Raw genomic sequence first — 144,179 nt, 5'->3', positions numbered from 1 at the left:
TTATGTAGTGGAAGGTGTGGAATTACTTGGGCTGGGCAAATAACTCCTAGATGACCAGATCAAAGCAAGTCCATGCGATGAAGCTCTCTTCCTCTCTCCTGCTCTCCTAAAACCTTGCAATGCAAAATGTGGCCTTTCTTGCCACTCCTGGCTCCTTATCACCCTGCCTAGGCTTGCACTCACCTTAATCTTGCTTCCCTTACTAACATTTAACCCAAATTTTTATTTTTTTTGCCCTTCTTTTCTATGTTTCAGCCTGCTATACAACAATAGAAAACCCTACTGTTTGCTCCAATGTTTTGCTCCTATCCTTTCTAAATGCAAGAATAAATCATAAGGAAAATACCTACACTACTCCATCATACTTTCCCAAGTCCAAAACAACAAAAATCTACTTGCTAAGGAGATCGAATACCTCTTCAAACTCCCTCGCTTCCTACCTATCTACCTCAAGCACCGGTTCTGGGAAAACCCTAGTTCAATGCTCGATTCGAAGCACGCAAGCACTCAAGGCTTGAATCCATTTGTCCCGGCAATGGAACCAAAATGTGGGAGCTTTCGCTCAACCGCCAAGACCCACAAACCACTTATTGCTTCAAGCCTTCCATGCCGAGTGTTAGAAGTCAAGCTCCCCGTGTAGTGTGTGACTGTCTTTATGTACTACCGACAAGACAGCTAGTGTACAGCTGTCTCCTGCTTGTGACTACATTAAATAAGTCGATTAGCTAGTCGGTGACCTGACTATGGTTAGTCTGTCTAGTCAACGGGCCACTTACTCTATGTTACTCTTGTATGTGTGTTTTACTCTATGATGGAATAATGAGAAGAAGAGTGTGGAACCTGAATGGTTCAGATCGTGCTCAACCCTGTCTCTCTCTCCTCTTCTAACATTGTATCAGAGCAAGACTTGGTGGATCTCTGAGAGTTGGAGAAAGTGAAGATCTACTTCCAGGAAGTGAAGACTCATTTTTCCTTTGTGCAGACAGGCTGCCATTGTGGACTGCAGGTAGGCATTTGTTCATTACACACTCCAGGGTCAAGATCAGAGCTTGTGGCTTCTTGAGAGCCTTGAGGAGGCTGTTTAGAGTGCATTTGGGTGTGGCATCAACATCACCATCATCATCTCCATCAGCTGGAACAGAAAACAGGGGTCTGCAATCAGCGTGATTGCGCCTGGTTGGGCTGAAGGCCTGCACTGTCTATTGCAATCAATGGTCACCATAAATGGGTCATGAGAAGCATGTATGTCTACTGTAAAAGGTCTTTGTGAAGTACATGGAGTAACTACTTGTGGTTGAGCTCTGATATGAGCTGAAATAGAGTGGGCAGAACTTTGTAAATTGTTTGCACTGCTGTATACACAGCGTACATGGAGTCTACAACACTTTGAAGAGCATTGGAAGCTCTAGAGTATGCCCAGAAGCACTTGTGAAGTATAGGTACATGCTGGAGACTACATGTACTTGTCTTGATCAATTGCAAGCTGAGTTTGGTGGCTGAAATACACAGATCTGAAGCTTCTTTTGTGGCTGAAAACTGTCTTGGATTGTGGGCAGCAAGCATTTTGCTTTCTATTGAAGCACAGAGTGACAGATGCAGACATTTGAAAGACATATATGCTGTCATATGCATGTTAGAATTGACTTGGGTTGAGAGGAGCATCAAATGCCACTGAATACTAGAAGTTTGCAGCTGAAGTAAAAGAAGTTTTATCTTCTTGGGGTGAATATAAATTGCAGACATTTTGTTTGACTTACTTGTCAGATCTAGACAAGGTATTGTCACTATATAGTCATGTACTGACGGTGACATACTGAAGAAAATGTATGGTCTGATTTAAGGACTTTGTTGAGCTAGTTGAAGCGGGTTATGTTGGTTTATTGACTACAATCTTTACATAAACTGTTGGCATTGGCACTTGTTACGAATACACTGGCTGATGTCTCTATGCTTATGTCTGAAGTGGCATATGTACCAGCAGTCAACTAAGCAGTTTTGGAACATGCATTACGTGTATCCAGGTGGAGTTTGACTTTAGAAAGGCTGCTGTAATTGCAGTTTACAGGTTTGGACTGCATGTTTTTGGACCCTGGCAGTGGATCTCCAAGAGTTAAATCTGAACCGAACATCAGGCATATGTATTGGCAGTTGTCTTTATGAGTTGGATCAACCGATTGTGACTTTGGTTGGGCTGATATTTGACTGAAATTTACTGGTTTTTTTCTGCAATTAATTGCAGAAAACTGTCATAAACAGTTCCGGGCTGAAGTTGAACTGTTAAGAAGATCTTGGTTTGCAGGTAGCCAGGCAAGGTCTGCAACATGGCAAATGCTGATAGAACTGATAATGTAACCCAGATTGTGGGAGAAAAGCTTGATAGCAACAATTATGCAATATGGAAGTTCCACATGGAGAACTTTCTGATAGGCAAAGGATACTGGGACTTAGTGACAGGTGTTGAGGCTGAACCTGAAGTTCCAGATAGGAATCCTACAGCTGATCAAAGACGAGCGCATCGAGCTTGGACGGAAAGAGCTCGCCGAGTTTTACATTGGCTGTCATTATGTATCTCGGATGCTATGGTGATGCAGATCATGAACTGTAAATCCCCAGAAGATGCATGGAACATATTGGTCAGGTACTATGGCACAACTACGAGTGCCAGGAAGATACAACTGAAGCAAAAATTCAACAACATAGAGAGGAAGAACAGATCCATACAGGACTATGTCACGGAGATTAAAACCTTAGCAGATCAGCTCGCATCTGTTGGCTCACAGGTAGAAGATGAGGATATGGTTGCAGTGACCTTAAATGGCTTGGGTCCGGAGTACAAGTCTTTTGACACTTCAGTATCTGTGCGGGCTGAGATGCCTGATTTTAATGAGCTGGTTGCGTTATTGATTCATGAAGAGGTGAAACTTGGCTTAGCTACAAGGTCCAGCAGCTCAAAGAATAAGGATGCAGTTTTTTATTCGAATCAGCGTGGTCGTGGTAGCCGTGGTAGAGGCTATGGATCTGGCAGAAGAGGCCAACAGAATGCATCCTATAGTAATAGCAATCAGCAGTCATCAAATGCAAGAGGTAGTGGCAACTTTCGAGGCAGGGGGAGATCTAACTCCCGTGGCAGAGGCTCATGGCAGCAGCAGCATCAGTCAGACAATCCAAATAAAGATAAGGATTGTCACTACTACGGAAAGTATGGGCATATTGCAAAGGATTGCTGGAAGAAGCAGGGAAATCAGAAGGGCAAGTAGCATGGACATTATGCTACGTCTAGTCAGGCAGATGACTCTGGTGATAGACTGTTTGCCATGCAATATGTCAAAGATAAGGCTGCTGAAAAATCATCTGATGATGCAGTGTGGTACATTGACTCGGGGGCGTCGAATCACATGACCCCTCATGGTGATTGGTTCACGGATATGGTGGCTGAAAAGCATGGCTATGTATGCACAGGTGATGACACGCAGCATAGCATTGAGCATAAAGGCAAAGTGCCTCTTGTTGTACATGATGGCAGGAAGAAGAATCTTCATGATGTTTTGCATGTCCCTTCGATTACGAAGAACCTATTGTCTGTGGGCCAAATGATAGAGCAAAACTTGTAGGTTCGCTTCAATAAGCATGGCTGCTTTATTGAAGAGTTTGGCAATGGATGCAAGTTGATCGCGAAAGGCCACAGAAATGGAAGAATGTTCACTCTTGATGCTACACTGCCAGAGTTAAACTCCACTATGTTTGCCCAAGGTTCTGGCACTATCAGGGACTTAGAGATTTGGCACAAGAGAGTGGGGCATGTCAATTTGCAGCAGACCATGCAGAAGAAGCAGCTGGTAACAGGGTTACCTAGATTCCAATATTCAAATATTGGTCATGTATGCGAGGCTTGCCAGTTTGGTAAGCAGTCACGATTGCCGTTTGTCAGGCATGTAAGATAGAGTATACGACCACTGCAGTTAGTGCACTCTGATGTTTGGGGACCAGCTCATAATGCATCTATGGGGGGTTCCAGATACTATGTATCTTTCATTGATGACTACAGTCGATATACCTGGCTTTACATATTGAAAACAAAAGATGAGGTCTTTGCTGTTTTTCAGAAATTTAAAGCACAGGTTGAGAAGGAATTTGAGTGTTACATCTCTTGCTTGAGATCTGATAGCGGTGGGGAGTATGTCTCCAATGAATTTGCTGATTTTTTGGTTGAAAATGGCATTCATAGGCAGCTAACCTGCAGCTATACTCCGCAGCAAAACGGAGTAGCTGAAAGGAAGAACAGGGTTCTGATGGAAGCTGCTAGGGCCATGATGAATGAGAAGCATATGCCACTTTACTATTGGGCAGAGACTGTTGTGACAGCCGCATATATTTTGAACAGGACTCCCACTGCAGGCATTCATGACATGACACCGTTTGAGAGGCTCTATGGCTATAAGCCGGATGTAAGACACATGAAGGTCTTTGGCTGTCTTGCTTATGTGCACATTCCAGATGAGGAAAGGAAAAAGCTGGATCCCAAAGCGCATAAGAGTGTGTTCATTGGATACTCGCAGGAGAAAAAGGCATACAAATGTTATGATCCCTCTACCAGGGAGACTTTGGTAAGCAGGGATGTCATCTTTAATGAGTTGGGCTCTTGGTATGTATCACCAGTTGCAGTGCCATCCGATATGCCTTCCACTCCTGTCTCTACAGTTGATATGCAACAGAGCACTGCTATGACAGGACCTATCAGTCAGACAGTATCCCCATGGACAGGGAGATTGAGGAGCTCACCGTCCACTGACACGGGTATGTCAGTGAGGGGGAGACATGATGTCTTGGACAGCAAAGAAAAAGAGAAAGTTATTGAGGATGGTATGATGACACCTGGCAGAATGACTTCGGGCTATGAGTCTAGTGATACTTTAGACAGCGAGCTTGGTATTTCGACTATCTATACGCCTGGCACGAGGCAGAACAGGTACATTCCGTCTCATGAGAGAGGTGAATCGAGTAGTGCACCATAGCTTAGACGCTCGCAGAGGGTCAGATACCCTGTTGACAGGTTGACATACAGTGGCTACTCTACAAAGCATTATGCATACATGACAAAAGTGATGGAGATCAAAGAACCATGTACTTATGCTGAAGCAGCAAAGGATGAAAATTGGTGCATGGCTATGGACGAAGAGATGAAAGCCTTGGCTGAAAATCAGACTTGGGATTTGGTACCACTGCCTGAAGGGAAAAAGCCTGTTGGCTGCAAATGGGTTTATAAAATCAAATGTAAGTCTAATGGCAGTGTGAAAAGGTACAAAGCAAGGCTGGTCGCTAAAGGATATGCTCAGCAATATGGCTTGGATTATGATGAAACATTCAGCCCGGTTGCAAAAATGGCAACCATACGAACTGTTATTGCCTTGGCTGCTGCTAAAGGCTGGAAATTACAGCAGATGGATGTTAAGAATGCATTTCTTAATGGTGACCTAGCAGAGGATGTCTATATGGTTCAGCCGGAAGGGTATGTGCACCCTGATTTTTAGCATTATGTATGCAGGCTGAAAAAGGTATTATACGGGCTGAAACAGGCTCCGAGAGCCTGGCATGCTAGGATCAGCAGTTACTTGCAGAGTCTTGGATTTGTAGTTGGCAGGGCTGATCACAGCCTGTTTACAAAGAAGACTGACAGTGGCTTGGTAGTGCTGGTCATATATGTTGATGACCTGATAATCACTGGAGATGATGACATGGGAATTCAGCATGCTATGAAGATGCTGAAATCTGAATTTGACATGAAAGATCTGGGAGATCTGAAGTATTTCTTGGGTATTGAGGTTGTACCAGCTGAAAATGGCTTATGGCTGATGCAGAAGCACTATGCCATGGAAATGCTTAAGAAGTATGGCATGGCTGAATGCAAACCACTGGATACACCTCTGGACCAGAATGTAAAGCTAGACATGAACACTGGGGCTGAAGTAGAAGATGTGACTATGTACAGGCAGATGGTCGGCAATCTGATTTACTTGACCATCACTAGGCCTGACTTGAGCTATGCAGTAGGGCTGATAAGCCAGTTTATGCAGAAGCCGAGAAAGCCGCACTTGGATGCAGTTAGACGCATCATGAGGTATGTTAAGTCCACTGTAGACTATGGGCTGTTCTATGTCAGAGATAAGCCCTTGACACTGATTGGATACACAGATGCAGATTGGGCAGGATGCTCAACTGACAGACGATCTACGAGTGGCTATGCCTTTGGCTTTGGTAGCGGCATGATCAGTTGGAGCAGCAAGAAGCAGCCTACGGTTGCTTTATCTAGTACTGAGGCAGAGTACAGGGGGGCTGCATTGGCAGCATGTGAGATTGCTTGGTTGCTCAAGCTTATGGCTGACTTGGATATTCAGGTTGATGCTCCAATGAAACTGTTATGTGATAATCTGAGTAGTGTACTCCTGGCCATGAATCCAGTTTACCATGCCAGGACAAAACACATAGAGGTACACTACCACTTTATTCGTGAGATGGTCCTTGCAGGAAAGGTTGATCTTATGCATGTGAGGACTAATAAGCAGGTAGCAGATATCTTTACCAAGTCTCTGGGTAAAGATAAGTTTTGTGGTTTTAGACAGCTACTTGGTGTGCAGATGCTGTCTTGAGCTTGAGGGGGAGTGTTAGAAGTCAAGCTCCCCGTGTAGTGTGTGACTGTCTTTATGTACTACCGACATGACAGCTAGTGTACAGCTGTCTCCTGCTTGTGACTACATTAAATAAGTCGGTTAGCTAGTCAGTGACCTAGTCTGTCTAGTCAGCAGGTCACTTACTCTATGTTACTCTTGTATGTGTGTTTTACTCTATGATGGAATAATGAGAAGAAGAGTGTGGAACCTGAATAGTTCAGATCATGCTCAACCCTGTCTCTCTCTCCTCTTTTAACACGAGCACTAATGACTACCTCTCACATAGCCGATGCGCTACTACCTATCCATGAGTGTAGTGAGCTTACCTCCCAATCGAGTTACCTCCTCTCCCGCGCACTCCAGTAGCTCCATGATCCAAGTGCAAGCTTCAAGAAATCTTCATCCTCAAGCTCCATGCTCCAAGATCCATTGCCGCGAGTAAGACAAGAGAAGAGAAGAGAAGAGAAGAAGATAGGAGAAGATGGAGAGCTTCTTCTCCCCGATCCCTCACCCTCACACACTCACTCCCTCACACTCTCACACTCCCTCTCTCAAGCACAAGCTCAAGCAAGCAAAAAGAAGAATAAGAAGGAGAAGAAGAGAGCCACTTTTGGCCATACACAAGAATAAGCTTCTCCTTCACTTTTCAACTTTATATACAAAACCCTAAATCCCTTTCGGGCAGTCATCCCCTTATCCCCTTTTTTACATGGACGGCCGTGGTCTAGGCCCTTTTTCCCATTGTCCTCCTATCTTCCTAACGTCCTTTCTACCGCCCATCTACCTTTACAAATTTCACGGGTGAGAGCCCGGCGCTCTTTAAATTAAATCATGATGTGCTTGCGCTCTTTTACAAAAGTATTGACTTGCGCTTTTTCTTGTGCGCATTTTTTCTTTATTTAGGACTTTTCTACACTTCTTGTGTTTCCATATTTTTCATGTCGCGCCTTCGTCTTCCGTTTACTTTTGCCTTGGCCTTTATCTTCTGCTTTAGATTTTCCACCTTGTTCGTTTGACGGTTCCACCTTGTTTGTCTGACGGTTAGCAGGGCACATCAAGAGCAGGACATACCTATGGAGCTCGTACCTATCACTTTGAACCATTTGCACAATTGTTTTTCGCACTCCATCTCAGTGCCTTGCAATCAATAGTGGTAAGAAAGGCATGGAAGACCATGGAAAGTACATTGTACTCTTCAACCACTACAAGTAGCCACTAGCTACCAAATCTAAGGCATCAATGAGCTCAATTATGCTACATCATGTTGTCAAAATCACAAATGATGTCTCAAGAAGCCTTCAAGTGTACTTCTCCTCAACGTCAACAATTTTTCCCACCCCATCGAACTCTTCCTTCATCCACCCATTGCTATGAGAAACCAAACCAGCAACCTTCTAACTACGTAATACCTAAGTATGCATGTGCACTCACATAATATCTGCACCACAATCTATACACAGTTTGGGTCCTTAAGTACATGACAATACTCTCAGCGCCAACCTGTCTCCCAAAATAATCAAACTATTTCTTGTGCATGATAAGAAGAGTAGCACTATTCCTTGGGAGAGACCACGTATGAGAGGTTTTCAATTGTAGGTATTGCAAACTCCAACGAAAGTACCATCAATTGTTCATCAACACTCAGCTCTGAATTCTTATCCTTTATCATCCTGGAAGCCAACAAAAGAATCGTCGCCCACCGCAGAATCCCCAGAACATCAACACGTGTGCCAACCCATGAATGCAACTCCCAACAGAAACTAGCCCTATCACCAACCAATCAGGCCAACAAAGTGCCACCAACCACCTTCATCTACACCACCAAAACTCCAAGGCAAATCACACCAGTCCCTTCCATCCACGCCTTTGGTGCATGCCAAAGCCTGCTACCCACAACAGTGAGTGCCATGGGACTGGCACTCGTCTAGGAGGGGAGTAATGTTAACCCTTAGACGAACAAAGTGGAAAATCTAGAAAATCTAAAGCGGAATACAAGATCAAGGCAAAAGTGAAACGGAAGACGAAGGGGCACCAATAAAAATATGAAAACACAAAAAGTGCTAAGAAGTCCTTAATCAAGGAGAAAGGCACACAAGAAAAAGTGCAAGTTAATACTTTTGTAAAAGAGCGCAAGGCACACCATGATTTATTTTAAGAGCGCCCGGGCTGTCACCCGTGCAAATTGTAAAAGTCGATGGGTGATAGGAAGGGAGCTAGGAAGATAGGAAGATAGGAGGACAATCATGCACAAGGTCACTAGCCATGCATTGTAACTGATAATTACAAATAATCAACTTCCCCAGTTGATAACTATCTTATATTACGGCCAATAGGTAATTGATGGGTTACACTCTACCAAGTTGGCTGCTCAATGTCCCCGTTTTATAGCTATACGTACGTCACAATATTATATCAAAGTTGAGCCATATCAATGACTTCAGACAGCTGCCTAGACCAAGCGCTGCACGATAACAAGGATGTCAAAAAAAGTCGAGTCAAGCCAAGCTAGTCAAGCTACCGCATCAGCCATCGCGCTATGAGGCGATGACGGGCTCTTCACACCGTCGAGGATGCAACACAAAAAAGTCGAGTAAAGCTAAGGTAGTCAAGTTGCTGAATGAGTTTATGGCACTATGAGGCGACAATGGGCCCTTCAAGGCAATGCACATTGCCAATGATATCGTAAAACTGATAGTTTACTCTATCTACATCTACTCCATTTGATCGAAAAACTTAAATGCAAATTTGAAGTTTTTTAAAGTACCTTTGAATTTACCAAAATTAAGTATCCTACTATCTTGAAATCCATGTATGGTCTACATAGTATCGATGAAAAATGGCAAACAACATGTGTCATGTGATAGATGTAAAGTTTCTTTTCTTCTTTTGATGAGTAGGTTAGTAGCCAAAAGTTGGCACCATAGCCATCAAATCTAGGCCAACACCCCACACGTGCTACTAGTTGGCTCAAGCTCTTTTGGAGAGGATTTCCCTCCATCTACTTGGCCTTAGAAGAAGGGCTTGAAGCAGTACTTTTTGTTTCTTACTTCATTGACTAGCACATTACCCCCTAATCAAGCTATACTCAAGATTAGCATGTATCATTGACTCGAGGCAAGCATCCTTTGATGCAGTCAACCCTTGCATAATCACCCTACTTGCTAAGGTATCTTTATCGGAGGAACAAAAATTTTCAGATTCACAAAAAAACCCTAATGTACCTGCTCAAATCCCTAAAACTATTTTCAACTTGATGAAGTCATTCATCTTTATACACTCAAAGGAGTGGTGGAAGATACCACCCTTGCATAATTTCTTTAATCTATTCCCAAGTGCAAGATGCTTCATTACCATCTCATCCTCAAGGCACCAATGTTTTGACCACAAATAAGATTTTTCTATCAAGAGTAACTCACTAGTCATTGAACGATCCACAACACTAGTTTCTATTGTCTAAAACTAGTCTTCCATGGTCTCTATCTAGACGTTGGTATCAATCTCAACCTTATAGCCTTCACTATTGAAATAAGGTGCCTTGATTTTCTTAAGGAGGAAGTTTTCCTTAAAGGTTAGCCACATTGTGAGTTAAAAAATGTACTTTGACCAAGGACGAGGTCTAAGACAACTTGTAAAAAAACTTTGAGATGATATCTTACTACTGAGCACAAAGTCTTATTCCACTACAAGGATATAGAGACATAGCGACAGCACTTTTCGATGCAAATTAGCGGTGTCACTATTTGCATCGCTATTTGTGTCACAAATATGACACAAAGAGCAACGGTACTCAAAAAAAAAAATATGGGCCGATCCCCAAGCGCGTTATTTTGCATGAACAAACGAAAGAGAGAGCGAAAGGGAGAGCAAACTCCATCTTGCATTTGAGAGGGAGAGGGAGAGAAAGAGAGAAAGACGGAGAAGGAAAGCTTCTCATCGCCACCTCCGTCATTTGCGAAGAAGAGGAGGAAGTGTACGGAGGGCGAAGAGGAGCCACCGTCATGAAGAGGAGCCGCCGAATCCATCCTCTTGCATTTGCGATGAGTGCATTGTTCCCTCTTGCTTTGTTTTTGTTTTTTCTCCTTTTCTTTTACTTGTTTTTGTTAAAAATTATGTGTATTAAGAGAGAAAGAGAGGAAATGAGAGAGGGAGAGGAAGAGAGAAAAGGAAAGAAGGAACGAGAGAGAGAGGGAGAAAACATTAAACATAATAGGGAAAGAGAGAAAGAGAGGGAGAGGAAGGAAGGAAGAGAGAGAGAGAGAGGGAGGGAAAGGTTGTTGTTATTGTTGTTGCTATTTTATTTCTTCTTTTCTTTTTTTCTTGTTTGTTGTTGTTGTGGTAGTCGTAGTAGTAATAGCAGCAGCAGCAACACCAACAGCAGTAGTAGTAGTAGGAGTAGTAGCAGTAGCAGTAGTAGCAGTGGTAGCAGTAGTAGCAGTAGTAGTAGTAGTAGTAGCAGTAGTAGCAGTAGCAGCAGTAGCAGTAGTAGCAGCAGTAGCAGTGGTGGTAGTGGTAGTGGTAGCGGTAGCAGTAGTGGTAGTTGTTGTTGTTTAATTTCTCATTTTCTTGTTTTTTGTTGTTGTGGTAGTCGTAGTAGTAGTAGTAGTAGTAGTGGTAGTGGTAGTGATAGTAGTAGTTATTGTTGTTTAATTTCTTCTTTTCTTGTTTGTTATTGTTGTGGTAGTTGTAATCGTAGTCGTAGTTGTCGTAGTCGTGGTTGTAGTAGTAGTACTAGTAGTAGTAATAGTAGTTTTCTTGTTTGTTGTTGTTGTTGTAGTAGTAGTTTTTTTCTTTTCTTGTTTATTGTTGTTTAGTTTTCTTGTTTGTTGTTGTTATTGTTGTTGTTGTAGTTTTTTCTTCTTTTCATGTTCGCAAAAAAAAAATGTTTGTCATAACATAGACCAAATGGAAAACGATGAAGGTCGTGATGTTCAAGATCGCGAGGCATATCTTAATCAACGTGTCCCATGTCCTTGCTCTCAATGTAAGATGACAATTAGATGAAAACGTCGATTGTCTATAGAACACATACGACGCTTCGACGAGTTTCAATCTGAGATCATTGATTAGGCGATCTTAGATTTTGAGCAAACAATAAGAAAAGTATATATCAATCATGCATTGTATTCGCAAGCTAATTGAATACTATATACAAAAACATTGGGTGTGGCTGGAAAATTTTCTATCCAGGGAGGTGACGTCTTGTCCCAAGGAGGAGTACACCCTTTGCGGCCAATTAGAAGAGTTCATGGGCATGCGATCGATGGAGTGCCTAAGCAAATCCACCACTTGGAAGGTACTACCCAATCTATACCATCAATACCAGAGGAGATAGACAGCCTTCCAGACTTATCTACAATCTTAGAGCCTGAGATGGAGACAATGATCGATGCATTGATGCCCATGGATGTCGAGACTTTTGATCTGCTTAGAGAGGAAGCATCCATACCATTATATGATGGGTATCGAGTATCTCGCCTAAAGACACTGCTTGCACTCCTAAGTGTGCAAGCAAAATACGGGTGGAGCGATGCGAGTGTGACTGAGTTGTTCAAGTACCTTGTACATATGCTTCGTTGATTTCTTTTTGGCACTATCATAAAAAATATTTGTGCTTTTTCAAGATGTTTTATGATTTTTTTTAAGGTTACTGAAGTATCATATATTACCACTTGCAAATACCAGGCCTAAGTCTTGTGATGATGCGCGACATGTTTTATGAAAGCTTGGCATGGACTACAATAGCATCCATGCATGTATCAATCATTGCATACTATTTCGAGGAGAATATGAGACTATGGAGACATGTCCAAAGTGTGGTGCTCACAGGTATTGATAGGACTTGCAAGGACAAACCATCACTCAAAAAGTTCTTAGATACTTTCCGCTTGTCCCCCACATAAACCACATATTTTGTACATTTCATACGTCTGGCATGGCAAGCTTGACAATGTGGCATGCACAGAATAGGTCCATAGATGGAGTTCAACAAATATCTACAGATTCACGCGCATGGAGCCACATTGACTCTACCTTCCTAGGCTTTTCCCGAGAGCCAAGGAATCTTCGGCTTGATCTCGCTATGGATGGCGTGAACCCATTCGGTCTACACTCTACTTCTTATAGTGTGTGGTCTATAGTCCTTATCAACTACAATATCCCTCCATGGCTTTCTACAAAGAAAGGACATCTCATCCTTAGCTTGCTCGTTCTCGGCTGCTACAAAGTCAAAAATATGGACGTGCATCTTCGTCCATTAGAGGATGAGCTTAAGATTTTGTGGGAGGAGGGGGTCACCATGCAAGATATGAGCAAGCGCGATGGTCGACGGTCCGCCAATATTCGAGCCATTCTCATGTGGACCATGCATGACTTTCCCGGATTCGAAGAGTGCTCAGGTAAGTAGTCTTCTGTTCTCGTTAGTAATATCATAGCTCGTTCAAGTTTGTATTCACTGGATAGAGGTGTTGGGACAGGCCTGGTTACCTCAGATTATCATGCATGTCCATTGTGTGGGCCACAGTAAGACTCTCGAAGGTCATGAACCATGAAGAAGATGGTATATCAAGGACACGCCGCTTTCTTACCAGAGGGTCATGAACTCAGGGAAGGTTTTCTTGGACGACCTCCAGCACGTATGAATGCCCAAAACTGGTACGAGCTGAAAATGGTCCACACGGAGTCACATTCAAACACAATGCGATGGTTCTCAGTTTTCTATGAGTTGCCATATTGGACCCACTTACATATCAACCACTTGTTGGATCCCATGCATATTTTCAAGAACGTGGGTAGCTTGCTATGGGACCACATCATAGGAAAGAGAGACACTATAGGGGCACGAATGGATTTGAAGGAGGTAGACAAGATGGAGGCGCTTTGGTCGCAGTCAAGTGTTGATGGTCACTTGTAACTACCTTACGCTCATTGGGTTTTGTCCATTAAACAAGAGCGCATTGTGAAGCAAATAATCAAGTCTATTCGCACTCCGATGGGTATGATGCGCTCTCTCAGGTCCGCATTTTCTAAAGACGACCAATTATCAGGGCTAAAATCCCATGATTGGCATAAGATATGTCAGGTTTGTACTACCAATGGATTGTAAGTGGCCTGGATATTTTGCTATTTAGAGTGTAGTCATTGTTCATAATGCTTCCTCGTTTATGGCAGTTTGTACTACCTATCGCGATCGCAGGATGCCTTACTCCAGAAATACGTGGGATGATTTACAGGTTGTCGACTTTAGTGCAATGGATCTCACAGAAGAAGATTAAGACATCCTCTATTGAATCTGCAAGGTGGGGAGCAATGGAGATGGTTAGTCTCTTTGAGAAATACCTGCCTACTAGCATGCTCACGATACAAATCCACCTTCTTGTGCATCTTTAAATGAAGTGGAGATTATTGGACCTGTCCATACGCGATGGATGTTCTTCTTGGAGCGCTTCATGAAAACCCTGAAAGACTTTGTGCGACAACGAGCTCGGCCAGAAGGTAGCATGGCTGAAGGTTGGTTGTGTTAGATATGATCAATGCCCCACCCTCATTAGGTGCTACCAATGATCCATGGTGCTCAAAGTTGTAAGGCCCCCATTATGAGGAGAAGCCAAATGTGAGCCCGGACATTGGTTGAGTCCTGACTTGTATATCAGATGAGGTCTATGTGACCGGATGGCAAAAAGGTAACTGTTGTGGGTCTAATCTTTGGGTTAGACGGAGTGGTTAAGCTAGTAGCAACTCGAGGCACATTGCATTGAGTTGCGTGGTAAGGGAGTTAAAAGGGGCCGACTAGTGGAGGCTCATATGGTAGGTTGGTCAGTAGGCCAACCTAACGACCTTCGCGGGCTATAAAAGCTAAACCCCTTCGCAGCCATCATACACTTATCTTTCACCCAGTCAGAGTTGTTGTTCCAGCTAGCCTTAAGCTCTTCACCTATCTTCTGTCTAGATCGCCATCTAAGCTTCACACAGTGGAAGCGCACGAGTGGACAGAGCCATCTTTGTATCAGTTGTTTGGAGTTAAAGAATTTACTTTTTCTCTTATCTGTTGTGTACTCTCTATCTCTTTCTCAGATTCTGTTCGCTGCGCCGTGTAATACTTTACATGGTATCAGAGCCCAGGGGGCTCTAGAGATCGGAGAGCGTGCAAGAGGCAAAGGCTTCAACAGCAAAGAGAAACGATGTCGACTCCGGGAAGCAGTTCTGGCGCATCAGGAAGCGGTGCAGGAGGTGGTGCTGCTGTACCGGCTATTCAAACACTGAGGATTCGTCCACCAACCTTCAGCGAAGGCAAGTTAGATGGTACAAACTACACCTTGTGGAAGTTCAAAATTACAACTATCCTTGATTCTTATGAGCTTCTGGAGACTGTGCTGGGGACTGACGCAGAACCACAGCCTACCCCCGACCCATCAAATCCTAGTGTGATGATTCCTCCGAATGCAGATCTTCTACGAGCTTGGAAACGAAGGAATGCAGATGCATTGTGTGCCTTAGTTACAAGCTGTTCTGACAGTGTTTTGACTCTGATACAGCATACAACCAAAGCGTCAGAGGCTTGGAATGTACTAAGGAGTCAGTATGAAACACGAAACTAAACAAGGATTCAAAACTTGGAGAATCAACTAGCAACGGAGAAGTTTGCTAAAGGAGAGACGGTTGAAGCATTCATCACTCGGATTAAGAATCTGCGCGACCAGATGGCTGGCGCTGGGATACAAAAGACTAGCGAAGAGCTAGCTCGGAGGTGTCTTCGGATTTGTCCACAAAAGTTTGATGGACTAGTAACTGCCCTTAATACTCAGGTGAGACCTCAAGCTTTGACTTTTGAGGAGTTTTGTGCATTATTAATGGAGGAGGAGTTGAGGCTGAAAGCCCGAGAAGGAAGCAACAATGGAGATGCTGCATTCTCTGCCAATGCAAAAGGCAAAGGTGTTTCCTCCACCAAAAATGATGGTGACAAAAAGAAGAAGGGCGGCAAGAAGAAGTTTCAAGGAGAGTGCTTCTACTGTAAGAAGAAAGGACATGCAATTGCAGATTGTCGTGTCAAGAAGGCAGATGAAAAGAATGGTACCCTTAAAAGTAAAGGGAAAGAGACAGCCAATACGGCTGAAGCAGAGTTGGAATTATTCATGGCGACCATTGAGGAAGTGTGCTCCTCGGCGCAAGAAGAATCTACCACTGACTCTTGGGTGTTGGATAGTGGGGCCTCCCGTCACATGACCAACAAGAAAGGTCTATACAGTTCTATGCAGCCTCTACAAGAATCTATCACTGTGACGGTTGGAAATGATGCTAAATGCCCTGCTGCGGGCACAGGTACTATTTCTTTTGTTGTTGCAAATGGTGAAGTCAAAAAGCTTTCAAATGTGTTGTATGTTCCCGAAATCAGGAGAAATCTCTTATCAGTTGCTGCCATAACTGATCTTGGTCATGAAGTGAGGTTCAAGAAGACAGGTGCAGAAATTATTGATAGTGCTGGCACAATTGTTGGCAAAGGAGAAAGAAGGAACAACTTGTATGAGCTAAGTGCTCTTACAGCCACCGTTGGAGTGGGCACAAGTAAGCTTTGGCATGAAAGGTTTGGACACATCGGATTTGCAGTATTGAAGGAGATGCAAAAGCAAGGTATGGTTGCTCACCTACCTACAATAACTAAATTGAAGGAACCATGTGAAGCTTGTATGATGGGCAAGCAACAAAGAAAGGCATTTCCACAAGAAAGCAAGAATAGAGCACATGCTTCTCTAGAGTTGGTGCATGCTGACTTGTGTGGTAAGATGCCTACACAGGCCTTGGGGGGATCTTCTTATTTTATGTTGATTGTCGACGACTACAGTAGGAAGATGTGGGTGTACTTCCTTCGTGATAAGGCTCAAGCTTTTGGTAAGTTTAAAGAATGGCTAATACTTGTTGAGAATGAAACAGGGAAAAGTGTGAAGAAATTTAGAACAGATGGTGGTGGTGAGTTCAACTCAAAGGAGTTTGAAGGCTTTTGCAAGAGCAAAGGGATCAAGCGTCAATTGACGATGCCTCACACACCTCAGCAGAACGGTGTTGTGGAACGCAGGAATTGCACCATTGTGGAGATGGCAAGATGCATGCTAAAGGGCAAGGGATTGCCTAACCATTTTTGGGCTGAAGCTGTTAATACTGCAGTCTACATTCTAAATCGGAGCTATACAAAGGCTCTCAAGGGAAAAACACCTCATGAGGCTTACACTGGTAAGAAACCATCTGTCTCACATTTCAGAATTTTTGGATGTGAATGTTATGCACATGTTCCAGATGAGAAGAGAAACAAGTTACAACCAAAAAGCAGAAAATGTATCTTCTTGGGTTATAGTGATGAGCAGAAGGCTTACAAATTATATGACCAAGAGGCAAAGAAGATCATCGCGAGCCGTGATGTGGTGTTCAAGGAGGAGCCGCATACAGTGGAGGAGGAGAAGGCAAGTTCTTCCACTTTATCATCAAGCGAAGAAGTAGTCCACTATGAACCTGTCCCGAGAACTATCCCTATCCTTAAGGAGGAGGAAGCATCATCTTCAGATGATGAGGAAAAAGTTCACCAACCTGACATCACCCCACCGGAAAAGCCATTGCCGCGCTGGGTGAAGCAGCTCTATGACCACAATAATCCTATGCCTGCATCTGTTGAGGAGAAGGCAGACGGACCAAGGAGGTCTCAGAGAATAGAGGAGCAAAGGAGGGCTTCTGCTCACATAGTCAATATGGCCTTGATGGTTGAGATTATGAGAGAAGTAAAGGAGCCAACTGACTTAGAAGAAGCACTTGCAGATCCATCATGGAAGGCTGCTATGCAGGCGGAGTATGACAGCATAATGAAGAATGACACTTGGGAGCTAGTGGATCGACCAGCAAAGCGGAAGGTTATTGGCACCAAGTGGATCTGGAAGGTAAAGTACAAGGCTGATGGTACCTTAGAAAAGTACAAAGCTAGACTGGTTGCCCAAGGATTTTCACAAGTTGAAGGGTTTGATTTTCAAGAGTCCTTTGCCCCAACTGCCAGAATGACCACTATTCGCACGGTACTTGCAGTGGCTGCCCATAAGAAGTGGCCAGTGTACCAAATGGATGTTAAGTCAGCGTTCTTAAATGGTGACCTCAAGGAGGAGGTGTACGTGGCTCAGCCACCAGGGTTTGAGGCCCCCCATTCTGAGAACAAAGTGTGTAAACTGAAGAAGGCATTGTATGGGCTGAAACAAGCCCCTAGAGCATGGTACCAGCGGATAGATAGGTTCTTTTTAAACCTAAACTTCAAAAGATGTGCCTCAGATGCTAACTTGTATGTTTACAGGGATGGTAAAAAGTCTGTAGTGATTGTCCTATATGTGGATGACCTTCTTATTACAGGTGACTATGAAGATATGATCAACCAAACTCGAAAGGCTTTGAATTCTGAGTTTGAAATGAAAGACTTGGGCTTGCTACACTATTGTTTGGGGATTGAAGTCTGGCAAGAGCCAGGAAAGATCTTCATCTCTTAGAAGAAGTATGCATGGGAGATCTTGAAGGCATTTGGCATGACCGAGTGCAAGGAGATAGCTACACCTATGGAGGTGAATGCAAAGTTATCCGTCGAGGATACATCGGCATTAGCAGACATTGGGAGGTATAGGAGGTTGGTCGGCAGTGTGATCTACTTGTGTAACACCAGACCAGATATCAGTTTTGCTGTTGGTGTTTTGAGCAAGTTCTCAAACAAACCTCATGAGAGTCATTGGAAAGCTGGGATGCGGGTGCTCAGATACTTGAAGAAAACTCTTGACTATGGTATCACATACATGTTTGGAACTTCTCTTGTGGGGAACTGTGACTCAGATTGGGCAGGAGACATTGATTCCAAGAAGTCAATTTCTAGTTATTGTTTCTCTTTGGGTTCAGGAATTTTCTCTTGGATCAGTAAGAAGCAACCAACAGTGGCATTGTCTTCTACCAAAGCAGAGTACAAGGCAGCTTGTTTTGCTGCATGTGAGGCCATATGGTTGAGAAGGATTCTATGGCATATGGGAGTGCAGGATGAAGAACCAACTGTGCTGAGATGTGACAATCAGAGTTGCATCGCCATTGCCAAAAATCCAGTGTTTCATGCACGCACCAAACATATAGAGATCCAGTATCACTATGTGCGTGATTTGATGGAGGATGGGATAGTGGAATTGTTCTACTGTCCAACGGAGGAGAATGGAGCAGATATCTTCACCAAACCACTTACGAAGGATCTGCTTCAAGTTCATCTTCAGAGACTCGGCATTGGGCCGAGGAGATAGTTCACCTATGGGTGGACATTGAGGGGGGGTGTTAGATATGATCAATGCCCCACCCTCATTAGGTGCTACCAATGATCCATGGTGCTCAAAGTTGTAAGGCCCCCATTATGAGGAGAAGCCAAATGTGAGCCCGGACATTGGTTGAGTCCTGACTTATATATCAGATGAGGTCTATGTGACCGGATGGCAAAAAGGTGACTGTTGTGGGTCTAATCTTTGGGTTAGACGGAGTGGTTAAGCTGGTAGCAACTCGAGGCACATTGCATTGAGTTGCGTGGTAAGGGAGTTAAAAGGGGCCCCTATTGTGGGGTCCGGGGGCCGCGGAAGCGGCCCCTGGCTGGGGGGTCCCAGGGGGGCCAGCGGCCCCCCTGGCGGGGGTCCGAGGGCAGCGCCCCCGGCCCGATGGTAAAGGGAATATTCCCTGGCCGACTAGTGGAGGCTCATATGGTAGGTCAGTCAGTAGGCCGACCTAACAACCTTCGCGGGCTATAAAAGCTAAACCCCTTCGCAGCCATCATATACTTATCTTTCACCCAGTCAGAGTTGTTGTTCCAGCTAGCCTTAAGCTCTTCACCTATCTTCTGTCTAGATCGCCATCTAAGCTTCACACAGTGGAAGCGCACGGGTGGACAGAGCCATCTTTGTATCAGTTGTTTGGAGTTAAAGAATTTACTGATTCTTCTCTTATCTGTTGTGTACTCTCTATCTCTTTCTCAGATTCTGTTCGTTGCGTCGTGTAATACTTTACAGGTTGATGTCTGAGGCGTTAGTGCATATTTCACAATGGCTACCAACGGTGGATTCAGACAATAGTATGCTATGGTCTCTCAAGGAAAATGATATACTGATGGGAGATGTGGTGGTTGGAAATGGGATAGAAAAAATAATGGATGCTACAATGGAGGAGAAAGTGAATTGCTTTTGTGTGTTGCACCATGCCTCTATGGAGACGTGGCTCGCTAGGTACCAGCAAGCTAGGAAAGATCGAGAGGAAGTGCGATCTGAATTTTGACGTAGTATATGCCATCAACCGATTCGATATCCCGAGGGCATGGAGGAGATACCGCGGTTTATGTCAACGCAATGGTTGCATGGAGCTTTGACCGCAATGTCTTGCGAAGGGGCGAAGGTCTCAATCGAGGAGTGGGAATTCTCGAGGGGATGTAGTCCAAAGGTGATGATGTGTTTAGGGTCTATCGTATCTATATTTTATATATGACAACTAATTGAGTGTTTCAATGTGCAGTACAAAATATATAGTGCAGCGTGGTCACGGGGATGACATTTCTGCATGGAGCATATTGACAAAATGTGCTTCACAACAGATTGTGGTATCATGGCAAGGTTCGAGCAAGAGATCCGACAACGAGCAACAGATCCAAACACGGTTATAGATGAGATGGAGTATTTTGGAAACTTGCAAAGTATTGTCACGGTTGACTACCGTAGCTTCTCCATGATCCTATTCGATGTATAATGGTTCAAAGTGGTACTTCAAGGAGCTGGAGAAATAATTTTACGAGGTCCATCTGGATTTCTCGAAATAGATTTTGAAAAAAAATGGATGGATTTGTGTGACACATTTGTGTTGCCGGCCTATTGTGAATAGGTGCATGAACTCGTGTTTTTTAATTGTAATCCGACATGGTACATGTCACAATAGTGAAATCTCTCTTGTACGTGATTGTGAACAGGTAATTTTCTATCCAAACCCCCGACAACCTCGATGGTGGTATGTTATATCTTCAGCTCCCCGAAGTGCGAGAGTATATGATCAAAGTGATGTTCCGAGCATAGATGAGGACAGTATGCAAACGGAGGGGTCGATATTGCAAGGGATGGAGGCCACCAAAAGCTTGGAGCATGTAGATGAGCCAGCATCAAGTAACAATGATGAAAATACAAGAGTGCAAGAAGTCTTTGAGAACTAGGTGGACTCATCCTTTTGTGGTGACATGTCTATTGACCTTCTAGTGTATGTGGAGTTGTGTCAAGATATTGACATGGGACCATAGGGTACTTCATATTTGGAGCATCCACCTACTCAATTTGTTGATGAATCGCTTATAAGGGTACATAAGATATGCATTTTAAGTAAGATCATTTTTTAAAGATTTATATTACCGTGCTTTGTATTATTTATATTGATTACGCTAACATCAATTTTAGTATGTGCAGGTGACTTTGTGGATATTTAGATCATCATGATGAGTCGAGGGATAAGCAACGAGGAGCTACATGAGATCTTCATGCGTATATCTCCAGATTAGATGGCGAGATTCAGAGATATGGTGGACCAGGAGCTATCTTGGACACCATCAAGACGTTCTATTAGATTTACTTCAGCGCGCTCTGATGCTTCAGTTTCCATCAGACGAGCTCGATGCTCCAAACTTGGGCCAGACAGAGGGAGTGGTTTAGGAGGATGCTGCGGAGATCTGGATACAGTGAGCACGCAGTCGGCTCGAGATACAGGTGCTACTCTTTGCTCTCGTGGGCTGTTCGAGAGAGCATGGCTCAGGTGGTCGCTGTGGAGGTACCGACGCAATGTCTCCGTCTTGTCGTTCTGCTAGAGTTGCGTCACCCGTAGGATTTGTCACACCTGTGGAGACATCTACTCCAATCACTTCAAAGCCGTCCGTAGGTGGCACCCCTATGGGTGCTACTCTGAGAGATACTACCCCCGTAGGTACAATAGATGTATAGGGGTCTCCTGGATATGCTCAAAAGCGTGGTTGTAGGTGGGAGAGGACCCATCTTAGGCATACCCCAAAGGGGTATGCCTACCTTGTAGATGATAGGACAGGAGCTATCATCATGAATGATGAGGGGAGGGGGTGATGGCTCGTATGAGACAGTTATGCCAACAAGTTTTTTCAGCACAACGTCTTGGATCATTGCAAGAACATACTGGAGGGAAGCAAGCACTACATAGTAGTATCCTTGTATGAGAAGTTTTCGGTACCAACTACAACAAATAGGTTTTCCACGGGCTGGATGATGGAGTGCATGCATGCATACATGTCACACAGACGATCAGACGCACACAAGGCACTCAAGAGTGGGGCTTCAAAGCCCGAGTGGCTAGACGCGGACGACTAGCGCGCCGACTCAGGGAGGAGGCTACAAATTCTCTAGGATGTTGGAGATAGCAGTGCAAGGCTACGAGGGCAAAACTAGAGACCGGAGTGATCCATCATCTTGGGAGTGGCAGCCACAAGACATATCTGGAGGACTTTATAAGTTTTTCTTTTGTTCTGCTTGCTTATTTTTTTGCAATATCCTTTATACTGACAATCATGTTTCTAATAGTTGTATTTTGTTTTCTTTGCAACACTCCATTACAAACCGCAATCCCACCGGCCTTGAGACTCGATATGCAGAGAGGCACGGTCTCACTGCATTGATCGACCGATTGTATGGATGTTGCAGCCTTGTAAGTCACTCATCTTTCTTGTTTGTAGTTACTAAGTTTAACTAAAATGCATTATTGTATGGTGGACTGATGTGTAGTTGTTTCTTCTTTTTGCAAAGTCCATTCGATACTCCTTTGCAGAGCAGGACGAGGTTTCGGATGGCGAGGAACTATAGCTCGCCCTTGGATCCTTGGAGCTCACATACTCTTCTTTTTTGGTTACGTGATCTCTGTGTAGACATTTTCTATGTAGTAGTAATATCTTGCCATGATTGTATCAATCACTTTCATTATGCAATCATGTATTTATTTCATGTATTAGGGTTATGATTCAAGTATACTTTGCATTTATTTACACGAGCATTGTACACATTACTGAAACTATTTTGTATGGCCCAAATAAAGCACATAGTAGAGTCGCAAATTTACTACATGCATCGCTATTAGCGTCGCAAAGTATCATTAACAGCGTCGCTATTTGGATCGGTATTTAAATTTACCCTCGTCGTCACAAAAAACGTCGTTATTGGCGACACCGACGCTGATAACGATGCTAATACCAACTGTTCTATGGCATCGCCAATAACGACATTTTTTGCGACAACGAGGTGTTAACCCCAATACGAAGAAAACAAAAGGAAATAAAAAAGACACAGGGCAAAGGTGGAAAAAAGGTAGCTCGACTGAAGAAAGAAGAGGAGAAAAGGCCAAAAGTGCAAGGGAAACCTTAAAAAGTCGGAGGCAAATGCAAAAGGGAAAATGTGCATTTTAAAATATAAAGGCGCACCCTAAAATCTTGTAAAAGAGTACCAGGCGGTGGAAAATCCAAAAAGCTAAAACAGAAGACAAGGACAAAGGCCAAGGCGAAGAGAAACGGAAGACAAAGGTGCACAAGGAAAAGCGCAAGTCAAAACTGTTGTAAAAAAGAGCAAGCGCATCATGGTTTAATTCAAGGAGCGCCGGGCTCTCACCCGTGCAATTTGTAAATGTAGACGGGCAGTGGAAAGAAAGCTAGGAAGATAGAAGAACAATGGGAAAAAGGGCCTAGGCTACGGCCGGCCATGTAAAAAAGGGAAAAGGGGATGACCTCCCAAAATGGATTTAGGGTTTTGTATATAAAGTTGAAAAGTGAATGAGAAGCTCATTCTTGTGTGTTGCAAAAAGTGGCTCTCCTCCTCTTCTTCTTCTTCTTCTTCTTCTTGCTTGCTTGAGCTTGTGCTTGAGAGAGGGAGTGTGAGAGTGTGAGGGGGTAAGTGTGTGAGGGTGAGGAACCGCGGGTTGGAAAAGCTCTCCATCTTCTCCTCTCTTCTTCTCTTCTCTTCTCTTCTCTTGCTCCTGGTGATGGAGCTTGGAACATGGAGCTTACTTGAAGCTTGCACTTGGATCGTGGAGCTACTAGAGTGCACGGGAGAGGAGGTAACTCGAACGGCATGGAGGTAAGCTCACTACACCCGTAGATATGGATGGCACGTCGGCTATGTGAGAGGTAGCCATTAGTGCTCGGCTTGGAACGCTTGAAATAATAAGCGGTCCGTGGGTCTTGGCGGTTGAGTGCATTTTGGTTCCGTTGCCGAGACCAACGGATTCAAGCCTTGACCACTTACGTGCTTCGAATCGAGCATCGAAGTAAGGGTTTTCCCTAAACCGGTGCTTGAGATAGGTAGAAAGGGAGGGGGTTGAAGATGGTATTCGACCTCCTTGGCAAGTAGGTTTTTGTTTTTTTGAGATTTATGTTGTGATATGGAGTAGTATAGGTATTTACTTTGTGATTTGGATGCATTAGAGTAGGAGAAAACAAAGAAAAACAAAGAAAATAAGCATTAGAGTTTACTATTGCAAAACAGGGCAAAAAGAGGGAAAAAATCGTGCAAAAAATGGTAAAAAGCTCACTTGTGATGCCTAAGGTCACCAAGTGAGTGATAGGGGGCATCAATACCATACCCGAGAAGGGGTTTAAGGGCCAAAAGTGGCAAGAAAGGCCACATTGTGCACTGCAGGGTTTCAAGAGAGCAGGAGAGAAGAGGAAAGCTTTGTGAGTGGATCCGCTTCAATCTTGTCATCCGGGAGATATTTACCCAACCCAGGTAATTCTACACCTTCCCCTACATGAGTAGGATGGATTTGGAGCTGCTTGACTAGGGGAAAGGCCTCCAACACTCGGCACGGTCAATTTTGTGAAGCCCGATGAAAAAACGCGCCGCGCTCGACATGTCCGAGTGACGGCAATTCTAGACCGAGTCCCAGAATCGGCCCTCGGACTGCTCGGCCATTCGGCCCTCAGCCCACTCGGCCCTCCTGACTACTCGACATCATTTGTAGCTGATTTAGTGGCCTAAAATACTCAATTTTACATACTAAATCACTGCTATACACTCAAGTTCTGAAGCTTTTTTGGTCACTTTATGCTTTGCCTATTGCACGGGTGCTTCTCGGGTGTTTCATATGGCTATTGGGATGCAAATGAAGGTTGGCAAATTCTTTGGATGGTTTGAAAATGTATTTTGAGCCTTGTTTAAGCTCCGTATTGGTTGGAATTTACTTGACATTAGTCTACACTGGCATGCTTTGTGATAGAGGTTATACCGATGGTCTATGTATGACCCGTTGGTATATGCTTAATGCTTATGTTACCTACACAAGCTAGTTACATCGTTTGGACTTGAATGCTACTGGAGCTTCGTTTGGGCTTGGCTTTGGATATTTTAGAGCTTATTTTGGTCTTTCTTTGGCTTGTCAGAGATTGATTGGGATTGTCTTCATGACATTGGATTTTATCATTGGATACTTGACCACTCATATGCTCTGGATATCTTACTGATGTATGATCTTTGATACTCCATCACTGGTATCAAACATTGAGTAGTGCAGGTTATACATATTGAGCATTTGGATCTTTGAGACTGGGATCTCCTCGTGGATGATGTATGATTGAGATATACCTTGGTCCGTGTAGATGTACTTGGGCTGATTCGGCTTTGTATTCACTAAGAAGGCATCGACTTGTGTCAAGTCTTAGCAGTGGTATGTACATTTTGCCCTATTGATTGGGGGGGGGTACTAACTTTACTAACAAAGTTTGTCTAACATGCTTGGGTGTTGGCTCATGTTAGTTTGAATGCTACATGCTTGTTCATGCTCGCTTGATGTTGGTTTTGCATTGATAATCAAACCATCTGAACGTATAAGTTCCAGCCTAAGCAATTCTTTCTCCTTAGATGTGACCGTTCATCTGACGGCTCAATTGTTGCAGCAAAGCCTACTAACATTCATTTGAAACTGCAAGAATAGCAACCAACAACCCCTCTGGCAGATCATAGGTTCGTGGACATCTCCAAGTCCCCCAGACCAAAGCCCATATATCATTCACCAGTAGATCTTACTTTTAGGCCGGGTGACAGAGTGGAGATATAACTTTGAATATTGGGTTTTGCCTATTGTCAGCTCTCATTGTACACTGCTATCATAAATTACAACAAGCATATATCTCCAAACTATCATGTATTTTTCATGTTATATCATCCTAGTTTGATGTATTTTTTTATGGTACTTGGTGGTAAGCATCATTAAATACTCATTTCTCGCCATTTATGCCTTGGTTTTTGTGGTCTTTTTGTCATTTTCTACAGTTTATAGCAAGTAGTTTTGAGCTGTCTGCAATGTTTCAGCTTGCAGTATGGCATCTTCTTTCACTAACAGTGCTATCTTCAACATCACTAAGCTTGATGGTATGAATTATTCATATTGGAAGAGCCAAGTTTGGCAAGTATTGGTGCAGAAGTCGCAGATGAAGCCATTAAGGTTGAGTGGACAATAGCCTACAACTATGACTAATGACGAATGGATGAAGCTTGATAAGTTATGCAAGTCCACCCTCATCTTGTCTCTCACTGAATAGGTGCATTACAATGTGGTTGAGGAAGCACAAAGTGCTTGGCAGCTTTGGGATAAGATCAAGAATCTCTATGACAAGCAAAGTCCTGCAAGTCAAATGTATTGGCTGAAACAACTTATGGATCTCCACATGAAAGAGAATGTGACCATGTCAGCTCATCTAAGCCAATTTCATGCTATTCTTAAGAACTTGGTTTTGCAAGGCATTTATTTCAAAGAGGATGTCACTCCTTGTTCTTGGTTGGAACTCTTAATGAGTCTTGGGATATATTCCACATTGCCTTATGTGCTTCTACCACTACTCTAAAGCTATCTAATGTTGAGAGCTCTCTTCTGTAGGAAGAGATAAAATGTAAGAATTTGGATACCTCTCATGTGTCTCATGCTTTGATAGTTAGAGGCCGATATGATGGAAATGCAAAGAATGACTGTGGTAATGGCCATGGACGAGATTCACAGAAATCTCAATCGAAGTCGCGTGGCAAGTCATGCAGTAAGTCTTGTGGGAGAAACTCAAATCTGACTTGTCGTCATTGTGGGAAGAAATGCCACAGTGTCATGAAAGACGCAAAGACAAGGGAAAGAGAAAGTGCAAGAGTACCTGCTAAGTCAAGTGTAAAAATTGAAGAGATTAATGTTATGCAACCCGAGGATAGTGATGGGGATTATATCCTTGTAGCAGCTTCATCTAGTGCTTCACAGATGAGAGAGATACACTCTATGTATGCGCAATGTTGGCTCTCGGACTCAGGTGCGTCCTTTCATGTGACACTTTATCGAGGGTGATTCCATTCATATCATTTTGTTTCGGGTTCTGTGCGCTTGGGTGATGAGATGTCTCTTGAGATTGTCGACATTGGTGATATTAGGTTGCAGTTTTCTTCTAGCAACAGTTTTATTATGCACAATGTATGTCATGTACCTACATTGACACGTAGTCCCATGCCTGCTAGATGGCTTGATGACTCATTTCCTTACCTAGTGGCAAGAAGGCTCTGCCATGCAAATGGGTGTACAAGTTGAAGAGTACCCCTGGATACCCCAAGCTGGCTTATAAGGCAATACTTGTTGCTAAGGGTTTTAAACAGGAGCATGGCGTTGACTTTGATGAAGTTTTTTCTCCTATGGTTAAGATAACCGCCCTCCTCTTGGTTTTGGCCCTAGTTGCGCAGCTTGACTTGGACTTGTATTAGATAGATATCAAGATGATATTTTTACATGGGGATTTGCATGATGAGATTTACATGGAGCAGCCTAAGGGCTTTTGCAGAGCCTGGCAGGAAGCACCTAGTGTGTAAGTTGAAGAAAAGTCTTTATAGTTTGAAGCAAGCACCTAGGGAATGGTACCATAAGTTTGATGCTTTTATGCAGTCACAAGGCTATAGCTGTAGTGCTATGGATCCATGCTTGTACGCGAAGAAAGACCATGATGGATCTTGGCTTATTTTGTTACTCTATGTGGATGACATGCTATTAGCAAGGAAAGCTCATGATGAGCTAGATGCTCTTAAGGCTCAGCTTAAGAAGCTTTGAGATAAAGGATCTGGGACATGCCTCTCACATACTTGGTATGTGCATTAGACGCGACAGGCATTAGGGACTCCTCTACTTTACACAAAGGGAGTACATTTATAAAGTCCTTGAGTGCTTTCACATGAAGGACGTGAAGCCTATTGGCTATCCATTGCCTTCTTATGTGAAGGTATCACAGGCGGTGTTTGCAGACAGATGAGCAGAGAGCCGAGATGGCCAATATTCCCTATGCATTCACAGTGGGCAATCTTATGTATGCCATGATAGCCACTTGTCCAGATATTGCCTTTGCAGTTGGTATTGTGGCATGCTATATGGCTACATCTGGCAAGAAGCATTGGGATGCCATGAAGGGTATCATGAGGTACCTGAAGGGCACTGCAGATATGTGCATATGCTATGGCAGCCATGATACAGGAGTCATGAGGTACATTGACTCTGATTATGCAGGACATGTAGATAGTAGAAAGTCCACTTCTCACTATGTGTTCACTTATGCTAGAGATGCTATCTCTTGGATGTCCAAGGTGCAAAAGTGTATGGCTCTTTCCACCACTAAGGCCGAGTATGTTGCAGCCACTGAGGCGTGCAAGGAGGCCATATGGTTAGGTCGTTTGGTTCATGACGTTGGTATTGATGGTATCCCTACACTGCATTCGGATTCTATGAGTGCTATTCAATTAGCAAAGAATCCAGTCTTCCATGCGAAGATGAGACATATTGAGGTAAGGTATCACTTCATACATGGGGTCATTGAGCACAAGTCTATTGACCTTGTTAAGATCTCGACTGACCAGAATCCTACAGATCTGCTCACCAAAAGCCTCTCTATCACTTTGCCTTTATCAAGAGTTTGATTGGCATGGGATGAGATGACGTCTTTCCTCATCCTATTATACATGTGTACATGTTGTATTGTCTTTTCTTTTTCTTTTTCACTCCTCACTGGGGCGTATTTGCCTTTAAGTGGGAGGTTGTTGGGGGTAAAGGTGCATCCGCCTAGCCATCCGAGTATTACTACAATGACAATATCCACAATTGCACATTGCAGGCAGCGGGCACCTGTCTGTCACTTTATTCTTTATTCTTTTAGTGACAGATGAATAAAGGGAAGGCTGGTCACATATTGTGACTGTTGGAGTTTCCACATTGTAAGTCTCTCTCTCTCTTGCTCTTAGTCTCCTGCCATATCTCTCCCGTGCAAGCTTCAATCCTTCTCACCTTTCAGAGAGGAAGCATCCATACCATTATATGATGGGTGAGAGTATATTTCTTGAAGATGCAGCTTGCACTCCTAAGTGTGTAAGCAAAATACGGGTGGAGTGATGCAAGTGTGACTGAGCTGTTCATGTACATTCTACGTACGCTTCATTGATTTCTTTTCGGCACCATTATAAAAAACAATTGTACTTTTTCAAGGTGTTTTATGACTTCTTTTCAGGTTGCTAAAGTATCATATATTACCACTTGGAAATACCATGTCTGAGTCTTGTGATGATGCGCGACATGTTTTACGAAAGCTTGGCATGGACTATAATAGCATCCATGCATGTGTCAACAATTGTGTGATGTTTCGAGGAGAGTACGGGACTATGAAGACATGTCCAAAGTGTAGTGCTCACAGGTATCGATTGGACTTGCAAGGGCAAACCATCCCTCAGAAAGTTCTTAGACACTTTTCACTTATCCCCCGTATATGTCACATGTTTTGTATGTCGGGCATGGCGAGCTTGACAACGTGGTATGCATAGAATAGATCCACAGATGGAGTCCAATGAATATCAGCGGATTCACGCACATGGAGCCACATTGATTGTACCCTTCCAGGCTTTGCATGAGAGCCAAGGAATCTTTGGCTCGGTCTTGCTATGGATGTTGTGAACCCATTTGGTCTCCGCTCAACTTCTTACAATGTGTGGCCTGTAGTCCTTGTTAACTACAATATCCCGCCATGGCTTTCTACGAAGAAAGGACACCTAATCCTTAGCTTGCTCATTCCTTGTTGCTACAAAGTCAAGAATATGGACATTTATCTCCGTCCATTAGTTGATGAGCATAAGATTTTGTGGGAGGAGGGGGTCACCATGGAAGATATGAGCAAGTGCGATGGTTGATGGTCCACCAATATACAACCATTCTCATGTGGACCATGCATGATTTTCCAGGATTCCAGGAGTGCTCAGGTAAGTAGGCTTTCATTCTCATTGGTCATATCTATCATAGCGTTCAAGTTTGCGTTCATTAAATAGGGGTGTTGAGACAGGTCTGGTTACCTCAGCTTATCATGCATGTCCATTGTGTGGGCCACATTTAGACTCTCAAAGATCACGAAACATAAAAAGGATGGTATATCAAGGGCATGCCTCTTTCTAGTCAGAGAGTTATGAACTGAGGGAAGGTTTTCTTGGATGACCTCCAGCACGAATGAATGCCCAAATTTGGTATGAGTTGAAAATAATCCACACAGAGTCACATGCAAATGGAATGCGATAGTTTTCGGTTTTTTACGAGTTGCCATATTGGATCCACTTACAGATCAACCACTTGTTAGATCCTATGCATATTTTCAAGAATGTGGGTAGCTTACTTTCGGATCACATTCACACGAAAGAGAGACATTGCAGGGGCATGAATGGATTTGAGGGAGGTAGGCAAGATGGAGGCACTTTGGCCATAGTCGAGTGTTGATGGTCGCTTGCAACTACCTCGCACTCCTTGGGTTTTGTCCACTAAAGAAGAGTGCATTGTGAAGCAAACTATTATATCTATCCGCACTCCGACGAGTATGATGCATTCTCTCAGATCCACTTTTTCTAAAGACGACCAACTATAAGGGCTGAAATCCCATGATTGGCATAATAGATGTCAGGTTTGTACTTGCCTCGATTATAAGTGGCCTATATATTTTGCTATTTGGAGTTGATGTTTGTAATGCTTCTTCATTTGTAGCAGTTTATACTACTGATCGTAATCGCAAGATGCCTTGCTCCAGAAATATGCGAGGTGATTTACATTTTGTTAAATTTAGTGCAATGGATCTTACAGAAGGAGGTTAAAATATCCTCTATTAAATCCTCATGGTGGGGAGTAGTGGAGACAGTCTGTCTCTTTGAGAAGTACCTATCCACCAGTATGCTCACGATACAAACCCACCTTCTGGTGCATCTTGTAGATGAAGTGGAGATTACTAGACCTATCCATACGCAATGGATGTTCTTCTTGGAGTGCTTCATAAAAACCCTGAAAGGCTTTGTGCAACAATGAGCTCACGGCCAGAAGATAGCATGGCTAAAGGTTGGCTGGTGTCAGAGGAGTTAGTGCATATTTCATAGTGGCTACCAATAGTGGATTCAGACAACAATATGGTATGGTCCGCTGAAGGAAAATGATAGACAGTCAGAGATGTGGTGGTTGAAAATGGGGTAGAAAAAATGATGGATGTTGCAATGAAGGAGAAATTGAATCATTTTTGTATGTTGTACCATGCATCCATGGAGACGTGGCTCACTAGATACGAGCAAGCCGTCGGGAAATATTAGGAAGAAGCACGATCGAAATTTTGACGTAGTATGCACCATCAACCAATTTGACATCCTAAGGGCATGGAGGAGATACCATGGTTTATATCTATGCAATGGTTACATGGAGCTTTGATCATAGCCTCTTGCAAAGGGGTGGAGGTTTCTACTCAGGAGTGAGAATTCTTGAGGGGATGTAGTCCAAAGGTGACCACATGTTTTATAAGCTGTCGTATCTAGATTTTATATGTGACAACTAATCTAATCGTTTCAATGTATAGTACAAAATATATAGTGTAGCGTGATCGCGCGGGTGACATTTTTGCATCAAGCGCATTAACAAAATGCGCTCCACAATGGATTGTGGTGTCATGGCAAAGTTTGAGCAAGAGAGCTAACGTCAAGCCATAGATCCAAACACTGTTATAGATGAGATGGAGTATTTTAGGAACTTGCAAAGTGTTATCTCAGTGGATTACCGTACCTTCTCCATGATCATATTCTATATGCAATGGTTCAAAGTGGTACTGGAAGGAGCCAGGGCAACCATTCAACGAGGTACATCTGGATTTCTCGAATTAGATTCCAAAAAAAGATGGACAAATCCATTGTGAATAGGTGCATGACCTGTTTTTAAAATTTTTATTACGACACAGATATGCCACAAATGTTGAATCTCTCTTATATATGATTTTGAATAGATAATTTTCTATCCGAACCCCCAATAACCTCGATGGTGGTATATTGTGCCTTCAGCTCCCTGAAGTGCGAGAGTGTATGATGAAAGCAATGTTTCCAACGTAGATGAGGATAGTATGCAAATGGAGGGGTCAATATTGCAAGGGGTGGAGGTCGAAGATGGCTTGGGGTGTGTAGAGGAGGCAAAATTGGGAAACAATGATGAAAAGACAGGAGGGTAGGAATTCTTTGAGAACGAGGTGGACTCATCCTTATGTGGTGATCTGCCTATATCGATCTTCTAGTGTATGCGGAGTTGTGCCAGGAGATTGACATGGGACCATAGGCTACGTCATACTTGCAGCATCCACTTAGTCAATTCATTGATTAATCGCTTATAAGAGTACTCTAGGATATGCATTTTAAGTAACATCATTTTTTTCAAGGTTATATTACCGTGATTTGCTTGAATCTTTATATTGATTATGTTAACATTACTTTTTGTCTGTGCAGGTGATCTTTGACAATATTTGGAGAGTACGATGAGTCGAGGGATGAGCGAGAGGAGTTACAGGAGATATTCACACGTATGTCTCTAGATTAGATGGCTCGATTCAGAGATATAGCAGACTAGGAGTTGTCTCGGACACCATCATGTCATTTCGTTAGATCTACTTTGGCACACTCTGATGCTTCGGTTTTCAGTAGACGAGGTCAACGCTCTAGACTTGGGCCACGGACGGAGGGAGTGGTTCTGGGGGATGCTATGGAGATGTGGATGCGGTGAGCTTGCGGTCGAGATACATGTGCTACTTCTCGCTCTTGTGTAGGTTCGAGAGAGGGTGGCTCAGGTGGTTGTTGTGGAGGCACTGATGCAGTGTCTCCATCTTGTCTTTCTGGTGGAGTTGCATCACCTGTAAGATTTATCACACATGTGGGGATATCTACTCCAGTGACTTCTCAGCCATCCGTAGGTGGCACCCCTATGGGTGCTACTCCGAGAGATACCACCCCCGTGGGTACACTAGATATACAAGGGTCTCTTGCTTATGCCCAGGAGCACGGTCATAGGTGAAAGAGGACACATCTTAGACATATCCCAAAGGTGTATGGATACCTTCTAGATGACAGGATAGGAGCCATAATCATGAATGATGAGGGGAGGAGGGCGATGTCTCGTATGAGAGAGTTGTGCCAATAAGTTTTTCGACACAACGTCTTGGACCATTGGAAGAACATACCTGAGGGGAGCAAAGACTACATAGTAGCATCCTTGCATGAGGAGTTTCCGGTACCCACCACACGGCAGAGAGGTTTTCCACATGCTGAATGATGGAGTGCATGTGTGTGTACATGTCACACAGACGATCGACGGAGGCACGCAAGGCACTCAAGAGTGGCACCTTAAAGCTCGAGTGGCTAGACACAAATGACTGGTGGAGACTCAGGGAGGAGGCTATAAATTCTCCAAGATATTGGAGATAGTAGCGCGAGGCAACGAGGGCATGACTGGAGGCATGGGTGGTCCTTTCTTTTTTGCAATGTCACTTTGTATTAATAATCGTGTTTCTAATAGTTGTATTTTGTTTTCTTTGCATCACTCCATTACAAACCGCGATCCCATTGGCCTAGAGACTCGATATACAAAGAGACACAATCTCATTACATTGATCAATAGACTGTATGCACATGGTGGCCCAGTAAGCCACTCATCTTTCTTGTATGTAGTTATTATTTTTATTAAAATGCATTATGTATGGTGGACTCATGTGCAGTTTTTTTTTTTCGCAGACTCCGTTTGATGCTCCTTTGCGTTGGGACGAGCTTTCGAATGGCGAGGATCTATAGCTTACGCTTGGATTCGTGGAGCGCACATCCTCGTCCTTTTTGGTCTTGTAATTTATGAAGGCATATTCTATGTACTATGTTATTATTATTCTTTGTATCTTGCCATGATTCCATGAGTTTTCATTAGTGATCTTATATTTATTCTATGTATCAATCTTATGGGTTCAAGTACATTTTGGGCTCATTTTGACGACCATTGCACACTTAACATGTAATCTATTTATAGAATATAAATACAGCACATAGTGCTACAACTGCCTTACGACAATTTTTTTTTCTCTGTAACCATCGCTATTAGCATCACAAATTTACTGCAAGCGTTGCTATTGGTGTCGCAATACACGTCGCAAATCGTCGCTATGGGTGTTGGTATTTGCATTAGTTTTGCCAACGCCCATAATGATGCCAATAATGATGATTTCATGGAGACGCTAATACCGATGCATTTAATGATGCCAGCGCCAATTTTTTTAATGAACATTTTCATCACTTTGAGCATTAGTATGAGACCTGTATATTCTTGTAGTGAAAATGCTTCGTCCAAGGGTGGCCTCCGCATGAAAATCACATACAGGCCACAAAGAGTGAAATTTGCATACCTTTGTTTGATGCACACATGGGTAGAAAGCAATTGGGGCTTAGAGCACCTTCTTCCCATCCTCCATTATTGCTCACTTGACCTCATTGTGGAGTTTTTGATCATCCCACATATGCTTCTCAATTGCTCCCATATCCTCTTGACTTTGCATTGCCCAGATGTAATCTCGTTCCATATTCGCTCCATTCCTTAGGTCGTTGCTCCATCATGCTCTCCCTCCTCACTTAAGTCCTCCCCCTCCTTGCATGCAGATGCCACGAGGAGTTGCTAAGCAATACATGCTATTGATGGCTCTAAAGGCCAATGCCCATGGTCACCACCTTTCTAACATGTACCATCTGGAAGCTCCATTTGTCCTCCCTTTTGGATGATCGGCCATGTATGGCTTATCTAAAAAAAAAAGAAGGGGAGGCACATCAAAATTTGGGCAACAAATCATAAATTAAATCCCCACCACAAAAAAAAGAAAAAAAGAAGAAAGAAAATCAGTCAACTGCCCTCAAAACCTATGCCACATATAGTGCATCGGCAAGCGCTTGTTGCCATCGTGAGCCGTCCTAATCTTTGATAGCAGCTCCATATGGCACGAGCAAATCTCAGCTGACTGCCGGTTCTGCTTCAACAGGCATTCAACCTTGTCCGTTTGCCTTAGCACACCTAACATTTTCTTCAGTCAGGTCATTATCACATGGGCCTTCCTCTCACTGTTTGTGGAGTTGATACTATTAATCTTCACAGAAGTATCTCCGGAATTCTATCAAACTTTCAGTCCTCATTGCAATAAAAGCATATGAGAGTCCTTAAATCATTGATAACCCTCTGCATGAGATGGGAGTAGGCTCCTGCGTGAGCCTTCTTGCATTAATCGTATTATGTGCTGTAATTGCTGGTAGCTTATGGATATGCAGCTGAATACTGGAGCAATGAAGAGATCAACTGTGGATTTGACTGTGATACGCGCACTATCTGTGGCATTTGTAGGCTATGTAACGGACTTTTATTGAGATCTAACAAATACAAATTGCTGAGAATCTGTCCCCTTAGGTTCCATGCCTGCCCAGCAGCGGATTTCATGCAGCTTGGGAGGCGCTCATTTTCCACATCCAGGGTCAGGATTCTGGTTTATTTTTAGAGATTAATCAGTATAGAAGATGATTACATTTCATTACAGTTCTTTCGGAAAAAGACAGAGAGCAGCGGTGGGATGGTCTTTTCTAAGATCGACAGATAGCCTGACTTGGGATGTCGTGATACTCTAATCCCTAAACCCTAAAACTCTAAACCCTGACTCTCTCAGATCATTTTCCAATTGCTTCTATTGTAAGGATGAGTTTTATACTTATGTTGTTTAGTTATGGGGGAACCACAAGGGGCAGCTAGAGAGAGAGAGAGAGAGAGGAGGAGGAGGAGGAGGAGGAGGAGGAGGAGGAGGAGGAGGAGGGTTGCTTTTCTTGACAGGCAAAGAGAGGCACCAAAGCCTCTCAATTCATTGTGAGGTATCCCTAGATGGACGGAGGTACTGGTATATAGGAAGGCTGCTTTTGATCCTCTCGTCCCCATGTGCTTTTAGTCTGTTTGTAGTTTCTCCCATCTGCCCCTAAGAGTACGATTAATCTCTATCCGGATACAAGTGGGTAGCTTAAAACGTATGGTGCTTCTCTATAACCTCACTTTTGCCTTTGTCCAAATGTACCATGCAATGATAACTAGAATCTATAACTGGTCATGCTGTCTACTCTGTTTGGGTGTTAGGTCCTCAAAGACAACATCCTGACTTACCACTACTTTGCTGGAATCAGGATCATTGAGCCTGTATCCTTTGGTTACATGATTGTAACCAACAAAACACGTGCCACTTGGACTTTGCATTGGGTTTCGCCCCCTTTTTTCTTGCCAACATGAATGCAAGTATCATGTCCAAACATGGAACTAGAATCTATAACTGGTCACACTGTCTATTCTATTTGGGTGAAGTTAGGTCCTCAAAGACAACATCCCAGCTTACCACCACGTTGCCGGAATTGGGATCATTGAGCTTGTGTCCTTTGGTTACGTGACTATAACCAACAAAACATATGCCACTTGGACTTTTCATTGGGTTTCACGCCCTTTTTTCTTGTCAATAAGAATGTAGGTATCACATCCAAACATGCAAAAATGAGCAATAGAGGGCTTTCGTCCAAAGAAAGCCTCATAGGGATTCATACTTGTAATGCAATAGTCAAGGATCTACTGTGAATGTGAATTTCTGTAGACACCCCTTCAACCCAAAGGGTATGAGACAAACCCTTTCTGTAGACACCCCTTCAACCCAAAGGGTATGAGACAAACCCCTTGTGCTAAAGCATGGAATGGGCCATCTCCAATGTGGCTCAATTTGGTTGCTCAGCATTATAATTCTTAGATGATGTGTAGTATTGGAGATCTCTAAACCTCATCCCATATTGCTTATGAAACTTGTCAAGCTTTTTAGAGTTGAACTCTCCTTCAAGATTCGCTTTGGAGGTGAACTCTGCTTCAAGATTCACTCGAAGTCCTCAAACATTGTTAGCTAGTCATTTCCTGGACAGAGAGGACGGCAATGCCACGTCAGTACCTGCAGTCGGACAGTTTTTACTGGAGTTGGCTGCATGACCTGCTGCATTTATTTCCTATTTTTCGGCTATTTATAGCCGGTTTTGTGGCACACTCTAGCATTCATTATTTCAGATTCTGATCTTGAGATTTGTTGGCTGAGATAGATTGTGATCAAGCTGACGGAGATTGAGGTCATCAAGTCGGAGACATACGCAGATATTTCCTTTGCCCCCTTGTGTATTTCTGCACTCTTATACAGCATATTGCACCGCAGATTTTCTGCGTTTATACTGTCTCCTTTTCTCTTTCTCTCTTCTCTCTGTGTTCACTCTCTCTCAGTCTTTGTTCTACGCTTCCGCATCGTTGCACTGTGATATGGTATTAGAGCGGTGAAGATGGGCTGACTGAGGGTTAACCTATCTGAAGAGGAGATTTCAGCGCGACACAAGGCTGCGTTTCCAGGATTCGAGGGCAAGTGGGAGGGCTGTGCATCGGATCAAGACTGAAGCGAGTGTGGGCGTGCGGGAAAGGAGTCTAATCGGTGAATTTGCTGTAGGTTATTGCTGTTCGAAGGGGAGGAAGGCTGCGTTTGAGGCCTTCCATTGCAGATTTTACCTTTTCATCGCCTTTGGCGGGGGAAGAAGGTTCGGGCAGCGGAGGAACCAGCCCTAGAAGGCTGTGTTTTCACAGTCAAAGGGGACTGATTTTGCGTTTGTGCAGGTATTGTAGGTTAACATGTCTACAGAGATTGATTTGGAGTTCCAAGCGATCATGGACAGGAAGGTGTCTGTCTTACCAGCTCTTCCATCGGATCAAAAGCTTGATAGTGACAATTATCGCATCTGGGTGATGATGTTGGCCATTTTGGAGTCCTATGATTTGACGGAATTGGTGATGGAGGAGATTAACTAGCCCTCGGTGAGGGATGAGTCCAAACTCTCTTCCAATGCTTGTGCGGAGTTGACCAAGGCCTAGTCTCATTGGGGCAAATTGAATGCTAGGATTTGATCTTGTCTGTTTCTATCTTGCACCACAGCCGTGATAGCTCACATCGAGCACTTGACGGTGGCTCATGAGATATGGCTGGAGCTCGACCAGATGTACAACTAGATGACCTTGATGAAGAGGGTTTCTTTGGAGGTGCAAATACGGACTTTGTTCGTAAATAAGTCTTCTTCGCTTCGGGAACATATCAACAAGCTTCGGCAGCTTCAGATGCAGGTTCAAAATGCAGGAAAGTCTATTTCCTCCGAAGACATGGTAATCACTTTACTATCCCAGTTGCCGACACGATTCGGTACTTTTTATTCCGCTCTTATTGTATTAGGGCGGGAGTCGACTCTTCGGTGGAAAGAGTTGGTTCCTATGGTCTTGGACCAGGAGGAACAATTGAAGGGATAAAATGCATCCAAATCGGAGGCATTGGTGGGTCAAGCCTCTCAGAAGAAGGGGAAGGACCAAAAGAAGAAGAAGGAGGACAACAAATCTAAGAAGGACAAGGAGAAGGAATCGACTTGCCATATTTATGGAAAGACCGGTCATTGGAAGAAGGATTGCCCCGACAAAGACAAGAAGGATACCAAGAAGAAGCACACGAAGGATTTTGGAGTAGTGGTTGCACCCTCATCAGTTGCTTTTCTACACTTAGCAGTCATTGAGGACTCTACATTGAAGACTTCTGATGCTGCAATGACAGCTCCCCAGGCTCGAGAGTGGATTGTGGACAGTGGTGCCTCACGACACATGACTCCTTCTTTCGTTGGTGTTGCCCATTTGCGACCTTTGTGTGGGCAGATTCTCATTGGAGACAGCTCTTCTGTGTCTATTGCTGCACGGGGTGAGATGCAACTTATTCCAGATGGACGTGGTGGTATCCACACCTCTGAGGTGTTGCATGTGTCAGGTTTGGGGTATCATTTACTTTCGGTCCATAAGATTTGTGCTCTTGGTCTCTTGGTGGAGTTTGACAGTGATATTGTTCGAGTCCTTGATTGTGGATCGAGGACGGTTCTCTTTGTAGGGTATGAGGAGAATGGCGTCTACAAATTGAAGTCTTCTTCAGCTCTTACTTCTCTTCTTCTTACTTCTCAGACACAGTCTGAGTTATGGCATGCTCGGTTTGGCCTTGAACTATGAGTATCTTTGGAAGGCATCGGGAGGGTCGTTTGTGCGAGGATTGCCGGACATAGTGGTGAGTCATCAGCCACGTGTCTCCTGCATTCATGGGAAATTGCATCGGGATGCGATTCTCCCAATAAAGCTTCTAGGCATTCTACTTCACCCATGGAGCTTGTATCTACGGATCTTTGTGGCCCGATGAGGGCGGAGTCCTTGAAAGGGAGCTTGTACTTCATGTTGATCGTAGATGACTACAGCAGGATGACTTGGGCCTATTTCTTGACTTTGAAGTCGGAGGCTTTCTCTCACTTCAAGGATTGGCTTCTCTTTGAGGAGAACCGTTTTGGCTGGCGACTGAAGACCTTGCGTTCAGACAAGGGAGGTGAATTTATGTCTAATGAGTTTTCTCGTTTTTGTGCAAATAGGGAATTCACCAGGAGTTTACTAACACCAATACTCCCCAAGAGAATGGCATTTTGGAGCGGAAGAACCGAAGTGTGATCGAGATGGCATGCACCATGATGGAGCACCGACAGACATCTCAGTTTTTGTGGGCCGAGGCAGTGGCTACCGCAGTTCACATCCTCAATTGATCTCCCACTTCGGCTGTTGACAGGATGACACCTTTTGAGGCTTACTTCGGGACTAAGCCTGATGTCTCTTATTTCAGGATCTTTGGGTGTGACGCTTATGTGCACATTCCGAAGACGCAGCGTGATAAATTTGAGGCGGCTTCCCAACAACAGGTTTTTGTTGGCTATAGCTCCCAGTCCCAAGGTTATCATTTGTTTGATCTCGTTAAGCGGGATGTCTACACCAGCCAAGATGTGCGGTTCGTGGAAGTTCCGGCCACAAAGGGGGGTGAGGAGCACCCCGTCCTTGGAGATCCAGGGGAGAGTTGGGCTCCCGAGACAGTTTTTTTGGAGCCAGAGCCTCTTGATGGAGATTCTTCTTCTGATTCAGAGATTCTTTTCCACCGGAAACCCTTGAGGAGCTTCCGCCGGTGCATGTTCGTGAGTCTTCAGCAGATGGAGAGCGATGGGGAGAGGTTCGGGGAGAGGTTCGTCCTCCTCCTTGTTGGGCCCGTGACACACTCCAAGATTTAGGGATCGAGGGGATCCCTGAGGAGTGGGAACCGAAGGATGGACCGCGGAGGTCGTGGAGGAACCAGGCCCATTCTTCGGAGCTTGTTTGCTCCAACTATTATTTGCTGATCCATGTTATGCAGGATCGAGAACCCACTTCAGTGAAGGAGGCTTTGTAGTTTGATCATCGGCGGAAGGCCATGGAAGCCGAGTTGGAGGCTATTGAGAGGAACGACACTTGGTCTCTTGTGCCTCGTCCCTCTCACAAGAAGGTGATTGGTGTCAAGTGGGTCTTCAAGACCAAGTACCTTAGCAATGGTTCTTTGGACAAGCACAAGGCTCGCCTTGTTGCTAAAGGTTTTGCTCAGCGCCCTAGGCATTGATTTCCATGATACTTTTGCCTCCACTGCTTGTATGGCGACTATTTGAGGTGTTCTTGCCTTGGCTAGCCATATGAGATGACCTGTTTATCAGTTGGATGTGAAATCGGCCTTTCTTAATGGTGACTTGCAGGAGGAGATCTATGTTGAGCAGCCTCCTGGATTTGGATCCTCGGATGAGAAAGTTTACAGGTTGAAGAAGGCCTTGTATGGCCTCAACCAGGCTCCGCGTGCATGGAACGAGAAGATTGACTCGTTTCTTCAGTCGAAGTTGGGATATCGGCGCTCTACGGCCGATCTGCAGCTTTATGTGCACACTTCCGAGGTTGGTCGTGTGTTGTTTGTGTTGTATGTTGATGATTTGATTTTGACAGGGGATCATGCACAGATGGTCCGAGAGACCAAGATAGCTTTACATCAGGCATTCGAGATGATGGATTTGGGGCTTCTTCATTTCTTCTTGGGTCACGAGATTTATTAGTCTCAGAGGGGGATTTTCATCTCTCAGCAGAGGTACATTCAGGAGCTCTTGGTGACTTTTGAGATGGAGACTTGTCGGCCCATTACTACTCCTGTGGATCCGAATTGGAAGGCCACTTCACACTGAGATTCTCTCGTGATGGATGCTTCACGCTACTGTTAGTTGATTAGATCCTTGATTTGGCTTCTTAACACTCCTGTTGATCTTTGTTTTGTTGTGGGTCTTTTGTCAGGGTTCATGACGGAACCCAAACAGGTGCATTGGCAGGCTGCTCTGCGGATTCTTCGGTATTTGAGGGGGACCTCTGATATAGGGATTTCTTATCCCGTATGTACAGGTGCTTTAGATCTGGTTCTTGCAGGTTGGAGTGACTCGGATTGGGCTGGCGATGTGGACCACCGACGGTCTACTACAAGCTACTGTTTTATCTTGGGTACAGGTGTTATCTTTTGGAGTAGCAAGAAACAGCCCACGGTCGCCCTTTCTTCTACTGAGGCGGAGTATCGGGCTACGTCTTCCACCACATGTGAGGTTGTGTGGCTTTGGAGATTGTTGGAGGAGCTTGGCTGCCCCCAGACTCGTCCTACTCTTCTGCGGTGCGACAATGAGAGTTGCATTGCCTTGGTATGGAATCCTGTATTCCATGCTGGGACGAAGCATATTGAGATCCAATATCACTTCATTTGGGAGAAGCTTCTGGATGGGACCATTGATGTGGAGTATTGCAAGACGGAGGATAATCTTGCAGATTTGTTTACGAAGGCACTTCCCTAGGTTCTTCGTCTGCAGCATTCCAGATCCCTTAGTCTTTTGACCCGTCTAGGATCTGAGAGAGGGTGTTAGCCAGTCATTTCCCGGACAGAGAGGATGGCAGTGCCACGTCAGTAGGTGCCACGTCAGCACCTGCAATCGGACAGTTTACTGCTGTCAGACAGTTTTTACTGCAGTTGGCTGCATTTAATGCAGTCGACGTGGTGCAGTTATTTCCTATTTTTCGGCTATTTATAGCTGGTTTTGTGGCACACTCCTGCATTCATTATTTCAGATTCTGATCTTGAGATCTATTGGCTGAGACAAACCGTGCTCGGGCTGACGGAGATCGAGGTCATCAAGTCGGAGACATACACAAATATTTCCTGTGCCCCCTTGTATATTTCTGCACTCTTATACAACATACTACACCGCAGATTTTTTGCGTTTACATTGTCTCCTTTTCTCTCTCTCTCTTCTCTCTGTGTTCACTCTCTCTCAGTCTTTGTCCTATGCTTCCGCATCGCTGCACTCTGACAACATGAAGGTAGATTGCTTTTCAACAAAGATTGTCCACTCACAAAATCGGGAATAAGCCTTTGATTTTAGCTCCAAAAAATAGGCTTGTACACATCTAGAGAAGTCATCAACCACTAGTATGATGTATTTGGCTTTCCCTAAGGAAGTAGTGTGCAAAGGGCTGCACCAATCTGTATGTACCAACTCCAAGGAAGTAGATGCCCTTTGAGTAGATGCCTTGGACATAGATGCATGATGCTGTTTGCCCCTTAAATTGGTAGGACATAGAGAAGAAAGTTTTGAAGGAAAATTAGACAAGCCCTCAACCAATCCCTTTCAAGAATCGTATCAAATAGAGTCAAAATTAAGGTGCCCATAGTGGGCAGCAAGGGCTGTGAGCTTGTAGAGCCCAATCTCTCGAGTGCAAGAGCAAAGAATAGCTCCAAATGTGGCATTCTCCACCGTATTGTCTCCTAGGTAAAGACCACATGGGTTCCTATCTGAGTAAGGTCATGTACAGGTAGAAGATTGAAGCCCAAGTGAGGGAAATAAAGGATTTCAGTTGATGAATCCTATCGACTAGGAAGAAGTGGGATGGTGTCCACACCACTGATGAGTTGCCACTTGTGGTAAGATTGCCCCTGTTGAGTAAAAATGCATTAGCTTTACTTAAATAGCCCCAAAACTTGCTTAATTAATGAAGAAACCTTGTTTATTTAAAAGAAATGCGATCTTAGAGAGTTTCCCTAAATGTATTCTTTAATTAATTTGTGTCTCTAAGTTACCCTAACCCTAACTGTATTCTTTAATTAGTTTGTGCTTTGTCGTACGATTGTTATTTGTGTTTTTGTGTCAGAGTATTTCTTTACATGGTATCAAAGCCTGGTACTTTGAGAAACCTAGGTCTTTGATTTGAAAGCTCTCCTCAAGAAGCAAGAACAATAGTAGGTTCAAATGACTTCGAATACATCAACACCAATTTAGCCTCTAGAACAACCTATGCCAAGAATTGAGCAAGAGTGGGCATAACAGCTTGCTCCACAAAGTTCCGACATGGTGAAAGACACTTCTGACAACATGGAAGAAAGGCTATACAAGCTTCCACTGAAGAATATCATGTGATCATGGACTTTAGACGAAAGAAGATTGAGGAGCTCGATCGAAGGATTGCCCTTCAAGAGAAGCTACTCAATGAAGGTATGTATGAATTTCTCTCTTTAGATGTTGTGCATAAATTTGATGGTATTGCAGGACCATTGAGATCTTGCTCAGGGATGGGTCCCCTTGTTGGAGAGAGATCTGGTGTGAAAGAAACTACTAGGGTTTGCACTGAGGACACACAGAGTGTACGACCACGATAGAAACACAAAGAGACAGACGCAGACACAGAGGGCAAAACTCAAACTCTAAATACAAAACTCAAAACTCAAACACAAACAGAAGAAGGGAGAGAGAGAACACAACTCTGAAGTGAATGAATGCTGTAAATGAATGTAAGAGTGTACAGTGTACTCAAGGGCAGAGCAATGTCGGAGTGTGACGTCCACCGAAGACGGATCCCATGTCTGTGATCACCGGTCGGAGTGTAGGAGTGCTGAATAGTGAATGGTAGCAGGCTGGTCACCAAAACACAGCAGTCTGGAGGCTGGAAACTGGTAAACGCAGCAGTTTACCACCGATCGGAGGCTGGAAACTTTGCACAGTCTGTTGTAAACAGCAGGCTGAAACAGTGTCTGAGAGTGTTAGGGCCTGCAATGCTGAAAACATAGACTGGCTGACCCTGAAGATGATGGACAGTAAGCTGAATAGCAATCTGGGACAGTCTAGAGCAGTTGCCAGCAGCTGAGGGCTGTCGCCTACAGCAATGGATAGGCTGAAGATAATGTGGCTGCAGTCACCAAAACAAAGCAGTCTGGAGGCTGGAAACTGGTAAACGCAGCAGTTTACCACCGATCGGAGGCTGGAAACTCTGCACAGTCTGTTGTAAACAGCAGGCTGAAACAGTGCCTGAGAGTGTTAGGGCCTGCAATGCTGAAAACATAGACTGGCTGACCCTGAAGATGATGGATAGTAAGTTGAATAGCAATCTGGGACAGTCTAGAGCAGTTGCCAGCAGCTGAGGGCTGTCGCCTACAGCAATGGATAGGCTGAAGATAATGTGGCTGCAGTCAATGATGGCTGGACAGCAGAGATGGAGGCGGGCTGCAGGCTGGAAACTGGGCGCCAACAGTAGCAAAGGGTGTGTGGGCTGGTGTAGCTTGCAAATAAGGATGATGGCAGAATGGGGGCAGCTTGTCTATTTATAGATGTAGAAGGGTGTCCCAAAAATTAGGGTTTCCACTAAACTCTCTTGAACTGCTCCCCGTTTTAGGGTTTCCATTGAACTCTCTCGAACCGCTCCCCGTTTTAGGGTTTTACTCTAAAAGAGCATTTTTAGTGTGTTTTGAGGCTGTTTAAGAGGCTAATCAGTAAGTAATGCATATTTTAGCTCAACATCCAGAGTATGTTCAATTCTTTCATCCTCTTCCGTCCACTCTAGTGCAAGGTACTTTAGATTCATCCTTTGTTCCTTTGTCTTTTACCTCTTTTACTTTGCAATATACTGGTAGAAATCATGAGGAAGATAGAGTACAATCCGTTGACTACGGAAAAGGTTCTCCTAAGGACCAATTCTTATATGTTAACATACGTCGTGGGGATTATAAGAAAAAGCTAGGTACCTCTTATTCTAACCTTCCTTTTTTTCAGTTTACTTCTCAAAATCAGAATGAATTTGGTGTTTCTATTTCTACATTGCATGGTGCATCATCATCATCATCATCATTATTTCATTTTTAATCATTGAAAGGTAAAAATGAACAAAATGCATATGTACCTTTCACACCATAAATTCAAAACCCACCCACCCACCACATTCTTTCGCTGCTTTCCTACTTCCCTTCACACCATTTACATTTCCCTATCAAACACCTCATATTGCACATCACACCACACCGGGCGGTTATGGAAACATAGACACCACCTTTAGGACCTCATCCTTTTCTCAGTCAGGTGGTGTTCTACCTTCTTCTCACACACTTTCGGGATCATTGCAGCTTAGGTATCCCCCCAGTCTCTCCCGAGTGTGGAATAGTTGATACCATAGCTTGTCTCTATAACATTACCTAGTGGACCTTTCGGACAAGATGCTGTGTCCTAGCCAAGCTTTGGACAGGGCTTCCGTGTCCCAGTGCCTCCACCTCCATCGACACCTTATGGAAATATTCATGTTTCAGTGGCTCCGTATCAATTGACACTCATTGGACACTCCCAACCTATTTCTGCCTACCCACCTTTTTTCTCTCATTCTTCCTATCAAACATATCCACCACCACCATCTTACCCTCCATCTCCATCTTATCCCACTTTCCCGATACCTCATGGTTTCGGCTCATCTTCTGCCAGCATGCTTTTAATGATAAGACTCGTTTTAATGGGTCAAACTTTACCACTTGGTCGAATTTGATGAGACATGTTCTTGACTCTCGGAACCTATGGGATCTTGTGCAGGGGTTGGAACCCCAACCCAATCCCGCACTTGTTCCATACGAGGTTGTCCGCTCATGGAAGGCTAGGAATGCCTCCTCTATTGTCGAGTTAACGCAGGGCTTATTGCCTGAGTTTCATTCTCAGCTTCAGCATTTTGACTTAGCGTCAGAACGATAGGCATACTTGATTGACCACTATGAGGCTCGGGATAGGACCAAGACCCATTGTATAAATCTTGACCATGAGCTCCAACTCTTTAAAATTATTGACAAGGATGACTTGAAAGCCATGTTGGCTGAGTATTGGCGACTTTTTATCGAATTATTCACTACGGGGACTCCCAAGTCCTCTGACGATCAAGTCACATTGTTTTTGAACAAACTTCCTAGGAAATGCTCCAATTTTGTGTAAGGTATAGTTTCAAAGCCTATCATGTCTATTTTCTATGAATTTGAGTGTCAGCTGTTGCATTACACACAGTTGTTTGATCAATTTCATATGAATCCTTTCTTATAGGGGGCTCTTGTTGCTTATTTGCAGAAGGGGCAACAAGGGAAGGGCAAACAAAATTAAACCTCCACTCAAAATCCAAAACAAACTCAATCTAGGGAATCACAAGGAAACTCCCAGTCACAACTCAAACAAGGGTGGTAGAATGTACCTAAAAAGAATAGGTATTGTCAACATTGTCAAAAGGCTGGTCATTTTGACGACGAGTGTCGATCAAAGGTCAGAGGCACAGCACCTAAATCTAAGTCTCAGACCCTCGCCCCTCAGCCGGACAATCCCTAGCGGGGGAGGCAGGGTGATGGTAAGGGGCTGCTTAAAGGTCAGATTCATACTGCCACCGCTCAGCCATCTCAATCGACAATGTTCTTAACTCCAGAGGGCTTGTGTGATTGGTTTGCAGAGGTCCATATTATCTCCATAGAGACAACAGATGCGAGTCTTGTCCACATCTGTGAATTGCCTCCTAACGAGGTTACCGTAGAGGCCCTCTAGTCATAGCCGAGCACTTCAGCTCCTGATTGGATTGTGCACAGTGGAGCTACACATCATATGACTCCTGTAGCGGACATTTTCCGTTCCCGAGCCTTTGCAGCTAGGTGGGTTCCCATAGGAAACAACTCCTTGGTCAAGATTTAGGCTCAAGGTAGCGTCAGTTTTGCAACTGACAAGGGTTCGGATTTGGCTTCGCTGGACAATGTATACCATGTCCCCCAGCTTGGGGTGAACTTGTTATCTGTTCAGCAGCTTTGCTAGTTGGGGCAAGCATTTTCTTTACAATGACCAAATTTGAGGTCCTTGACTCTTAGACTGGTTTAGTTATTGATCACGGTGATGCATATCCTAATGGCCTTTACCACATGACACTTTCTGACTGAGCTGACAGCCGACGGCTCCGTGTTCCACAGCTTCTAGGCATTAGACACCTCTCGGGAGCCTACGAATAATGAGTGTCTTTGGCACTTTCGCTTAGGGCATATTGGTTATGACTCTCTTTATGAGTTATTCCGCCGTCAGCTGTTTGAGGGCCTTTTCCATCTAAAACTAGCTCGCAATGTTTGTAAAGCTTGTCAGCTCGGAAAGTAGCACCATGCCCCATTCTCTCAGCAGTCCACACATCGTGCTGAGGAGCCTCTTAGATTGATTCATGTTGATCTTTGTGGGCCGGTTCATAAACAGATTAGATATCGTGTTGGTTGCATGAGGAGTGATAGTGGTGGTGAGTTTATCTCCCACGAGTTTTTTGAGTTTCTACTGAAGCATGGCATCTCTCGCCAGCTTATCTCTACTAGCTTTCCTCTCAGAATGGAGTCGTAGAGCGTAGGAACTGGATAGTCATGGAAATGGCATGCTCTATGCTGTTCGTAGCAGAGCTGCTTGAGCGCCTTTGGGTCGAGGCTGTTAACACTTTAGTGTACATTCTCAACTGGTGCTTGACTGCGGCTCTTCTTTAGAAGACCCCATATGAGGCATTTTTTGGCTCTTGGCCTGTTATTTCTCACTTCAAAGTCTTTGGGTGTCATGCCTATACACACACACCTGATGATAAGATAGAAAAGCTCACTTCCCGAGCTAATCTCCTTATTTTTGTTGGATATTCCTTTGAAATGAAAGCCTATCATTTGTTCGATCCTCAGATGAATAAGGTGATCGTTAGGAGGGACGTCGTTTTTGACGAGAGAGATATTGGACAATCCTTTGCATATGATTCCGATCCTATTCCTCCTACCACATCATCAGAGATCGTGCCTACTAAGCCTGGTCTACTTTCTGCTCCTGACATTTCTGCAGATTCTTCATCTCCCCAGTCTCCTCCGTGAGACCTGTTACCTCGCTGGTACTAGCAGACCATGTGGGATTCGGGAATCCTACCATCGGATTCCTCTCCGGAGGGACTTAGAAGATCTGTCCGGTTTGCTCCTCAGGCTTCATTTGCGTCATTGTTTATAGCCGATTACATAGCGCATTCTGAGCCGGATATATAGCAAGAGGCTCTTCAGCACCCTCAATGGCGAGAGGCCAGGGAGAAGGAGCTAGAGAGTATTGACCGCAATGAGACTTAGACATTGGTGGATTGTCCAAGCCACAAGAAAGTCAATCGGGACAAAGTGAATTTTTAGGACTAAGCTAAAAGCTGATGGGACTTTAGACAAGTACAAGGCTTGCCTTGTTGTGCAAGGGTTTCAACAGAAGCATAGCATTGATTATGAAGAGACTTTTGCTCCTACTGCGTGGTTGACATATTTTTGGTTTCTTCTCGCGTTAGCTGCTCATCATGGTTGGCCGATTTATCAAATGGATGTTGTTTTGTTGAATGGTTATTTGGAGGAGGAAGTCTATGTGGAGCAGCCACCCGGCTTTCCTTCAGGGAACTCGAGCGATAAGGTATTCCGCTTGCAAAAAGCTCTTTATGGGTTGAAGCTAGCACCGCGATCTTGGTTCCATAGGATGAATGAGTTCTTACGGACTCATGGATACCATTCTATCCCTTATGACCCGAACTTATATGTTCGATCTATTGTAGAGGGGGTCAGCTATATCTTGCTCTACGTTGATGACTTACTCATCACAGGCTTAGATTCTGTGGCCATAGCAGACATCAAGGCAAAGCTTAGTGCAACTTTTGAGATGACAGACCTTGGTTTGTTGTCTTATTTTTTGGGGATGAAGGTAGTTCGTTTTGGGAGATGTATTTTTGTGTCACAGCAAAAGTACGCATTTTAGCTAGTGAAACATCGCACTCTGGATCAGACACGGCCAGTGGCCACGCCTCTTGATCCTACAGTCCACTTGTCAAAGGTACCCAGGACAGCCCTTCGATGCACATACCTATTACTCTGTTGTAGGAAAACTTCTTTGGTTAATTCACACTAGGCCAGATTTAGCTTACTTAGTTAGCATACTTAGCCAATATTTCATAGCACCTAGGATATCACATTGGATCGTATATCTTCGTGTGTTGCGTTATTTATGGTGTACTTTTTCTATGGCCTGACATATGGTTCTGGTTTATGTTTGCAAGGGTATACTGATTCTGATTGGACAGGAGATCCGGACACCCGGTGTTCCCATGGTGGCTACCTCTTTACCTTGGGCATGATTCCCATTTCTTGGTCCAACCGTAAGCAGGAGACGATGGCAGCTTCCACGGCCGAGGCTAAGTACCAGTCTCTCTTCGATGGCACCACCGAGGCCATCTACCTGAGGAGTTTACTGACGGCACTTCATTTCCTATGTGACTCTGACAACTAGAGTGCCATTGCCCTCGCGGACAATCCGATCATTACACCACGAATGCGGCATGTGAGAGTCCACTTTTATTTTTTCAGAGAGCAGGTTGAGCAAGGCACTATCTGCCTAGAGTTTGTGTCTACATATAACAAATTTACAGAAATTTTGACCAAAGCGGTCAATCGGCTGGCTCTTTAGTACCCATTATCCAGGGTCGGTTTGGTTATACCCGTCTCTACTTTAGCTTGACGGGGAGAGGGCGCTTCTCTCTTGCTTTTCCTTCTAGTTTGAGAGGGGGCGACTTCTACTCTTGATAGTGAGAGTGTTGATGCTTACAATTTTTTAGACATTTATTCATTTATTGTATTATGGACATTTGTAATTTCATCCGCAATGTCAGGATGATATGATTTTAAAAGGACCCTTGGACAAGTGAACAATTATCTTACGAGGGCACTGTCTAAGTGGCATCGTTGCATTTTGCATTGCATCTTGTGTGACATGACATCTTGTATCACTCTTTGCATTACCCCATGCATTGGCATTCTGTTCATGTAAACATGCATTTATGCGCAATTATTCCTTTTCGGTCTTTTGGAGTGATTGACTCTAGATCCACCATATTTGTGACATTTCCCATGGTAGTCTCCAAGGCAGTTTTTCCCTAGCTTGCTTGCTTGTTTTGCTTGTCCTGCTTGCTTGCTTCACATATTGGCTATATCCATACCTTCGCCTTATTCTTCTTCACCGATACCTAGTAATGGTAGGGATAGTATGCTTATTTTGTGAAGGTCTTGGGTTTGACCATCCTTTATCATTCTCCCGTTTCGGGATAGTAATGGTAGGGATAGTATGCTTGTTTTGTGAAGGTCTTGGGTTTGACCATCCTTTATCATTCTCCCGTTTCGGGCATGGATACTCAATAGAACGAAAATTAAAATTGAATCCCATACTTAATGCTAAATCTATCTATGAAAAGAAAGAAAGAAAAAGTCTATAGCTGATTCCATCCGCCTTTGTAGGGCTTGGTAGGCCATAAGGCAGCCGACGTGCACACTTTGTCCGATGCCCTGTCCTCTCTAGGGTGATCACTTGGGCTCCCTTGGTAAGATAACCATCGCCTCTGTAGTCTTAGTAGGCCACTGGGCAGTCGACGCGCACCCTTTGTCCGATCAGAGCTTTGGGGTGGGACGCCTTGGGGTAAAAGATCTTTCTTATGGCACCGTTGTTGGGCTTGAGAGGGGGTGTTGAGCTAAAAATGCATTAACTTTACTTAAACAGCTCCAAAACTTGCTTAATTAATGAAGAAATCTTGTTTATTTAAAAGAAATGCGATCCTAGAGAGTTTGTGTGTCCCATAAGCAGAAACCCACTTGGGAGGGCCCAAACTTTCTATAAGTACGTATGTTGCCCTCCATTCAGCCCTTAATCTCGTTTTTGCAGATTTTAGGTGTTTTAGCTTGCTGTCCATACCCGGTTTGCGGAGGACATCTCAGCCAAAGCTATCCATTGCTGTCTATATCAGTTGGCGCCTGATTTCTAGCCCTCTTCTCGCAGTTTGGAGCTGATTCCAACCAGGCGACTGCTGTTCCTACACAGACCTGTTGCTGTACTGCTTGCCACGTCATTTGCAACCTGCCTTTGGCAGTTTCTCTCTCCTCCAGTTGTTGCCCAGCTTCTATAGGTTGTCGCCAGGCTGTCCAGTCTACATTTGGCAGTTTTCTCTCTCTTGCAGTTTGTCCAGCCTGCATTTTTAGTCTTTCTCTCTCTTGTAGGCTGTGACTCTCTCCTCACTGCTGTCTACATCAGATCCAGCTTCTCACTACTGTGTTTGCAGGTATTTGACATTCAGAGGCTGCCTTGTTGTGATTTGGGATTCGTTCAGAGTACGACACACTCTTCAGCTCATTACCCCTCCCCTGATCCTTGAGATACAGGAGTTCGAGGTTCAGTATTCATTCACTGCATAGTGTGATTGCTGCATGAGCATTGTATAATCAACAGATATATCACTTCAGTTATTTTCTGTGTTCATTGTTTTTGAGTTACCCTAACCCTAAGTGTGTTCTTTTATCAGTCTGTGCTTTGTCGTACGATTGTTATTTGTGTTTCTCTATTAGAGTATTTCTTTACAGCCCCCTCTATCATGAAGGTCTTAGATCCAATCTTGATGATAGGTCATATGTGAAGATGCTTTGTTATCCGCAAGCCAAGGCTTCTACGATGAAGAAGCTAGGGTGGTGTCATCCACCTCATAGAGATGCACAAAGACTTGATTGCGTTGTTGCGACTGGTGTAGCCTTCTTTTGTTCCATCCTTTTCGCCAAGCCAAAGATGGGGGTATTTCTTACAACACTTATGATGGATCATCTTACCATAGTGTGGACTCTTGGCATGATCCTTGGACTTATTGCCCTTCTCCTTATCATGCTTTTTCTTCAGTTCTTGCCTTTCATCTCCTTTTGATTGCTGCCACAAAAAATCTACCTACTGCAAAAGCGCGACTAGTCATCTCTCCTCCACTTGAACTGGTTTCCTTGTGGTGCGTGTCTTGCTCTAATCTTATGGACACAAGCTCTTCCCATGTGATGGTGTCCTACACTTTGAAGGTGAGGAGTTGGTATAGAAGACATCATAGAGTGCCTTGATCAGCTGTAGATTCATCATAGGGATCCATGCTGGGGTGGAGCATAGGGGTGGTGACAAAGTCATGTAAGCCAAAGGTATCAAGATGCACCCTGCCTTACAAGACCACAAGGATACATGCACTTGAGTAGTGGTGCCATGGTAGCAAGGCAAGGCCCCTTGATGCCGTTGAGGTTAATAGCATAAAGCAAATGGGGTGGATATGGAGCTTGATCAGAGTTTGAAGCACGATCCAATCTCCAATGTTTTTGGTCTTCATGACAATCCATCTTCTTGATTGTGATGGTCTTTGTGGTGGTTCTCTTGATCTTGGTGATCAAACCTGTCTTCATGATCCTGGTCATTCCTATGTTGGTCCTCATAGTCTTTGTCATACCGACGGTCCACTTGATGTTGCAAATTGTATCGGTCAGCTATTGTCCTTCAAAGAACCTGCACAGCACAAGACAAAACACAAAAATTACTGCATTTTGATTTTATTGACTTTGGAAGATGGAGAGTTCTGCTACAAAGGCTGAAAAAAGAGGGCAACCAGATGTTGAAGGGTATGGGGGGTTGAAGACGTTGAAATCATCGCTGGAATGCTTTTATTTTGATGTCCCCCTGCGTGGGAAGACCTTGGAGGGAAGTAAACGCAGCAAATCTAGTGTTATGACAGCAATTTTGTGCAGTGTCCTCCTAGAGGGCTGCTGGAGTTCCTCTCGTTTGGAGATGATACTGTGTTGAGTGTGCGCAATGGAAGATCACAGAATGGAGAGAGAAGGGAAGAGACAAGGTGAATATAGAGAATGAAGGAATGAAACCGCATTGATAATACAAGATTGCATTGATTAGCCCATGCATGCTGCTCATATGTGTCAATGAGGTAGTAGAATGCTGACAATGGTAGGCTGAGAATGAGAAAGTGGAGGTATGCAGAATTGGAGATGACAGACTGGAGGTAGCAAATATTATAGGGCAGGGGCCACAAAATGGCAGACCTGGTCATAAATGGGGCAAAAATGCAGCTGACCAGCATTAAATGCTGGCAGGTCAGACCTGATCATACGTAGTTGACTCCTGCCATAAATGCCACCGTCAAGCCTAGAACGTGTGAAAAATAGTAATGCAGCCTATCACGAACATTGTGAACAGGGCTGCAATAAATGTTATCAGGCTGGAATACTGAAAATGCAATGCACGGCAGTTAGATCTCCTTTGTCTCCATCAACCTTTGATAGAGCTCACAACCAAGAGATGAAACTCATGGATATATGGCTGCTGTACATGAACGAATGAGTGTACAAAATGCTCAATGGCAGAGCTGTCCAACAATTTGTTTCTCATGGAAGAGGGTTGAGGGGTGGTTGGAAAGTGATGTCCACTGGTGATGGATCTTGAGGCTGTAAGCACCAGTTGGAGCTGAGCTGAGGCTGTTGATAATAGGGCAGCAGGCTGCAAACCAGCAGCAATCTTGAAGGCTAGAACTGGTAAATGCAATATATAGTGCCTTAAAATGATGGCAGTTGGTCACATGTAGTAGAAGAGAGCTGAAGCCTGCGCAACAACAGGGAGAGGCATGCCTGATACTGTCCAGGCCTGCAAAAACACAATGCAGGCCTTGACAGATTGTTTGATGTGCTGAATGCTGTCGTCAGGCAGCTGAGATAGCCTGGATATTGTTGCCAGGTAGTAGAACAGCAAATGCAGTAGCTGATGCACCTCTTATGGATTAGGTGGCAGCTGGTAGCAGGTCACCAGGGGCTGGAGATGACATGACAGCAGTCAGTTGAGGACTGGACAGCCACTTGGTGGAGTAGGTTGATGGCTGAAATGAACCGAATGCTGAATGGCTGAGCACACTATCTATTAATAGATATGGAACCAACCAAACTAGGAAAGTTTGCTTATGGGACACAAAAACTCTTTTAGCATGAAAGTTTGAGTGTTGGGGCTGATTTAATGAGCTAATTAAGGTTCAATGAGAAAGACTCCTCTTTTAACTTGTAGCCTTTTTGAGGCTCAAAACTGGAACCAAATTGGGACTGCAAGCATAGCTCATCGTGTATATATCCCAAGACATCCCACCCCAAAGCAGCAAGCACATTTGTCAATTTGTGAAAGTCAGTTGCCTAAGAACCTATCAAGACTACAAAGGCAATGGTTATCCTATCTTGGAAATCCAAAGGGTCACCCTAGAGAGGCCAAGGCATTGGTGGATAAAGGGTGCTGATTGGCAACCCAGCAGCCTACCAAGACATGCAAAGATGATGCTAAATCACTTTCAACTTTTGTTGTTTTTTTGTTTATTTATTTATTTATTTTTTTCCCCTGGATGAAGTAATTGTGCCCAGGGGGAATAAAGGGATGCTTGGCTTACGAATCACAAAAGAGAGAGTATGTACTTATCCACTCTCAAGGGTGTCAATTGTGAGAGTGCGCAACAAAAGAGAATCATGAACATGGAGAGACTAGGAGAGGAGAAGAGAAAGTAGGAAGAGAAGAATGATTTGCACCGAACAAAGAAGAAAGCTGAATGGAATACAATGAGAACCTATCAGTCTGTGCATGCAGCCCAAGGTGTTAGTGAGGGCATTGGATTAGGCAGAATAATGATGATAGACTTGTGACGGAGACGGAGAATGTGCAGTCTGTTGTCCACAACAGAGAAGTGATCTGCCCACTAACAGCCACTGCTATAAATAGCGAAAATGGAAAAACTGGCTGACTGAATTAAATGCTGTTTGATTGCATTTAATGCAGTTGCAAAAATGCTGACGTGGCACCTAGGCAATCAGGGAAAAAATGTAGGTACTCTAGGAGTTGGAAATCATCGAGCAAGGTAGCACAATTGACCAAGACACAAAACTGAAAGGAAAACATAGTTAGAGCTCCAAATGTTCCTATCAAACTCTAACTGGGGCTCACAACTAGGACATGACAGATTGACAAAATAAAGGTAGGCTATTATCATCTCTTAGATCTTGGGAGAGTCTAGAGATCCAATAATCTCATGTGATGAAGCATAGAAGCCTTGGGCAAAGGCTTCATGAAGAGATCTATTGCATTGTCCAGCGTAGGACCATGACTAACTTGGAATCCACAATCTGCTCCCGTACATAATGATAGTAAACCTTGATGTGCTTTGTGCGAGCATGAAACACGGGGTTCTTTGCTAGAGCTAAGGCAGTGTTTGGTTATCCACGTGTAGCCAAGTGGGATGTGTTTGCGGAAAGCTAATCTCTGTCAACATCCAACGGAGCCAAACTATCTCCATAGCTATGGAACAAAGGGCATAGTACTTGGCCCTCTGTAAAAGAAAGTGCCACAATAGGCTGCTTCTTACTACTCCACGAGATAGCTTCCAAGGGCCAAGGGAGAGAGCATAACCTGTAATGGATCGTCTCGAATCCACATCACCTGGCCCATCTGAGTCAATCCATCTAGAAAGAGTGTCTCACACTCGACATATGATCCTGTAGGATTGAGTCCCCTGTAAATAGTGCAGAATGTGCAAGGAGGCTCTCTAGTGAGCTTGAGTAGGAGTGTTAACAAAAAAAATCAGTGATGCCACCACAAAGGAAAGGGCACCTATAAGGGGTAGCATCGAGGAGGGGATCTCTGGTTGTCAAAAGCTTAGACAATGGGTCCATGGGGCAAGAAATAGGGTGACACTCAGTTATACCAAACTTCGAAAGTAACTTGGAGATGTACCTGTATTGAGATATGAACATGCCGTGTGCCATTTGATAGATCTCCAAGCCAAGGAAGAAGTGCAGGATTCCAAGATTCGTCATGTTGAATTTCTATCTCAAGATCTTTGAATTTTGATCAACTTCTTATGAATCACTCCTTGTGATGATTAGGTCATCCACATATAAGATGATGAGCACACAATTGTCACTCCAACCTTATAACAAAGGTTGGGATAATGATCTGATCGATAAAAACCACTCTATAAGAAGAATCAATAAATCCTTTGGTGGTTCTCTTTCCCTTGCACAAGAAAACTAGGAGGTTGTGAGACATAAATCTCCTCTTGTAGGTTGCCATTTAAAAGAGCATGCTTTACGTCCATTTGGAAGATAGGCCGGTAGTGGTGATGAGTTGCAAGAGCCAAGGTAGCTCGAATTGTAGACATGCAAGATGTAGGTGTAGAAGTCTCGGAGTAGTCCAAGCCTGCCGTTGGGCAAATCCCTTGGCAACAAGCCGAGCCTTATGCTTGTCCAAGGATCCATTTGCAAGATGGTCTTATAGATCACTTCACACCAATCACCTTCTACTTCTTTGGATGCGGAACCAACTTTCAAGTTTGGTTTTGCTTGATAGAATGGAGCTCCTCCTACATAGCACGATGTCAAATATCTTGTGCAAGAGCCTCATCAATTGCAATAGGCTCATGATCCTAAAGAATTTGTGACATAAGGGCATAGTTCACATAGAGTTAGCGGCCAGTTGCCTTTGTCCAATCTTATGCTTGCAGCCTGCGCTGTCCCGTCTTGCCCGACACACTACACGTGCGCTTGCCTTGTCGTCTTGTGCCACGACTGCTGCCTTGTCGCGCCTTGTCGCCTGGTCGCACACAACAGACTCTGAGCTTGTCCGTCTGCAACCCACTCTGAGCTGAGAGCTCGAGACTTCTGCTTGAATGGCTTTCTTTTGCCTCGAGGTTTGATCTCGGGAAACGTACACTCTGTGCTTTGATACCAATTGTTGGAGTTTATTTGGATGCAGTAGAAGTTCGAGGAGTGAGCATGAGTGTGACAACTGGTGAGAGAGTTAGAGAGAGCAGAGTGAAAGTACGATGCGATATGAGTGTACCAACAATGTGTTGGTACACAAAGAACAAAATGTATTTATACTTGGGGCACGTAAGGGTGCATTCACATGTATAGCTAAATAATGTGTGTGTACTATACACGGAGGTTAAACCGGGCCTTTATCCCAACACTCCATTGATGTGTGTGCTCTCTTTGCTTCTGCTTGTACTCATCAAACTGGTATCAGAGTATGACGGTCCAAGCAGGCGGCTGACAAGCAGTTGCAACAACACCGACAGTCACAGGTAGTAGTCGCCAGTTGCAGGTGACAGCCCCAGTCATAGCCACAGGTGCTAGTTGCGGGCGGCAGAACGGGCCTAGGTGACACACGAGCAGCACATGCCCAAGTGAGAGGCGTTGGCGGTGCATAGGCCCAACTAACATGCAGTTGATGGGACCAGTGCCAAGTGGCTAACGGGCTACAGGGATGGGGTAGACCAACACGTGCCAAGCAGCAGACGGCAAGCGACCAGGTCGACAGGACCAGCATGTGGTGTTAGATGGGCGCCAGGTGAGAGATGGGCATGTCAATGTTTTTTTAAAGGAATTTTTTGTTTCTCTCCCTTCTCTACTAGGCGTTCGCACGCGCAAGCACAAAATATAAATCTGTGTAAATTTGCTCCTAAAAATTTGGGGCTTATCCCAAATTTGGTGCCGGACATATATTTCAATGATTCTTGACCCATAAATTGCAGACATTGGGTGCACAGGCCTCAAAAATTTTGGGGATTTTCATGTGTAAGTGAAATTTTGCTCGGTTGAGCCAATTTCTTTGAAATTTGTGCACTCTTGGACCCCGAAATTTAGGGCTTTTGTAGAATTCATAAAATTTCTGCAACATTTGCCCGCATTTGATGCTCAGGAAGATGTATTGATACAATTGGGGCAAATTTACTGTAAAAATTTTGGGGCTTTTCACATTGGTGATGCATTTTGAGTTGATTTGAGGCTTGACAGTGAAATTTGCAGCAGATTCACTGCTGAGTGGGAGAAATTTGAACTTTGGATGTTTCAAATGTTGTAAAAAGGGCAGCTTCTCTTGGTGTTTGTATTGCTGAATGCTCATTATGCAGTAAAATAGTGGTATATACAGCATTCGGATTATCGCATTTGGGCATTATGGTGATGTATTACTGAAGTGGGAGCTGTCACTAATACAAATGTATAAGATTTGATTCGTATATATACTGTAATCAGTACTTGAGACTGCAATTGCAACAAAACATTTGCTTCTTGGACACCTTGGAAGTACAAGTGTGTGTATTGCTGTTACATTCAGCAACCTTGCTATTGGTTGAAAGCATTCAGCACTTCATTGCGACCATAGAGAATAGTTGTTGCCATCTAATCTATCCTCCTTTGATACATATGTGAATACATCACCTTATCCATGATTGGCCATGATAAATGTCACTGTTCAAAAACACAAGAGCAAGCCTTCAAGCTAGACCAACCTGGAAATGTGAGAATTTCTAGAAATCATAGCAAGCACGCTGCTGTAATTAGCAAATCTGGTCACACTTTGTCAAAAAAAATGGTCCAATGTGCATGTTGTCCAATGCCGAACTAGTGCTCAACAGCACTAAAAATGCAAAAGCTCCAAAATTTGTTGTTCCAAAATGCACAAATTCAGTCTATTATAGAGATTGACACTGATGCACATTTGCCAATGTTTGAGCTGAGCTCAAAAGCCCCAAAATTTTGGCCCAAAATTCATGAAATCTCTGCAATAAATGTGTCTCAAATACGTGCAGAAACAGAGATTGTCTGCTTGGGCAAAAGCCCCTTTTTGAAGATCAAATTTGAATTAAAAAAGTAAAAAATTTTGCTTTTTACCTTTGATCAGGTCTGTGTAGAGCTGAACTAGGCGGAGTTGGCAAACCTTGGAGGCTGGGGTGGTGCTGTGGTAGCGGACAAGTCTGTGGCGGTGCAAATCTGCAGATGGTGGTAGAGCAGGCAGAACAGGCAGCTCATTTGGAGCACATGCAGGGAGTTGGAAAAAGAGAGGATGCACAGAGATTGAAGCTCAGCTGAGAGTTAAACCTTAGGGTTGCTAATGTGTGTTCACACCCAAAAGGTATAAGAACACGATAAGTGCCGGAACTGTGTAACATATGCACATAAAATAAAAGAGAATAAAATGGGGGGAAAAAACCTCTCGTAAGGAGAGTAAAAAGTACCCTCGTGTCCTACCGAGGATCACTTACATTCCTTTGTGAGTGTAGGCGTGAGTCAAACCCACAACAACATGGTCATGCACACTAGATACATATGGATACAGAGTGTCACTCTTAGAGCCTTTAGCAATAATCCTAGATCCCTTACATATCTTCCATTTTCCATCCCCAAAAGTGGTGTGATAGCCTTCATCATCTAGTTGCCCTGTGCTTATCAAGCTCTTCTTGAGCTGAGGTACATGCTTCAAATTATGCAAGGTGAACACTACACCATGTTGCAATGCCAATTGCACACTGCCAATCCCTACAATGTCACATGTATAGTTCTCCCCCAAGTGGACACCACTATGGCTACCACTACTATAGTTAGAAAGCCACTCATGGTGTGGTGTCACATGGAATGAGGCACTTGAATCAAGAATCCAAGTGTGCATGTCACCATTAGAATCTACAATCAATGACTGTGTATAAAAAGAAGCAAAGAGTACATCATTACCACTATCACTTTTGTGACTGAGTACATTGACTTCCTCTATCTTCACACTGCTCTTCTTTGCATGTTGGTTGTCCTTTTTCTCATCTTTGCTATTATCAGTGCTTTTTCCCTTGCTCTTTTCTTTCTTCCACTTAAAGCAACCCTGCTTGAAGTGTCCTTTCTTGCCACAATGCTGGCACTCTACATTTTTTCCACGAGACTTGCTGTATGCTTTATTTTCAGACTTGTCCTTTTGCTAGGATCTACCTCTAGTATGCAGTGCATTGGAAGCCTTGCTTGTTGAACTATTTTGTCTATTTAGCTCTTCCATGAGTAAAAAGCTCTCCACATCTAAATATAACAGCATGGCATTGAAGTTACTCATTGTTGTCTTAAAAGTGTTTCAACTTTCAGGCAAAGTGCATAGCAAAAATGTTGCCTTGAACTCTTCATCACTGTTGAGCAATCAGTTCGCTAAAAATAGAGTTAAACTCATCCAAATGTACAGACATTATGGGCTTCATTTGTCTTTATGGGCTTCTCTTGTTTCTTCTACACCAAGACATTATAGCATTGCTTCTACCATATAGCAAAGTTATGTGCACCCTCAAGCTTCTTAATGTGCAAAAGATTGTTGTTATCACTGCTGCCAGCCATGCCCAAAAATGACTCAAAAGTCAACAAAATATATGCCCAAACTGTCACACAAATGACCAAGATACAAAATAAGTACCCACCAGCAATGAAAAACCAAGTAATTGTAGAAATTTCAGATCTGCAAATCTTTCAGTCACAAAATGTGTGCTACAACACACCACAAGTAATTACAGTTGTGCCTTGGGCTAATACGTAAAATTGCATGAGAAAGCCCCAAATTTTAGCTGCCAAATTTTAGCTGCAATTTCTGTTCCAAATGCATCCACGGGCACAAATTTGACCCACACAATCAAAAGCCCCGAAATTTATCTGTTCAAACTGCTCAAATTGCATCAAACACAACTCCTGAGTAGATTCCACAATCCAATTTTGCTAAAATTTCATAAATTTTGCGAAAGCCCCAAAATTTCCCGAGGTACAGTGTGCTCAATTTGCATAGAAATTGTATTGCAAGTGCATATCAAGACCAAATTTTGCAAATTTTGCAAAAGCCTCAAATTGAGCAAGGTCCAATGTGTCAAAAGTTCAGGAAATTGTAATTGTCATTGTGCAATTTCCACAAATACATGAAAAGCCCCAATTTCTGAGACCTGAATGTGCGCAAATTTCACAAATTTTACTCTGCCGAGTAAAATTGTCGGGCATGCAGTAAATGCATGCACAATCTTTGAGATTCTTCAATCTGTGCTTAGTTGCGCGTGATAGCCTACAAATTTTGGTAAAAGGATGAACCTTTGGAAAAAAAATGTGAACTGCCACGTGACCTGGAACAGCCTCTTGCCTGTCTTGCATTGACCTGGAAGTTATCACCCAAGTTACTTGACTACCATCGTGACCTGCACTGACCTGGAAGCTCTTGCCTAACCTACGCTATGACTTGCGACTTGCGGTTGGCTGGGACCTGCAACATGCGCCTGATTTGCATGGCTTGCAGATTGCTCTTGGTGACTTGTGTGACTTGCAAACTACTCTTGGTGACCTGCATAATGTGCGACCTGACTTGTGTGACTGCCTCTGACCAGAACTGAAGACAACTTGCTATTTTCTTCGCGTGGGACAAGTTGACACAACTCGAACGGACTCAAGGAAGTGTGCTCGCGATAACCGATGCTCTGATACCAATTTGAAGTGAGCGATTCGCCAATTGAGGTGCAATGGTCGGCGATGGCAATTGCAAAATAGATAGAAAAACGTGAGCAGCAATAGAGAGTAGTAGAGTGAGAGAGATGCACGATGTGTGGGTACAATAGAGTGTACTTCTTTTAGGTTTTTTGAGATAGATATATGAAAGTACAAGTGCTAGGGTGCGTTCACTCCCCTGCACATATAAAAGGCACGGTGGCCCTTTATTCCCAACATATCCATCCTCTTTGGGTAAAGAAGGGAGAACAAGCACTTGGATAGATGGTGTCATGTTAGGCATCTTAAAGCTAGTAGAACGGGCTTTGTGTGAAACATGGTGAGAGCGAGGAGGAGAAGGTTGCTTACAAAATGACTATTATTTTTTGTAGAAATAGTTGACCCATTGATGATAATATATGTGCTCATGGTATTGGTTCCTTTTGTATTTCTTATTAGGCATTTAAGGATTATTAGTGGAGTAAAGTATTCTCATACGATAAGTGGCTATATAAGTGTTTACGTCATCCATGTACAAAGTGACCAAAATCGGTTGAGATAGTCAACCCATGTGTATATCCATCATATACATGTTTAGTTGTGATCTAAAATCATGTATACATTGATGTTTTGTCAAAATAGTTGGCTCATGTGTGTATCCATAATATATTATATTCTCGGAAAATGGAATCCATATATCCAACACAAGACAATCGCATACAACGGTGAGTCACTGGCTGTGAGCATTGGCACTAGCTCCTCTCCCCAGCAAAAGATCCATGAGTGTGATGATGAGTCATTGACTAACTGAGAAGAAAGAGCCTGAATAAATAGGACAAAAATATGTCCACAATATAAACAAGTTGGCCAACAGTAAATGCTAAATATGATCAATATAAAGACCATAAAAAATACCTAAAATATCCTAAATAATGCCCAGCCCTAAAGCATGCACAAACTCACACATGAGTTGACATATTTGCTAATACCCTCTCTCATAATATAGGTGATCTGATACAATGTAATGGTACAATGAGAATGAATCATAAACCATACAACATAGAACCAAGTAGAACCATGGACACCCAAGTAGTGGGTGCACAAGCCACCACCAAGGTGCCTCAAAGAAAACCTAATGTCGACGTCAATCGTATTAACACTTGAAAATAGAGAAGATAATAGCATATCTCTGTGTTTGTCCCAATGTCTCTTAGTAGCATACATGAACAACTTGTCAAAAATGCCTTTGGAATATACGTGACCATGGATTCTCCATCTTTGGCTAGACCGCTAAAGTTTCCCCTCATGTGAGCTCATGACTAGGAACCAATCCCGTTCTTTGTTAGACAGCTCATCATGAACCTGGATGTCAATTCTAGCTCCAGGATTTGAACTTGCCAGACTTCGATCAATGCGCCAAGAAAGTCCCTCTTTAGATCATGTGCATCTATATAGATGTATAGATGAGACGAGGTTGCCCCATCTATCCACCCTCTCACACATCCTCTCTGGCAGTGGAGAGTCGTAAGGGATGCCATCGTCACCACCACTAGTAAGCAGTAGACAAAGGGGCCATCAATTCCTTCTCGCAAGCCGAAGAAGCTGATCCTTGCCATGCCTTGGCCTTCACTGTGGCCGAAGGATCGGAGTCTGAGTCTGAGGCGGCAGAGAATGACTCGTCGGAGAAGTCCACATCCTGCCTCGTTTTCTTCTCCTTCTACTTCTTGGAAGCGGCTAACCCTTTGCAGTCCTTCCGTAAATGTCCTTTCTTTCCACAGTGGTATACTGGGCCTTCTTCTTTGAACCCCTCTATGAAGCTGCAAAAGCCTCACTGGAGTCTCAATAAGATGACGAAAGCATCCCTTGTAATTGCAAAGACGCCTCATGCTCAAGTAGCATCAAGGCCATATGTGTAAAACTGATAGGAGTAAATGATGTCTGTGCCCTCAAAGCATTCGCTATTCCATCAAACATCGGAGGGAGTTTGGAGAGTACAAGTCCAATAAGATGAGCCTCAGAAAGGGCAGACTGCATTTGTCGAAGCTGGTCTTGGATCTGGATCACACAGGGTAGAAAAGACTGGATAGTATCTGTGGCCTCGAATGTAATTTGTTGAAGCTATCTGCAAAGAGTAACTACCCTCATGGGGAAGGTGCCGCGTACAACAGCTGCAACTTCGACCATACTTCAGAAGATGTCTTGCAAGAGGTAACCGCCGAGAGAACTTCTTTAGAAATACACCAAAGCAAGACCGAATAGGCACGGGCATTGTCTGAATCCCATGTAAGCACAACTTCCTGATGATTGTCTTCATCAAAATCATCCGATGTTGGAGTAGGACGTTGAGGATGAAGAATAGCTCCATAGGCGACGTACCATAACCGCTTTTGCACAAACCAAGCTTTCGTCATAGCACTCCATGTGAGATAGTCAAGTCCATGTAACTTATCATTAGTGGATGTGTACAAAGGAGCCATTTGTAGAGGATAAGAAGATAATAAGAGAAAACAAGGTACTTTGGAGAGTGAATGCAGCCAAACCACAAGCACAGACTGCAAAAAATGAGAGTTCACATGTGGTATTCACCAAAATCTGACCAAAACAAGAAGAAATTTGTTGCGAAAAGTTAAAAAATCATCCAGAAACTGCATGAAATAGCAAAAACGGCCTAATAATGCAGTTGCCCAGCCAAGAGGAGATGCTGAAACACCAAAACGTAGGCTGGACCAGACATGCAGGCAATAGAGGTGCTGATATAGGCGGTACGGATGCTAACGTCAACAAAAACGCAGGAAAAACATGTTACTTGGTTGGAGCACCAGTCGCCCTATCAGCAATGGCCAAAATAGTCTTGAAATCAGCAAAGAAAGCACAGTAGGAGCATAGAACCTGAAATCTAAGACCATGTCAAAAGTGGATGCAACAATGGAAGCATAAACATGTGTTATAATAAACTGCTGAACACAAGACAAGAGAGAGAGGAAAGAAGGAACACAATACAAATGAGAACTCAAATGTATGCTCAGGAAATGGAATCCATATATCCAACACGAGACAATTGCATACAACGGTGAGTCACTGACTGTGGGAATTGGCATTGGCTCCTCTCCCCACCAGAAGATCCACAAGTGTGATGATGAGTGACTGACTAATTGAGGAGGAAGAGCCTGAATAAATAGGACAAAAATATGTCCTTAATATGATTAGGTCGGCCAGCAATAAATGCTAAATATGATCAATATGAAGACCATAAAAAATGCATGAAATATCCTAAATAATACCCAACCCTAAAGCATGCATAGACTCACACATGAGCTAACATATTTGCTAACAAAAGGGCTTGGTGACCTTTGATAATCATGTCGTAGTTCAGAGGAGTGATAAGAAACTTCCTTGTCCGAGTCATCAAAGCCTTGGAATTGGGGAATTTAACATCTTTGTATAATTTGCAACCACACAAAGAGTACTCTATTTTATTGTAGGAGAGACTGAATAGAGGGAAAATCAGCAACACTTGCAAGAAGAGATTTGTGGATGTCCTACCTTTGTCGAATGGCACCTATAAAACACAAAAAAATTGCATTTACAGCAGCAAACAACAAGCTGAATTTTGAGTTTTCAGCAATAGTGTGGTCTCCTCTTTGGCTGGAAACTCTGTGTCTTCACGTAGGTGATGATACCATGTGAGAGTGTGCAACAGAAGAGAATCAAGAACATGGAGAAAGGAGAGGAGAAAAGAAAGCAACAAGAGAAGAATGATCTGCACTGAACAAAGAAGGAAGCTGAATACAATGAGGACTAATCATTCCCTGCATGCAGCCCAGGGCGTCAGTGAGGGCACCAAATCAAGTTGAATGATGATGACAACACTTGTGACGGTGACGGTGATGGTGATAAAGATGGAGTGTGTGCAGCCTATTGTCCACGACCAAGATGGAGAAGATTGCAGTCACGTGACGGAGCACATGCTAGAGAAGAATGAAGTGATCTGCCCACCATATGAGTTGTGTATCATTGAAGTTAACACCTGGCCTTTGTGCAAAACCCTTCTCGGCAGCCAACCGTGCCTTGTGCTTTTTGAGTGTGCTGTCACTAAGATACTTGGTCTCAAAGACCCACTTGATTGCAATCACCTTGCAATGAATGGGCCAGGGCACAAGATACCGAGTACCATCCCATTCAATAGACTCCAATTGCTGCTCCACGGCCTTCCGCCAATGATTAGACTGTAACACCTGCTTTATCAATGTTGGTTCCCTATCATGCATCGCATGAGTCATCAGACCATAGTTAGTATAAACAAGCTCAATGGAATATGTTTGGTTCCTTCGAGATTTCCACGGGCCATCACGTGGTTGCCACTCCTTAGGAAGCCCCTCAATCCATGCATCATGGAGTGTCTCACAAGCCCAAGGAGAAGAGGGCCGATACTTCCCTCGTTGTTGTGCCTCTACCAAAGCCTCTAGAACATCCACCAATAGGGAATCTAATGGAGAAGCAATCTCCTTTGTAGACAAAGCCTTAAGAGGCATACGGTCCATGACTCCATTGAAACTTGCTCAAGTGCCCAACTATCACCTCAATTCTCCAAGATTGTGTTTCTTTGGAATATGAGCATAGGCATCACATCCAAACACTCAGAAATAGGGAACATCTTAGTCCAAAAGATGCCTCAAAAGGAGTCATACCTATAATGGTAAATGTAGGTGATCGAATTGGCATCTGAACTGTTGTGGCCATTGCTTTGGCCCAAAGACATTAAGGTGTCTGCTGATGGTCCATCATAGTTTGGGCCATGTCGATCACACTCTTCTTCTGCTCAAAAATGTCATTCTCTTTAAGAGTGTTAGTATTAGCATACTCTTGATGAATCCCTCGATTTGCATGAAACGGAGATAATGCATCGGAGACAAATTCTCCACCTTTGTCCGATCTCACTACCTTAAGATCCTGCCTAAACGGTTTTCCTCAAAGATGAGCCAATTCTTAAAATGTGTGAAAGATTTGGATTTTAGTGCCAGGAATGCCCATGTCATTGTGTTATAATCATCCACAATCAAGATAAAGTAAGGACTCCCCTTGAGCAACTTTGTCCTCATTAGTCCACACAAATATGTAGAAACAATCTCCAAGGGCACCTTTGCCTACCTTGAAGCTTTGTTGGGAATCACATCTCTATGTTGTTTATCACGGATGCAAGACACACACGACGGATGACTCACCCCAACATCTGATAATCCATGTACAAGTTGGTCACGAGCTGTCTTCCTAAGGTACTCGTAGTTAAGGTGGCCGTACTGAGCATGCCATAGGTCAGATTGAGACTAAGAAGAAGAGAAATAAGGTGGCCGTACTCAGCATGCCATTGGTGAGACTGAGACCAAGTAAGAAGAAGAGAAATAAGAGTTGAAGAGCTATGCAGCTTATAGACACCATTCTTCTCATGTCCTTGGCAAAGCACCTGTCTTGTCTTTCCATCAAGAACTTGAAAGAAATCCTATTTCCTTGTTAAACTAAACCGTGAGGCCAAGTCCACAAGTCTTGCTCGCTGAAAGAAGATGATAGTCTACGCTTGGAACATATAAAACCTCTAAAATATGAGCATTGTCGTGCCTATCCAAAATCAATTGCATATCAGCCTTACCCTATATAGGAATCAAAGAACTCCGATTAGAATAAGCTCATGCATTGGATGCATATGGGCAATGCTATTTGGAGGAGTCGTATGGCAGGAAGTGCCATTGTCTACAATCCACTCTTGAGTGTGTGGGGCCATCAATGCTACATCAGATGGATCTTGTGAAGGGCTCTTTGGTGTCCTTATCCTTGTTAGGACAAGCTTTCTTCGAGTGACCTTTCTTACCATAGATGTGGCAAGTGGACTCTTTGTCCTTCTAATTCTTTTATTTTTTCTTTTGCATTTTGCTTTCCCTTTCTTTGGGAAGCTTGACTTGTGAGGGCCTCAGATATTTGGACATTCGTACCCTTCAATTGTTCATCTTGGTTCAAGACCATAGGAATCAACTCCTTCCATTTAAGGGTCTCCGACTGCTTTGAAGCATTCAAAGTGAAGTATTCGCATTGAATCAAGGGGGTGGCTGCAATAACAACAAAGTAATTGCCATATTGTTGGAAGTCGTCACCTTGCCAACATTTTGAACTTACATTTGTAGCTGTCGAAGCTTGTTCACATGCTCCCACATGGAAGTGGAATTGCTTGGATTCAAAGTCTACATTTGCACCTCCAAAGAGACCCTCTTCGTGACAATCATCCTATCATAGAGCCGATCTAGTTCAAGCCATATCTCTTGAGTGTTGGTAAGATGCTTAATATGGGCTATCATTGCTAGAGTACATGAAAGAAATAAGAAAGAATAGATGTAGTCATTCAACTTGTTCTAGTCTGCGTGTACTTTCACCAACATTGCTTTCTCTAAAGAAGAAAGTTTGAAAAGATCTGCCGATAGACTATCACCGGCCTCTCTACCAAATCATAGACTCCAAGATGGCAAGCATCATCACCAGCCAAATGCGGTAGTTTTTCCATCTAGCTTTTGATCTTGTGGAAGAGCTGGTAACATGGGAACCTTTCAGTACATAATCGCCTAGAGTACTCCACATCAATTTTTGATGGTATGGCTCCAGAATAACTTGCACAAAACAAAGGGTGGCCCCCTCTTAACTCTGAAAAGGTAGCTTGTTCACCCTCGAACACTGAAAACACAGCCTTGGCGTCGCGTTGAAATCCACTCTTTAGATCTGCCCATGATCAATCAGTCTTGTATTGCTTTGATACCATGTTAGAGTGCAATGTGAGTAGATATTGTCAAGATCGATACAAATCATACATGTGTACATCCTCCAAAGCCCTTTGGCATGAAGATGGAAGAGTATTAGTGCCACTTTTTTGTACATATCAATAGAGGGATTCATTGTTTGCCTATGAAATGAGCCGCCCAACCTGCCATCCCCATCCATGGACAAGTCACCGAAGCTAATGGCATAACAACCATGATGTGTACAAAAGCTAACACTATCTATCATGTCATGGGTGATCAATAAAATAAAACTTAAAATGGTTTACATACAATACTGTTAATGACCATGGTAATATCCTAGTTGTGAGCACTACCTTGAGTTAGTGAGGGACATTAGGAGCTTTGTCCGGGTCCCACTCATTTTGGTTACTTTTGGTCTTATTATCCATTGTACTTATTTGTTGGCCGCGTCCATCTTTTTGTCTTGGGGAGCCACTTGAGAATATTCTTAGGGTTTCTTTAGGTGCATTATCCAGATAAGTCGCAGCCACGCTTTGTCTATGTAAAGCAAATAGAATTGCATTACTACATACAATCTTTTCCCATCATGCTACCTGAGAGTATTTTTAGGGTTTCTTGCCTATTTATAGGCACACCTATCAATTAGTCATTATCACTTCCTACCTTTTCACTTCTAGCACCCTCAGTGCATCTATATAGTGTAGCAAGTGGAGGGGCTGGTCATTGTATTCAACTTTCATCTAGTATTCAATTGAGTCCTCTATTCATTTCCTTCATCCTTTCTTCGTGCTAGTGTATTCCTCTTTTGCAGCTCTCTCAAAAGACAGCCCTCAACACCATAGTACAAACAACAATGACAATGAATTAAACATGGATACCCACTCTAGCCTTGATGATTGTACCAATACTAGAGGTGCCTTGGGGAAGAGAATGATGTTGATGTCAACCATACTCAAACCGTGGTCATAGAAAATGAAAATAGTAGAATCTCTTTGCCTATCATGAATAGCCTTGCAGAATCACATAATGATCATGGACTCCCCACATTTAGCTATCATGCCAAGGGTCTTCCATGTGAGAACCAACAAGGAACAAAGCTAGCTTGTTGTCGAACAATCCTATCACGGACCTAAAGGTGCACCAGCTCCAAGATTTAAAAACTGCTAGATAAGTTGTTACATGTAGAAATCCATGCTCTAGGAACCTCCACATCAAAGATATGTATGAGGCTTGGTTGCGCCACTACCACCACTCTCTCCCAATCCCTCTCACCCGAGAACATGTGAGGGATGACAATCCACTAGGGCTAGAAAACAAATTCCATGGTTACAGCAGCCTTAGCTACTGGATTGAAATCGAAGTTGCAGTTGTACATTGAGGAGTTATAGCCACTCTTGCCCTTTGCCTCCTCCTTTGAAACCGCTAGTTTCTTGTTGCAGTCTTTCCAAAGATCCCCTTCTTCCTGCAAAAGTAGCACTTGCACTTCTTCTTGTCTCCCCTCTCTCTAGCCACGTAAGTGTTGTAAGATAGCCACTTCCAGTAGAAGGTGGCAATCTCAGCTGTAACCTGAGAGCAAACTCATGTTCAAGCAAGATGGAGGTCATATGCATTAGCCACACCACCATTATTTGGGAAGGAGCTTGTAGAGACCAGTTCCCACCAAATGAGCTTCTGGAAGAGCAATTGACATGCTTTGAAGATGATCAATTGTCACTAGGAGAAGGAAATGTTACATTGATTCACGTGCCTTGAAGCAAATGGTCTAGAGATTGACCACAGGGAGTAACATCCCGGTGGATGGAGTCTTGTACATGAGTTAAAGCTTGGTCCACACCTCTTCAAATGTCACATAGAAAGTAACTACTCGTAGGACTTATTTGAAGATGCTCTGGGGAAGCACAACATATTCCAAGGCATCACTATGGTTTGAGAGTAGCAGTGGATAGATGATCTGATGGATGAGGACCGAGGTCCAGGAGCCAAATCAGAGACAATATGCTGTACTCTCTTTAGCACAAACCAAGCTTTAATCAGAGTGTGATACACCTAGGAGTTTATTCTGTTTGTTAGTACATGAGGGTGCCATAGAGGAAATTGAAGATAATAATGCAGAAAGTAGGGAGGGATACTGAAAACTACTAAGTGGTCAAGAGTCTGAGAATAAACACAAAGGTCAACAGTTATAGTTCATAGTTCAAAACACCACCAGTATACACATGTAACACACGAGAATGGATGCAACTTTGAATAGAGTTTAGTACTCAACACAGAAGATTAGGGTGCAAAAATGCAGGTAGCTACATGAGTAGGCACGCAGCCTAAAGCAGTTGCAGATGAGGAGAGGGAAGCATGCAGCCACAGGTGCAGCCAAAACGCAAGGACAGCATCACTCGGGAGGAAGATGAGTGCATGATGCTGTCTACAGCTACCTAATAGACCACCTTGATGAAGATGATGCTAGGGAGCAGGCAAAGGCAAGCAGAATCAGCCCCAAACATCAATGTGCACCAGGATCTAGCAAGCTAGACGTCCAAAACTATGTGAGTGCAAAATCCGGAAGCAAAGCATGAAGACATGAACATTGAATAATGCACAGTGAAAGAAGATGATAGAGAACTCAGAGAAGTCCATGAATAGACAAAGAAATTCATAAGATAAAGCACAAGAACAAAGTTCACAATCAAGGAATCAAAGCTCTGCATGTGAGTAGCAGCAGCACGCTGTTTGTCACCCTCTCTGCAGGTGAGATGATAAATGGAATGATGAGAGAGAGGACAGGCTATATAGCCAATCACAATGCCATACATGGGAGCAGGTTGGCCAGCAGGAGAGAAGTGCCACACAGATCATCTAACCATGCTGCTGCCCATGAAACGAGTTGCCAGCCTGCTGTCCATCCATGAATCAGCTGCCCAAGCCACGGGCATAACAACCATGATATGTGCAAAGGCTAACATGGTGGTGTCTTTGAAGGCAGCTTGGGGAGCTGTTGCTCCCAAGGCTATGGCCAAACCTTCACTAGATGCAGTGGTGGAGGAGATGCATGCCACAAAGGGAGAACGTTTTTCTCAGTGACTCTGCAGGTTTTAGGACAAATAAAGAAATTTGTTTTGTTGCTGCCATGGTCACAGGATGCATGGTTAAATCTGTTGTCAGCTAGAACCCAAAGGTTAGACTTGGGTAGTCTGTGGGTAGAGCTTGTTAGAGCAGGTCCAAGGTGGCAGACATGTGGCAGGATGGCAGGAAGGGCAGCAGGCTGGTGCTTTGATTGGGCAATGTATTTGGACAAATTTTCTTTGTGATGTGCTCCCTGTATGTGACTCTTAGTATGCTTTGATTAAAGTTTTGCCTTTTGATGTGCTCCTTGTGTATGGCCTTTCAGTATGTTTCATTTTAGCAAGCACAAGCATTTTCCATTTATGAGGTTGTCTACAATGTTAGAGACTGCTTCTTGTCAATTGATTTTCTAGAGTCCCAGCTCCTCGAGAACTTGGACACCAGATTTTTGAAGTTTTATTTTTACAGGCTTTTCCTTCACTCCAACATTTTACTTCTGCTTTGAATTTCCACTAAATTTAGCAGAAATGACGTGACTTTCAGGGTGTCTTTGTATACATGGCCAGACATGTATTCGAAGATTTTCGACATCCAACACTGTACAGATTAGCATATTCTCTTTGTTCACACATTACTGCTTGGCATAAACTTCTACTGGCTGCGATAGTGCTTGTGCTAGCTCCAATTTTAATACTAACTTCACATCAGTCCCCATCTTCTGTATCTCAAACTTCAAGGAAGATTTGGAAAGAGAAGCCCTCTTTTTCTCCTCTTTCTGGTAATCTGCAGTATTTTCAGGAAACACAGGTTGTGTGGCAAATTCCGCCATCTCCCAAGGCCATTCTTTTTATTGCCCATGGCTGTCATTGCAGACCAATTTATTTCTGGGATAAAAGTTCCAACTGTGTGGAGTGTGTTGGTCTTCCGGAGGAAAGAATCCTTGTCCGCCATGCAATAGCACAGGGCTATGCAGTGATAGCAATTTCTAGTACAAGGGAGTGTTGGCATTTAGCTACTGACAAGAGCAATGTTTTGAGCATTCTCTCTTCTTGGATAACTGATAAGAAATTGACTAAACTTCCAGTTGTTGCCCTTGGGGCATCTTCAGGAGGACATTTCATTTCTGCTTTAGCCAGGGAATACAAGTTCAAGTCTATAGTGATAATGATCTCTGAAGGTATGTTCAAAACAATGGAAGTAGGTCCAAACTACCCACCAACCTTATTTGTGCACATGGTAAAAGATAAAAGAAGGGCAGCCTTAATCAAAGATGCCATGGAGTTGCTTAAAAGGAAGGGAGTACCAACTGCAGAGGCAGAATGCTACCCGTTACCAGTGATACCTGAGTTCTTTACTAAAATTCCTGGTCTTGATGCCAGAACTTCTGTCAGAGTACAATGGGCTCTAAAGGAAAGTGGTATAGTGGATGCCGAGGATAACATGCCTGCAGATGGCCGTTCTGTGAACTGGATGATGCATTTGAAAAATCACCAAGTGATGCCTGATTCTTCTTTGAGAATGTGGGAACTACATATACTGGAGCTACTTAACCTTGCCTACGGTTATCATGAAATGTCTAGCTCACGAACAGATGAAATTTTCGAGTGGTTCAATTCATACCTTTAGCAGGCAGTTGTGTTACTTGTATTATCTTAATACAGCCTCTTTTAAGAAAGAATCAGAGAGAATGTTCCAGTCAAGGTGCACAAAATGGCATAAATGATTGGCTGGATATCCCAAAATGTAGATGCCTGAGGTACAAATCTTATCTGCCAGTTTTGGAGATGGCAATTAAATGCGAGTTTTGGTATGTAGTTACTGCTACAACATGTTTATGCCACAACCCTCAAGATTCCTTACAACATTTCATGTCACATGCAGTTGAGGTGATGTCACATGCAGGGAATGCACCATACACCTACAAGTATAATGAGATGTTATGAGGCCGGAACACACGTTTGTGACTCATTCTAAAGTTTGCAGACATTTTTTCCCATGTGCTGCTGAAAATTGGAAAAGTTTGAAAACTAACTTCAAAGTGTTAAGTCGTCTTGTTCTTTGTCTTGGATTTTAAAAGGAGCTGTCTCTAAGTTTTTGACATGCCATGGTAAGGCCTCAATGGAGTTCTACCTCCAAAATTGTTTTACTCATGAAACATGACAGTTCCTTGAGTTTCAGATGTATCTATTTTTATCTTAGGCTAATTTGGCCTTCTGTAGATGCCAATGGCTTTTCTTTCTTCATTCTTTTTCTCACTACTTTGCATGCTACATAGATGTAGTTAGTATGCATGTGCCTCCCCTTAATTCCCCCTACATAATATACAACAGCTATACAATATTTCTATCTTTGTTCCTTTTTTAGTTGTTTAATTTATTTTATTTATATGGTGAAAGTAAAATTTACACATATCATATGAAGCACCTTGCTACTACACACTCTTTGGTTTGTCTAAGTTGCACTAGTTAGCTGCCTTGGTTCAACAGTCACAATCTTATGTACATGGTTCTTAGGTAATTTTAGCTCAATATGATTCCCTTCTCCCAATTATTGGGTTTCACTTTACAAGATTAAGTTTTTATGATCAAACATTTTGAAATGGCTACTTTTTTATCAAAAATTTGACAAAAGGTGCATCTCTAGAATTTTGAAATGGGATCATTACAGAGATTAAAATTCTTACTAGTGATGTGAAGTGTGAGCATTTTCTAATGCAACAATAAAATAGAAAATAACTAAGTAACTATGGGGCATGTGTGCCAACTAGAATTATCATGTTAAGGTCAAATGACGTGTGATAACAAATTGAAAATGTATAGGAATGGCATAGATTCTCTCATCATCAAAGCATGGGGCTGAGCAAATGTCCATAGTACAACATAAGAACAAATGGTATTCATGTGTTTTGATCCTTCAAAAGAAAATTGGGTTTATATAGTATCCTTATGCAATCCATGCATAACTGGATTGCATAAGGTTATTTAATTCAAGCTTTGGTAGAAGCTTGGTTGCAAATATCTCCTTTGAAGTATCATCATCAAAAACTCAACTTCACAAACATATAACATCTAACAAAATTTAAAGTGCACATAGATTTGACAATAACATCACATATGTGTTGGGGGTGGGGAAAAGATAGATATGTAGGGAAGTAGTATTTTACAAGGCTAAGTGTGCAAGGAGGCATGCATTGGGATCATGCAACTATAGTTAAACTTATTGTTTATCCCAAATCTACCAAAAGAGATTGATAAAATGTGAGCTACTTTGACCTAAAGGTGGTTTAAAATCCAATGAATCTATCTTATACTAGAGCAATACCAAACTCAATAATCTATTTTGTTATGCCAAAATGCTCTATAGAGCTAAATGTCCAACTCAATAGGATTCATTACAAGAAGCATGAGTTGTGCACAGTTTTGCATTTCTTGGTTTAATTCTGTAAGGAACAAGATTAGAAAGAGGAAATAGTAAGTGATTGAAGCTAAAAAGGAACCTAAAACCCATTGTAGAAATTGGAACCCTTTAAAAAAATGACTTGCTTTCAAATATGATTTCCATCTCCCTCTTATATGATTATTATATCCTCTCTTCTATCCTCCAAACAAAGGTAGCAAGGTTGAAAGTACTACGGTCATTTTGCACAATATCATAAGAATGCTTTAAAAGTACTTATGTAGTATGGCCATACTTATTGCATAATATATTCACATGAAAATTGTAGAGCAATATTGTGTTCTTTAGAAATGTTTGTAGATACACAAACTTTTAAAAGAATTTGAAATCACAAACACAAGGTAAAGATCATATTACATGACATTGAGATGTTTGAATCATAAACAAAGTAGCTCCACGAGACTTTAGTGTACCCATGGTGTTTACATCCCTCTCACAAGGAATGGTATAGTAGAAGCAATGAAGAAGGTAGAATGATGAAATAACAATGGTAAAGCAAGCAAGCAATCTAGTAGTGACAATTAGCATGCCATAATCTTAATCACTAAAGGTACATAGGGACAAGATAATGAATGCTAGGATTAGTATGTATTTCTATTAATGGATGGGTCGCACAAAAATCATGTGTTTTACCTTTACTTCTTAAATAAGTTAAGCTACTACATATTGTTCTCTATCATAACCTAACTACAATCAATTATGCATTATCAATCCTAGCAATGATACAAAGTAACTTCCATAGGAAAACAATAGTCTAAGGCATGCCCAATCCATATGCATAACTAAAAGAGAAACCAATATTTGATCAATATTTACATCCACACATTTTTATGCTAAAATGATGAAATCAAGCAATCTATTGAAGTCTCAAATATGAGCATGTTAATGCTACCAAGAGAGCTTTCAAGTTTCGTCCATAAAGCCTAATAAATTTCAACATAGGCAACATATATGTATAAGCTATGTGATACATTTTATCTCATATATCATTGAGCTTTTAAATATGTCAATACAACTTTTGTTTGAATTCATCCATTTGTTTTGAGTTGTGAAAAAAATTTGTTTTGAGTCTCATTTCAACCACACTACTAGATGCACACTCTTGACTAAAATGAACCATGATTCTAAGATGGATTTTGTGAATGCTTTTAGTTATTGTACTTACATGGCTTTAACCCCTTCCACGATAGCATGGTTTTTGGACATTTATGTAAGCTTTGATAGAACAAGCATTGGAAACCAAACCTTGTAGTTGTTTCTAGAGTGTTTCCATGTGAGTGTCACATTGATTAAGAAGAACCTTTGTTCATGCTATTGTCATTCCAACATTCGTGTGCTAATACATTTTATAGGGTTGAAAGTCTTAAAGTGGTGAAAGAGATTGTTTGTCATTGCAAATTTATGATCATGTTGCTTTAGAAAAGAATATTCATCCCATCTCATGATCCATACACTAGGTAGTGCACAAAGTCTTAGGATAAGGGATCCACGTGATTCCCACTTAAGCTATTGATAAATTCCCTATTTTGATAAAGGCTTTAATAGCATGGTTTGCTTATGCAGTTAGATCTTGAAAATGAGCACATGAGAAGATTATTATGTGCATTTCACAAAACATTTTGAAAACCATTTTAGATTTTGAAATTTACAAGGTTTGGTTGTGTTTGAGGTTCAAGTGTCCCCGCCCCCCCCCCCCCCCCCCTCCTTGTAAGCTCTTGGGATGGAAGGTTTCAATTTCATACAAAAATAGAAAACCATAGAAATTCCTTTTTGGTTTGCTTTCTTACAATTAATAAATGGTGTCAATGGTAGGACCCCCTTGGCACCATTGCATTCTCATGTTTTATGTGGAAGCATCTATGTTTCTTTATTACATGAATAAGTTCCCCTCTTATAGGCTTGGATATTACTTTAGAGAAAAATGAATATGAGTAATTTTCTTTAGTAAAGAGATGGAGCATTGGAGAATGTGCTAAAAGATAGATAATGATACTCATATTCACTTGCTCCCCATGCCCTCATTTGTTTCTTCATTCTCAAAGTCCATATATTTTCTCCTCTTTATAAGGTGTATATAATACATAATGTCTCAATTGTATCTTCTTCATTTTTATCATTCACAAAACTTGGTGAATTTTTTAAAAACCCGAGTCACTATTTCATAGCACATGCATACATACATGCATGAATATATACATCCATACAAACATGCTCATATACACATCTACATACACACCTATAGATAAGCACTTTGCTTGCTTATATGCATGGATGCTTATGACTATACTTATAAACATACCAAAAGTATTTCATGCATATCTACTATATATATACATGTACATATACATATATGTTGGATATTGTGTAGTGCATTCCGATATATGCTAACTACTTAAATGGACACACACGCACACACGCATGCACACACGTGTCTAGGTCATGGAGAGAATGTTTATTGGTTAGGCATTGTAAATACTATCAAGCATGGGCAAAGGTTGCCAAACCAAATGTGATCATGGAAGTATAATCAAACATGGCCATTAAACCTATTAAGGTTTCCATGAGGCTTGGCCATAGCCTACATGCATGCAAGGTTCAACAAAGGGGAAGAGACCTCCTATAGGTTTTTCATCTAGATTGCAAAGGTGGAATGATGCTTCCAATTTCCACTCCCCCTAGTTGGCTTGACAAAAGATGATGGTTCTATTGTTGTAGTAGAAGTCTCCGTAGGGGGAGTCAAAGTGATTTTGGTTTCCATTTATGCTACAAAACATCTATGTATGGAGGGCTACATAGTGGGTTCTATATTCATAGCCACCTTAATGTGGAGCAAATGTTCTTTTGACAAGGCCAATTTTTTTTCTTTTCACTCCCTAAAAGAAACAAAGGGCAAAATGATTTTCCATTATGCTTTTTAAATTTAAAAAATCTTTTGTTTTGTTAGTGAATAGAACCATCTCAGTAATGATATTGTGCCTAAAAAGGCAAGTAAAGAAAACTACTTAAGACATAAATAAGAACCCAGTACAGAAAATGGAAAGCAATTGGCACATATAAAATGAAAAATACCTATAAAATTCTTTGATTGTGTAGTATAAGGTAGGGTTGTCCCAATGGCCCATTGCTATTTGTCCTTATCATGGACCCTTCATTGAAGAAACTTATGGGCTGCTTGAAGAGGATTAAGGGGTCTCAACCTTCTTAATAGAGAGCATTTTGTCTCCCAATTCTTTACTAACCTTTCTAACACTGTCCAAGTAGATCAAAAGAGTATTGAGACCCTCATGGATACATTCCACATATTGTTAGGCTCAATGATCATATATAATAGGAACAAAAACTTTGTATCTAGGATTTAAAGGCCCCACGGCTTACCTATATGGTTATGGCCTCGAGAAATTGTAGGAACAAAGACTTTGTATCTAGGATTTGGAGGTCCCATGGCTTAGCTATATGGTTATAGCCTCAAGGTATTGTAGAAGAGTGAGATCTTCTAATATCTAGGGTGTCTTTGGACTAAGAATTTCACAATGTTAGAGGTTTTACTAGCTTCAAAGAAAGGTGTTATCAAAGGTCCAAAAGTAGAATGTCGAAGTTCTAACCTTCGGTGGTAAAATTGTTATTCTAAACCCTATAATTGTCTTTAACCTCACTATTTGTGGTTGATTTATTGCTTTTAGCACTATAGCTTGGAAGGGCCTAGAGAAGGTCTTTAGGAATTTCCTTTGATCATACAAAAGAAACATATCGATGGCATGCTATAGTTTAGGAATTGATTGTGACTCAGAAGAAGGAAGGAGGCGTGGGGGTGGTACCCATAAAAGACAAGGATAGCATGCTAATTTTCAAACTCCTTAAGAGTCTTAGTTTGAGTCAACCATGGGCTTTCCTCTTGAGGCATTGAATCAGCAATTGTCACAGATGCATAGGGGTCATTGGCTTGGCCTTATTTGGGAGGACATGCTCCTTAACAATGCCATTAAAGAAAAAAATGAGCAAAAAAATTGGAGTTTGAAATGGCAAAAAAGTTTGTGACCATTTAGAAGCCTAAGGTCAAAGAATTTGTATGGTATGAGAAAGTGGATAGAAAGGGGGGATTCTTATGTGCTATGATTTGGTCCTTTGATAGAGCCTTTGAAGATTGGTTTGTGCCTATACTTGAAAAGCCCAAGCTCTCTAAATCTCTAAATTCATGAAGAGTATCATGAGATGGGAGGATCTTGGGCACTTCACTCAACCACTTTGGATTTTGGAGGAAGAAATTGCCCAAAAGTGAACTCTTTTAGAAAAAGAACAATTTTGGATGAGAGAGATTTTGAAATTGCTCAAGAGGCTTAGATCAACTCAACCATGGGATGTCCTCTTGAGGCATTGGATAGGCAATTGTTGAATACAATAATGTTGCTGATTTGGCCTTGTTTGGGAAGACATGTCCTCTAGCAATGCCATTAAAATCAAATTTCAAAGTTGAAGCGGCACAAAAGCTTGTGATCATATGGAATGCTATAGTCTAACGTTTTATATGGTGCAGGAAATCAAACAGAAGGAAGAAATTGCCCAAAAGTAGACTCATACAAAAATGAATAGTTGTGGATGAGAGAGATTCACCAATAGAAGAAGGAGTGGCTAATTGCATGCATTGGTAAGTGGATTCATTTGCTTAAATATTTTGAATTAGAGAAGGGGGAAGTCCTCATGGATCGCTTTAAGAGAGAATATTTCCATGCCTACAAAGTTTAGCACATCATGAAGCTCTATGAGTATTGGAATAAGAAACTCCCATGGACTAAGCTCAAGATGTGGAATCAAAGGATGAGAAGGGTATGGGGATGCACCCCTTCCAGGAGAATGAACCTCATGCTTTGGAAAACTCTTATGAATAAGTTTTCTCTTAGATAGAGAATGCACAAAATAGGGATTGTCTCTCCCATATGTGTTTGTGTGAAAGATGTGAAGAAACTTTGTGTCACTTAGATTTGCGAATATCACGAAGGTTCTATATCAAGAAATGGGTGGAGAATGTTGGATTTCATGGCAAGGTCAAGCTCTTTTTGGGGATGCAAGTTAACTTAATGAGGGGTTAGTCAAATTGTGCGATGTCATATGAGCTATCAATATACAATTTATGTGGAATTTCATAAATTCAAAGGTTTTTGATAGGGTGCAATCTACAACTTCCTTGATTAGCTCAACTTAAAGAAAAGAAATTTGGTGGTGTTAAAGTGTTTGAGAAAGAAGGATTTCTTGTATGAAGTAGTTTATAAGTCTCTTAGCAAATATGGCTAAACTTTTTTGCTTAGCTATTAAGTGTCTCCCACTTTAGTGGGTTGATGCAAATATTTTTATTTAACATATATCTCCTACTATTAGAAAGAATATTACCAGTGAAGCAAATTTGAAGGGGCCTACTATTTGTTCTACTATTAAAAATATGCTAGAAATGGGTCAAGCTCTTTACATATATATCCCTTGGCATCTTAGTAGGCATTGAGAATGTACTAGGATGGATGTTTTATTGTAGCCAATTTTCAAGTTTAAGGCTCAATTATGCAAAAATTTCCTCTTATTATTATATTTACCATTAACACGTAACTATATAAATTTGACCTCTAGATATGATATTTGCGAACAAATTTTGTTTGTGGTACCTTTATTAAGCCTTTTGAACCTAATGTAACATCTTATCTTTGCAAGCCCTCCCTTGTAAGCAATGAATTCAAGGTTCAAGTGTTGGGGAAGTGCTCGAAAGAAGTGAGGATTAGTGTTGATAAAAACGAGAAACCTAGGTTTAGTGTAATGCCACCTCTATATTTTAAAATTGACCTCTAAAACTGAGATTGTAAGAAATAAGGAAACCTGCAAAAAATTAAAAAAATTAATTTCTAGGATAAAGAGCTTTCAAATATAGACATTTTAATTTTTACCTCTTAAAATTCCCATTAAATAAGTTGGAGGTCAAGACAAGGTGGACACTGGACAGCAGAGACGTTGTAAAGACAGGATTTCTTGAGAATTCATTCCTATTGATTACGATCGCTGGCTGTCCGATTGCGGCTATGGCGAGTCGCGATGCCATGATCCTTCTTTTCTGACTACAGGATCTGAAGTGTACACAGAGAGAGAGAGAGAGAGAGAGAGAGAGAGAGAGAGAGAGAGGCCCGTGCGTGTCTGCCCCATGATCCTTGCCTCGGGACGCATGGAGTTGCCCCCCGACTCCTCCCGGCCCAACCCTCCCATGTTCGCAAACCAGCCTTTCATGGTGGCCTTCATATCCTGCGTCATCGCGCAATTCCTCAAAGTCTTGACTACATGGTACGTCCCCTCCCTACCCTTGCATACATTGCAGCCATATCTGTTACATGATAAACTTGACGATGACCCGTTCCCCCATCTTTTTAGCTTCTGCATGCATGCTTTCTTTTCTCATCGCAGGATCGTATCTGGATGGTATATATTACCGTGCACTTGACTGGAATGGCAAATTCGGAAGGGGTAAAGCTCGAACGCAGTTGGGTATTCAGGAGTTTCACTGATTGAACTGATGCCATGTTAATAAGTACAAACCCTTCTTCATCTTTGCAACGCACATGGCATTGTAAAGTGCGAATCTGATAAGCAAATTGTTAGCAGTAACTTTTCACATCCGCTTCTGGAAGCGTTGACGCACCTCATACAAAAAAGAAAGTTGAGCCTTTCTTGAATGACGGGCTTGCACTATCAATCCATGCGACTTGGCCATTACAAGGACATTACCAGTCATAGGATCTCCATGCATGAAGCAAAAGCTTCCATTTTCCATCATTTACCTAAGCTACATGCTTTGCCAGAAGCGAGCAATGCAATCTACTATATTTGTTGAAAAGAGAGCCATGGCTGCTATTGACTGACCAACTGTTATATTTAAGAGTGGGATTGTACTACCTTCAACTTAATCAAGAAACCCTCAGCGACCCAAGAATAATAGTAAAGTTTATACATTTGATCTCGAGCTTGCAGTGAGGACATGCATGATGGATTAGCCAATTCAAGCCACATGGAGTTTCAACCTCTTAGCTGATTAGGACAACAGGAACATCTCAAGAGCATTGAATGCATAGAACTTTACACCTAGTCCTGCTTTGTGTTTCTGCCTGTATACAGCCTATCTTGTACTTGGGATTGAGATAGGAAATTATGTGTCATTAGCTCATTGCTTATTTCATTACTCCATACAGTGGGTTGGGAATGGAATTTGGTGGATTGGTTACTCTGGTCAATGATTTTGTAGATTGGTCCTAGATTCCTGTAGAGCTGATTTTCTTTGATTATCTAACACTTGAGGTGCTCTTGCAGCATTATGCACAAATGAAGCTCAAGTAGCAATTTGATAGAAAAGCATGACTTAAAGCTTTTGAAACGAGACATTGTGATCAAATTGTGAAATATTTCCCAACAGAATAGCCAAGGGGCAAGACTATCCTCTTTTAGTTAGTTTGCAACCTGTTTGACATTTACAAAGACAAGAAGATTTGTACTGGCCTGTTAAGTCTGCTGCCCATATGGCAAGGACTGCTTACTTGCAAAAACTGCAAGCACAAACATGCAGTCCAAGAGGAAAAGCATGCTGATAATGATCACTTTAGTAAAAACGTTAGCGACTATTGATCCTATTTTCAAGACATATTGAACAAGGCTGAGAGATTGTGAGAATAACTCAAGTCATGATGTTGAGATACCAAAGTCATTAAGCTCATTGTATCTCATTAATTCCTATTTTGGTATCTAGTAAGTGCCCCATACAAGGCTTTATTTATATCTTTGGTGTTTGGGCACCACTTGAGAGAGTTGGGGAACCACCGTTGATAGTTCAGTGACTCGTGTGCCTATAAATAGGGCATGTGTTATTCATCACTACACATACTCTCTCATTTTTCAGTTAGTCTCCCTATTCATTCAATTATTCGTATAGGCATGGTTCAGTCGATACAATAAATACCCCAAGTGCTAACTAGGGTTTAGCACGCTAAGGATTCGGCCTAGTTTCGCAATTGTTGCCAAGTCGAAACCCTCAAACCCAAAGGTCCTACCCACATTCATGGAATATTTGGGTCAATTAGACGCTTATGCAAATAACGATCTAGGGTCTCTACCCTAAGGATCGACCGACTTAATGTTAAAAACTCGGTTTGAGTTTGGAATTCCTAGGACCAAACGATGTCGGCCTAGTGCAATTAGGATTGGGTTGGATAAGAAGACACCCTAAACCCTGCTTCTTGTCTAAACATAATTTCTTGACCAGGAAACGTTGTTCAATGGATGAAATGATCCCATGGAATAGATGCGACACTTGTGCAACAAGTTACAACGTCGCATGGCCTTGTGGTTTGATCACAAGAGAGTTTTGCCATTCCTTGGAATGAGGTTGGCAGGTTCTTGCGTAAGTTTAACTTGCAAGAGAATGAGTAATCATCCTGTTACATCATCTTTCTTGGGGGCAATTGCCAAGTTAAGGGAAGTTATGTATTTGCTTGGAAGCAAAGGATCGACGATCAAGTTAGAGCGACATGGTCGCTAGGATTTACTGTTGATTTATGAAACCTAAGGTGTTGGTTAAGTTGGGTTAACAGGGTATGGCCCTAACCCAAGGACAAAAGGGTGAACAAACAAACCCTTGGGGACCTTGCCAAGTTACAATTGATTCCGGATCGAATGCTGGATGCATTCGGAGATAAGGATTCACTCCTTAGCAGTTGGCCAAGTAAACGACCATTGGATTGATTGTGTTTGTAACAGTTTAGGAGCACTGTTTGCATTGTTTGCTCAAGGAACTAAAGATGGAAAGATAATTAATGCTTTAGGTTGAAGGCCTGAAGGGAGAGGCAGCATCAGTTACCCTCGACTGTCTGCCTGACCCTAACCAAGGGGGTTGTAGTCGCGCCAGAAACGTGGACCGAACCCGCTGCGAGAGGTCTCTCCGTTGGGTGCTACTTGGAGTAGGAGGACGCTTGGGTGCCAGGGGGGGCTCTAGCCGTAAATCCCTTGCCTTCCGGGCCCTGCACAAGAGGCCAACGTGACTCGGGATTTGATCTCGAGGCCCGCATACTAGTCTACCGGCGGAATCTTGGATTAGTAATCCCTGTGGATTATGGATTGCCTTCGGGCAGATTATGGATTAGCCTGCGAGCTGGACTTTATGGATGTATTCCAAAGATAAATAAGATAACCTGTTGAAAAGGAACTTGTTTGATATTGTTTTTCTATGTCAGGTGCTAAGATTACGTGAAGGAACGAGCGTCTAACTGGCTAATTAAGGAAGTTGCTTGATGCATGTCCAACTAAATGTGGTAGGTAATTAGACAACTAAAGCAACCTTGAGGAAAGTGCGGTGGATGTGGCCATGGATCCGTCCTACGGATGGGTGCCCGGGTGGCCGGGAACTTTTCTCAATCGAAATGGACAGCAAGGAGCTCTTCTCAAAGGAAATGAACAGCAAGAGCGTTGACCCAGAGTTTAGGTTACTAGCATCCCGATTTATGCTGTTTTAGGGGAACGGAATGGGACTTTGCCTGATGGCAGAGGTCGAGCTTTGCATCCCTCTCGTTTCCCATTCTCCTTGAACGAAGTGCAGCATGAATTCACTTCGTCTCTGACGTTTTTGCATAAAGTAGTTCGCTTGGGGTTGGACGCTAGCTGCCGTTTAGAAAAGTGACCATTAGGGAAAACCCTGATTCAGGTCGGTCCTAAGTGGGAACAGCCGGAATACTTCCGCTACGTGGCAGACGCGGGAAGTCCTAGATCGCAAACCCCGTAACATTCCATGGGAGTGCCGGGAGGAGCTTTCTAGACTCTCTTTCCGATGGATTGCTAAGATGTGTCCTGAGAGGGAACAAGTGGACACATTACACTGTGCTCGGGACCACTCGATCACATCCATCGGCGCTCTCCACTACAGAGGGGCTCGAAAGATAATGCTCAGATGAGGGACCTTGGCCCCAGCCCACCAGTTGATGTCCATCATGCAACCCGGCCACCGCTGGGAGAAAAGTGCCAGTCCACCTTCTCCCATCCATTGGGAGATGTGGTCTGCCACTTGGCTCTTCACCTCCTCCTCTATGTGAGTCGTCGTCCAGTCTTATGTGTGAGAGGTCTGAAGGAAGAAGGCATAGTTTGGTCCATCCGGTTGTGCTAGTAGATGTACCTTGCCGCTCCTAGACTTGCGTACCATAAAGATTCCCACCTCCAGGGGTAGTGGGAACTCTCCGTGCTCCACAACTCTCAAGTAGGATCATGACCCATTGCGAAAAAACTCCTGTGATAGCAGCTATGCCTGTCTCGGGAAAGTGTGACGGGCGGCATGGATGGATGAATTAGTGGCTGCGTGAGGGGGGGCTAGACTGCTGGTGGGTGAAGGATGTTGGTGTTTGGGGCTCCTCACCTCTTGTGGGGGGGGGGGGGGGGGCAATGGATGGGAAAATAGGAATAGTTACTTGTACTGGGTGGGGATCAAGGAGGGGGGGCTGGTCGGTGGGGGGACTAGTCGGCGGAGGTGACGGTGGGAGGGGGAGGATCGAGGGACAATAGGGTGGTTGGAGGCACCCGGTGGGTGTGGGGGGGGGGGGGGGGAGGACAATAGCTCTGGGTGAAGGGGGGTGTGGACTGGGGTCGGGGGGAGCTGTGGGGAGGGGGTACTTGTGAGGTAGGGCGAGGAGGGGGTCCGCATGGTGCCCTGCCAGGGGGGCGATGATGCTCGCCCTCTTGCTCCTTGTAGTGGCTGTGGAGTTGCTTGCAGCGCCCCTTGCTGTCTCCCTCTCTGTCGTCTTTGTACTCGTGTGAAACCATCCGCATCCACCTGTGAGCCTGTAGGTGAAGCTGCCCTAGCTCCGAAGTGCGTGCACTCTGCTACGTGGTGCCCAAAGTCATGGCATCGCAGGTAGTGCCTTGGCTGCCCAGTCACAATGATCTGCTGCCTGAAGGAGTGTTTGCTTGCCTCTATCTCTAGGAACTGTGGAATATTCTTGACCTCTTTCATTGCCACCTATACCTTTGGGACTCCTGCGTGTGGCTATCATTGCGTCCACAAAAGAGGCGGGAAGGACAGTGCCAAAGAGCCGTCCAAAATCTTCCACCAACTGGTGATACTCTATCGCCAGGACGGGAAAGAGAAGGGTGACCAGGTGCCGAAGAAACTTGTTGTGGAGTGCAAATGCCTCCACTGTGAAGCCACTGTACCAAGGGACTATGTAAATGACCTTTCGTAGACACATAGGGTGAATGGGTGAATTGGCGAGTAACTCACAAGCTGCGTGTGCCGAGGTGAGTCGTACCCTAAAGATCCCTTGGCCCATTAGAACCACCTCCACGATCTGCGCTGTGCCAATGCGCAGCGTGGAGTGAAGCCAGTCCCGAAGTTGGGCCCTAGATGGGGAATGCCCTACTACCTGACCAAAGATTGCTGTTTCCTTTAGCTCCAGCTCTGTGGCATGGACAGCTAAGAGCTGTTCCTTAGAGAGGATGATGCGCAAGGTGTTTGACTGAATTAGGGTTTCAACAAATAGAATAGAAAGTCATCCTTGTTATTGAGTTAGACATGACAATTCTACACCACCTCCCAATGACATATCAGGGAACAAGAACCTGAATGACCTGAGGGGCTATGTATAATGAGTTTTTTGGGCGTTTTTTCCTTTTAAAATTGGTTTTCATCTTTTTGTTTGTTTGTTTTATGATTGTTGTGTATGAATAAGATATTATTAAGGCATTTCTAAGCATTGATAAATATCTGGTTCTACTGTATAGTTTGTGTCTATGTTGATTTAAATAACCCCATGTTTGCAGTTGTTGATACGCTTTGATTAACTTAAAGTTAAGAGTAGGTCCTATTGATTAGTATTTTATTAGTGGAGGGTAATCTTGTGAACATAATGTCCTTCACCATTTGACCTTTGACTTCTCTATTGCAGGTATAAAGAAAAGCGGTGGGAAACAAAGAAGCTTTTTGGCTCTGGTGGCATGCCATCATCACACTCAGCAAGTGTGATGGGACTTGCAGCAGCTGTAGGCCTGAAAGATGGTCCTAGTAGTTCAAATTTTGCAATTGCATTGGTTCTTGCAGGCGTGGTAGGCATTTTGAATTTGTTTTCTTGGATTAAGTTTGACACTCAAATAATGCTGAGTCCAGTTGATATCCAGTGTTTGTTTCAGCTAAGAAGGAGGTTTTGAAATGTTCTGTAATTTCATGCTGTTATGCACCTGCATGCTTTCAACATGAAATAGTTTTTAAAAGGGCTGAAACCAAAATGTTTGGTTAATTGCAAAAGAAGTGTGAACCACTTGTTAATATCCAGTGTTTATTTCAGCTAAGAAGCAGGTTTTGAAATGTTTCGTAATTTCATGTTGTTATGCACCTGCATGCTTTCAACATGAAATTGTTTTTGAAAGGGCTGAAGCCAAATTGTTTGGTTAATTGCAAAAGAAGTGCGAACCACTTCTGAGAATTAAAAAGAATGCCTCAATGAACTATCACAAAGCACTTTGAAGATGTCTAAAAGACTCATTATACAAGATGATGGTTAACAAGTGTTTTCATGAGTATTTGTTCAGAAAACTTTCACCCAAACAAGGTCAAAACATGGAGGAGGCTTAGATCAAAGCATCTTAGAAGTGACAAGAAATTGAGAATAAAATCAACACAATGATGCCTGGGAAGTACTCCAACTAAAAATTGTCTAGAAAATTCTGACCCAAGCAATTCAATTCTTCATCTTTTTCTGTCCCTTGGGAGTCCAAGCACACCTAGGATCTGAGAAGGGTGTTGATGATCATGGTCATCTCCTGGTTGTGCACCCTACGTTGAGTGAGTGAGGGACATTGGGAGCTCTATATGAGATTGCTCATCTTGTGTCACTTTTGGTTTATTGTCCTTTGTCCCTATTTTTGGGCAACATCCATCTTTTTGGTACACAGCCCCAAAACTCAAGTTAATTAATGGATTTGACATTTTATTTAAAAAGACACATAGTTCAAGAGAGTTTCAGTGTTCCACAATGCAAACCCTAATTTGGGAGGCCCCAAACTTTCTATAAATAGACAGGTTGCCCTCCCATTTAGTCAATCTCGTTTTTGTAGATTGCAAGTGCCATAGTTTTGCTATCCACACTCCATTTGTGGAGGACATCTCAGTTGGGGCTGCCCATCATCACCTCCCACCATTTGGCACATGTCTACCAGCCCTCCGCAGTTTGCTGCTCCTACCAGCTGTCCCTTGCAGTCTATCTGTCCTAGACATTGCGTTTGCTGTTGGCAGCCTGTTTTCTGCGCGTAGTTTGCCTCCTGATGTTGTCGCCTACTGCTGCAGTCCGCCCAAACAACTGCGTTTTGTCCAGCTGGCTGCTGCCCTGATTGCCAGATCATCCCAGATTGCTTTGTTTTGCAGTTCAGGCTGCTATCAGCCTGCCATGTTATCTACAGCTTGCTGTGTTTAAAGTTTTTCTGTCTCCTTTGCTTGTCTAACACTGATCCGGTTGCTTGCTGCTGCATTTATTGCTGTGGGACACTGACAGAGGTTGCTTTGCTGTGATTCGAGATCTGTCGGAGTATGACACACTCTCCAACTCTTATTCTCTGCCTCATCTTGAGACTGGAGTTCGGGGGTTAGTATTCCTTCATTGCATAGTGTGTTTGCTGCGTCAACATTTGTATTATTCAGATTCATTTAGTTTCTTATTTAGTGTGTTCATTGTCTTTGAGTTAACCTAACCCTAACTACGTTCTTTTACCAGTTTGTGCTTTGTGGTATGATTGTGTTTGAGTTTCTTTGTTAGAGTATTTTCTCCACAAATTATCTTTAGGGTCTCTTTCCTACTTATAGGCACCCCTCTTAGTTGCTCACTATCACTTCTTACCTTCTCACTTCTAGCACCCTCATCGCAGCTACACACTTAAGCACACGGAGGGGCTGATCATTGTATTCATCTAGTATTCATCTGAGTTCTCTCTTCATTGCCTTCATCGTTTCTTCTTGCTTGAGTGTTACTCTTCTGCTGCCATCTCTCACAACACATGCCTCATTAGCAGAAACTCCCTACCATAGCGTCTCTTGAACTCGTTAGCTCTGCTAAGACCCTTATTTAGGGGGACATTCACATCTGAATCACCTATCTAACACATTGTATGTGTTTGCACCTGTTGAAGGGTAAAATGCTGAATGATTCTTGCTGTTTGTGGTGGTGTGTTTAAATCTCAAAAATTGGATAATGGAGCAGACATTTAGCTTGTAGCCTGCATCAATAGTTGGAGACTGAGCTATGGATGCCGACCTATGGGGTTGATGTGAAATATATGCTTTTGTTGGAAAGCTTAAACTTGTGACCTATAGAGAGGCATTCTGAGGAATAAATTTATTTTCAAAATAAAGGCTTAGCTTCTCTTTTTCTCCCTACATGTCATTTATCTCTCAGCTTTTGATGGAGATTGATGATAATCCGTAACTTTTGTATGAATTTGTTTGTCTTGGTGCCTGATATTGCAAAAAGGAAGGCCTTATTGCTGAAAGCAAGTTGCATTGGTCAACTCTGATGTGTGCATGTGAAATATGTGTGTGTGTGTGTGTGTGGTTTTTTATGGGTCTCATAGGCCTGTTTGTTATGACAACCTCCCTCAATTTCTGAAGCTTGAGTTTCTTTAATGCTGTAGGTTATGTATGATGCATCTGGTGTTAGATTGCAGGCTGGACGCCAGGCTGAGGTATGGTATATTTCTGAACTCTAACGTGCAGTTTCAAGATTGATAGATTAAGTGGCAGCGATCTTAAAAAAAATGCTAAGCCTTCTGCTTATGTGTTGGGAAAGTTCACAATTTTCTAATGTTAATAATAAAGTGGTATTTTTGAAAGTTGCCTCCTTATGTGACTGTTTGTAAGTGATAATTTTGGTCCATTATAAATGAATATGTGCAAGCTGTAACAAGAAGTGTTGGCGGGGGTTTTGGGGAGGAGGCAGATCTTGACAAAGTGACTGTGGGAAGTACAAAAGTTCCTAATAGTTGACGTTACAAACCAGATTCAGAAATGTGTGGGAAGTGCTCAATTCATGTCAACTAGGTTAACTATGTTGGATTCATGGAGTATTTAAGGAGCCATTCGTAGGCCTAGTGCTTTTATCATTGCTCACCTCATTCATAGACCTGGTGTTTCCTGATTGTCCTCATCTTCTTTTGATATTTTAGGTGCTGAATCAGATTGTAATTGAGCTACCAAGAGAGCATCCCTTGGCTGATTCAAGGCCTCTGAGAGAGCCACTTGGGCACACTCCTTCACAGGTTAGAAGATAAAAGGGTTTGTCTCCCAGTTTCATCTAGCAGTATAATATTCTGGTAACAAAAGAATCTCTGGAGGCTGTCCATACTAGTCAAATTTTGTTTTGTGCTGCAAGGTCTGAATTCGAAAAATATCGGTTTACAGGTAGTAGCAGGTGCCTTGCTTGGCTGTCTTGTGGCAATGTTTCTGCACATTATTTCAGGGGCATCTTCTCTTCAATGACATATCAAGGTCTTGAATCATCCTTGTTCTGTCTGGGGGACATCTGTTCTAACTTGGAAAAATGACATGCTGCCTGAAGAAGATTGTCATTCTGGACTTTGCTTGCATTGAGGTGCAGGACTGTGTTCTCCCTTTGACCATGTTGAGGTGCACACAATTCACGGTTGTGTTTTATGGCAAAGGCTCATAATGCGCAGCAAATTTATAGGCTTTATATATTCTTTTGATTTCACTTGGAACATTAATTGTATTCATAGAAAGTTGACAGTGCATGCAATTGTTAGGTTTCCTGGCGACTCTGGGTCATGAATAATTGGCTCATTTTGAAACATAGTTGCCAGTGCTTTAAAGGCATTCTTAACTTGTACACAGACGGTAGATTAAGGCTTGCCAAAGTGAAACACTCTCAAGAAATTTATTTAATTAGTGACTTTTATGTGTGATGGGATTGATGTTTTCTTATGTCCATCATTTGCAATGGGTTTTGATTAGCAATGATTCAATCTTATCTTCAGTAGATCAGCTTATAGGTAAATTGGCCCTGTTTTGTATTGCTTCTATTCATGCAAGCTCTGCATTTGTCGATCTGTTTGTCACTTGGGTGATAGTATGTTCTTCCCTTTGTATCTCCAGGGATTTTGTTGATTATATAATATGGATGCAGCCTGTTTATCTTGCCTTCCAGTGTCTCTTCTGTCAGTTTTTCAGCTTGTTTTTCTGTTCTGTGCTATCTATTCCTTTCACAGCCCATAGATAATCTGCATGTAGAGTGTTCCCACATTTCTGATTCACAGCCCCCCCAAGCAGAACTTGTTTCCGGTTGAAAGAGTTTTACAAATCTATTCAGGAAAGGGATAGCCACAGTTAGATGAGCAGGGTTTTTGCTATTCTCTAACTCTTTGACACAGGAAAATCCCATCCTCAATCGTTTATAGCGCCCTTCAATTTGGCTAGGATATTATATTTCCTCCCAGATCAGTGTGAAAGGACCTGACCTTCACATTGAGTAGATGTGGTTCATTGTGAAGTGGAAATTGCTTGGCATAATTATTTGGATGGATCGATCCTCCAGCTGGTAAGTTGCAAACATGTCATGGTGGCAAAGGTTATCCAGTGAATGATTACAGAGTTGCTTGTGATAATTATTTGCTGTAGACCATGGTCGATCTGCCTCGAGGGAGGGCTAGGAGCAAGCTTTTTCTTGGCAATCCTCTATTTTTATTCACATAGTACACTTGGTGGTGCAATCACCACCACCACCACTGTCACTACTAACACCATCTACACCACCTCTCTCTCTCTCTCTCTCTCTCTCTCTTTGTGCATATTCATCTAAAAAATTGATTTACATACTTTCAAAAAAATTGTGATCCCTTTATGATAAATTACAAGAGGCACTCTTTTAATTATTGATTGACTTAATGTAATAAATACATGTAAGTAAATCAACTTTGTGTGTGTATGTGTGTACGCGCGTGTAAATTTTGTTGAATATTTGTTACGAAGGGATGTCTATTGGTAGAAAAATGATATGAATTTTGACCCCATTAAGTCTTCTAATTGAACCCCAATCATTTGCTTGGGGATATAAATGCTGATTTTTCTCAATTATTCTTCCACTTTCAATTTGCTCCCTATCCTCATTAAGGAGGTCAAAAGTAGAATTGTGATCTCCATACAAGTGGATTTTTTCTCCATAGTTATCATTTCTATTGTATGCCTTTATCATTCATCATGAAATCAAGTACATCTATAGAATTGTTTGGCTAGTATATGAGTTTGTTGGCATTGTTGTCAAATTGAGGACCATATGATATTATCTATTAGTAACTTAGAATTTCTATTTGTAGATGGCTCTAAGAACCTCACTAAATATTGGATACCAAACTAAAACTTATTTATATGTTGATTGTTTATTGTGGTAGTAAGAAAGGATGTTGATTGATGTAAACAAAAATTGAACTTATGGTCAATGAGAGAGAGAGAGAGAGAGAAAGAGAGAATGTGAGTTTATACATGCTCATTATAACTAGTTTGACATGCATGGATAAGAATGTCAATACCATGTGTCCCCATGTCTTTGGATCATGTAACTCATTAATTTTCAAAATGTATGTTTCCTATATATACATAAGCATAACTAGCCTATATTTTAGCATATTTTAAGGATGACTTTTAGAGTAGTTTTATATGACTTATCAAAAACTCTTATTGTGTGTATTTCATGTGTGTTTTTAATTGTAATAACTTGTTAAACTATACATAGAAATGAAACAAACTCTCTTGCTTACAAACATTCACTCCCTCTTGATCACTTCATTTTGAGAGAGAGAGAGAGAGAGAGAGAGAGATAAGTATGTTATATAAACGTTTACAAAAGGCGAAATTGGCCTACAAGACCAAAATATTAAATTTGAAAAGTTGGGGAATTTTTTGGAGTCCCAAGATAGTTGACATCTAATGCAACGATTGACTAAGTGGAAAATGAAGAATAAACAATATTTTCGATTATGGTGTAATATCCTTTGTATCTACAAATGATGCCTCTTATGGGACACTAACTTTTTGAGTGTGGATGATGGCCTTTGCATCTCTTTGGGGTTGATTAGGGTCGTTTCTTGTGGTAAGGCCACCAATTGGTTTAATGAAGGCTCTGTAGTGGAGGGAGTAGTCAATGCTCTGTAGAATTTTGAGTATATATTGGTTTGTGGCTATGTGTCTTTGCTCTTGGGTTCATAAGATGTGCTCTATGATGGCATAGCTCCAATAAGAAGAGCTTTATATAAATTAAAAACAAGTTAGGTTTGGTTTTCTCAAACTATAGGACATGCTTCCCAAGCCTACATAACATGAAAAAAGGAGCCCAAAAAACATGAGAGAAAGATAATAGGGCTCTAACTTTTATACAAAGAAAAAAATATTGGATGGGAGCCCATTGACCTCGCAATCATTGGGAACCCCATTAAAGAAACTTTTTTTTCTCGTAGCATGTGGAGAGAGATGAAGAGTGTATACTCTAACTGTGAGCAAAAATGTGACATGCAACCTTTCCCCCCCACACGCACACACGCACGCGCGCGCGCACACACACACAGAGTTTATCTCATATAACACAATAAAGCTCGTGTTGTATCCATTGTAAGGCGGGCCTTAAGGTCCATCTTTTTCTTGCTCATGATTTTCAATGTGAGATCAAATGGCAGCTTAATTGGATTCATGACTTCTAGCATCAATAAAGAGATCAAACCCATGTGTTGAGACGAAGTGGTTCAATTGATTTTGCTACCCTATTTGATTCACCAGAAGTAGAGGCATTAAAAAATGGAACTTTAGTTGAAAGCATATGAGCTATTCGGAACATCTCTTGAATTCTTCGGGCTTAGCGATAGAGGGCTTAAGATTTTGTGGAAAGTGTTCGAGTGATAGAAGCTTTTGATCTTAGCATCAGTAGAGACCCAAAGAGCTGCCAATCAAAGGCAAAAAGAAATCGTCAAGCCCATGTATCCAATAATCCTTAAAAAATGACTCTCCTCTGGATTTTTTCTTATTTGCTCAATCAATCACAAAAACGACAAGGTACTTAAAAAGCTAATCGTATGGTTTTGACTAGAATATTAAAATCTATTTCATGTTAACCTTTATTCTCGCCTCTTCCGTTTACCATTTCTTATTCTCATTAGGATGAGCATTGGAGTAGTTTCATTTATTTGCCTTTTTGAACACCCTAGTATTTGTCAAATTCAATGATTATAAACCAATGCTTCTCCAAGAAGCAAGACTTGATGTGAAATGATTGCAAGGTGGTTGCCATGCATGGTAGATAGTACTTGGAAAGAGTTATTTAAGTATTAAAAGCTTACTTTTTTATTTTCAACCTCGATCACTTTCTCTCCTCTCAAAATATTGCCTACTCTGTGTGTGTGTGAATAGGAGGGTGCATGATCGTGACATTGATCTCCATGGCAACATAGCAACAATTGTGGCAAATGCCACTTGGTTGGGCATGGTGATAGGCATGGTACCAAATGGGATGGGCATTGATGGCAAGTGTGGCAACAAACATTGTAAGTGCTTAAGGGTGTGGTAGCATCAAACATTGTAGGCAGTGGGTGCATTGAGGCAAGGATGTAGGGGGCAAACACTCAATGATGGGTTTAATTTGTTTGTGGCGTGGATGTCTTGGCCTTACGTTCAGGTGGGCGTGGGCACCTAGATAGGCTGAGTGCCACTGCTCTATCCAAATAGAAAGCCACATAATATGAGATCCAATGATGATGTAATCCTATAGACTGTGGGAGCAGTAGTGGTATGTGCCATACTCGGTTGTGTAGAAGTGAAAAAATCAGTGATCGTTGTTTGTCTATGTGATTTGAGTTATGGGGGCCCAAATCTATGGTTATCTAGTTTGCCAGTGCTAACCAAAACTCTCGTTTGAATATCACTCAGCCTCCTACTCTATAGAATAGTTGCTCTATGCCTATGGGGCTCTAAGAGGAAGAATCCTAAGCATCTCTAATCCTTAAATCACATGATTCGTCGCAAGGGTCCAAAACCCTCTTGAAACAGATAATGGTATCTGCCTCGTATATCATAATATACGTGCATGGATAGATATAGTGTTCCTCTGTCTTTAGCTCTCTATCGCATGGTGGGCATATGTGTTCCTCGATTCGTATGCCATCCCATTTGCCTATCTCAATCCTCAAGTAGTGGGATAAGGTGCGGATCATCTGACCAATAACTATTTGCAATCCATGAGTCAGTTATAGCCATGTAACTAGGTCAAGTGATGAAACCATCCTCAAATACATGAAGGAAGTGGGTATGGTAGTGTGCCAAATTGTGCCATGGGGGGAGGGGGTTGGATCCAAGTCTTCTCCATATCTAACATTAGTATGTTTGCTTTGATCACATAGTTCAACTTTGATTGGCTTAGGTCAAGTGTAAGAGGCTAGGGCTAGCCATGGGTATGTATCTTGGGGGAGCTCCCATAGTCTATGTATGAAAGTCACTACTTGGACTAAGGCCTCAACCACCATGAGTGATGCTTCCAACTTAGCTTTGATAATCTCATGTGGGGTCCAGCCCTTTGCTCATATCATACGTGAGATCATCATGAACAGTGGTCTTTCCATATGCTCCCACCCATCATAGTATTCCTTATCTAGTCCATCCTAGTCTTCTAAAGGCTATTCCTCGTGTGGAAGAGACACGGACCCCAAATAGTTGCCCCATATAGGAGTTGGGTGTAACTAGGGTGTCAAAAAGCCCGAGTTTGGTGCATGGTTCATAAAACTAGATGTGAGCACATTGCCTCTCCAATGCACCTAAGGTTGTATATGCTTTTGCCAAATAAGTCTCTGATGTCTCTCTCCAAGGGAACTGTGTGGTCCCTCCAATGTGACCCCCAAATAAACATACTGCTTGACCATCTCCACTAGCTCTTCATTGAAAGTAAACCAATGCTCAACTCTCATTACCCAAGTAGTTGAAGTTTTCAATACCATAACTTTAGTTTTTCCAAGGTTCACCTTAAGATCTCTATCTTTATAAAAAGCTCATAATGCATCCAAGTGTCTATTTAGTCCCTCTGGTGAGTCAGATATAAGTACAATATTGTCTGCATAAAGCAATAATGGTATCAACATTTCAACTAGGTTGACTTGCATGGCCCCACTATTTCTGTCCACATATTCTGAAATTTCATTTATGTACAACACAAATAATGTCAATGAAAGTGGGCTGCCTTGTTTCACCCCAATGGTGCTATTGACTGTATGTGATATGCCCTCAGGTGTTTGTACTCTGCTTGTCACTGCTGTCTTATACAAGGCATATATACTCCATTGTATCTCTACAGGCACATCAATGTCTTGCATTCTTCTCATGAGTCTAACATGTTGCATTGTGTCAAACACCTTGCAAAAGTCCACAAAACCATGATATATCTTATTCTTGAATGCCTTGCCTTCTTCAATGATTGTCCTCAATGTAAAGATATGGTCTACAGTTGTATATCCCCTCCTGAAGCCAACCTGGCCTTTGGATCTTAGGCCATGCATCTCGGCCCATTCACTCAATGCTTGTTTCACAATAGAGCTATATATTTTTTCCCACCACCATGTGTCCAATCATGATAGTTTGATAGTTACTAAGTAGCATGGGGTATCCACTCTTAAAGAGCAGCATAATAGTATGGTTTGACCAACTGGTTAAAAATCCCTCACAATTTTCCCTATTAAAGATGTGAGCTACCGCTAGTGCCAAGATATGACAAGCATATGAAGTGTTCTACTACTAAACCATCATGATCATGGGCTTTCCCATTTCTTAGTTTCCATATGGCATTCCTCACTTTTCTAATGTGAAAAAGAAACAATTTGTTGGTCTTGAGGTTGAGGGGGGTGGCATAGCCTCTTGGCAAGGAACATCATAAAATGTGCAAGCATAGTCATGCCAATCATCCAGTCTAGTAACTTGTATAGGTGGTCGGCTCTCATGCATCCTTTTCCATGCTCTCTTATTGTCATGTCCCAAGAACATGGAATGCATTTCTGTTTCTAGTTTGCTAAGGTATGCCTACTTCTTTTTGTGTACCAATCGTCTAAAGAGTGTCTGAGTATGCTTGTGTGTACATATGTCAAGTGCCACCTATTGCTAAAAACATGCTCGTATCTCTTTGCACTCATCATCATACCAACCATTCTATAGGGCATTACCTCATGGAGGCTAACTCCACCACACTTGCATAGATGTGCATATCCTTTTTTAAAACATCCATTTCTTTTTGCAACTTCTATCTGATTTGTGGTTCCTTTTGTGCATCCAAATTCTTTTTGCATTCCTATAGTTCTTCTTTTAGGTTAGCGATCATCAAGTCTTTCTCTACCATGTGTGCATCCAGTGTTTGTTGCATCTCTTTTTTTAAATTTCTCCATCATTTTAGCTCGAACCCACTCTTGTATATCACTTTCCATTTCCTTCCTCATGATACACATTCCAACACAGAGCACGGTCAACCTCTCCTCATATAGTGTTTCATTGATTTTGTGGGATTTCTTCCCATATCTACTTGACCCTAGAGAGACATTGAAATATCGGGTTCTACGCCCATAGGTTCTATATCTTGGGTTCTTTGGCGCTATATGAAACATTGTTTCCATGGTTGATTTTGTGATTCCTTCATTATCACTTTCTTCTATCATGATTATAGCATAGGCTATAGCATGAATTGTTTACAGTCTATACTAGAGTAGTAAACCAATAACCTAAACTATCACTAAAGCATAAATTTTCAGTGTATCATAAACTATCTATGAGAATGCACCATAAAATGTGAATGTAGTATAAACTATCAATGTAGCATAAAATATCAATCTCCCCTAAACTGTCACTCTAGCCTAAAATGTCAATGTGAATGCAACATAAAATGTGACTGTAGCATAAACTATCAATTGGCACAATAGCACGTCAAGATTCTGAGCATATTTACATTAGTATGCACAAGGCAATAATCAATACATTGCTGTGTCAGTACATTACTGCATACAATACTCGTGTGTCAATGCATTCAGTACTCATTCACATTAGGAGAGCATGATATGTATATTCATGTTACTGGCCTCACAATAGGTATATTCATGTCAACTTTGAGGTACATTCCTCATGACAGGTCTACCTCACAACAAGTACTCCTCATGAGATGGGTACATCCCTATGTTAGTACATTGCTCATGATAGGTCTGTGCCTCACGCCAGGTACATTCATGCTCACCATAGGTCTACAGGTGCACTCCTACCTCACACCAGATATATATATATATATATATATATATATATATAGTTAGTTAGTTAGTTGTCTAATGTCTACAACAATAAGCTAACTATGTGTATCATCTCTTGATTAAGGACAAGCAGACTAAATCCAATGCAATTTGGGGCATGCATAGATCCAAGGCTTGGTGGAAAATGACAATGATGGAAGGGTGGTTGAATAAGACCTTATTCAAATGCAACATCTTTCTTTGGAGAGTGATCACATTGGTGGGCTTCCCCTTGCTCTGGCCCTTTCTAAGCAATGAATCTCAAATGGCAATTGCTTTTTTATCCAACCAACATGGAATCTTTGCTTCATATATTTATTTCCTACCCTTTGGCTAGGGAAATTTGGGCTTAGCAAGTTGTTGTTAGTCTATCACTATGCCCTTTTGATTGGGTTTTTGCTAGGAAAAAATATCCCACCCAATGCAACCACATATGAAGGTCTTGTTCCAAATTTTTAGATTTTGGAACTATTGGCATAATTGGATCAACATAATGCTTTCATCCTAGACTTTGCTACGGACAACTAGGGACACATAGCCTATCTCAAGGGTCTTCTACATTGGTAGTTAGATCTTGTGCAACATGTTGATTTTCTCCCTTGGGAGGATTTAGCTCCTTGGCATATGACAATATCTTCTGCTTCCTTGCCTTGACTTTTTGTATCTTTCATGTCATCTAACTTTTGTATGCCTTTTGCGATTTGATATAATATAAATTACCCATTACAAAGAGAGAGAGAGAGAGAGAGAGAGAGAGAGAGAGAGAGAGAGAGAGAGAGAGAGAGAGAGAGAGAGAGAGAGAGAGAGAGAGAGAGAGAGAGAGAGAGAGAGAGAGAGAGAGAGAGAGAGTATTAACGTCTCTAAAAGGCCAATGTGGCCTATGAGACCAAAACAACACATACAATGATTTCTGTAGACATTAGACAACAACCTCACACACACACACACACACACACACACACACACACACACACACACACACACACACACACACACACACACACACACACACACACACACACACACACACACACACACACACACACACACACACACACACACACACACACACACACACACACACACACACACACACACACACACACACACGTGTGATATATTTAGTCATATATATCTAATATCACATTAGAATTATATATATATCAAGCAATGTATACATTTTAAGTTTGAATGCGTGTAATAAATATCCTTATAATAAGTATTTCTAATGATCTATTTTTATATAATTATATAATGGATAAGTTATATGCATATATTGTCAATATACAATGAATATATATTTGTATATACATTGATACATCATTGGCAATATATATTATGTATGTCAAAAAAGAATAATTATCATACTCTCTCTCTCTCTCTCTCTCTCTCTCTCTCTCTCTCTCTCAAGAGGTGATGGAGGTGATGTAGACCTAAAGAACATACTCCATATCTTCATTGTCATCATCAATTTTCCCAAATCCATGCTTTGGTAGTAGTGCATTTACCACCCACCTCCCAAGCAATATCACTTGCTAACTTGAGTTTGGAAATGTGAAGCATTTTCTTTCTTATTTTTCCTAAAGGCACAAATCCAAAACACACACGTGCATGAATTAATCTATTTTTGTTATTGATTACAATCATCAAGTAGGAGAGTCGGTGCATGACTAAGAGCCAAAAGAGCATGGGCTCCCTACAATAACTAGGTCATAGTACATATTAATTAATGTTGTTTTTTCAAGAAGCAAGAGTTATGATTGGAGTAGTGTGACTCTAGAATTCACAACAAAGTGATGCAAGACTCTTCCATCTCTAGGCTATGGCCCACATCAGCTATATCTCCCTCAATGGCAAACTAGCTTCTTGCAAGTTCAATGGGGCATTACTTGAGAGGGACTTCTCTATTATCTCCACAACTTTCCTTGTCTTTCGCTCACTTAATAACCTCATTATCATGATGAATGACAATATGATGAGAAGCCCCCCTCATGCCTAGGTCTTGTTAGGTGCTTGCACGCCTTAGATGCAAGATGTGGCCAGGGAGATGGGTGCTCCCCTCATGTGAGAGACCATCTATAGGAGTGATACAAAGTGAATGTTGAGCATGTGGAAAGGACAATATCTATTGGATATAATATTAACATGGGTTGCATGTATCTGTCGCATAACTTACATACCTTTTATATTGAGTAGGATACAACAATGAGTTGTGTATCCGTTTCCAATAAAATATATTTTACAGTGGATACAATTGGGTTGCCAATATAGGCAAATAAGTATATTGGCATTATACTCTCTATACTGGAAATAGAATGCATAGATTGCACTTAATGGGGAGATATATTCTTAAAATGTGTACACTATATACCTTTAGTTGTCATGGGATTACGAATGATGTGGACTCCAAGCTTGGCATACCGACTACAAGCCTCTGGCACTAATGGTGAATAGATATGTTGATATACATGTAGTGATTAATATATGCAATAAGCTTCTCCCCAATGATCCCTTCCAGTGATAGAGAGGATTTTTTGCTTGGAAGAAGGCTACTCTGTGTGTGTGTGTGTGTGTGTGTGTGTGTGTGTGTGTGTGTGTGTGTGTGTGTGTGTGTGTGTGTGTGTGTGTGTGTGTGTGTGTGTGTGTGTGTGTGTGTGTGTGTGTGTGCACCCATATAGGTGAAATGAGCGGGCACATAGGTGGAATGGGAAGACTCTCCAAGGTTATGTTTTCCATTATTCTCTTTAAAATTTAACTATAGCTTTCTATTATTTTTAATTTTAACGCATGTTTTAAAAATTTTAACTATAGCTAAAAGATGAAAGCATAGATTGATTTGTAAACTATCAATATTTATGTACTTATCATAGATGAGTAGTATAAACCATGTCATAAACTATTGTAACTATTTTACTAACATTAAGTATGTTTATTAGTGTTTCGGTATTAGTGATGCAAATGAAGATCTCAAAATATTCATCCATAGTTTGTTGTGCTCTTCTACACCAAGGCCCAAGCCAAAGTTTAAGCTTAACAAGGCTAGTGGCATATAAGGATGATTTAGATAGTGTATGTGATAAATTGCCAATCATTTTTTGAGTTGAGTTAAGTTGATATGTACCTTACTATTTTGTAGTATATATTTTGCTAGCATGGAGCATGGTGAGTTATCTTACGTGAGAGAGCATGGCTTTATCTTGGATATTGTATTCGACACTCGTAATGCTAAGATGAATGTGCACAAAATGAAGGAAATCAAGTGGACATGCCCTTAAAACACATTAGAGAATATCACAATAATATTGGATCCTTGAGGATCTTACACTACTTAGATGCCATTGAGAAGAGATTCAAGAATTTGACCAAAAATCAAAAAGCTCTAATCACTTTCTTTGAGAACTTTTATGATCGTCTGTAATAGGTTGGACAAACATTACAAGAGAAGGATGATGGCAAGTTAGCTGATGTAGCATGTTTGCAAAGTGAGATGGAAGAAATAAGGGGATACATAGGAGAAATATGTGAGCACATTCAAAAGTCATGGTCAAGAGAAACTTCAAGAGATCATGAGGAGAAGCTACTTGCCAACAGTAGTACCCATATTGAGGATAGAGTATGTGAGTTGCTTGCTCACACATATGTCACTTATGTGGATCAAAGAGTGTCTCCCTTGATGCACATGTTTCATTGTTTAAGATTTATCTCAATAGATTTTTGGCCATGTTAACCTTGATGAATCAAAAAATGGCTTCATTCTCGAGGCCATAGTTTAATAGACATTTGTAATCTTTCTCTTCATTTTAATGATCGGACATGCGGAAGGATTTAAAACTTTAATAGAATCTTGAAATTTGCTAATATGTTCAATAGGTTCTGTCTTCATTGTGATAGCTTGATATAGGAATGTGATTTTTAATATAATATTATAATATTATAATATTATAATACATATTTTATTCATGTTTACTTAATAGCTTGATATAGGGATGAAATTTTTAATATTATATTATAGTATTATAGTATGTATTTTGTACATGTTCAGGATTGGATTCGCTATAATATATTATGCTCCTAATATATCATGTTTGACTTGATGTATTTCCTCATGCCTCAATTCATACATGCTTGGTGATGGAAAGATTTACATGTTATGTATGGGGATGTCCTATTAGCTCTTCAATATTAGTTAATACAAATGCTATGCATTATTGTTATGATAATTGATACCAATATAGCATAATCATAATACAATTATGTTCTTCCAAATAATACACTCATGTAATACAAACTTAAAACTAAGAAAAGGTCCTTTGGAAGTCTTCATTCTACATAATACAATTATGAGACTAAGGATTATGAACATTCTAGACATTACGTTACAATTTTTTGTTCAATTTTTCTCTTGGATTGTCTACAACATGTGTTGATACTATTTTTCTTAGTTTTTTGAAGGCCTTCATTTATACACACTCTTGATATTTCAATCATGTCATTTGCTTGCACTTTCTTTTTGTTTACAATTTCTCTTAGATTTTTCTCCATATTATAGATTAATTTCTAACTAATTAATATTAATTATTAATAGTATTATATATTATTATAAATTTTAGTGATGGAAAGATTCATGTGTTATGTATGAGGATGGTCTATTAGCTCTTTAATATTAATTAGCATGAATGCTACATATTATTGTTATGATACTTGGATACATTACAAGATATAGGCCTTATACTGACGTTAAAAGCGACGAAAATGTTCATAAAAAAATTTGCCCCCGTTGTCGCAAAAAATATCATTATTGGTGACGCCATAGAACAGTCGGTACCAGTGTCACTATCAGTGTCGCTATTTGCGTCAGATGCTGATACCGACGCAAATTGCGATGCTGATAACGACGCTTTGCGATGCATTTTGTGACGCTAATAGTGACACGTACAGTAAATTTGCGACGCTAATAGTGACGATAACATGTATTTTTTTTTTTGCACTATGTGCTTTATTTGGCCCATACAAAATAGTTTCAGTAATGTGTAAGGTAAAGTGTACTTAAATTATAACACTGATACATGAAATAAATACATGATCGCATAATGAAAGTGATCGGTACAATCATGGCAAGATACTACTACTACATAGAAAATGTCTACACAGATCACGTGACCCAAAAAGAAGGGTATGTGAGTCCCAGGGATCCAAGGGCGAGCTATAGATTCTCGCCATCCAAAACCTCGTCTTGCTGCAAAGGAGCATCGAACAGACTTTGCAAAAAAAGAAACTACACATCAGTCCACCATACAATAATGCATTCTAATTAAACATAGTAACTACTGACAAGAAAGATGAGTGACTTACAGGGCTGCCGCGTCCATACAATCAGTCGATCAATGCAGTGAGACCGTGCCTCTCTGAGTCTCAAGGCCGGTGGGATCGCGATTTGTAATGGAGTGCTGCAAAGAAAACAAAATAGAACTATTAGAAACACGATTGTCAGTACAAAGGATATTGCAAAAAAAAAAGCAAGCAAAACAAAAGAAAAACTTACAAAGTCCTCCAGATATGTCTTGTGGTTGCCACTCCCAAGATGATGGACCACTCCAGCCTCCAGTCGTGCCCTCGCCACCTTGCACTGCTATCTCCAACATCCTAGAGAATCTGTAGCCTTCTCCGTGAGTCGACTCGAGTCGTCCACGTCTAGCCACTCGGGCTTTGAAGCCCCACTCTTGAGTGCCTTGCGTGTGTCTGATCATCTATGTGACATGTATGCACGCATGCACTCCATCATCCAGCTCATAGAAAATCTATCTGTTGCGGCTGGTACCGGAAACTCCTCATGTAAAGATGCTACTATGTAGTCCTTGCTCCCCTCCGGCATGTTCTTCCAATGATCCAATACGTTATGCCGAAAAACTTGTTGGCACAACTCTCTCATGCAAGCCATCATCCTCCTCTCCTCATCATTCATGATGACGGCTCATGGCCTATCATCTACAAGGTAGGCATACCCCTCTGGGGTATGCCTAATATGGGTCCTCTTCCACCTGCGACCATGCTCCTGGGCATATCCAGGAGACCCTTGTACATCTGGTATACCTACTGGGGTAGTATCTCCTGGAGTAGCACCCATAGGAATGCCACTTGCGGACGGCTGAGCAAAAGCCAAGTTGTTGCAACCACCCGATTTCTTGGTTTGTATTAATAATCGTAGTTTGTTATATGACATAATGAGACGTTGTGTGATGGACTGTTCTTTGGATATCTCAATTGCAATTAACTCCTCAGCTGCTTTGGAAGCCTTTACGAATACAAATTTCGACTCTTCCTAGGAGCAAGGGAGCATGTGTACGTCCATTTGCTGTAGGCTGTTCCAAGAGACCTAGGTCTAGGCTATCATAGTTTTTAGCCAATGTCATGAAGGTAGCATCCAAGCATTTTAGGCAAGCAACCAAGTCGTCTCCCATATTTTCAGTTAGGTCCATAGCCAAGGTTAGAATCGAGCACTGCTTCTAAGAGGGTTTAAGGCCAATCATGTGGTTGAGGTTTGACAGTAATAGAGAGTTCAGCAACTATTGGTTGCTGTTTGGTTTGCTCCTGAGGATGTAGCTTGGCCTCATGTTTGATGGGTTTGGGTGTAGCTACGGTTGACACGCTACTAGATGTTTTTGAGATCTGAGGGGCACCATCGGTGCTAGATTTGGGCGGCTTGGTAGCATCAAGCTACGGTTTTGGGTGATAGATTCGTTTGGGCCTTGCCGATCTAGGTTTTGGAGGTTCTATGGACATACTAGTCCTCTTCTCTTGTGGTCCAAGTGTCTCTGGTTGCTTAATGTTTTGTGTCATCAAGTTTGAGGGTGGCGTTTGAGTAGGACCTTTGGTTGTGTTGGCTTTAGGTAGCCAAATTCAAGTGTTGCCCTCATAGTAGCCTTGCACTTGCAATAAGGTTGTGGAGACCCATCATTACTTGACTGTGTGTTGTTTTTTATAGTTTTGTCTTAGCCTCCTAGGATTTGAGTGTATGTGTGTGTAGCCTTGCGTGGCCATGGGTTTATGGTTCTTGATGGCGATCCTTGATGTTTACGTACCCATTTGAGCTGGGGTTCATGGGCTTCAACGTTGGGTTCAGTGGATTGCTACCATTGAGGCTTGGTGGATTGTGATGAGTCATGACTCCCCTCCTTAGATTTGATGGTGGGTTTCTCTACCGATAGCTTCATGGACTCGAAAGGAGTCATGTAGCCTTTGCTGAAAGCTATAACTATGCTGATGTTGCCCATGGCTAGGTAGATATGCTGTGATTTGTAGTCTACATGGCAACGAGCTTGTTTCTAAAAGGTTTGTCCTAATAGTGATTATGTGCCTATATCTTTAGTGTTGGGCAACACATAGAAGATCACCCGCATGCTTTCATACTTGATAGAAATTGCAACCTTGCACTTTTCCAAAAGTGTGTAGGGTTAGTTTCCATAAGGGCTGAGTTTAGCATTAGTGGGCTGCAACTATGGTTTGTCAATTTGGGTCTTTGCAGTGACCGTCATGCTTAGGTAAGTTGGTTCTATAGCTTCCTCATCCTCATTGTCCATCTCAGTGATAGTGGCTATGGCTTCTCCTCATAATGGGGGCCTTACAACTATGAGCACCATGGATCATTGGTGGCACCTTATGAGGGTGGGGCATTGAGCATATCTAACACCCCCCTCTCAATGCCCACCCGCAGGTGAACTATCTCTTGGCCCAATCTCAAGTCTCTAAAGATGAACTTGAAGTAGATCCTTCATAAGTGCTTTGGTGAAGATATTCGGTCCATTCTCCTTTGTTGGATAGTAGATCAGTTCCACTATCCCATCCTTGATCAAATCACACACATAGTGATACAAGATCTCTATATGTTTGGTGCGCACATGAAACACTGGATTTTTGGCAATGGCGATCCAACTTTGATTGTCACATCTTAGCACAGTTGGTTCTTCATCCTACACTCCCATATGCCATAGGATCATTCTCAACCATACTGCTTCACATGTAGCAAAACAAGCTACCTTGTACTGTGCTTCCGTAGAAGACAATGCCATTGTTGGCTGCTTCTTACTAATCCAAGAGAAAATTCTTGAACCCAAAGAGAAATAATAACCAAAAATCGACTTTGTGGAATCAGTGTCTCCTACTCAATCTGAGTCAGAGTTCCCCACAAGAGAAGTTTCGGAACTATATGGGATACCATAGTCAAGAGTTTCCTTCAAGTATTTGAGCACATGTATCCCAGCTTTCCAATGACTCTCATGAGGTTTGTTTGAGAACCTTCTCAAAACACCAACAACAAAACTAATATCTAGTGTGGTGTTAGACAAGTAGATCGACCAATCTCCTGTACCTCTCAATGTTTGCTAGTGCTGATGTATCCTCAATGGATAACTTTGCATTCACCTCCATAGGTGTAGCTATCTCCTTGTACTCAATCATGCCAAATTCCTTTAGGATCTCCCATACATGCTTCTTCTGAGAGATGAAGATCTTTCTTGGCTCTTACCAGACTTCAATCCCCAAACAATAATGCAACAGCCCAAGTCTGTCATTTCAAACTTAGAATTCAAAGCCTTTTGAGTTTGGTTGATCCTATCTTCATAGTCACCTATAATAAGAAGGTCGTCCACATATAGGACAATCACTATAGACTTTTTACCATCCTTGTAAACATACAAGTTAGCATATGAGGCACATCTTTTGAAGTTTAAGCTTAAAAATAACTTATCTATCCACTTGTACCATGCTTTGAGGGGGTTTTTCAACCCATATAATGCCTTCTTCAGCTTATACACTTTGTTCTCAGAATGGGGAGCCTCAAACCCCGGTGGTTGAGCCACATACACCTCCTCCTTAAGTTCACATTTAATAACAGTGACTTAACCTCCATGCGATAAATTGGCCATTGTTTGTGGGCAGGGCCCCACTGCAAGTACTGTGTAAATAGTGGTCATTCTAGTAGTTGGCACAAATGACTCTTGAAAATCAAACCCTTCAGCCTGTGAAAATCCCTGTGCAACCAGCCTGGCTTTGTACTTTTCTAAGGTACCACTAGCCTTGTACTTTACCTTTCAGATCCATTTGGTGCTAATAAACTTCTGCTTTGCTGGCGCTTTGCTGGCCAATCCACTAGCTCCCAAGTGTTATTCTTCATTATGCTGTCATACTCGGCTTGCATAGCTGCCTTCCATATTGGATCTGCAAGTGCGTCTTCTAAGTCATTTGGCTCCTTTACTTCTCTCATAATCTCTGCCATCAAGGCCATATTGACTATGTGAGCAGAAGCCCTCCTTTGCTCCTCTATTCTCTGAGATCTCCTTGGTCCATTTGCCTTCTCCTCAAGAGATTTAGGGATAGGATTATTGTGGTCATAGAGTTATTTCACCTAATGCAACAATGGCTTTTTTAGTGGGGTGATATCAAATCGGTGAACTTTTTCCTCATTATCTGAAGATGATGCTTCCTCCTCCTTAAGGATAAGGGCAGCTCTCAGGACATGTTCATAGTGTTCATAGTGGACTACTTCTTCACTTGATGATAAAGTGGAAGAAGTTGCATTCTCCTTCTCCATTGTATGCAGCTACTCCTTGAACACCACATCACGGCTCGTGATGATCTTCTTTGCCTCTTGGTCATATTATTTTTAAGCCTTCTACTCATCACTATAACCCAAGAAGATACACTTTCTACTTTTTGGTTTCAACTTGTTTTTCTTCTCATCTGGAACATGTGCATAACATTCACATCCAAAAATTATGAAATGTGAGATAGATGGTTTCTTACCAGTGTAAGCCTCATGGGGTGTTTTTCCCTTGAGAGCCTTTGTGTAGCTCCGATTTAGAATGTAGATTGCAGTATTAACAGCTTCAGCCCAAAAATGGTTAGGCAATCCCTTGCCCTTTAGCATGCATCTTACCATCTCCACAATGGTGCGATTCCTGTGTTCCACAACACTGTTCTATTGAGGTGTGTGAGGCGTCGTCAATTGATGCTTGATCCCTTTGCTCTTGCAAAAGTCTTCAAACTCCTTTGAGTTGAACTCACCACCACCATCTGTTCTAAATTTCTTTACACTTTTTTCTATTTCACTCTCAACAAGTTTTAGCCATTCTTGAAACTTACCAAAAGCTTGAGCCTTATCACGAAGGAAGCACACCCACATCTTCCTATTGTAGTCGTCGACAATAAACATAAAATAAGAAGATCCCCCAAGGCCTGTGTAGGCATCTTACTACACAAGTCAACATGCATTAACTCTAGAGGAGCATGTGCTCTATTCTTTCTTTCCTGTGGAAATGCCTTTCTCTATTGCTCACCCATCATAAAAGCTTCACATGGTTCCTTCAATTCAATCATTGCAGGTAGGGGAGCAACGATACCTTGCTTGTGCATCTCCTTCAACACTGCAAATCCGATGTGTCCAAACCTTTCATGCCAAAGCTTACTTGTGCCCACTCCAGTGGTGGTTGTAAGAGCACTTAGCTCATATATGTTGTTCCTTCTTTCTCCTTTGCCAACAAATTTGCTCTAGTGCTATCCAGATTTTCTGCACTTGTCTTCTTGAACCTTACGTCATGACCAAGATCAGTTATGGCAGCAACTAATAACAAATTTCTCCTAATTTTGGGAACATACAACACATTTGAAAGCTTTTGGACTTCACCATTTGTAGCAACAAAAAAAATAGTACTTGTGCTCGTAGCAAGGCACAGTGATGGATTCTTGTAGAGACTACATAGAACTATATAGACCTTTCTTGTTGGTCATGTGATGGGAGGTCCCACTATCCAACACCCATGAGTTAGTGATAGATTCTTCTTGCACCGAGGACCACACTTCCTCAATGGTTGCCATAAATAACTCCAACTCTTCTTCAGCCGTATTGGCTATCTCTTTCTCTTTACTTTTAAGGGTACCATTCTTTTCATTTGCCTTCTTGACACGACAATCTGTGATTGCATGTCCTTTTTTCTTGTAGTAGAAGCACTCTCCTTGAAATTTCTTCTTACTGCATTTCTTCTTTTTGTCACTATCATTTTTGGTGGGGGAACCACCTTTGCCTTTTGCATTGGTAGAGAATGCAATATCTCCATTGTTGCTTCCTTCTTGGGCTTCCAGATTCAACTCCTCCTCCATCAATAATACACAAAATTCCTCAAAAGCCAAAGCTTGAGGTCTCACTTGAGTATCAAGGACAGTTACTAGTCCATCAAAATTTTGTGGATAAATCCGAAGACACCTTCGAGCTAGCTCCTTGCTAGTCTTTTGTATCCCAGCACCAACCATCTGGTCGTGTAGATTCTTAATTCGAGTGATGAATGCTTTAGTTGTCTCTCCTTCAACAAACTTATCCGCTGCTAGTTGATTCTCCAAGTTTTGAATCCTTATTTAGTTTCATATTTCATATTGACTCCTTAGTATATTCCAAGCCTTTGATGCTTTAGTTGTATGCTGAATCAAAGTCAAAAGTCAGAACACTGTCAGAACAGCTTGTAACTAAGGCACACAATGCATATGCATTTCTTCGTTTCCAAGCTCGCAGAATATCTGCATTTGGAGAAATCATCACACTATAATTTGATGGGTCGGGGGTAGACTATGGTTTTGCATCACAATCCCTAGCAGAGTCTCCAAATGCTCATAAGAATCAAGGATATTGTACTTTTGAACACTGAGTTTGTACCACCACCACCTCCTACACCACTTCCTAATGTGCCACAACCGCTTCTAGAAGATGACATCATTTCTCTTTGCTATTGAACCCTTTACCGCTTGCGCACTCTTTGATCGTTAGAGCCCCCTAGGCTCTGATACCATGTAAAAATTACACGGTGCAATGAACAGAATCTGAGAAAGAGATGGAGAGTAAACAACAGAGAAGAGGAGAATTAAAAAAATTCTTTAGCTTCAAACAATTGATACAAAGACGGCTCTGTCCACCCGTGCCCTTCTACTGTGAATCTTAGATGGTGATAATAGAAGATAGGTGAAGAGCTTCAAGCTAACTGGAACAACTCTCACATAGTGAAAGATAGATGATTGATGGCTGTGAAGTTAGCTTTTATAGCCTATGAAGGGGGTCATGATGGATGACCTTCTATATGCACCTGTGTCTGTTAACTTTCCATGTGCACATGTTTTCACTAGTTGGCTAGGGAATATTCCGTTTACCGTTGGCTAGGGCCCTTGATAACTCCCTTGCCCCATAACTCGATGCAATGTGCCTCGAGTTGCTACCAGCTTAACTACTCTGTCTAACCCAAAGATTAGACCCACAACGGTTACCTTTTTGCCATCCGATCACATAGACCTTATCTGACATACAAGTCAGGACTCAGCCAATATTCGGGCTCACATATGGCTTCTCCTCATAATGGGGGCCTTACAACTTTGAGCACCATGGATCATTGGTGGCACCCTATGAGGGTGGGGCATTGAGCATATCTAACATTTCCAAACCAAACCCGAAATAGCCCTGATACCCTTTCAACTTCCCAAGGAGCAAGCTAACTCTCCACTGAAAGAAGAAGCCGATTCTAGCGGAGCCTCAGACGAGGAGACGGCCCCCTTGAAGGAGTCAAATCACTACCCAGAAGCACTTTGTGGGACCTTTATCTGTGAAGTGGAAGGTGAAAAGCAATTGATGTTCGTGGATGATGATGGTATTGAATGTCATCTGAAGGTGGGCATCAATCTTTGAGAGGAGGAGCTATTAGTCCTGCATGATCTTTTGAAGGAGAACTTGGATGTGTTTACATGGTCATATAAATATCTAAAGGGAATTGATCCTAAGGTGTGTCAGCACCACATCAACCTAGAGCTTGATGCCAAGCCCATAAGGCAAAGACAAAGGTGCATGAATCCAAATTACTCCACCTTAGTGAAATCTAAATTGTTGAAGCTCCTTGAAGCTGAGTTTATCTATCCAATTGCCAATAGTGAATGGATTTTGCCCATCGTGGTATTAGCCAAGAAGAATGGAAAGCTATGAATATGTGTAGACTTCTAAAAGCTAAATTCTAAGACTAAGAAGAATCACTTCCCTATCCCTTTCACAAACCAACTGTTGGACATAGTGATGGGCATGAGCTTTATTCTCTCTTGATGGATTCAATGGATACAACCAAGTCCAAATTGTAGAAGAAAATCAATCCAAAACTACCTTCACAATAGAATGGAAAATCTATGCTTATAGAGTGATGCGGTTTTGGGGCTCTGTAATGCTTTTGCTACCTTCCAATGAGTGATGATGGCCACATTCCAAAACCATTTGCATGATTTCATTGAAGTGAACCTAGATGACTTCTATGTCTATAGCCTAATTCGTGAGCATTGGGGACGCCTGGAGCAGTACTTTGACATATGTCTAGAGTATGGGATATCTCTCAACCTAACAAATGCATCTTCACAGTCTCTTTAGGAGTTCTTCTGCGCTACATTGTCTTTGCACAAGGGATAGCAATAGACCCCACCAAGATCAAGAAGATTGTAGCTCCAACAACACCAACCAACCTCAAATAGTTGTGGGGATTCCTCGGCCATGTGGGTTATTATACAAGGTTCATTGCACACTTTGCGACAAATGCAGCCCCCTCCATAACCTTTTGAGGAAAGATGCAGAGTTTACATGGACTACTGATTGTAACAAAGTGTTCAATATTCTAAAGTAGTGTTTGATTGAAGCACCCATCCTGCAACCTCCTAATTGGATGAATTCCATGTGCACACTGATACATTTGTAAAAGGGCTAGGAGTAGTCTTATGCCAAAAAGTCTCCTTGAAGTTAGATCAACTTATTTATTATACAAGCCGAAAAATAATTGATCAAGAATGGAACTATACAATGACAGAGATTGAAGGCCTAATGGTGTTTTCTTTAGAGAAGTTTCGACATTAGCTACCGTCGAGTCACTTCAAATTCTATGTGGACCATGAGGCCTTGTTCTGACTGATGAATAAGTAGATGTGAAGGAAAGAATGATGAGATGGCTCCTGCTATTTCAAGAGTTCAACTTTGAAGTGGTTACTAAACTTGGTCACTCCCATATCCTAGTTGATCATTTATTACAAATCCCTTAGAGTGACAATGAGGAAAAAGATGAACCAAACCTTCTTAATGCTTCCCTTTTTCTAGTTGAAAATGTAACCCCATGGTATGCAGACATAGTCAACCTCTTGGCAACCCAAGAGTATCCCGATCCTGACAAGGACAATTACTGCACATCGACATGATTGGAACAATGGACTTACAGAGACCCTCTGGGTGTACAAAACCTTCTATAAGGTTGCTACAGGACGACATACTGCTTTCCACTTGGTGTATGGCACAGAGGCTGTTTTCTCTATTGAGCTAGAATTTCCCTCTCTATGCATGGATATCAAAGAGCGCTTGGGAGATGATAGAGTCCCAGTGACACCGTCTCTTGCACTTTGAATGTTTGGATGAGATTCACAGGATGGCCCTACACTATATGGAAGCCATACAAGCTTGATGAAAGGCATATCATGATATCTTCATCAAGCAAGAGTTTAAGGAAGGTGACTTATCCTTGGCCTATGATTCATATTTTGGCAAGTTTCCAGGCAAGCTTCAACAACATTAGATAGGCCCCTATAATGTACTTGCTATCAACCCTAATGGCTTTATCCAAGTACAAAAAGTTGATGCTTCTGATGATCCTTTCTTAATTAATGGCTACTACCCCCAGAATCGAACTTTGGCGGTCCGATTCCCAGAATCAGACGGTCCGATTTTTAGACTTAGACCAACCCATCCTATCCGATCGGACATACCCTGTCCGATTTCAAAAATCGGACATTCTAGAATCGAACGCACGAAAATCATACTATCCAAAATCAGACACTCAAAATCAGACTATCCAGAATCAGACACTTGTAAAATTGGATGTTTGATTCCCAGAATTAGATGCACAAAAATCAGACATACGAAAATCAGACCAACCGTCCATTGGATACCCAACCGTCCAATCAGGCAACCTTCCCCAACTAGACTGCCCGTCCACTTGGACACCCCATTTGTCCAATTGGACGTGCATAACAATCGCATCACTCTATAGTTGGACCAACCATAGGACTCAGACACCCAACTACCAATTAGACCACTCTTCGGAATTGGACCCAGTCCAGTCGGACCACCCAAAATTGGACAATCCAATTTTGGGAATGGGACCGACAAACTAGAATAAGAAAATATTGACCCAGAGACCATATAGAGCCAAAAGCACATTATAGATCTATCACTGGGCTGAAATCTAGAGCAAGTGGTTCAAAACTTGGCTACAAATGGTCCTTCAAATTGCGCATGGTGTTTAGCATAACGGCCATGCGAGCCACCAAGGGGGATTGTCCTCTTGGACCCATGTAGAGGGGGACTCTGCCACCTCCACACCTCCCTCAAATAGGTTGGAGAGAAAATGCGCGCCGTGACAAGTCCTCCAAATTAGATCCTAGTGTAGTAAGGGCTATGCACAAGCATAGATCCTCACTTGTAAAACAACAACCAAAAGCCCATACCTGAACAAAGACAATCAGAGACCCTAGAACCTCAATGGGCCAATCTAGCAAACAAGGGCAAAAAGGCCATACCACAAAAACATGTATAGGTTGCGTTCGGATTGCATCTAGTCAAAACAGAATGCAACAACATCAAGCTATTGCGAGGATGGCTAGAGATGACAGTCTTGACGATAGATGCACCTTAAACAACACTACTTAGATGACCCAAGATATTAGTGGTGAATCCACATTTGGTCGTGCAGTTGAGGACTCAAGGGCATGTATTAGAAGGCTTGAATATATAAGCCAAGACTCGGAAGATGAAGACGTAGTACTGCTTGCTTATCTTAGGGTCAAACTTGCCACAAAAAGAGAGCATAGTGTCAATACTCTCATTGATGAAGGAGCTGATTTCAATATCTTGACCTATGAAGCATGGAATCGACTAGGCCAACTAGAGCTCACACCAACTAATGCAACTCTTAATCCTTACGGGGGACCCACAAGCACTTATAGGGAAGTGCAAAATCCTTATAACTATTGAAATTGAAAGCTTGCCTATCCTATTCCATGTTCCCCCAAATAGTGCTGATTATGGCAAGGAAGCCCTCCTAGGAAGACCCTTCAAAAGGGTGACAAAGTGTGAGGCCAATCATGTAGCATAGAGGATACACTTGATAGTATCGAGTGTGAGGACAATCACGACCTTTAGCAAGGGTGACCTCATTAAACCTTGAGAGAAAGACAAGGAATGCTATGGCATACCAGGAAAGCCTAGTAATGAGAGCAAGGACTTGTTGAAAGAGTTGATATAAGTGCATTTGAATAGAGAGAACCAATGAGCGAGGCCATGCTTGAAATGAAAAGGTTAGGAGACAATGCCAAGGATAAGCTTTGGACTTACAAATATCGTAGAAGACCACAAAAGAAACCCAAGCCTTACAGACAAAGGTATTGATGGAGAGCCAGCAAAACACCGCGATGGATATCCAAAGCATTGCTACGTGCTCAAGGGTATTACATAGGTAACCGATGGATTTGGGTACCAAAGTCCCTTACTAAACCATCTCTGTCAGCTAAAGGCCAGATCATATTAAAAGCAAAGAAGCGCAGGAGGAAATCTAAATGAAAATCCAAGTCTTCACTCAACAAGGTTGGAGTGATTGAGCCCCTCATGATTGAAATCAAGAAACGAAATATAACTGTTTGAAAGGTAGATCCTCAACCTAGCATGCTTAACAAGCAGACATTGGATGTAACCGTCGAGTATGCACAAAAACCACTAGTGCCCAAGGAGCCTTTGAGTTCCCAAGAGGATGATGAGCACCATAGGCACGATGTTTCTCATAATAAGGCTAATTGATCAACAAAGCAAATGGTAGAATCGTCAAATAGTAACTAGCAAAACTTCCAACCAGGCAGTGCCAAGTCCATCTAGGAGTCCCAAATCTCCTACACCCTCTTTTCGTAAATGGACACTGGAAGCACAACAATAGTCGTCAAGTGTGGCTACTCAATCCCAATCTCTATATCCATTTGAGCTTCCAAATGTCCAAGGTGCGGGACATGAAAACACCCCTAATTCTCAACCTAGGGATATTCCTGTGCAATCCACTATGGCTAGCTCAACTAATGCTCGATGTGCACAAGTGAATGCTTAAAGGGCAAGAAAAGAGAGGATCACTTTCGATTTTCCTAAGGACTTGATACCACAATCCACCAACAATAGACAGACCATTGAACTAGGTGCTACTACTTCCAATCACACGAATGACAGGCCGTGACGATGCCCCTTGTAGAATGTGTCCTTAGCAATTCACCTGTGGAAGAGGTGTCACAGGCAACATCCTTGACACCTCCAACACTTTCGAAGCACTTTTGGCCTAGGCCATTTTTTGAATACTAAAAAGGTGGCACCAGGATAATATGCCCATAAGTTTCTCAAAACCATATGATGTGACCTATCATTGGAAAGCGCTTGAAAATTATTGAGCTATGGAGCACTCAATTTTTAGTTATATTGTTCAAGTTATGACACGTCCAAAGATTTGACCATGTGTCCCAAACTTATGTTAAATTCCCATATTTCCCAATATGGTGTTGCTAGCAGAGATGGGCACATTCCCTAGGGAGCATCTTGAGGAATACTTGCCATATCCGCTATCCTAGGAAGAGCAAGAATATCTTAACGAGCACTATGACAAGCTCCTACATGAACGCATGCAACTCATCTTTGACGAGGAGGCCAATGAGCTACGCTTAACTGTGACATTCAATGATGTGATTTGCCAACCAAATCTCTCAGAGATAGAGCAACTAAAGCGACAATCAGAGGGTCGAAGTCAATTTGAAAAATGTTGGTTTGAAAACCATGCTACAATAGCCGAACTTGGAGCCTAGATTATGATAGTCTCAGACGAGCGATTGGTCAAATGGCGGGGTCAAATGGCAGTCTAAAAGAGACCCAAGCTATGTGGCACCAACTTCCTTTCGAGTTACTGATTGCTTTTCGGGGTATGGGCTTAGCCAAAACTAGCCAAGAAAACTCTCTGATTGATAAAATTCTCACTGAGGAGGAGCTACATGTTGCGAGTAGACTAAAAAAAGGTACCATGCTACTCGATGTTGCAAAATATCTATTGTTATTGAGGACGCTGCCACGAGTATTGGATGCATGTGCCACATTCCAATACAATCTGAGTTCTACAATTGGTTTTTATCCTAACGAAGTGACATGGATTCATAAATGTGTACATAAATGAACAATGAGTTTTGTGACTATGTATAGATAATACAAAAAAAAAAACAGAAAAAACAAAGTTAGCACACACACAAGCAATGATAATTAAGCGCAGGTGATATGCATTGAAGTCAACACCATGGGATTTAGATAAGTGATGTCTCTTTGAGTTGCACTTGTTCATTATAGTTGAAGCATATGGCTTGAATCTACTCTCACGAGTTGTCAAGTGGATACAGGATGATACAGGTCTCTGTACGAAAGCGTTCAATGTCCAAGTTACCACAAGACCACCAACCCCACAAAGAGCCATTACAAAAAAAGCAACAGAAATACCAAGAACAAAGAGCTATGATGGAAGCCCCAGTGCTGGAAGGGAAAATCACCCTTGCACAAAGCCCACATTGCATATGAGCATGGCCTAAAGCATAGTCATTGGCTACTCTCTCTTGCTTGGCCAAACTCTACATTTGGCTCACTGCAGTTGCTACCTCAATTGTACCAATATCTCACATGTTACAAAGACGTTTGCAAAATCTCGTGTATCTCTCCATCTCAACAACTGTTCCTCTAGTATCGAGGCTAGTAACACAATCATCCTTGTAATATCCATTTTTCATAGCCTTTGGATCTCAACATTTCTCAGTCCAAATGAAAGGCTGATAGTCTCAATGCATTGTATTGGTTGTATGCATTTTATCCAAAAAAAAGAGGAAAGAAGAAGAAGAAGAAGAGAAAACAAAAAGAAAAGAAAAGAAAAGAAAAAAGCACTCATGATCACAACATAGCACCTAGGGGTCCTCAAATTAGGTACGTCCAGTGACCTTGGTTAACTGGCTCCGTCCCTAATCCCCTAGCCCTTTTACACATCCCCCACAATTTTTTAGGGCACATCAAGGGCATGACATACCTAGCGAGATCGTACCTATCATTTTGAACTATTTGCACAATTCTTTTTCGCACTCCATCTTAGTGCCTTGCAATCAACAGTGGTAAGAAAGGCATGGAAGACCATGGAAAGTACATTGTACTCTTTAACCACTACAAGTAGCCACTAGCTACCAAAGATAAGGCATCAATGAGCTCAATTATGCTACATCATGTTGTCAAAATCACAAATGATGTCTCAAGAAGCCTTCAAGTATACTTCTCCTCAACATCGACAAATTTTCCCACCCCATTGAACCCTTGCTTCATCCACCCATTGCTACGAGAAACTAGACCAGCAGCCTTCTAACTACGTAATATCTAAGTATGCATGTGCACTCACATAATATCTGCAGCACAATCTATACACAGTTTGGGTCCTTAGGTACAAGACAATACTCTTAGCATTGACCTATCTCCCAAACTAATCAAACCATGTCTTGTGTACGATAAGAAGACTAGCACTATCCCTAGGGAAATACCACGTATGAGAGGTTTTCAATCGTAGGTATTGCAAACTCCAACGAAAGTATTGTCAGATCTTCATCAACACTCAGCTTTGAATTCTTATCCTTTATCATCTTGAAAGCCCACCAAAGAATTGTCGCCCGCCACCACAGAATCCCTAGAACATCAACACATGTGCCAACCCATGAGTGCAACTCCCAACAAAAACTAGCCCTATTACCAACTTCAACAACCCTATCACCAACCAATCAGGCCACCAACCACTTTCATCTACACCACCAAAACTCCAAGGCAAATCACAACAGTCCCTTCCACCCACATCTTCCATGTATGCTAAAGCCTGGTACCCACGATGGTGAGTGCCATGGGACTGGCACTCGTTTAAGAGGGGGGTAATGTCAACCCTTAGATGAGCAAGGTGGAAAATCTAGAAAATCTAAAGCGGAAGACACGGCTAAGGCAAAAGTGAAACGGAGGACGAAGGGGCACCAAGAAAAATATGGAAACACAAGAAGTGCTAAAAAGTCCTAAATCAAGGAGAAAGGCACACAAGAAAAAGTGCAAGTTAATACTTTTGTAAAAGAACGCAAGGCACACCATGATTTATTTTAAGAGCATTAGGCTCTCACCCGTGCAAATTGTAAAAGTAGATGGGTGATAGGAAGGAAGCTAGGAAGATAGAAAGATAGGAGGACAATGGGAAAAAGGGCTGCCACGGCGGGCATGTAAAAAAGGGGATAAGGGGATGACTGCCCAAAATGGATTTAGGGCTTTGTATATAAAGTTGAAAAGTGAATGAGAAGCTCATTCTTGTGTGAGGCCAAAAGTAGCTATTTTCTTCTTCTTCTTTTTCTTGTTCTTGCTTGCTTGAGCTTGTGCTTGAGAGAGGGAGTGTGAGAGTGTGAGTGTGTGAGGGTGAGGGACAGTGGTGGAGAAGCTCTCCATCTTCTCCTCTCTTCTTCTATTCTATTCTCTTCTTTTGTCTTGGTCGTAGCAATGGAGCTTGGAGCATGGAGCTTGAGGATGGAGCTCGCTTGAAGCTTGCACTTGGATCATGGAGCTACTGGAGTGCTCGGGAGAGGAGGCAACTTGATCATGCATGGAGGTAACCTCACTACACTCGTAGAGATGGATGACACGTTGGCTATGTGAGAGGTAGCCATTAGTGCTCGGCTTGGAATGCTTGAAACAATAAGCGGTCCGTGGGTCTTGGCGGTAGAGCTTGTGTTCGCTTCTACAAACATTATGCCAACAAAGAAGGGATTAAACAAAGGGGGCAAAAAAGAGATGAACATGGAGTCTCCGAGCCATCAAAAGGATAGAGGGCTCTTAATTAGTAGTCGAGCACTTATTCGCATGATTCCCCTGATACCATGTAGCGGTACCCTGCTCGGCGGCAACCATATCATTGTTAAAAAGTATGACCAGTACAGTAAATATAAGCAAAACCACTGCCAGAGAATCATGAATATTGTGTTTCTTAAATATCTTACCAGATGTTTCCATGATCGATGTAGATTAATAATGCACCTGGTACAGGAGGTCACTAGCCAGGCACTTAACTGATAGTTACGAATAATCAACTGCCCCCAACTGATAACTATCTTATATTATGGCCAATAGGTAATTGATGGGTTACAATCTACCATGCTGGTTTCTCAATGTCCCCATTTTATATCTCTACGTATGCCACAATATTAGATCAGAGTTGAGCCAGATCGATGACTTTAGATAGCTGCCTAGACTAAGTGCTACACAATAACAAGGACTTCAAAAAAAGTTGAGTCAATCCAAGCTAGTCAAGCTGTCACATTAGCCATCACGCTATGAGGCAATGACATGCTCTTCATGCTGTCGAGGATGGGGCACAAAAAAGTCGAGTCAAGCTAAGCTAGTCAAGTTGTTGAATGCGTTTATGGCACTATGAAGCGATGATAGGCCCTTCAAGGCAATGCACAGTGCCAATGATATTGTAACCTATGGTCTACTCTACCTACACCTACTTCGTTTGATCGAAAAACTTAAATGCAAATTTGAAGTTTTTTAAAGTACCTTTGAATTTACCAAAATTAAGTATCCTACTATCTTGAAATCCATGTATGGTCTACATAGTATCGATGAAAAATGGCAAACAACATGTATCATGTGACAGATGTAAAGTTTCTTTTCTTGTTTTGATGAGCAGGTTAGTAGCCAAAAGTTGGCACCATAGCCATCAAATCTAGGCCGACACCCCCACACGTGCTATTTGTTGGCTCAGGCTCTTTTGGAGAGGATTTCCCTCCATCTACTTGGCCTCATGAGTAGGACTTGAAGTAGTACTTTTTGTTGCTTACTTCATTGACTAGCACATTACCCCTAATCAAGCTATGCTCAAGATTGGCATGTATCATGGACTCGAGGCAAGCATCCTTTGGTGCATTCAACCCTTTCATAATTAGGCAAATCCCTAAAACTGTTTTCAACCTGATGAAGTCATTCATCTTTATACACTCAAAGGAGTGGTGGAAGATACTTCCCTTGCATAGATTCTTTGATTTATTCCCAAGTGCAAGATGCTTCATTACCATCTCATCCTCAAGGCACCAATGTTTTGTCCACAAATAAGCTCTTTCTATCAAGAATAGCTCACTAATCATTGAACAATCCACAACACTAGTTTCTATTGTCTAAAACTAGTCTTCCATTGTCTCTATCTAGACGTTGGTGTCAATCTCCACCTTATAGCCTTCACTATTGAAATAAGGTGCCTTGATTTTCTTAAGGAGGAAGTTTCCCTTAAAGCTTAGCCACATTGTGAGTGAAAAAATGAACTTTGACCAAGGACGAGGTCTAAGACAACTTGCAAAAAAACTTTGAGATGATATCTTACTAGTGAGCACAAAGTCTTATTTCTCCTTCTTATCTTTCTTTACTCATAGTCATGTTTATAGCTTGATCTCACTCAGTGGAGCTAGTAAGAAGTTTTACAAGATTCATGGGTCCATTTAGTTGTGGAATTCTTCAATGTGAATATTTCATCGATGTACTATTATTCTATTAGGAGGAATGACTTGCTTCACTCTCTCATAGACATAGTGATCTTGAGGATCTCCTCAGGAAGAAAGTTTAAGTTTGCTTTGGATTCCTAGAGCAATAATAAGCACACTAGCTTCAACTATTCCATCCAATAGATGCATGTTTTGACTATCCAAGTAAGATAATTTGCTACCACCAATACATCAATACTTGCTTTTACCATTCCATAGATCAATGGGTTTATAATAAGGGAGCAACTGAAAGTGATTAGTTCCAAATGACCTAGAAGTCTAGTATCAATCTTTCATGTTAGGTGTTTGGAGTAAGTACAATCTTGTAGACATTTGAGTAATTGGTTTTTTTTTCTTGTCTTTTGGTTTACTCTATATCAGCATGCATATGAGCAATAAGAAAATGCCTAGGGTATTAAGGTCCACTTTGATTTTCTAAGCTATATTAATCTAGGTTGCATGCAACACTTTGATTATTAAGTAATTCTCAGACATTATCTACTTAAAATTTTGATATTTAGTTAATTCATTAGTTGCTTGTTTGTTCTTCTTTCTACTCTAGCTAAGTATTAGCTAAGTTTATGAGGCTTGAGCATTCATGAGCTCTTTTTAAGGTAAAAAATCAAACAATTGGCATTAATGAGATCATACACATTAGAAGAGAAATGCAAGAGATGGATAGGAGACTCACTATCCTAAGTGTCACACTCATCTATACATTCGTATTCTCTCCCTCACTGATTGTTAATAACATTTACCCAAGTTTGAGGGCAAGAATCAAAAGAGTGGTTGCTCAAAGTTTGCACACACACGAACAAGTTCCTCCATTCTCTTTTTACCTTGTATACATTAGGGTTTTGGTTAGGGTTTCCACCCATCTTAGATGCCCTATCCACTCTTATGGTTCATGAGGAGTCCTCTTAATCAATGTTTTAACCTTAGAATAGTTGGATCTAGTTTGGGCTTACATTGAATAGATTAAAATATATTTGATGTTGTTATGAGGGCGCCAAGAGCTTGGGAAGAAAGAAGGCTATCGCCTCTCACAACTTACAAGAGAATAAATTAAAGAAGAAGAAGAACTTATTTCATCATTATAAAAGGATAAAGTACAATAATATATTTCTTCATAAAAGATTGATATAAGATAAGACCTTGATGCAAGACTAGATCAAATACAAGACAATATAAGACAAGAACTAGAGATACATTGCTTTGAATTGGAACTAGACAAGACTTACTTCACATGATGTTCACAATAACTAGTGTTGGCAAGAACAAAGGACTTGTAGCCAAAGAAGCCAATTTATACTAGAGTTAAGGAGGTTAAGGAGAAGCTTCTAGATAATGACATCATTCATGATATAAGTGATGTTAATGCAAGTAATGATAGAAGTGCTATTCTAAAACCTTCCAAATGTTTCAAAACCTTCTTAGAATCTTTTAGACTTTCTCAAATCTTCTAGAAGTTTCTAGAAGATTCGGGTTTCTTGTGCCCATAACAATACCCCTTCCTTCATTGACAAGTTTGACAAGGAGCACTGAGGTTTCTTGGTAAGACTCTTGCCTTCAATGGATAATGCTAATGAAATTCCTTTACTTTAGTAGATATTGGGCAATTGGATGGGAGGCTGGTTTCCATGTTTTCTCACTAGAATCATATTCCTTCCAATCAACAAGGTGTTCAAGCTTTCCACAAGAGTTTATGAAATCAAGAATACTTGGCTTATTCATTTGGTGACTTATATACATGTCCATTTTAGGGTGCCTTCCATAGTTGGCAAAGAATGGGATTTCTCTAGTAGATATATGACTAGCATTATTGTAGGTGAATTCAGCTAAGGAAAGTAAGTCCATCCAGCTATCATGATCTTAATTGATTATACATTAGAGATGCTATTCTAAGATTTGATTTACTCTTTTATTATCAATTACTTTGAGGGTGGTTGACACCTAGGAGATTGAGGAGACTTCTCCAAAAACTTGATACGAATGGTGGTCCTCAATATGAAGCAATGCCATCTCATAACACATGACAATGGTAAAATATGCTCAAGGTAAATTTGAGTTGTGCCTTTGACACTAATTGTCTTGTAGGTGGGCATAAACCATGTCATCTTGGTAAATCTATCAACCACCACAAAAATGGAATAACACCCCTTGGAGGAAGGTAGATTAGTAATGAAGTTCATTGACATAGATGGCCAAGGGTGATTGGGAATAGGAGCCACCCATGAGGCCAATGGCAAGGGACTGTTTCTCTATTACATGTATCACATGCCTAGATAGATTCTTTGACTAATTTCCACATGTGAGGCCACCAGTAGTCTCAAGAAATTAGTTCTACTATTTTATTGGCCCCTAAAAATATTGTGGTGTGAATGCCATGCCTTGTTTGGAGTATATGTAAATGAAGCAATCTTGGTACTGTATACAATAGCCCTTGATCATAGAGTAGACCTTCAACTTCCTAGAAGCCTTCAACAGTTGCACATCCTTGTCGAATTTTTTTCTTGACATTTTAGGCAAAGGGATCCTTGGAAAGTTTTCTCTAGACTTGTAAAAGGAAGGACGGGCCTTCTAGAACTTATTATTGTGCAAACTTCTTATGGATGAAACATGCAAATGCTTCAGAGTCTAAAAATTCTTTAATGTCTAGTTAGTATAAACTCTTATCAATAATATAAAACTTGAAGTAGCCTCAGAAGACAAGGAGGGGCCTTCTAAAAGTTCTTGATTTTCATTGAGGTGCATGTGGTCCCTACTGTGGCTAGGTATCCATGTTTGCCAAAAAATTAGAGATGAGTTGCCACTCCATACTTGCAACCTCTTATTATGACCACATTGAGAAATATGCCCAAGTCATCCACAATAGAAACATAATCCTTGAGAGCTTCATTACTACTGTTCTTGTGCTAACAATGACTTGAATTGAATGAAATCAATTTGCATAGATACGATATTGATTTGTTATCTTCCTTGGAAGGTCATTATTGTCATGGAATCTAGACTTAAGGAAGCCTCATGGAAATTTTCATGGTATCTCTCAAATAGTTGTTTGTAACATTCCATTGCTTAAGAAATGAAGTCACTTAATGTGTGAACCTTTGGCATTGTCAATTGAAAATCTTTCACATCATCATTTAGTCTCCAATGAAATTGGGCGATAATAAATTAATCCTCATGCCAAGTCATATCACAAGTAAGTTGTTGAACATCATATGCATAACATAATGCCAAACTAGATCCTTGATGTAGACTTCTTATTTTGGTGTGGGCAACACTAGGTCTATCAGTCTCCAAAGGTAGTTGAGAGTTCTCCAACAAAATCTTTGAAATCATAAAGTAGAGGAGATTCCTTCTCAAGTAAGTGTTGAGATGTCGAGCTCCACTCGTGATACGCCAGGGTGACCGTTGTGTATTTATGTCACCAACTTGTCAGTTGTAGACGCGGTTGGTACACTGCCCATGAATAATAGCTACATGATAGCTATCCTTATCTACTCTAGTTCGTGGCTCAGTTAGTATGCCACCTTAGTTAGTTGAGTTTGGTTTGAGACCCATATATAGGGTTCCTCTATTTCTTTGTACTTGAGTTCTTTTGGCTTACACAACTAAGAAGAGGAAAACTGTTTTCAGCCTCCACCCTTGTGTGTCTTCCCCCATTGTGCAAGCAAGAAAGCTTCAAGCGAGACTCCTTCCTTCTCTCCCACAATCTTGACATGGTATCAGAGCCTTGTTCGTGGTAAGGAGCTCAAGAAAGCAAGCCAAGCTCGCGGTGTTCTGGTAAGAGGAGCAGTGTTGCTTTCATTTTCTGTTTTGGGAGCAGATCTCTGCAGGTAGCACAGCCGGAAAGTGCAGGAGTGCATTGTCTCAGGTTGAGACGCCCTTCGTGGTGAAGCAAGAGGGCACTATATGCTGCGGGTAAGAGCTTTAGCTCTTGGCGACCCTGTTTTTTTGATTTGAGGCCATTTCGGGGCTTGTTTTGGAGGCGGAAGTTTTCTGCACGCACTCAGGAAAAGGCTCAGTTTTATGCTGTGCAGCCACTGTTCTACAGGTCGGTGAAAAGTTACTGTAGAAATTGCATCGTATGCTTGTGCGCAGAGACATTGGGAGTTTCAGAATCATCCTTGGTTCCTGTTTATGCAAAATCGTCACTAGGAAGTGACTGTGTGGTCAAATACCACTTTCGCCAGTTTTGCAGATTTGCCCTTTGTGAGGGTGAAGCTGTGTTTTTTGCAGTGACAGAATTTTTTGCAGTATTCTGTAATGGCGTCTGATTCTCTTTCACAGATTGTCACTGAAAAGCTTGACAAGAACAACTTCCAGGCATGGAAGTTTAGAATGACGAATTTCCTTATGGGAAAAGGATATTGGGAATTTGTTGCAGGAAATGAAGAAGAACCAGTTCTTCCTGATGTTCCCAATCAACAGCAAATGCATGCATTCAAGGCATGGCATGAGAGAGCCAGGAAAGTTATGTACTGGCTGTCTATCAGCATTTCAGACTCTATGATTGTGCATATTCAGGATGCAAGTACGCCAAAGGAGGCATGGGATACTCTGTTAAAGATGTATAGCACAAATACGCAAGCCAGGAAAATGCAGCTCAAGCAAGAGTTGCATAATGTGCAAAGAGAAAATATGAGCATCAATGACTACCACATGAAGGTGAAGAAGATTGCATATGCACTTGCTTCCATTGGGTCGCCAGTGGAAGATGATGATTTAGTTTCTGTGACCTTGAATGGTCTAGGAAAGGATTATGCACAGTTTCGGACATCCATTTCAGTTCGTGAACGATTTCCTGATTTTGAGGAGTTGATTGCTCTTCTAATTTCTGAGGAGCAGAGAAATGGTGGTGCATCTTCTTCAGGAGGAACTTCAAAGGAAGCTGTCTTCTACTCAAATGCTGGAAGAGGTAGAGGCAGAGGTAGAGGAGGCCGATTTGGAGGCCATGGTAGAAATCAGAATATGCAGCAAACTCAAGAAAACCAGTCCTATGGAGGAGGACGTGGTAACTCTAGAGGCAGGGGGAGCCAAAGAGGTCGTGGTGGATGGCAAAGAGGCCAAAATGCAAACAGTAATGTTGAATGCTACTATTGTGGTAAAATGGGACATATGGCTAAAGACTGCTACAAAAAGCAGAATGACATCATGAATGGAAAACTGCAACAAGGAAATTATGCATCTTCTAGTAGACAGGGTGATGACAGAAATGAGCATTTGTTCATGGTGCAGCACATGAACAATTCTGTGACAAGTGCAGAAGAAAGCAACGATGTATGGTATGTTGACTCAGGTGCGTCAAACCACATGACAGGTCATGCAGAATGGATGGAGGATGCAAGGAAAATGGAAAAACCAGGATTTGTGGAGACTGGTGATGATACTGCACATCCGATTGTGCAGATTGGAAAAATTCCTTTGTCTATGCAGGATGGGAAAAAGAAATACCTGTCCAATGTATTTCATGTCCCGAATATCACCAAGAATCTGGTTTCTGTTGGTCAAATGGTTGAGCAGGGCTTGCAGGTCAGATTTAATCCTCATGGATGCTTTGTTGAGGATATGAAAAATAAAGGTCGCTTGATAGCAAAAGGAAAGAAGAAGGGCAGAATGTTTACGTTGGATGCAGACATGTCTGAATTGAGTGCAGCAATGTTTGCACATGGGACCGGTGTAGTTGCAGATATTGATATCTGGCATAAACGCTTGGTCATGTTAATGTACAACGACTTAAATCAATGCAGGCCCAAAATATTGTTGCTGGATTGCCTAAATTCAAGGTTGCAGAAATGCATAAGGTATGTGAAGCTGTCAGTTTGGAAAACATGCAAGGAAACCATTTCCTAGACATGTTCAAGAGAGTAAGAAGCCATTGGAATTAATCCACTCTGATGTGTGGACTACTAAAGCTGCATCTCTTGGAGGCTGTCATTATTTTGTCAGTTTTATTGATGACTATAGCAGAAAAGTTTGGGTGTATTTTATGAAAAAGAAAAGTGAAGTTTTTGGGCATTTCAAAACTCTTAAAGCTATGGTTGAAAAAGAAACAGGTCTGCAAGTAAAATGCCTAAGGTCAGATGGAGGGGGAGAGTACCTCTCAAATGAGTTTGCAAGGTTCCTGCAGGAGCACGGCATAAAGCAGCAATATTCATGCAGTCATACCCCACAGCAAAATGGAATTGCAGAAAGAAAAAACAGACATATTGGAGAGGTGTCTCGTGCCATGCTCAATGAAAAAGACCTGCCAGATTTTTATTGGGCTGAAGCAGTTGCTACAGCAGTCTACATAATGAACAGGACTCCCACTGTAGCAATACATGGAATGACTCCAGAGGAGAGGTATACTGGTAGGAAACCAGATATTTCTCATTTGAAAATTTTTGGTTGCATTGCCTATGTACATGTGCCAGATGAGTTGAGATCCAAGTTGGATCCAAAAGCTGAGAAGTGCATCTTTATTGGTTACTCTCTGCAGCAAAAAGGGTATAGATGCTATAACCCTTCTACTCGTAAGTTTACAGTGAGCAGAGATGTTGTTTTTGATGAGATGAGTAGCTGGTATAAACTAGTAAATGTGATTGATGATGTAGATGCACAAAATGGTAATGCTGCACAGAATTCACAGCAGCAGTCACAAAATATTAGTGGACCTGGAGTGTCCTCTAGCAGTGGCTCACATTCTTCGCCATGGACAGGCAGATTGAGATCAGGAGATTCTTCTCAAAGTAATGCAGATAGTGGTATGCAGGTATCACGAAAAGGAAAAGAGAAGGTCGATCAGCCCATGTTTGATGTGAATGCAGGTCACTCTTATGTGGATGGTGAATCCAGTGGCTCGGAACAGAGCATTGATGATGAGTTGGGTATTCCTTCTATTGTTACACCTGGAGTAAGGAAGACCAGGGATGTTTTGAGAGCACCTGGGAGTGAACCCACTTTGCGCAGGTCTACCAGAGTTAGGTATCCTGTGGATAGGATGAAATATGATGGATTTACAGCCATTCACTATGCATATATGGTCAAGGTGATACAGGAACCAGAACCCACTTCTTTTGAGCAAGCCATGGGAAAAGAAAAATGGGAGAAAGCCATGGATGAAGAAATGGATGCCTTGGAAGCAAATGCTACATGGGAATTGGTACCTTTGCCTAAAGGTAAGAATACAATTGGCTGTAAGTGGGTTTATAAGGTGAAGCACAATGCAGATGGTTCTGTGAACAGATACAAGGCAAGATTAGTAGTCAAGGGGTATGCATAAACATATGGCATTGACTATGAAGAAACATTCAGTCCGGTTGCAAGGATGGCAACCATAAGAGCAGTCATTGCTATGGCTGCATCAAAGGGATGGTCTTTACATCAGATGGATGTAAAGAATGCCTTCTTGCATGGTGATTTGCAAGAAGAGGTCTATATGGAGCAGCCACCAGGTTATGTGCATGTTGTTCATCCTGAGTTTGTTTGCAGGTTGAAGAAAGCCTTGTATGGCTTGAAGCAAGCACCTAGAGCATGGTCTGACAAGATAGGACAGTATCTTGTCACTATTGGCTTTCAGATTTCCAAGGCAGATTTCTCACTTTATGTGAGAAAAACAGAGAAAGGTATTATGCTGCTTGCCATTTATGTTGATGATTTGATTATGACAGGTGACAGTGATGAAGATATCCTTCATGTGAAAATGCTATTGAAGCAAAAGTTTGAGATGAAGGATTTGGGAGAGCTGTGTTATTTCTTGGGCATTGAGGTGATTAGATCACCAAGTGGGATACAGCTCTTGCAGAGGCAGTATGGATTGGACATGCTGTCCAAATATGGGATGACAGGCTGTAAGCCTATTTCAGTTCCTTTGGAGCAGAATGTGAAGCTGAGCACAGATGCAGGTGAGCTTCTAGAAGACCCTATTATGTACAGACGCATAGTAGGAAGTTTGATTTATATGACTATTACCAGGCCAGATTTGAGCTATGCTGTTGGATTGGTAAGTCAGTTTATGCAGGCTCCAAGGAAACCACATTTGGATGCGGCTAGACGCATACTCAGGTATGTGAAGTCCACATTGCAGTATGGACTATTTTATGAGACTGGGGTTCAGATACAGTTGCATGGATACACTGATGCTGATTGGGCTGGTAGTATTTCTGATAGAAGATCTACCAGTGGATATGTGTTCTCTTTTGGGAGTGCTGCAGTCACTTGGAGCAGCAAGAAACAGCCTACAGTTGCCTTGTCGAGCACAGAGGCTGAGTACAGGGGTGCAGCAATGGCTGTATGTGAGGTAGCTTGGTTGCATAAGCTACTTTATGATATGCATCAGTCTTCAGATGGGCCAGTTGTCATTTATTGTGACAACATGAGTAGTATACACTTGGCAAATAACCCAGTCTATCATGCTAGAACAAAGCACATTGAGGTGCATTATCACCATGTGCGGGAGAGGGTTTTACTAGGTCTTATTGATCTAGTTTATGTCAGCACAGAGGATCAGGTAGCTGACATATTTACGAAGGCATTGGGCGCAGAGAAGCTGCGCAAGTTCAGAGACCTGCTTGGTGTGCAGGAATTGGGATTGAGCTCGAGGGGGAGTGTTGAGATGTCGAGCTCCACTCGTGATACGCCAGGGTGACCGTTGTGTATTTATGTCACCGACTTGTCAGTTGTAGACGCGGTTGGTACACTGCCCATGAATAATAGCTACATGATAGCTATCCTTATCTACTCTAGTTCGTGGCTCAGTTAGTATGCCACCTTAGTTAGTTGAGTTTGGTTTGAGACCCATATATAGGGTTCCTCTATTTCTTTGTACTTGAGTTCTTTTGGCTTACACAACTAAGAAGAGGAAAACTGTTTTCAGCCTCCACCCTTGTGTGTCTTCCCCCATTGTGCAAGCAAGAAAGCTTCAAGCGAGACTCCTTCCTTCTCTCCCACAATCTTGACAGTAAGGGTGTGAACCAAGAGAGGGATGTACTTGAAAGGAGTGTGCAAATAATCTGCACTTAAGAAGCATCATTAGGATAACATTCCAATTGCATATGATTGAGTATCTATACCTATTGCAAAAGACATCTTGTAGTAGAAACTTGCATACAAAACTTGTGGCTTTTGTTCTCAAAGCCCAATCGGTAATGTTGTTTGTAAGGTTGCCATGAGCAAGTACAATATTTCTACCATAGATACCTAGGCATGGTCACCATATCTACAACCCATTTGTAATGCATCATGAGAGGTTACATAGGATGCAACCCATCTCTGTGTCTCAGAGAAGAATAAAACTGGCTTGTTTTGTAGGTCTCTACAATCTATGAAACATCCTTGTACATTTCCTTCCACTAGTGTCTCTCTTTCATCTTCTCAAAATTAGCATATACTTCCCCATGTCCTGCCCATATGATTTCATGATATTCACCCATAACTTGTAGCTTTTTAGTGTCCATGTCAAGTACAACTCATAGTGGGGTCCATTTTTCTACTTTGGATGCTTCGAAATAAGGCCATATTTCACAAAATAACCATATGATTTTCTCCTAATCCTCTTGATTTCTTCATCTATACATTCATCCTTCTTAGTCCAAGTACTTAAATACTGTCCATTTTGCAACCGTTCCCCATCATAGAGCCCTTCTGAAAAAGCTTCAACTGAAGATACATGATAGTCATGAACAAGTAGAATATCTACAATTTTAACTTCATCATCATCAACCATTAACTCTTCCTCACCTTCATATCTTTCCTTGGATAACATGTTAGTTAATGTGCCACAATTTTGAATACATTGATTTTATATAGCTAATCCACCTCAACTTAACTATATCTAGAGTATAACAACTTGTAATCATCGCTAGGAGTGGAAGACAATTAGTCTCGACAATCAATGATGCTCTAATGAAGTATTCTTTGTTGCATTTCAGAGTTGTGATAACTCTCATACTTCTCTCTTGATTTGTGGAAACCTCTTCCATCTTTGACTTATTACGTTTGCTCCAAACCTGATTACATATCTCTTTCCCTTATCATCATCAGTCTAATAGTCCAACCAAAGCCAATGGGGTTTGTATCTATAATGATGATAATGGGTCTTCCACATGTATAGCCTCCTTTCTTTAAAGCACGTTGAATCATTTAACTCTCTCATAGCCTTTGTATGCATCCTATCCCATTGGAACTTTTGTGTCTTTCTCAACAACTGGTATAGAGCATTTGCAATGTGTGCAAAATGTGGTATTCAAATGATATAAAATACTTAAGCTCCTAGAAACCTCCTTTCCTCTGAAACTTAGGAACATGTCTCTTCCATCTTTCCAATTGCATCCACTTGTGTGGGTGATGGTCTTCTACCCTACAATCTAGACATGATCTACAATCAATATTTCATTTACCCCAAAGATCGACTTTTGACCTAAAAGGGTTAGATTCACCTCTTTCAACCTAGCTAAGATATTCTCATAGTTAGCACTAATCCCAATGGAGTTATGGTAGTAAGATATCTTATTTCAATTGTTGATATAAACTACTCATAGCCAAGAAATTCTCCCAATGAGTAGATAGCTCTTCCAACAAAGACTTCAACAAACTCATCAACCACTATACATGCTCTTACATTACTAATGGTCACCTATATTGACTAGTTGCATAACGTGTATAAACCTCAAAGTTCCATAATTCTTTGGCAATGTGAACCACCTATCAGAGTAAGGAGTTGAGGAAGGTTCCAAGATTCCCATCCAAATTTTCTCATACTACAAATTTGTCAATTTTTACAAATGGGCCTTTAGCACTCAAATCGGCTGCAAATTCTATGGTACATGTAGAATAGTGAAAAATCACCATAGGTGTAACAATATCTAGATCTACATAGCCAATATCATATGGCTGAAATATGATAGCCATGCCATAGCTAGAAAATATCTTTTTAAATCATTACTTCTTTCTCAAAAAAAGAAACTCATTGCATTCTATATTCAACTCTTTGAGAAAATATAAAGTAAATTTATGGCAAATCTTCTTTGGATCTCTTAGGTTTGGCTGTCAAGAAGCCAACTCAATTATTTCCTCATTATATGGAGAAAATGACATTGAATCACTTTTACTTCTTTATCTACTATCTTATACTTTGTGTCAAGTTTAGCTTCAGCCCTGCCATTTAAGCATAGACCTTCTTGTAATAAAAAAACGTGCAATTACCTAGTACATGTCCAAAGAATTTACTTATATTATGGTATTTGTAGCCTTTCCCTCAGAATTCAACATAGCTAAATTTCAATTAGTATATCTACATAAGACGAAAAAGCATATATGCTAGAAATACATACATTTGATTCTAATTATCCATGCCCTTTCATAGTTATAGTGTACATTGGTGATGGACCGCTTGGTTAAATGGGTATGCACATCCAAACTTAGCACGTCCGTGGTCATTAAGACTCTTACATGGTCATTAACCTATCACTTATTATATTTGGTTGGTTATACTTACCTATAACTTGCATTGTTATAGTGCCAATCAATTAGTATAATGAGTTATGCACTGTTTGACTTTGTAGGCTAGTTTCCTTTAGGCAGTATCTTATTTACACTTTGTTTATATTGTATTGTGCATGAACGAAGAAGAAGAAACTAGCAGAAAAAGTTTTGGATTCCATCTCTCTTCTTGGCTTCTTGAGAGAGCTTCCTCTTGTGTCTACAGTGTGTTTTTTGGTGCAATAGCTCAAGCAAGTCTTTCCACCATGTGATTTTTGATATGGTATCAAAGTGACACTTCTAAGAGAGGATGGTTTCAAAGGCTAAAGAAAAGTACATGGTAATGTAAAGGTTCCATTAAGTGATCTAGTGGTATGTAGATCTAGCAAAATTAGATATCTTGTTAAAAGATTTCATTTTAAAGGATATGAGGCTGACCATTATGATTATATGGTAAATGTGGTTGATGATATAGAGTCCACTTGTTTTGAGGCTATTTTCAGTCATGCTCATTGGGATGTAGCAATGGATAAGGAGATGGCTACACTACTAAGAGAGGCTGGTTTCGAAGACTGCAAAGTCCATGATAATGTAAAGGCTCCACTACGTAATCCAATGGTACTTAGATCTAGCAAAATCAAATACCCTATTAAAAGATTTTGTTTTGAAGGTTATGCAACTCACCATTATGCTTATATGGTAAAGGTGGTTGAGGATATTGAGCCCACTTGTTTTGAGACTGTTTTCAATCGTGCTCATTGGGATGTAGCAATGGATAAGAAGATGGCTACACTAGAGACCAACAAGACTTGGAATCTCGTACCATTACCTAAGGGAAAGAAAGATATTGGGTGTAAGTGGGCTACAAAATTAAGCATAGTGAAAATGGTTCTATTAGCAAGTATAAGGCTAGGCTAGATGCAAAAGACTATGCTCAAACATATAGTATAGATTATGAAAAGATATTCACTTTAGCTGCTAGGTTGGAAACTATTAGATGTGTGATTGCTTTGGTAGTAGCCAAATGTTAGAGTTTGTAGCAAATGGATATAAAGAATGCCTTTTTGCATGGTGAATTGCAAGAAGAGGTGTACATAAAGCAACTAGTAGGTTATGAGGATTTAGAATATCCCACATATGTGTGCAAGTTAAAGAAGGTGCTATATGGGGGCTGAAGTAAGCACCTAGAGCATAATCTAACAAGATCACAGAGTATCTTTTCAACATTAATTTTTATGTTTTTGATATTGATCACTCACTTTATGTGAGAAAGGGATTTGCCTGTTTGGTCATCATAGTCATCTATGTGGATGACTTGATTATTACACATGAAAGTGACATTGGAATCACTAAAGTTAAGGAGGTTTTGAAGAAGAAGTTTGAGATAAAGGATTTGGGTGAGCTAAGGTACTTTCTTGGTATTGAGGTGATTGGATGTGATGATTGTATATGCCTATCCTAAAGGTAGTATGGCTTGGATATGTTTTCCAATTATGGTATGTTAGCATGTAAGCCTCTTTCAGTGCCATTGGAGCAAAATGTGAAGTTGAGTGCTAATGTTGGGGATGAGATAGAAGACCTTACCATGTTCACAAGGATAGTATGAAGTTTGATTTACATGACTATCACAAGGCCAAACTTGAGCTATGATATTTGACTTGTTAGTTAGTTTATTCAGATGCTTAGAAAGCCTCATTTGGATGCAATCAGATGCATATTGAGGTAAGTGAAGTCCACCTTGCATTATAGACTTTTTTATGAGGTAGGTAAGAATATACACGTGTTTGGATACATAGATGCAGATTAGGCTAATAACATGTTTGAGAGAAGATCTACAAGTGGATTCATGTTTTTCCTTGGAAGTGCAACGGTTATATAGAGTAGCAAAAAGCAACCTATAGTTGCTTTATCGAGTACAGAGACTCAATACAAATGTGCTACTATGGTAGCATGTGAGGTGATATGGTTGCAAAAGTTATTAGGTGATTCGGAGGTGCAGGGAGATGGTAGGTTTTTCATTCTTTGTGACAACATGAGCAGCATACAGTTAGCTAAGAATCTAGTGTTCTATGCTAGGACAAAATAGATTGAGGTTCATTACCACTTTGAAAGAGAGAATGTAGTTATAAATAAGATCAACTTGATATATCAAAACACAAGATTAGATAGCTAACACTTTCATAAAGGCATTGAGTACATAGAAGCTTCAAAAATTTCAAAGCTTACTTGGAGTTGCAAAGATACAATTGAGCTTAAGGGGGAGTATTGAGATGGCAAGCTCAATATGTGCGGACATTCACGATGGACCACCTGGTTAGATAGGTTCACATGTCTACACTTAGCACATCATGGTCATTACTTTCACTAACTCTTTCAAAGCTCAACCTCTCAAATCTATATTTTCTGGTGATCAAAGAATCCTTGAACATACTTTTGTTCATAGTTTCTTTTAAAATATTGATTCTCTCCTCATTCTCTCCGATATCAATGCTTCAAATACTAGAGACAAATCTCTTTGCAAGATTTAGTCTCCTTTTCTTAATCCATTCACACAATTTAAATATATTTTTTAGTGGCCTTTTTCTTTCTCTAAATCCTAGAAGAGTTTACTTTTAGCATAATAATTTTTATTGTAAGGACTTGTTAGTGTTTTCTAGAATGTTAACCTTGTTCATTAGCTTAGAAGAAGCAGTTATTTTTGCAGTTATTAATTCTTCTCTCATTTGAAGCATCTATCTTATACATGCAAAACATGCAAAACATAACCACATGCAATACCCAACATTCCATCACAATCATCTCCAACATATCTTATGAAGTCGCAAATATTGAGTAAAGGTGGAGGCCTACTTGTTGAAGGGTCTTCTTGATAAATATTTGCATCCATCCACATATCTATATGCTTCTTTTCTTCGAGTCGTAACATATTAGCCTCATCCTTGTCCAACAATGCTTAATGATATATACTTCTCCAAGATGAATAAACTAGATCTATTTGAATAGCGCACTTGGAGGCTTATCTATTAAAAGGTCTCCTTGATAAATATTTTCATCTACCCACAAATCTATATGCTTATTTTCTTTCTGTTATAACTTGTTAACATCATCCTTGTCCAATAATGCTTAATGATATATACTTCTCCAAGATGAATAAACTAGATATATTTGAATAGCAATATTTATATTTGCATGCACTTGTACTTGTGCTACTTGAAGAGGTATTGTTAGACATTTTAGTAGAATACAATTAACCATGCAATAATATCACAAAGAAGAAACGCAAGTGTAGAATAGAGAATAGCCTAAGAAATAAACATGAAAAATGAAAAAATGTACTTTTGTGTGAAAATATCAAATATATAAAATTTTGTAAGTTATAAAAGTAAGATGATTGAAAATGTGACCCTTGACATGGATTAAAGAATGGATGCATTTAATGGCCAACCTTTTTAACGAATTATATATTCCCTTATTAATCACATTTGAATAAAAAATTTGAAGATTTTATTACTATAAAATCTATTTTAATTAGCAACTTAATCATTTTCTTACAAGTGTCATTTTTAAAATATTTTTGGCCCTAGTGTAGTGTAGAATTCCATCATAGGCCAATTCCCATAGCAGAATATCACCAATACCAACTATCTACAATGCCAAGTCATTCTCGAAATAGAAAAATCCAGTCATATTGTGATTGGAGTGGAACCACTCTCTATAAGGAGCCACATGAAAGGAAGCTCTTGAATCCATCAACCAATACTCAGTTAAATCAGGCAAGGCATCAAACAACTATTGTGACTCATCCAAAGAAGAAGCTGTAAGTATGTAATCATCATCAAAGTTAGGTTGTTGCACTACATTGATCTCTTTGGTCTTAATACTTGACTTAGCACGAACAATGCTACAATCATTAGACTTGTCTCTTGTGTTTTTCCTTTTTCCGTTTCCTTGTGCTTGTCATTGTGCATTTTATGGCACTGAGGCTTGATATGTCTTGCTTTTCCACAATAATGGCATGTTAAATCGGACTTACATCCCATGGGATTTATTGTGAGACTATTCAGAGGACTTAGAATGAGACTTCTGCAAGTCTCTACCATGGTGGTCATTCCTACTCTTGCCATCACGGTGACCTCGAACAGTCAAAGCATGAGAAGTACAAGAAGCATCCACATTCTTCCTATTAATCTCCTTTATCAAGAGTGCACCGCACCCTCTACATCAGACAATTTCAGCCCATTCTTGAGCATATTTGCATAATAGTAGTATGAAATATGTCCCAAGACTCAGGCAGTGTGACCAACAAGAACAACGGTGGAAGATTTTCCTTAAAGTCAATACCTTGCGATGATAGCTAACTAATGATACCATGAAACTCACTCAAATGTTGAGAAACACTGGTACCTTCCTTCATACAAAGGTCCATAAGTTGCTTTAGCCAATAACTCTAAGAAGCAGGGCTCTGTTTATCATAGATATTATGGATATTCTCCCAAAGATCTCATGCAGACTACCCATCTATGACAACATTATAATAAACCTACTTGTTGAGGGACATGATAATCGTGGACTTGCAAAGCTCATCTAAGTCATCCCATACATCTTGATCTTGACCTTTAGGCTTAATGCTTTTACATTTGATAGGCCTAATCTCAAATTTTTGCACCAAAACCTGCCAAATTTTGGTCTTCCAGTAGCCATCATTATTGCTATCTAACTTTTCAATGTTGAAGATGGCAATGTCATTTGAATGACCAACCATATTGTAGGAAAAAGAGGCACAACATAGACCAAACAGACTATTGTAATACCTACAAAAATAGCCCCAAAACCATTGCCAAAACAAACTAAAAATAAGAGGGATGGACCAAATCCCTATGCTTTCTTTATTTCTTGAATAAGATTCATCTATACCCTTATGGATACTTCAACAATGTTTGTTGTTGCATGAGCACTTTCAAAAATATTTCAAGATATCTCCAAACCTCCATTCACAAAAATGCAACTTGGGGCATGTTGGCCACATTTGACATTGGATCTTATACAACTCTCTTCAACACTCCTATCCCATGTTTACTTATTTTTCATTGTGATTTCCAGGAATCCTTCTAGCTTTTGAGCCTCCCATAGAGACATATACTAAGATATCTCTTATTTTGCGTGAAGCTATCGTGCTTGTTTCCCATGAAATCCCATTCTTAAGAGTAATGCCTCATATTTATCAGTGCAATCATTCGATAAGGATATTAGCTTAATGCAATATGCATAGTGAAGGTGCAATCTAAGAATGTTATTAATTATTCTATTATTTTTAAATTTTCTTAAATGTACAAATTGTTTAGTTGGGCTCTTCTTATCAATTGTAAATTACTCCAATCTTTAGACCCCATGCTTTCCATGCAAAAAATACAAGGGTAGTTTGCATCAGCCCCGTTTCATATCCTAAGCATAAATTTGATAGTCTTTAATGTAGTACTAATATGTCATTTTAAATTGAAACTACCAACTCCATCAAGTATTAGTATTTTCCATTAACATTGAGACTTAGTAATATCAAGAATACCTATATGAGAGAGCAAAAATTTTAAGATTTGATGACTTATAGCTAGTACTTCAGCAGCACCAATCCCATGGATGGTATTTTCCATTAACATTGAGACTTAATAATATCAAGAATACCTATATGAGAGAGCAAAAATTTTAAGATTTGATGACTTATAGCTAGTACTTCAGCAGCACAAATCCACTAGATGTCTATCTCAAACTAAATCTTAGGGTGTTGTTCATGTCCCTTACTACTACTGTATTCTAGTTACCTATTTATGATAAAAATATTAAATCTTTCAATCTTTTGTTTTTTCTGAATTTGTGCTTTGTCCAACTTTAGCACAAACTTTAAAATACCACCACATTCTTGCATAGCATATTTATATATACTTTACATTATAACTTGTACTCTTTTAAGATCAACCCAAATATTATTAAACATGTTGTATCCAAAGAAAACGTTTTTTGTTTTTCATAGGGCACAAATATTCAATACAAATAAACTCCCCAAATACATTTGAAATCCTACTATTCATGGTTGTCTTAGCAAAACTGAAATTGTAAGAGGTCAAGGCAAAGCAAATGCACTTATCCTATGATATCTAAGGTTTTTGAATCATAATCACATGTCTTGACTACTTTATTTGGTTTTATAATCCCTTTCAAGTCTTATATGGAAACTAACTTATCACTTATTATATTTGATTTGTTGCATGTTCCTATAGCTTGCATAGTTATAGGACCAATTGATTAGAATAGTCAGTTGTGCATTGTTTGACCTAGTAGGCCACTTTCCTTTATGTCGTATCCTATACTTTGTGTATATTGTATTGTATATGAAACAAGAAGAAGAAACCAACAAGAAAATGTTTTGGCCTCCATCTCTCTTTTTGTGTTCTTGAATGAGCTCCCTCTAGTGTGTATGGTGTATGTTTGGTGTAGCAACTCAAGCAAGTCTCCCCGCCATGTGATTTTTCAGACACAAATAACCTTCCTTTGCATTGGAAAAAATATTCACTGATGTTACCCCTCTGCATGCATGCCTATTTTCTCTTGAACACTTATGTAACTTGTCTTGTACTTTTAGCCATAATGGATACTAGATATCATTGCAATCTCTCTCTCTCTCTCTCTCTCTCTCTAGGAAACTAGATTAGTTTTTGTGGAAGAATCTAATGAGAAAATTTCTCATGAGAGAGAGTTTGTGGAAGATAAGAAAATTGCCATGTTTATGTATGTTTGTAACAAACTAGATGACACTTTAGCATTTGTTGTGGGAGAGTTCAGAAGTAAAAGACCCTGGCTACCACATGTTTAGAGAGGGGGTAATATTAACCCTCTCTAGAAAAGCAAGGATGAAGGAAATGCATGTAAGAGTAACAAAACATTTTTGGAAAAAATAGACAAAAATAAGAGTTTCTATTATGCACTTGTAATTCTTAACAAGAAATCTATGTTTATACATCACTGGAAGAAGAGACATGCTAACTCTCATGCAAATAGAAATAACATTTTGAGTGAGGCACAAGTCTACAAATCTTTCTCAACAAGCTACTAGAAGGGTTTGAAAACTGATAATGTGTGCACAAAGTGAGAAAGACTAGTTTAAGAAAATGAGATGGAAGGGTATCCAAAAAATCAAGGGCATGTGTAAAAGCTAGGAAATGAAAGGATTAGCTCATTCTTGTGGTGTGAAAATCTGTGAAGCTCTCTTCTTCCTTTTTGCTTTTATATTGTTTGAGAGAGAGAGAGATTGTGTGTGTGTGGGGTAGAGTGAGGGATTTATGCGAGTGAAGCTCTTGCTTCCTCTTCTTCTTCTCCCCATTTTTTCCCCTTCTTTTTCATCTTCTTCTACTCAAAGCTCATGTAGTCATTGAAGGCTATGGAGGTGGAGCTTGCTGCTTGAGGCACATCACATTGAGTCATGGGGCTGTCGAGACCTTTCCTGATAGACAATAATTCAAAGGTAAATTGGTGAGTTTTCTATGTTTATTTTGATAGTGTGCAATGTTTATATGAGAGGTAGCCATCAACATGTTGGTTGAAGTGCTTGAACAATAGACATTCCATCAAGTTTGCCATTCATAGCTTATGAAAGGTACAATATTTAGGGTATTTAACATTTGATCTTTTAGCTTTTTCAACTTGTGATGGATGGCTTGTTATTCTATCTTCATTATGTAAAAATCTATTGTTGCCTTGAAAATTTTGAATGACTCTCGAAGGTCATCAAGAACTTCTCCATAATCTCTTTTTGTCACCATCTTGCATCCCTCTTTCTTGAGGTAGTAGGTATATTTTCCTTGGCAAAGTTGGTGGGTTTAGTCCACCACTGGGAAGTACAACTACTATTGTGGTTCCTCTCCTTGTTGATGGGAAGTAGTAAGGAGTAAGTCAGTGGGTTTGGACAATTGCAATCTTAGATCCTAGTTCTGTTTGGAATGGTTCCTAGGGTTAAGAGGCTCCTATGTGTTTCTAGATCCTTGTGGATGTGGATATAAGGGAAGTGATTCGGGCTTGATAAAGCCTTTGTTAAGGGTTATTCTAGGAGGTATGGATCCTTGGCCTGGAACTATAGGATGATTTTTCTTGTCTAATCTAGTCGTGGGAGATGAGGACATAGGCAAGTCACTCTAAGTTTCATTTTTCAATGAAGAACTAGATAGCACTAGGGAAAAAATCGAGAGCTAGACTAGGTTTCATGTTAAACAGCTGGCATTAAATCACTTGAAGAAGTTGGGATTGCATTGAAGCAAAGCATAGTTATCTAGGAGTGTTGGGTCATGGGTAAGGCAAAACACGTATGCACTAACGTCAAGCACCATGCTTCCTACACCAAGTTTGCTAGCCACATGTAGATCTTCTTCAACGACAAACTTATCAAACAAGGGAAGGTTTTGGGCAATGACTAAAATTTCAATATCATGGACGATTGATAACACTCGTAGGGATGTAGGAATGACACATGAGGGGTCATGAGGGTCAATGAGAATGCCATTTTTGCACAAAGGAACCTTTCCTTTTTTCTTTTTGTTCCATTGCTTCTAGTTTTTCCTTGTTTGTCTCATAAAGGGCAGTATAAAAGGAGGAGACTAGATGTAATCATATGGCTCTAGCTTTTGGCATACCTTTGTGATTTCCTCATGAGAGGAAATTTGTCATTGCTCATCCTAGATCAATGGCCTTTCTAAGAGTTGTTTATGCCCATTTGTAGGTTTTGTAATGTTGTTGTAAATGCATGCTTGTGTGAGAGATGTTAGTTTTGCATCAAGCTGAACTAGACACTTCATTGATGATTCATTGGTCTATCATGCTAGCTCATCAGCCATCTCCTCAAGAGTCTTCTTTCTGGGTATAGGATTGAGGTACATTGGAGGTTCTGGAGGTGACGAAATTTTTTCTTGAAACATTATTTTTATGAGTGGTTTTATAGCAATCACACTTAAGTCATTCAACCTTTGGACGAGGAATGACATTGAATTAGCATTTGTACCAGAGAGAGAGAGAGAGAGAGAGAGAGAGAGAGAGAGAGAGAGAGAGAGAGAGAGAGAGAGAGAGAGAGAGAGAGAGAGAGAGAGAGAGAGAGAGAGAAACTAAAAGGTTAAAGATTGGCCAGCATGACATTGATTACACTTATGGTTAGCTTTCTAGTAGATATATACAATTTTTTATTCATGCATCATGATATATCCTAAGATGTTCTAGAATAATCAAGCATGTAGGAATTAGCTCTTCATCCAAACATAAACACTGATTGCATATTAAAATAATCACGAAAAGCTGCACAAGCTCCCAATCCCCAACATAACGTGTAATTCATTAAACAAACTAAGTTTCCATGTTGACACATCATGATTGTAGATATTTACATGGTTCTTAGTAGTCATAATCGATTATTAACCACAATATATTTTTTATCAATACAAAGTTGAAATGGTAGTTGGTCACATGGATATATTACCTCCAAGATCTAGCTCTTATAGAGATAGATGATGGGGATATGATAATCGTCACTGTTCTGTTGATCTTCTACAGAGGTTACAGGCCCAATTCATGAATCTCTATAGTAAATATGTATCACTAGTAGAAGACCAAATTCAAGTATAAATATATGTATAAACATGATTAAAAATGCATTCTTAAAGATGTATCCAATCACTATGTCTCTACTTCAAATAGATTGTGGTGTAATATGTAGGCCCATGCATATAATACAATAAAGAGTATTGTTTGGTCAATCTTGATACTTATTCATATTGGAATTATACACTTTAGTGTGATAGTTTGGACTATTGATTAAAGTCTACATACCCTCTATATCATGTGCTTCAAGGCTTATTTGTAACTATCCTTATTGATGATTTTTTCTTGAAAATACAACAGCCTTTTGTATCCAATATGTAAATTACTCCTTAATACACAACCCTTCTATATGTAAAAAATGTGTAAAAATGGTATTTGGGAAACCCCTTATGTTGAACCCATGTGATACGCATATATATTTCTGAGTGAAACCCCTCTCCCACTCCCCCCTCCCCTACTTTCCCCACCTCCTCCCTACCCAGGAAAATGAGACATATTATGTTATTTCATATGCTGATTAGGTTTGATATACACTACAAGGATATAGGGGCATAGCGGGCGTTTGCAACCCAAATAGATATGCAAATAGCGATGGCACTCTGAGAAAAAAAACGGGCAAAACTTGAGTGCGGCATTTTGCTACAAAGAGTTTGAGAGAGAGCGAAAGAGATCATGGCTTTGGGAGGGAGAGGGAGAGGAAGAGAGAAAGAGAGAGAAGGAGAGCTTCTTACCACCGCCACCACTATTGCCATTTGCGAAGAAGAGGAGAAAGTGCATGAAGGAAGAAGAGGGGTCATCACAAAGAGGAGATGACGAATCCATCCTCAGGCCTTTGCGGTGAGTACATTGCCTCCTCTTGGTTTATTCTTGTTCTTTCTCCTTTTCTTTTGTTCTTTTTTTTTTTGAGAATGAGGTGCATTGAGGGAGAAAGAGAGGAAATGAGAGAGGGAGAAGAAGAAAGGAAAAGAAAGAGAGAACAAGAGAGAGAGAGAATAAACATGAAAGATAACAAAGAAAGAGAGAAAGAGAGAGCGAGAGAGGGAGGAAGGGAGAGGAGAATGATTGAGAAAACATGAGGAGGTGGAGAGAAACAAAGAGAGGGGCAACAAAGAAAGAGAGAGATAGAGAAAGAGAAGGGGGAGAGAACATGAAGGTGGATAAACTGTGTTAGGTTAGTTAGAAAACTAAAGCTACTCTTCGAGGAAAGGGGGTGAAGGGGTGTTTAAATTGCCCATGGATTTTTTATATAGCGAAGTGGTCTTGGTTAGCTAAGAGAATTCCATTAAAAATCTGAAATGCTAGATTAGGTCAAGTTAGGAATGATCAAATGTCAACTATCCTAGTGTGTCATCCTAGATCCAAATCAATGTTATTTTAGGGGACCTGAGTTGAGACTATACCTTATTAATAAAGTGGTTGATGCATATTACTCCCCTCATTTTTCACTATCCTTAAACCAATGCAATGTTCTACTTAAGTTTGAGAGATGATAACAAAGTAGTTATCTTAAGCTAATATTAGATAACCATGGTAGGAGACTATAGTCATGATTAAGGCTTGCTTTAGGTTGATCCTTGTGGGATTGAGGTGGAATTTTCCCTACGAGGTAGACTTAAGTAGTTTGAGGTAATGTAGTTTGATTATTACAATAGATTTTTGAGTAGAAGTTACATTGATTACCTCTTGATAAATATGTGTCATTATGATTTGATGGATAGACATGTTACAAATATATATATGCACCCAGATATGACTACAACAACATCCATGCATGTGTCAATGATTGCGTGCTATTTCGAGGAGAGTATGGGACTATGGAGACATGTCCAAAGTGTGGTGCTCCATGTATCGACATGACTTGCAAGGGTAAACCATTTCTTAGAAATTTCTTAGACATTTTCAACTTATCCCCCATATATATCACATGTTTTGTATGTCGCGCATGGTGAGCTTGACAACATGGCATGCACATAATAGATCCACAAATGGAGTCCAACAAATATTAGCAGATTCACACGCATGGAGCCACATTGGCTCTATCTTTCTAGGCTTTACATGAAAGCCAAAGAATCTTTGGCTCGGTCTTTCTATGGATGGCGTGAACCCATTCGGTCTCCGCTCAACTTCTTATAGTGTGTGGCATGTAGTCCTTGTTAACTACAACATTCCGCCATGGCTTTCTACAAAGAAAGGACACCTAATCCTTAGCTTGTTCATTCCTGGCCACTACAAAGTCAAGAATATGGATGTCTATCTCCATCCATTAGTTGATGAGCT

At 41.4% G+C, this 144,179-nt stretch overlaps 2 protein-coding genes across 3 annotated transcripts; both read left to right on the top strand.

Moving 5' to 3' along the window:
- Nucleotides 1–34,952: 34,952 nt before the first annotated feature.
- On the top strand, nucleotides 34,953–73,539 carry LOC148015209 (uncharacterized). Of its 2 annotated transcripts, none has more exons than XM_087665023.1 (2): nucleotides 34,953–35,113; nucleotides 71,865–73,539. In XM_087665023.1, exon 2 carries the CDS (start codon nucleotides 71,880–71,882, stop codon nucleotides 72,945–72,947), a length of 1,068 nt encoding a protein of 355 aa, XP_087521149.1. In that variant the 5' UTR covers nucleotides 34,953–35,113; nucleotides 71,865–71,879; the 3' UTR covers nucleotides 72,948–73,539. The 2 variants fall into 2 exon arrangements, with proteins under 2 accessions (XP_087521149.1, XP_087521150.1); XM_087665024.1 differs by having other exon boundaries at nucleotides 71,790–73,539.
- A 7,201-nt stretch (nucleotides 73,540–80,740) lies between these two features.
- On the top strand, nucleotides 80,741–90,723 carry LOC148015208 (uncharacterized). Its single transcript, XM_087665356.1, has 5 exons — nucleotides 80,741–81,089; nucleotides 86,717–86,873; nucleotides 89,448–89,498; nucleotides 89,979–90,071; nucleotides 90,214–90,723. The coding sequence occupies exons 1-5, from the start codon at nucleotides 80,953–80,955 to the stop codon at nucleotides 90,289–90,291; spliced, it is 516 nt and encodes a 171-aa protein (XP_087521482.1). The 5' UTR covers nucleotides 80,741–80,952; the 3' UTR covers nucleotides 90,292–90,723.
- The last annotated feature ends 53,456 nt before the right edge of the window (nucleotides 90,724–144,179 follow it).

This window comes from Lygodium microphyllum, chromosome 24, assembly GCF_053477565.2.
Source record: "Lygodium microphyllum isolate KBCC chromosome 24, Lygodium_microphyllum_v1.1.10, whole genome shotgun sequence".
Taxonomy (NCBI): domain Eukaryota; kingdom Viridiplantae; phylum Streptophyta; class Polypodiopsida; order Schizaeales; family Lygodiaceae; genus Lygodium; species Lygodium microphyllum.
This window is presented reverse-complemented; position numbering and strand designations above follow the sequence as displayed.

Excerpts from the sequence above, each read along its gene's own strand:
- LOC148015209 (XM_087665023.1), top strand. The coding sequence starts at position 71,880 with ATGGCCAGACATGTATTCGAAGATTTTCGACATCCAACACTGTACAGA.
- LOC148015208 (XM_087665356.1), top strand. The coding sequence starts at position 80,953 with ATGATCCTTGCCTCGGGACGCATGGAGTTGCCCCCCGACTCCTCCCGG. Across the intron at positions 81,090-86,716 it reads CTCAAAGTCTTGACTACATG|GTATAAAGAAAAGCGGTGGG; the intron begins GTACGTCCCCTC and ends TCTCTATTGCAG. Across the intron at positions 90,072-90,213 it reads TTGGGCACACTCCTTCACAG|GTAGTAGCAGGTGCCTTGCT; the intron begins GTTAGAAGATAA and ends ATCGGTTTACAG.